This window comes from Benincasa hispida, chromosome 2 (genome assembly GCF_027475165.1).
Source record: "Benincasa hispida cultivar pf3 chromosome 2, pf3_genome.v1.1, whole genome shotgun sequence".
Classification (NCBI taxonomy): Eukaryota; Viridiplantae; Streptophyta; class Magnoliopsida; order Cucurbitales; family Cucurbitaceae; genus Benincasa; species Benincasa hispida.
In genome coordinates, this window is record NC_143479.1 from 56,655,377 (window position 1) to 56,799,555 (window position 144,179).

The window sequence follows — 144,179 nt, forward strand, 5'->3', positions numbered from 1 at the left end:
GGGTGAAGGTGACTTCTCTCTTATGATTGCTCAGATGGGATGGCTTTAATTCCCTGACTTATGCGCCGAATATTTGTCACCAAAAAGCTGAATGTACTTGTTATCGTTAGCGACTGTCAGCTTGATTCGGATTCGATCGTCATCAGCTTTCTGTCTCATCGCGATTAATTATGCCTTTCACCCAGATGCGCCCACCAAGTTGCGCCGACCATGTTGCGGCAATCCTTTTTGAGCAAATGTTTGCAAACACAATCACCGCAAAGCCTTGTGGTAATGCTACGCTCGACCAATGATTTCCTATGTTCGCATTTTTCGCCTTGCATCAACGTATATTTTGCATAAAAAATACAAAAATCAACTGTTCCTATGCGATGAACGCATACGACCGCAATGTAATAAACTTAATGCTTTTTGGACGCAATCTAACACATTTTATCAATACAAGCCAGCATTGTTTAAGAACTTAGCACTATGATAATGTGCATTTCTGCCTGCTATCACACCCCCAAATTTAAACAATGCTTGTCCTCAAGCATAATCTAAAGATTTCCTTTAGCAAGTTGACCACAATCTCTTTTCCTAGATTTCTCAAGGATACTTCATTCATATCCTATATACGAAAGTTTTCTTAAGTCTTATTCAAGTATCCTCTTAAAATATTTCTAAGACCTAGGGACCGCAAGCTTAACCTTCAAAAGGACTTTACTAAATTCCGGGACATCACATGATTTATTTCAAAAAGAAAACTTTTCCACCGAAGTGTCAAATGATTTTATCCTTGCATATTTCTTAACATTATTATTTTATTTTTTTCTGACCTTGCGCTGATCCAAGTTCCTTGCCTTCGTTTTGGCCTGCCCCCACGTGTGTCATGCGGACATCCAAGTATGAGCAATGTGCTCTTCCTTAGACTAAACTCATACCTACTTGGTAGTGGAGTTGCGGTCATTTATTTATGCGTTGATCCTGGTGACTTACTTTCGTTTTGACTTGCCCCCACGTGTGTCATGCGGACATCCAACTACGGGTAAGGGCCCTTCACAACTTAACTCTTATCAACATGGGTTTCCCCATTGCATTGACAGTGGAGTTGTTATTTTCCTCTTTTTTTTTTCAAAATAGCAAGGTCGAAAATAAATACCTCACCCTTAAATTTAAAATGCGGCAATGTCCTCATTGCCAAAAGATTGAAATAAGTCATGCGATGTTCTTAGAAAGCTTCGTAAAGAGAGTTTGAAAGAAAGCTAGCAAACTCTTGACTTTTAGAAATATTTCATGAGGTGACTATCTTAAAGTTAAGTTGACTCTAGTATATATGAAAGAAATAGAAGCATATTTTTCATCATTGAAATCATTTTTGGCAAAGAGATAGCATGCGGTAACTTACTAAATTTATCAATATTAGATGATTGCGGTAATCAAAGAGGATGCGATGATAAAACTTTTAAAGCTAAAATGCGATGCGATAGTGCAAAATTTGAAATAAAGTGAAGGAAGAATACAACCCCCAAATTTGCGCTGTCGCCTTCATTATGTATTGATGTATCCTTCTTTGTGGCGATCTATCTTCTTTGGATTGCGGTGACGGAGTAAGATGAGTTGTTTCTTCGTGAAACATCTGTGCAATCCTGTGCCTCGATTGTTGCAAGAAAAACAGTGAGAGGGTCAAATAATTTTAAACAAAACAACGATCTTTTATGCAATCTTTTTTTTTTTTAAGAATGAAAAAAAGTGCAGATAACAACAAAGTAATTTCAATAATAGATAATAACGAGTATGATGAAAGTTCATGAAGTATTGATGCAGGAAAAAGGATATTCAAAAGAGTTGTGTCCCTGATGAGGTTGAGTCATATAATAACTCAGGGACGATGGCTTTTCCCTCTTTTCTTTGTCCTTTGGGATCCGTACGGCCTTAATCTAGAGTTTTCCCCCATGAATGTTCATTACAATCTCCCCCTTGCGCACATCAATTTGAGCGCGACCGGTCAAAAGGAATGGTCATCCCAATATGATGGGCACGTCTTCGTCCGCTTTATAATCCAAAATGAGGAAGTCTGTCAGCAGGATGAATTTATCGATTGAGATTACGGCGTTTTTCAACTCTTCTTCAGGGTGCATTCGAGATTTATTCGCAAGTAAGAGAGTTTCCTTTGTGGGCGTGAGTGTGTCGACATTCAATTGTTTGAAGATTGATAGCGGCATTATGTTTATACTTGCCCCAAGATCACATAGTGCTTGGCCACTGTAGACCCCTCCAATAGAGCATGGTATCGTGAAGATTCCTGGGTTGCACATTTTTGGTGGGATCATAGCATTTTGCATTGCAGCTATTATTGCGATCTTGTCTTCATCATTTTGTTTCTCTTTCAATCTTTGCGAAGTTGCTGGTGGTTAGACTTCTTCTGTCTCAAGATCTAGAGGCTTGAGGGTGGACGTAACTTCAGGGTCCATTTTCTCGGGCTTTTCCGAACTATAGGTCAACAGGTCTTCGGTTGTCACCACATTCAAGTTGGTCGCAATGGGCTCCTCCCCTACTTTCGTAGTCATGTTGTCACTTAGCAAGGAGACTGCTAAGCATTGTTCCTCCTTGGTTCCCCCAACATTGTGAGGGAGCTCAGTTGAGCTCGGCAACGCTCCTTGCGGTTTATTTTTCAGCTCGCCCGCAATTTGTCCCAGTTGAATCTCTAGATTCTGAATGGATGTTGCTTGATTCTGAAGCACTGATTCATTTTTCTCAATGTACTGCTTCAACAAGCTCTCTAAGGACGAGGATTGTGGTGGTTGCGAACTGCTGGCTTGACTATACGTTGGACCGTTGTTTTGCGGGAAAAATCCAGGTGGCCCTCCTTTTTGTGCCACAGGTTGAAAGCTTTGTTATTGATTTTTCCACGCAAAATTTGGGTGGTTTCGCCACCCGGGGTTATATGTATCGAAATAGGGATTAGTTTTCATGAATCAAAAGAACTGGGGGTTTATTGGGCATTGTACCATCGAGTGAGCATCTCCACAAATGACACATGCGGTTGTTTGAGCAATTACGCTGACCTGCCTTTTCTTCGCTCTCGTATTATTAATTGTGATGTTTTATAACAAACTCATCATCGCAGTCATTTTATTTTACAGGGATGCGATGGCCCCGTTGTTTGCGTCCTTATCTTTAATTCTTAATATTTGATCTCTTTCCCTCAAATCCTCGTGATTTTTAGAAATGCGATCAAGTATACTCTTTGCCTTCTCATATGTTTTGTCGAGCAGACCACCAGGGGCTGCTGCATTGGCAATGGTCTGCAAAGAGAGATTCAGTCCTTGGCAAAAGATATCCATCTGCAGGCAGTCTGGTAAGCCATTATGTGAACAGTCTCTTACCAGCCGCTTGAACCTCGCCCAGGCATCACTGAGCGATTCGTCATCTTCTTGTTCAAAATTTATTATTAATTTCCTTCTCCTAGCATTCTCGGTTGGTGGGAAATACTTCTTCATAAACTTTTTCACCACATGTTTCCACGAAGTTATCTCCCCCAGTTCGAGAGAATATGCCCATTTTTTGCTTGATCACATAAGGAAATTGGGAATAGAGTGAGTCGAACTTCCTCGGTGGAGATATTCGGGAACACAAAAGTGTTGCAGATTTCTATGAAGCTCCAGAGGTGGGCGTACGGGTCTTCGCTACGCCTTCCTCCAAACTACCCAGCAACCTAGATCATCTGCAACATTACCGACTTCATTTCAAACCTCGATCCATCAAACGTCGGCCTCATGATTCCTGGAGAGAAATCATAGAGGTTAGGCGACGCATAGTCCTGGATGGGTCTATTGCGGTCATTCGCTAGAAGGATGGGGTTGGCCATAATATTGTTCGCGTTTACGACCCTTGCTTCCGGTTGTTCCACCATTCTTGGTGTTCTCTCTTGTTGTTGACAGTTGTTTCTTAATCTGCGTCGAAATGTTTTTTCAATCTCCGGGTCGTAATTTGCCAGAGATTGAGAGACTGCAAAGAAATCAAAAAAATTACCGTTAGCACACTATTTTGTCGAAGTCCCCGGCAACGGCACCAAAATCTTGATGGGTTATTTTATGATGTGGAATTGTGGATGAAATGCAATGGTGAAAAATGCGTTGAGCGCTCAAGTTTTCTCAGTGGAATCCAAGTGTAAACCCCACTGAGTTCCTGGTAAGTCCAGGGTCGAACTCAGGGACTTGTGAAAACAAGTTGCGATGGTAATTTTTAGAAAACTTTGCGGTAACCAGTAACTTAATTAATTGTTAGTTTGTTGTTGATTGTGATAATGAAAAATAAAAAAAATGCGGAGGATTTGAGAAAAGTCTGATTATGTGATAGATGCACTGAGTATGCAGATGAATGAGTTGAGAAGGTCTTTAGCTAGCATTACTTGGGAATGCGTCAGACTATGCGATCATGCTACAACCATGCACAGCAAGTCATTTTCCAATGCAAATGCGATGCTCCTAAGTCTAGGACGTATGTGTTGAATGCAACATTGTCCATAGAGCTTATTCCTAAGTCTCTACTCTTTTCCTATGCGATGGTGCAAGACGCATAAAGGCAAGGTGACCACATATAATCATATCCTATCTCTAGGATGCATGCGATGCGTTAATAGAAAACAATGCTTATTCCTAAGCTCCTATCTCTTGATTATGCATTCTAATCTGACTCTCCCGAGCCTAGATTCTAACCTGAATTTCCCAAGTCTAGATCCTGCCCTTAGACTACCCTCCCGAGTATCTCTAATGGACGAATGAAGCATACATAATACGAGATAATCGCATAGAATGAAGATTCCCAGTTGTGCTAGCTAAATGCTCTTCAACCCATTCAATAGATTTAGCTACTCATGCGTAAATAATAGAGAGTGAACATATATAGAGAAGTAAATTCCATTTTTATAAATGAGTTGAATACAAAATAACAATGGAAGATAAAGGTAGAGAGCTTGGTAGCAATTCCTTGCTGACCGAGGCTTTTACACTGGTAATCTCTATTCGGTTCAAAAGATATTCCTACTTCTGCAGAAGTCGGCCCTCTCTGTGTTCTTGAAGCTTTCAACGCTCTCCCAAGCTCACTGGAACGATCTATCAGCACAACCTTCTTCTCTCGCGTCCACCTTAAAGTAAAAGAAAATCTAAGAACAAGGCTAAACTATGAATAGAACTTGTGAACTCATGAGATGGTGAACTTTTTAACTGGTGGAACACCCTTTCTGAAGGATGCCTCTGGTATTTATAGAGCTTTGGGGTGAAGGCGGCTTCTCTCTTATGATTGCTCAGATGGGATGGCTTTAATTCCCTGACTGATGCGCCGAATATTTGTCTCCGAAAAGCTGAATGTACATGTTATCGTTAGTGGTTGTCAGTTTAATTTGAATTCGACCGTCATCAACTTTCTATCCCATCGCGATCAATTATGTTGCGACAATCCTTCTTGAGCAAATGTTTGCAAATACAATCACCGTAAAGGCTTGCGGTAATGCTGCGCTCGACCAATGATTTCCTATGATCGCATTTTCTGCCTTGCGTCAATGCATATTCTGCATAAAAATACAAAAATCAACTATTCCTATGTAATGAACGCATGCGACCACAATGTAATAAACTGAATGCTTTTTGGATGCAATCTAACACATTTTATCAATGCAAGCCAGCATTGTTTAAGAACTTAGCACTATGATAATGTGCATTTCTACCCGTTATCAATTACTCCCTTAAAGGCTGATTCTGGGGCTTGAACATTGTAGCGCCACACATCTTCTCATGGCTCGAGAGGTGTCCACTCACAGTAGAACTATGGTGTATTGTTCATTAGAGGGATCAGTGATACTTAAGAAGTTAGATGTAACTATAGGGGTAAAATGGTAATTGGCCCACCTATACTTACGAGCGATTTGTGAAAGGTTACCGCATTGTTGATTGGTTATATTTGATGGACACAAAAATATATCTGGAAGAGTGCAGCTGTCAGTCTTTAGTTGAGTGCCTGACAGTTAATCGATGGTGGATCTCGTGATTAAAGAGTTTAGTCAGCTATTCAGTACTGTTGGAGCTTCAAGCTACAGGTCCATAAGGTCCCCTTGGTAGCTCAATGGATTCAAGTTGAGAATCAGTTTTTGGGTCAGTTTGAAGTGTTCAAATTGATAAGAGGGAGTTTGATTATATATATTATAATTAAACAGGTTCAATTATATGTGATATAATTGATATAATGTATGAGATACATTAATTGGAGGATTTTGATATAAATATGATTTATATTGAATAAAGGAGAAATGAACTATGGTTTAAAGGTCACATATGATGTATATTAAAACTATAGGTTATAAATATGATGTTATAAGTTAGTTATTATATTTATTTATAATTAAAACAATTATATGATAATTGTGGGTGATTTTTCCTTTAACCATGTGTGAAAGTGGGAGGTTGTGTTTAATTTTCATAACTGAAGGATAAAATGAAAAATGTTCATTTTGAAAAGAATCGCTTCATTAAGAGCATTACCAATCGTTTAGCTGATTAAAGACTATACCATAGCCTTTTAAGCGAGAGCCTAAACGATCGTGTAAAGCACCTTTGACTGAATGATCGTGTAAAGAAATTTACTAAACGATCACGTGCCTAGCGAGATTCTTTAAACAATCAAGCCTGTTTTTCTACACGATCGTGTACCTGTTGAGTTTTACTAAACGTTCAAGCACACATAATCTATGCGATAGACAATTCCTTCTCCCACTTACTTGGTCATATAGTTCGATCGTTGTTTCCTCCATCCCTCTACCAAATCAAACAAAGACCACATCTCCTGGATTCTCACTCCAAGAATACCAAGGCTGCCGAGTGGTGGTGTCTAAGAGGGTGTTTGTTCGTGGAGAAGTTGTTCGTGATCTAAGCAACAACGAGAGATTGACCAGATGATAGGGTAGACGATCTGGGCGAGAGCGAGATATTGTTGTCCAAGTTCTTCACGAGAGCGAGAGATCATTAGAAGAAAAGTTCTTCAAAGGTATGTCTCTCGTTCCTTTTGTTTTTAATTTCTAAAGCATGTTGCAATTTGTTCAATGTTGCATAACTGTTCTATATGTTTGTGAATGCCTTTAATTTTATAACAACGGATTTGGATCGATCGTGCTTCCACTCATAGGTTCTCTTTTTTTAGAGTTCCTTCAGTTTGGGGAATATCAATCTCAACAGGATTGAGAGGTTGGTGAAGAATGGACTTCTAAATGAGTTAGAAGAAAATTATTTACCTGTGTACGAGTCATGCCTAGAAGGCAAGATGACTAAAAGACCTTTTACTGGAAAATGTTATAAAACCAAAGAGCCTTTATATTTAGTACATTTAGACCTTTGTGGTTTGATGAATGTGCGAGCCAAGGGAGGCTATAAGTATTTCATCACTTTTATTGATGATTATTTGAGGTATGGGTATGTTTATTTAATGCAACATAAGTCAGATTCCTTTGAAGAGTTCAAAGAATTCAAGGCTAAAGTTGTAAACGCATTAGATAAACGGATTAAAACACTTCAATCAGATTGGGGTGGAGAGTTTTTGGATTATGAGTTCCAGAACTATTCTATAGAACATGGAATCATTTCCCAACTCTCAGCACTTGGTACACCTTAGCAGAATGGTGTATCAGAGAGAAGAAAAAAAACCCTATTGGACGTGATTCGATCGACGATGAGTTACACTCCCTTACCGGACTTCTTTTAGGGTTTTGCAGTAGAGACTACAGCTTACATCCTTAACTGTGTTCCCTCCAAAAGTGTTGCCAAAACACCTATGGAGTTGTGGAACAGTCGTAAAACTAGTTTGCGTCACTTCCGCATCTGAGGTTGACCAACACATGTGCTTAAGGCTAATCCTAAAAAATTAGAACCACGTTCGAGGCTATGCCTATTTGTAGGCTACCCCAAAGGGACACGAGGAGGTTACTTTTATGATCCTAAGGAGAACAAGGTGTTTGTGTCAAAAAATGCTACTTTTCTTGAGAAGGATCATATAAGGAAACACAGTCCAAGAAGTAAAATCGTGTTGAGTGAGCTTCCCAAAGAAACTACTGGAACTTCCACAAGAGTTGTTGAAGAGCCTGCTACATCAATAAGAGTTGTTGATGGGAGTTCATCTAGTAGGTCAAATCCACCTCAAGAGTTGAGGGAACCTCGACGTAGTGAAAGGGTTGTGAACCCACCTGTTCGGTATATGAGTTTAACTGAAATTCTGGCTATGGTAGCCGATGACGAGGTTGAGGATCCGAAGAAAATAGAGGATGTTGACAGAGATGAATGGGTCAAAGCCATGGATCTCAAGATGGAGTCTATGTACTTCAACTCAGTTTGGGATCTTATAGATCTACCTGATGGGGTTACGCCTATAGGTTGCAAATGGATCTACAAGAGGAAATAGGGTGCTGATGGGACGGTGCAAACCTTCAAGGCTAGACTTGTGGCAAAGGGTTAAACCAAAGTGGAGGGAGTTGACTATGAGGAGACTTTCTCGCCTGTTGCCATGCTTAAGTCTATCCGCATCCTCCTATCCATTGCCTCATATTATGTCTATGAGATATGACAAATGGATGTCAAGACTGCCTTTCTAAATGATAATCTTGAGGAGACCATTTATATGGTGCAACCCGAGGGATTCATAGCCCAAGGTCAAGAGCAAAAGGTTTGCAAGCTGAATTAGTCTATTTATGGACTGAAACAGGCATCTCAATCTTGGAACATAAGGTTTGATACTGCGATCAAATCTTATGCCTTTAACCAAAACATTGATGAGCCTTGTGTCTACAAGAAGATCATCAACAGTTCAGTAGTTTTCCTACTAGTGTTATATGTAGACGATATCCTACTCATTGAGAATGACGTAGGTTTATTGACTTCAGTTAAAAATTGGCTAGCAGCCCAATTCCAAATGAAAGATTTGGGAGAGGCTCAATTTGTTCGTGGGATCTAGATCTTTCGAGGTCGAAAGAATAAAATGCTAGCACTATCTCAGGCATCGTACATTGACAAGATGTTTATCAAGTACTCGATGCAGAACTCTAAAAGGGGCCTTTTGCCTTTTCTGCATGGAGTTACATTGTCTAAGGAACAATGTCCTAAGACACCTCAAGACGTTGAGGAAATGAGATGGGTCCCCTATGCATCTTCCATTGGCAGTTTAATGTACGCGATGTTATGTACTAAACCTAACATCTGCTACACTGTAGGGATAGTTAGTAGATATCAATCTAATCCAGGACAAGGTCACTAGACAACCGTCAAGAATATCCTCAAGTATCTTCGGAGAATAAGGGACTACATGCTTTTGTATGGTTCTAAGGATTTGATCCTTATAGGATACACTGACTCTGATTTTCAGACTGATAAGGATTCTCAGAAATCCTCTTTAGGATTAGTGTTCACTCTTAACGGAGGAGCTATAGTGTGGCGAATCACCAAGCAGAGGTGCATCGCTGACTCCACTATGGAGGCCGAGTATGTAGCGGCTTCTGAAACTGCTAAGGAGGTCGTTTGGCTTAGAAAGTTCCTGACTGATCTGGAAGTTATTCCAGACATGTCTAGGCCCATCACTCTTTACTGTTATAATAGTGGTGTTGTGGAGAATTCCAGAGAGCCTCGGAGTCACATGCGCGACAAGCATATAGAGCGGAAATACCATCTCATCAAAGAGATTGTGCATCTAGGGGACGTGATTGTCATGAAGATAGCTTCGGAGCACAACGTTGTTGATCCTTTACGAAGGCTCTCACGGTTATAGTGTTTGAGGGTCACTTACAAAGCATGGATCTACGGGACCGTCCACGGCTGGACTTGGGCAAGTGGGAGTTGTTTAATATGGCCTTAGTGCCTTAGTTTATTATTTTGTACTTGTAATATGATTATCTTGTATATCCCACTAGCTTTAGGACAAGTGGGAGATTGTTAGAGTTGATGCCCTAAATCTTGTAGGGTCCTGTAGTTTGTAAAAATTTGTATTGTAGGATTGTATCAGCAATAGCGGAAGCAACAAGGATCATTAAACACTCTAATTCATTAATTTTGGCAAAATATAAAACATGCTATTGTAGAAACAAGTGGGTTTCATGACATACCTTTGTAGAACTTCTTCAAAGCTCGATCTCTAGCTGCAAACTTCTCTAAATCTTATTGTAGACCACCTCAAGATCTTCCCCACTATTCTCTTGGTGCTCTAGATTGAGTTGTGAGACTCAAAACAAACTTGAATCAAGGGAATTTTGAGAAATGCTCACAGCAGCAATCCAGTTGAAGAACACCTTCTTCACCATGAATTTTCAACTAAAATTCTATCAATTGCATGCCTTAAAATTACTCTAATCTCTTCAATATATTGCAGACTACCATGTAAGGAAGATAGCTGCATGAGGTGCAGCTCATGCTTGGAGTAATTGAAGGTAAATAAATGGATTTTGTATGAGCAACTAATGAAGATGATAATGGAATAACCAAAAATTCCATTTTATGTGTTTTTCATTTTTTTTTCCAACTTTTCCAAAATTGATTTCAAAAATCAATTTCATTTATGAAATTCAAAAAATTATTAATTTTAAAAATTAATTTTTCTAATAAAATTAATAAATAATAATTTAAATAATTATAATTAATTTAATATCAAATATTAAATTAATTTTTACACAAATCCACCTTCATATATTTAAATCATATTTAAATATTAATTCTCCTATTCCATTTATTCTCAAAATTAAACACGTAATTGTATCTAATATAATTACTAATTTCCTTAATTCTAATTTGAACATTTCAAATTAACTTATCACGCTACTCTAGAGCTAATCCATTTACGAGCTAGTAAGGGGACCTCGAGGACCTACAGATCATGGGTTCCAACGATCCAAGATTAATTGGCTAAACTCATTAGACCAAATTAACCCCCATTCTTTAACTAATGGGTCACTCCACTAAAGCACACTCCCCTCACCGTAGATATATTATGTCCACATGATTTAACCATAATTAGTAAGTCGACCTTTCACAGGTTGTTCATAATAACGGTTGGGTCAAATATCTGTTTTACCCCCGAGATTACTTCTTATTCCTTAAGTTCCTACTGATTCTTTAATGAACAACTGGTTTGTGATCCAATCACTAAACCAAAACTCTCTTAGCCTAGTGAAAGGGTGGGGCCTTTTATTTAAGACCTGGATTTAGTACTTGAGAGAACAACCTTTCTCCTATCCCTAAATCGGGTAGGCATGAATTCCATCTTGCACCTTATGTCTCTAGTTATCTATTCAGTCTTATCCCTGAAATGGGAGGCTTATTGAGCCGGTGCTGTTGAGCCAACCTTCACCTATGAAAATCTAAGGATAATCCCAAATAAATAGAAGTTCATAGTTAGCTTGGGATTAAGATCGAGTTACCTAGGTCATCTAAGTAAAATAGTCAGTCTTAAACAGTAAATGTCATTATAAAGTAAGAGTAATTTATTTCTTGGTTTGATTTTATGCAAACCCATTACATAGGACGCCCCCATTCCTCATGTCATAACATGTACGAATTAGGATCACTTTGTATATAGCACTTTACAACTGTTTGTAACAACTATAGAGTAGGCCACATCCAATAGTGTTACCAGAATAAGGTACACAACCTTAATCATGTACTATAGATCATGTTGACTATTTACTCGAACCTGATCCACTCTTATTGGATTTAGACTTTCATGTATACAATTTATAAAATCAACAATAAGTTAATTGACTATAGAAAATGTTTATCATTTTACAAACTGCGAGTTTTAGGACATAAAACCCAACATGTATGAACAAACAGTTTTAGTGATTTATAATATGAGATATTTTATTCACTTTAGTCTATGAAATATGAGATATCTTAGTTGCATTAACCATAAACCAATAAACTAAGATCCCTAGTTATCGTTTTAACTTAAGCAGGTAATTGGAGACATACAAGTGGATCATGCTTAATTGATAACCTAAATGGTCTGTAGTATATGGATAAAGGAGGGAAACCTTATCCTGGTGACACTACGAGTGCGGCCCACTTTGTAGATATTAAAAGTGTTGTAAAGTGCTACAAATGTCTGATCCTGACCATTCGTGTATTAGACATGCGAGTGGGGATGCTCTATACAAAGGAGTTTGTATAAGACCAGACCACGAAATGTTAAGTCTCGTTATATAACTCCGTTCATGACAAAGATTTTCATTTCACTAAGATGACCATAGGTAACATGACCTTAATCCAGAGTAAGTTGTGAACTCCTGCCTATGAGGGCAGTCCTTTGATTTGCATGGGTGGGAGTGACCAGATGTAACTGTAAGGGTAAAACGATAAATTGGTAGAGATGTACTTATGAGCGATTTATGAAGGGTCATCGTACTGTTGATTGGCTATATCCGATGGACACAGAAATATATCTGTAGTGTGAAGAGTGCAGCTATTGGTCTTTAGTGGAGACCCGACAGTTAACGGATGGTGGATATAGTGATTAAAGAGTTTAGTCAGTTATTCACGTACCGTTGGAGCTTCAAGCTACAAGTCCATAAGGTCCTCTTGGTAGCAAAATGGATTCATGTTGAAAATTAGTTTTTGGGTTAGTTTGAAGTGTTCAAATTAACTAGAGGGAATTTGATTATATATGATATAATTAAATTAATTAAATTATATGTGATATAATTGATTTGATGTATTTGATACATTAATTGATTGGAGAAATTAATATAAATATGATTTATATTAAATGTCATAAAAGAGAAAAAGAACTATGGTTTATATATTATATATGATGTGATATTAAAAATATCGGTTATATATATAATATGATAAATTAGTTATTTATTTATAATTAAATCAATTATGAGATAATTGTTTTTTCGGTTTTTTCTCCTAATAACCGACTTAGTGGGAAGTTGTAATCAGTCTTTGGTAACTGATAGATAAAATGAAAACCGTTTTCATTTTTTTATAATCCAACGCGCATAAAGCAAAAAGCTTTACGATAGCCTTGAGAGAGAAAACGATCAAGGAATGAGTAACCTATATGATAGCTATTCGCTGCTAAATGATCGAGTATCCAAGTCTAAACGACAGACTTCATCCTTCTCCCACTTACTCGATCGTCTAGTTCCTCTTTCCCTCTACCAAATCCATACAGAGCCCACACCTCCTAGATTCTCACACCGAGAATACCAAGGAAGTCTCATGGTAGTGTCAAGTTTGCATTCGAGGGTCGAGTATCGAGTTTAACTCGATTGTGATCGAGTATTCACTAGTTCATGTTGTTTCCTGGATTTGCTCGTGTTGCGTTCGTGCTGTTGGACGCTTTGTTGTTTGATCGAGTGAATATGAGAAGAAACGTTCTTCAAGGGTATGTTCACTTGATCTCTTGTTTTTTCCTTTTAAAGCATGCTGTAATTCAAATTTGATGCATAACTGTTCTGTTAGAATGTAAATGTTCTTGTTCTTTCACAATGGGATTTGGAACGATTTGCTTCTGCTCATTGGTTCTCTATTTTAAGAGTTCCTTCAACTAACGTATCACACACCTCTCGGTGGTCAGCCACATGCTTATATCTCTATAACACATGGTGCGTTGAGCATAAGGTTATTCCTATCTCTAAGAACACTGCTTACTTTGCTTAGTGAGCCACTACTTACCCTTTCAGGTAGTTGGTCATAACCACTCAGCTTATAGACAAGCATTGTGATAGCCTCACACTAAGCAAAGAGGAATGACTCACTATACTTGCGCAATGCACACCTCTCGGTGGTTTGCTACATGCTTATATCTCTATAACACATGATTGAATATGCGATAACTCTTGCAATCTACATTTAACTCATGCGACAAAAGCAAAATATCATAAAGAAGAAGATGATGATGTAAATGGTGTTGAAGAAACTAAAGAGATGCATTGATTACAAAATGTATTAATGTCTTAAGCCAAAATGTAATACAATACAGAGATAAGAAGAGAGGTGGAGGGCTAGATGTAGGCAATCTCTTGCTTCTATCAGAAGTATATCAAGGCTACCGGTGGTGCCATGGATGGGTGGTAGAGTAGTCTCTCTCGAGCTCTATTTCTGGCAAACTCCAGTCGTCACTCGAAAAGGGTTATGGAAGTGAAGAACTCTAAAAGAATGTCTTGCTCACGCTTTCATCTGTGATCACAAGAATCTGCCTAAGGCAGATACTCAGATGCTTTGAATTTGGGCTCCAAGGCTCTATTTATAAATCTCAAATGGCGACAACATTGGTAGTCCCGCTCTGAATCACCACCACTTCTGACGCGGTAGGTGAAATGTCAGCATCATCTTATCTCTTTGATACTCCCAAGGTATGCATTTATGATTGTTTCTTCTGAAGTATTAATGCATTCCACCCACTTTGTGATCGACCTCCTATCACAGTTATCACTCTGTAGCTACGGCATTCCATGCAATGAATTGGTCTTCATGAAGATCAACGCAGGCGATCGATTCCTATGATAGCTACAAAATAGAAATTTTGACGCAGAATAACGCATGATATAAGGTTAGTGGGGATTTTCAGTGCTGATCGATGCAAGCTCACTTTTTCACATGAATTCTTATCAATATCAACACATATTCTCCTCATCAACCCTCATGATTCTAAGTAAAAGGCTACAATAGCTTGTATTTCTACAAGCTATCACACCTTTAAATTTAGAATCATGCTTGTCCTCAAGTATGTCTTATACTAAGGAAATTCAAAACTTTCCCTCTGACTCTTCCTTTGCGTTGACTAGCTTCTCAGAATATAATTTACTTGCACCTCTAACCTTGGTAGTAGCACTCTCCTCAAACTTAGTCACTTCTTCTAGGAAATATTTTCTAAGTTTAATTCTGGCAAGCCTCCGCTCAAAACTTTTTACTCATCGCAGACGACTTTGCTTTTAGCTGTTTACAATGCGATTGTTCTCAACGATGCAAAGCTTTGCGACTTATTATTAGATTGAAGCGTTGAATCTGGTTACAATCTTCGTTTTGGATTGCTCCCACGGGTGTCATACAGACATCCAACTTTGGTTGTGTGCCATATTCAACTAAACTCTTATCTTATCTAATTTTAGTTTACGCCAAACAGAGGAGTTGTTATCATGCGTTTATTCTAGTCAGCTACTTTCGTTTTTGCTTACCTGCACGGGTTTCATGCGAAGTATCCAACTACGGGTAAGTGCCTTTCACAACTTTAACTCTTATCAGCTTGGGTCTCCCCCTTGCACTGACAGTGGAGTTTTTATTATGAAATATATATATATATATATATATTGAATAATTATTGCAATGTTTAAAAATGGACACATTTGCCCGGACCACTCCCACCCCCAAATTTAGAGAGTGGTAGGGGATCAGTGGAGACACAGACTTTGACCGGACGGCTCAAGACCCGGTTCGCCTGTTCGAACCAGAGACTCTTTGCTATTTGTAATAGTTAGTTTTGTTTTTTTAGAATTTTGAGGCTAATTGTCCCGATTCATCAACTTTTGCTTAATATACATGAGATGTATGTGGTTTATATGCCATAGTGTATGACATATAGATTTCAAACCCACCTTAGGTTGTGCAATTATTCATGCATCATGTATTTTAAGTGTTATGATATGGCATGATGAAATTACAAGTAAGCATGAACATGCATCATCAAATATAAGAGTTATATTTATGCATGCTGTAAGCATATTCATACATCATCTTTATATTATAAGCGTTATAGTATAAGGGTGAATGGAAGCATGTTTGCTTGGTTCATTGCTTGTTTGTATAAGTGTTATATAAAAGTAGCAATGAATGAACAATGCATGGAGCATGACATTTAGGCTAGTTTATAAAAGTTATGAATGCCTTGTATGTGTCTGCTTCGCGTTGTGAATGGTTTTGGTTGTTTCTATTATAAGCGTTATAATAGAAATTAGAACTAAAATCGATAAGAAAGAGTTGCATGCGGACTTAGACAAACTCATGTTTTAAAATGGTTTTAAAATTGGATTGAGATAAACCTAAGTTTAAGGTTCTAATGGGATTAGCAACCTAAGTTTAATCTTTTTAAATCGGTTTAATAGGATTAAATTGATTGGCATAAAAGATTAAAATTTTATTAAATCTATCTATAAGGGACCTTTTGTCTAAGGCAGGTTCTGTCTAGGTTGAGGTACTTAAGTTGACAGAAACGGAACACCCCTACTTGGGAACCTATCTGGAAAGGTGAATTAGATAGATTTTTTGCAAGCATGCGACAATTGGTCAAAGACTCCGTTAAAGCGTTTAATGGATGATGATCAAAAGTTTTTCAACTATCCAATATAAATGTTACTCTTGGGCAAACCTAAAAAGCCACTTAGTTAAAATCCTTAGCCGTATTTTTTTTTAAGTAAACTAAACCCTAGGTTATAAAATACTCAGTGGGAGGAAGACATATATATGATATGTCAATGATTCCACTTATTTTTCTTCCTGAATGTTCATGCTGTGAGATTCATGTTTTGTCACACCTCGTCCCATACTAATCTCTGAGCCTAGGAAAGGATATGACTGCAGCAGTTATCAACCTTTTTGTTGACACTTACTGCCTAATAACTCTAGCGAAAATCTCCGATACCAACGTGCAAACTCATACACAGCGGATGCCTCTTAGGCAAAATTTATTAAGTTTAAAAACACAACATATTTAGAGTGATTACATTACTAGTTTCACAAGTCCCGATGCCCAAAACGTTAGTCCTTATATGAACAACTGTAACATGTGTACAATATTTACAGTAACCACCTAACAGACGGGTTACAATATCTTTGTCCTTTGGTGGCAGAGCAGATGCAGAGCTATCTCCTGAGGATTTGACTGCTACCTGGGGGAAAGGAAAACATTTGAAAACGGGGTGAGCTTGCTAGCCCAGTGAGTGACTTAAGAAAGAAAACTAATTCTCATGCAAAAGTCTCAATAAAGAGATGAACTGAACTATAAATTTCTACAGTAACCTCGTACTGCAGTATAAACATTTTCCAAGCATAAAGCATATAAAGCTGTTTACATCAGAAAACATTAAAACTGTTCCTTAGTTGAGAATAACCCTGTTGTGGTTAAATCCCAACGTCAACTGCTAGTCAAGAGAGAACCCTTTTGCTTAATCGTTGACTTTAACTACCTACGTGCACGTGGCAATACTAAGTATCGTCATACCTTAGGTACTTCTGCTCAGATACCTTCTCAAAACTTGTCCTTCAGTATCGAGCTGCTCGGATACCTTCGGTATCGAGTTGGTCGGATACTTTCTCAAATGTCCTTCGGTATCGAATTTCAAGTAAAACTAGTCATAAAATGACTTTCTCTTTAAAACATGTAAAGCATACCACATAGAAAACATGTCTTTAAAGATACTAATACATGCTTGGTCTATTTAAACACACATAAATAGTTTTTCAATAAACTTTCATACATGACATGCGTTTAAAACATAACTCATGGTTTGCTTGGAAATCACTTTGTAAAACTAGCTAGCATGAGAATAATCTTTCTTTAAAACATGGTTACCCCAGGCTCCCTTTTGAACCCTAAGATCCAAATTTAATTTAAAGCTCAGATTAATCATAGTTATAAGCCTTATCTTGAGATACTTCCTTCTATAAACATGCTCTACAATTTCTCAGGAAGCTTACCTTAAAATCTTAGCTTAGAACTCCTCGTAGTTTGGCCGGAATCATTAAATCCTCAAGACTGACCCAAGCTTACCCGATAGCTTGACCCTTCTGTCTTTCCTCACTTTCTAGCCCGATTCCTTGGAGCTTCTTCTCTGGCAACCCTACCCTGAAAGCTAGACTCGTGGAGCTTTCAGGTGGCTTTGGAATCACTCTAAGCGCACAAGCATGCTGGGAGATATCCTCGTCCCAAGTTGATGCTATTTCCAGACTTCACTGTTCAGCTGCGTCTCCTCTTGAAGCTTTATGACCGACACATGGTTTTGCTACCAACGCATGCGTTCTTTCATCAATGCATAGTTTCCTCACAATCAGCCTTCATACACTCTTCTTAATGTCCTTTGAGTTACGATCTGAAGAGATGTCCTTGGCCCTATTTATAGGCGTCCAAAATATTTCCAAGGCCGACACCTCTTACTTATGCATCCACCTCATTTGCTTAAGGCCTAAGATTTCTTCTCCACAAGCCACATGTTCGGATGACGACCTTGAATGCATCCATCCAACCTCATATGCGCCCATCTACTACAAATGTGTTCATCCAACCTCATTTGCGTCCATCTAATTGGCGCAACATACCTATTTTCGGACACCACCAATTGGCGCATGCGTCCATCCAACATCAAAATGCATTCATTCACATATGCTAGATGCTCACAAGGCTCATCTTTGGCCGCATATCCTTCTCTTTCGCATGGCTTACCTTTGCCCTATGCGTTCAACTAGGATAATGACCAACACTCTTCCAACGCATACTATTAGCCTTGTCCTATGCGCCCACATGCCCTCGTATGTCCAACGTATAGCACATCACCAACGCATAACAATTTTATGTACCGCAAGCCTTAGCAACGCAAGACATTTCACCATGTGTCCACCATGGCTTGTCTCATCGCATAGCTCATCGTCTAGTACTACTGCTGCATAGCACCATCGCATAGCACCAGTCTACTGCACAACTCTTGCTCATCATGTAGCGCTGATGCCCATCGTCTAGTGAAGCATGGCTATTGTCTAGCGCACATGCCCATCGCATAGCGCCATCGCCTAGCATCATCGTCTAGCGCTAATGTCAATCGTGCAGTGTCGACACCTCATCGTCTAACGCTATCGCCCATCGTATAGCACTATCGCCCATCGCATAGCACTATCGCCTGTCGCATATCGCTATCGTAGCACGACTCCCCGCATCGTCTAGCACTGCACTTTACCGCACGATCGCATACCGCATCACTTAGCTCCCCGCATTGCTACACGATCGTCCAACACCCGCTTACATGATCGCCTACCTCATTGTCTAGCACTGCTTACTTACTATACGATCGACCAGCGCCCATGCCCGCACAAACTTGAGGCTGTCGCATGCTTTGCTAACCTCTCAAGACATGCGTTTCTCTTGGCCACACTTTGGCTTCCTTCAACACCCAAATAACCTTTAAAATGAGCAAGACCAACACATGGAACAATACTTAGCCAATTTTCTAGCTTCCAACGCATGGGTTACACTTAGCCAAATTTTCCAAGCTTTACCCAAGAGTCTAGCTTTCAAATTCACACTTTTCTTCTAATTTTTCACCCTTTTCTCTACAATTACACATTAAATCCACATCACCACACTAGTCTCAGTAGGGAACATACTCAAGTAGAGAAATTAGGGCTCAGGGTTCACATGTTTGGCCTCGTGGAGCCCTGGAAGCATCCCCCTTCGGATGGTGTTTGCATGAGTTAATATCAAGGTGGACGAAGAGAGTATTTGTAGTAAGTGGGTAAAGGGTGTGTGTCAACACGTCCTGCGGTCTCCTTCATTGGTTCGCACCGTGAGATAATTCTTGCACTCCCTCGTGGCACCCTAGGAGCGTCCCCCTTCGGATGGATTTTGTGCAGTTGGTCAATATCAAGGTGAACTCTAGAAATGGATAGGGGCATTTTAGTTTTTGCCCCAATTGGATTTTCCCCTTTGGATTGGCTACTTAGGGCGGAACTCTAGGGCCTAAAATGACGGGTCACACTTACGAAAATTGTTAAGCAAGTTAGTGATTTCTTGACCAAATCAATGATGGCTAGTCGTTATAAAAGCAAGAGTTGTTCTGGTATTAATGGCTGGTTGAGAATGTCTCAATTCAGAGGAGGGATAAATTGACCACCCTTCGGTGGCTTTTGTCCTAAATCTTTGAAGCTCGTTGTGAAACTAGATGTCACATGGGGTTCATGTTAGTTTTTCTAAACTGTATTTGATGTTGTATGTTTTTCAACGAGTATTTGCTAAAACTTAATGTAGGTCAATGTGTTTTTGTTTTCAACAACATGTTTGATTTTCCATTAAATGTCTCTAGTTTGATTGATTTCATATAGTGAAAAGAGTCTTGTAAAACGTATTTCGTGGTAAACAACCCGAGTTTGTCATGGTTGAGAAGTGTCCTCAAGTCTCGACCCTTGATGCACCGCGAAGTGTTCGTAATGCATATGAGGTGTGGATGAAGGCTAATTCATTGGCCCGATTTCATATATTGGCTAGAATACCTGATGTTTTGGCCAAAAGGGTTGAGAACATGGTCATTGCACGTGAGATCATGGACTCGTTGCAAGAATTGTTTGAACGCCAGTTCTTACTTTTTGAGCACAAAGGGATGGATGATAAAACCAGTAGTGTCAGTTCTCAAGTTAAACTCTGGGACAAGAAAGCGAGTGTTGCTGACTCTGTTAAAGTTCATCGAGAGAAGTGTTCTCTAAAATGGAACTTGGAGCTTATTTAGGTTTTGATACTGATCTCACTACTCTCCAAAAGTGGAGGATGTCTAAAGACAGTAAATATGATTTATTGGTCTTGGAGATGTGTTTGATAGAGAATGATGATTCTGCTTGAATCCTTGATTCAAGTACTACTAATCACATTAGCTCCTCTTACCAAGGATTTAGTTCCTGGCAAACGTCACCACAGGGAGAGATGACTCTTCGAGTCGGTACTGGTGAGGTTGTTTCAACTATTGCTGTAAGCAGGCTGAAGTTATTTTTGGACAAGAACATTATATGTTACTGGATAATGTTTTTGTAGTTCCTCATATTAAGAGGAACTTAATCTCGGTTTCTTGTCTCATTGAACAAGGCTATACCATCTTCTTTTGAGAGTAAATTGTTTATTTTCAAGAATGGTATGGAGATTGGTTTTGGTTCAATGGAAAGTAACTTATATATACTAAGACCATTAGTCATAAAAGCCTTGCTTAATACTAAAATGTTCCGTACGGTAACAACAGCTAAAAGACCAAAGGCTTCTCCTAAGAAAAACGCCCATCTTTGGCATCTAAGGTTAGGTCACATCAACCTCAATAGGATTGAGTAGTTGGTGAAATGTGGATTTCTAAAGAGTTTAGAAGAAAACTCCTTGCCAGTGTGTGAATCCTGCCTCGAAGGCAAGATGACCAAACAACCTTTTACTGGAAAAGGTTCAGAGCCTAGGAAGCCTTGGAGCTTGTACATTCAGACCTCTGTGGTCCAATGAGTGTTAGGGCCCGAGGTGGGTATGAATATTTCATCTCTTTCATAGATGATTATTCAAAGTACGAGTTTCTATACCTAATGCAACGTAAGTCTGAAGCCCTTGACAAGTTCAAGGAGTATAAGGCTGAAGTTGAAAACTTGTTAGGTAAGAAGATAAAAACACTACAATCTGATCGTGGTGGAGAGTATATGGACCTCCAATTCCAGAACTATATGATAGAACATGGAATTACATCCCAACTCTCGATCCCGGGTACACCTCAGCAGAATAGTATATCAGAAAAGAGAAATAGAACCTTGTTGAACATGGTTCGGTCTATGATGAATTATGCACATCTTCCAGACTCATTTTGGGGTTTTAAAGTGGAGATTGCATGTTGTATTCTGAACAACGTTCCCTCGAAAAGTGTTTCTGAAACACCTTTTGAGTTGTGGAGAGGTTGTAAAGGTAGTTTACGCCACTTCAAGATTTGGGTGTGTTCGGCCCACTTGCTTGTGACTAACCCAAAAAAGTTTGAACCACATTCGAAAGTTTTCCTCTTTATAGGCTACCCCAAGGAAACGAGGGGTGGATACTTCTATGATCTGAGTGAGAACAAAATGTTTGTTTCTATAAATGTTATCTTCTTAGAATAATACCACATTAGGGATCATAAACCACAAAGTAAGCTTGTTTTACATGAGACTTCTAGTGAGACTACTGAGGGCTCAACAAGAGTTGTTGAACAAACTGACAGATCAACAAGAGTTGTTGAGGTCGTTTCATCTAGTCAACCATCTCAAGAGTTGAGATTGCCTCGACGTAGTGGGAGGGTTACGAACCCATCGGATCACTACATGGGTTTGACTGAAGCCCAGAACATTATTTCTAATGATGGGGTCGAGGATCCATTGTCTTTTAAGCAAGCAATAGAGGATGTTAACAAGGATGAGTGGATTAAAGCCATGAACCAGGAAATGAAGTCTATGTACTTCAATAATGTCTGGGAACTTGTGGATTAGCCTGATGGGGTAAAACCTATAGGGTGTAAGTGGATCTATAAGCGAAAATAAGGTGTAGATGGAAAGATGCAAGCCTTTAAGCTAAACTCGTGGCAAAGGGTTATACCAAGGTCGAGGGAGTGAACTATGAAGAAACTTTCTCACTTGTTGTCATGCTGAAGTCTATCGGGATACTCCTGTCCATAGCCACATTTTATGATTATGAGATATGGCAAATGGACGTCAAGACTGCCTTTCTCGGTATGTTCTAGGGATATAGATCATTTGGGATTGTAAGAACAAGAGGTTAGCCTTGTCTCAGGCATCGTACATCAATCAAATGTTGATCAGGTATAGGATGCAGGATTCCAAGAGGGGTTTATTACCCTTCAGGCATAGAATCGTTTTGTCTAAGGATCAATGTCCTAAGACACCTCAAAAGGTTGAGGAGATGAGACAGATTCCTTATGCTTCAGCTATTGGAAGCTTAATGTATGCAATGTTGTGTACCAGACCTAACATTTGCTATCAATAGAGATATATTTCGGCTAAATTAAACATATCCTAAGTTTAGGTGATAGATCCATGTAATACACTTATACTGGATTTTAACCTATGATGTCTAGGTGATAAACAAATTTTATTACCTCACATCTCTCATGCATGTTCATTAAAAATAGGATTATTTGACTTAGACGCCAGTTTGATCTCCAGGTAGGAGGTGTTCCGTAAACCGTCATCTCCCAACCTTAGACAAGATCTCCTCGGGTAAGTAAATAACTCTTTGTTTAACAAGCAATCGACCCTCTTTGTTTAACAAGCAATCGACCTATTCTAACTCTTTAGAAAAGCCGATTGAAATTACACCAATTTAATCCTAGGTAAGCATGCAACTTTTTCCTTTGTTATAGATTTTAAAGTCTAGGTTATTTTATAACAATTATAAAATAAAATTATAACCATTATAACCATAGAATCATACATCTATAACATACATACATACTTGATGATCATGCTTTAATATAACACTTTATATTAAAAAAAAACTTAACATGCATACTAAATACATTATAACAATTATAACATATATCAAATGGATGTACATGTTAATCTATGGTGGGATTTTAAATCTATATGACATACTATATACACAACAAGATTCAATGTTTAATTAAAACATACATCAATATGCATAATTAATTAAACACCCTAAAATAGATTGGTTTTGGCTCTTAAATTAAGCTAACAACTAAATTATTACAATAATAATTTGGTGTAGTACAAAAAACCGCTCTCGATTCAACTTCAAACACTTTTGAATCAACTCGAACCGGCCAAAAGCTCCAAAAAAACCAAGTTGAACCGGTCAAACCAGCTCAACCAGGTCAAACAGACCGATCCAGACCATCTGGACCGGCTGGTCAACGCACGCTAGCACAGTCAATGGAAGCACGGGGCGGGTCGACGGAAACGCAGGCGCGAGCAGGCGGGCGGCGATCCGAGTCGGCGCATGGACGCGCGGGTTGCGGAATGGGCCGGAGCGGCTTCGTCGACAGCTGGCGCGTGCGGGTTGCGAAGAAACCGGGTCGGGTCTGGGAGTAAATTCGGGTCTGTGAGCTTTTTTTCCTTCATTTTGAAGCTTTTCTCTTTCTTAGAACCGAGCAATTACATCCTAATTTTAACTCTAATGACTCTAGCAAATTTACATACCCTTTTTCACACATTAATGCTCATAAACATGTGAGCAAGTACAAATTAATACTACAAAAAAAACTTAATTTAATTGACAAAACCTAAAAACCATTTTAGTTTCCAATCTCAATTTTATCTAATAAATTGATACCCATGTTAACGTAAATATTGATCTTATGTCAAACAACGCAAAATTTATTCTTCTTAAACAATGCGCTCATACAAATATGTGATACTACTTCTAGATATACGTTAATTATGAATGTTCTTCTAGTATGCCTTGCATTATGACAAGTTTCCTTACGTTGGAACCAAGTGTAATTCCACTGCAAGTTTCTCTGTGTGATCCGAGGTCAAACACAGGGACTGTTTGAGGTTATTATGGTATGCTCGTGGTATATGCGACCAGGTTTTTTTCAATCTTTAAAGAGTGTTTTGTACAAGTATATAGAATTTGCCGTAAAGTAAAAGAATTAGTAAAATGCGATAATAAAATAAGTACAATAAACCTAAGCTAGATGATACAAGATACAAGCTTCATGATACAAGATGCTGGGGTCCAGGCTGACTGTGAAGGTTATGCAAAGAACATGGAATTCGACGGCAAGTCTTATGTACAAACAGAAAGAGAAAGATAACTAATATAAACAGCACAAGTTCTTAATTGCGTCGAAGTTATAAGTACGGTTCCGCTTTTCTCTTGGTGTACACCTCTCAGTGATCGACCGCGCTCCCACATGTCTGTGGTGAATCAGAGACGAACGTAATGAACGCAAGGTTGCTTCCATGTCTGGAAGTACTACTCACTTTAGTTAACGCATTCTTCTAACATTCTCTCGATAGATTAGAATGGCATCTTCACTTCTACTCTCACAGGTGAAGATGCCGTCTAGCATGATTTAGTTAAACACATTTATCTCTTTAGCTAAACGCAATGACGACATCTTCACTTTTGCTCTCAAGGTTGCGTTGCTCATGCAGTGTTGTTTTTATTACCGCATGCGGTTGAAAGTCAACTCTAGATCGACTGTTGCATTGCGCCGTCATTGCGTTAATCGTCTCTTCACTGTTGATTGATGGGCACAATGTGACAGTGATGCGTTGATCAGTTCTTCTTGAGCCTTGAGCGCAAGCAGTAACTTGGTTTTTTCTGCAAAACAGAGTAAAATCTCATTTTCTTCCATCTTAAAGATGTTAGTAGGTGTAATTGCGATAATTTATAATTATTGTAATTCTGAGCTAATTTTCATACAATTGACGCATATTCACTATCTTTTGGCCACAATATCTAGATAAGGCAGTCTAAATAACTTGTATTTCTACAAGTTATCACACCCCCAAATTTAGATATATGCTTGTCCTCAAGCATATCTTCTACTTAGGCAATAAAGCTAATTAATTCCTATCCTATATTTTTGCGTCGATTGGTTGCTCCGAATGTTACACTTAGGCACATTACTTGACATCGCAATTTCCTTGTATCATTGCTAATTCTTAACAAAGCCCTACTTTATTCTTTTATATAACAAATTTCTGCTAAAAAATGCGTTTCTAATTTTTCAAAATAGAATGTTTATCTCTTTTTTGTTAAAACAACTCGATGTATCTATATGCGGTGGTCAAAACTTTGCATTATTTATTTAGAGACTGTTGGTCGTGGTTACACTCTTCGTTCTGGCCTGTCCCCACGGGTGTCATGCGAACATCCAACTACGGTTGTGTGCCAATTTCAACTTTAACTCATGAATTTCAGAGGAGTTGTCTCCTTCATTTATTTTATTATTTTTATTATTTTTATATATTTCATATTGCATTTTTCTTGGAAACCTACCTTCGTTTTGGCTTGCTCCTATGGGTGTCATACGAACATCCAACTACGAGCAGGCTCATTTCACAACTAAACTCTTATCAGGTTGGGAATATTTTAAGGGTTTCCCTTGCGCTGACATTGGAGCTTTGTATGATTTTTTTTTTTTTTTGAATATGAACACATTTTCTTAAATACTACATATTCTTGATCTCATCTGCTCAGACCTTTCCCACCCCCAAATTTAAAGATGAGCAAGGTCCTCATTGCATTGTTTGGATAGACTAGACAAACACTTAGAAGAAAATTTCAAAAAGAAGGTTTGAGTAGATCTTTGAAAGATAAAAGGTAAAGTACTGTTAAACTAAGAATTAACTAAGTGTTAGTCAGAATTTACTAAGTATGAGAAATATTTCTAAGTACAAACATATATTACATCATAGCAACGCAATGAAGAACACAAAAGTAAAAGATTGAGAACATCGCAAGTATTGACAAACGATGATAAAGAAAAAGGCACAGGCAAAAATGGAATGAATATGTACTCATTGTATTGAATATTAACAAAGTATACAAATAATTACAAATTAACGCAATACAAAAATTTTGTGCCTGTACAAGAATCAAAGAATTTGAGATGTCATTGTTTGAATTTGATTCAGACGTGTGCATGATGAAAAAAAAAATAACACCTTGCTTCTATTAACGCAAGTACATTTTTACTGAGGACGGGCAACAACGCATACACCCCCACAACACTCCCCTTAACCAAACGCATTTCTAGAGGATACCTCAACATAGTGCATTTAGCTAAGAACGGGCAAATGACATATACGAGCGCAACATACCCCTCAACTCAATGCATTTGAGTGTGATGGCCACAAGGTGTCTCTTGTTAACATACTATGCACCCATCATCGCGTTACATACCGGTTTTTTAATTTTCTGTTTAATTCATCTGAAACGCAAGTCGAAAAAACACGTTGCGGTGTTTAATGTTTCATCCAATCATTCACAAAAATTAAAGAACAACACTACTAATGTATACAAACTCAACGATTTAAACATGACATGAAAAATTAAAGCGAAGAGAATTACAGAAAGCAGTAAAGACTAATTCTAAAAAGCAGTAAATACATGATTTCAAAAGCAGTAAAAGGAAACTATAAAGAAAGCAAGTAAACATAGATAGGGATGCTGATTGAAAGAAGTTCTCAGAATTACCGCAATCGCTTCCCTCCGCAGGCGGTTTAATCCTGCTTGCCCAAGTCAATGGTGTCCATGAGTCGCTCGAAGTCGCCTCTGTAGTAAGGCTTAATTTGTTGACCATTGACTTTAAACGCGTTGTTCCCGTCTAAAGTTGTTAGTTCCACTGCTCCGTGAGGAAAGATAGTCTTGATTTTGAACGGTCCCGACCAGCGAGACTTCAACTTTCCTGGGAACAATCGCAAATGAGCATTAAATAATAATACCTGTTGACCTTCAGTGAATGTCCGATCATTTATGCGGTCATCATGCCACTTCTTGGTTTTCTCTTTATAGATCTTGGCATTTTCATAAACGTCCCTTCGCCATTCGACCAACTGATTTAATTGCAGCTTTCGGACTTTCCTCGCACTTGCTAAATCAAACTTCAGCTTCTTACATGCCCACATCGCCTTATTTTCCAATTCAAGCGGCAGATGAAAGATTTCCCAAAGACCAGGGCATACGGAGACATGCCAATTGGTGTTTTGTAGGCAGTCCTGTAAGCCCATAGTGCTTCATCAAGCTTGGGTGACCAATCCTACTTGGAAGTATTGACTACCTTCTCCAAGATAGTTTGATCTCTCTGTTAGTATCTCTGCCTGCCCATTAGTCTGTGGGTGATACGCAGTTGCAACTCGATGGCTGACGTTAAATTTAGTCAATAGGTTAGCAATTATGCGGTTGGTAAAGTGAGAGCCCTCATCGCTGATTAAGGCCCGTGGCGTCCTATATCGAGCAAAAATGTTCTTCTTCAGAAACTTCGCCATTGTGGCCACATCATTCTTGGCACATGCAATAGCCTCAACCCATTTTGATACATAATCAACCACAACCAGGATATAGTGATGACCTTCTGATGGTGGAAACGGGCCCATGAAGTCAATTCCCCAAACATCAAATAACTCTGCTTCTAAGATTGATGTCAATGGCATTTCATTTCTTTTTGACATATTTCCCGTTCTTTGACATCTGTCGCATAGCACAACGTGGGCTTGGGCATCCTCGAACAGTGTTGGCCAGAAATAGCCACATTGTAAAACCTTTGAGACAATCCGCTGCCCCCCAAAATGTCCTCCATACGGGGATTCATGAAAAAGCTCTAGAATATGCTTAACTTCGTACTCAGGAATGCATTGATGTAATATATGATCAGGTCCTTGTCGATATAGGAATGGGTCATCCCAGAAATAGAATTTGGCATCATGTCTTAGCTTTTTCTTCTGCTGGTAAAAGTAGTATCTGGTATTTGACCGCAAACGATGAAGTTCAAGATGTCTGCATACCAGGGAACATTAATGCCTACTGTCATCAGCAGCTCATCAGGGAATTTTTCCTCAATGTCTTTTTCTTTATCTTGAACCTCGCAATTCTCCAATCTTGACAAATGATCCCCGACTTGGTTCTTGGTGCCCTTCCTGCCTTTAATCTCTAGGTCAAATTCTTGTAGTAGCAACACCTGCCATATAAGCCTTGGTTTTGCATCCTTCTTTGTCATCAAATACTTGATCGCAGAGTGATCCATATACACCACAACGGTTATTCTGATTAAGTATTGTTGGAACTTCTCCAGTGCAAACACCACTGCGAGCATTTCCTTCTCTGTGGTTGTATAGTTTTCCTGTGCATCATTCAATGTTTTACTTGCATAATAAATAGGATGCAATACCTTATCCTTGTGTTGACTTAATATTGTGCCCACAGCATATCCGCTGGCATCGCACATCAACGCAAATGGTCGCGTCCAATCTGGCGCAATCAAAATGGGTGCGGTGATGAGTGTATCTTTCAATGTGTTGAATGCTTTGGTGCTTGCGTCATCGAAGTTATATTCTCGGTCAACTTCAAGGAGTGCACTCAGGGGCCTTGCGATCTGGGAGAAGTTTCGAATAAATCTTCTATAAAACCCAGCGTGTCCCAGGAAGCTCCTAAGTGTTTTTACATTCACTGGTGGGGGTAACTTGGAAATTGCGTCGATCTTTGCTTAATCAACTTCCAATCCTGCTTTAGAGATTTTGTGACCTAGAACTATACCTTCTTCCACCATAAAGTGCATTTTTCCCAGTTCAAAACAAGATTCGTTGCCACGCATCTCTTCAAGACCTTTTCAAGGTTAGACAAACAGGAGTAATAATTACTGCCGATGACTGAGAAATCATCCATGAATACCTTGACTGACTTCTCCAAGTAATCTGAAAATATTGCCATCATGCATCGTTGAAAAGTGCCTGGTGCATTGCAGATTCCAAATGGCATGCGTCGGAATGCGAACGTACCAAATGGGCATGTAAAGGTTGTCTTGTCTTGGTCCTCCGGCGCAATTGCTATTTGGTTATACCCTGAATAGCCATCAAGAAAGCAGAAAAATTAATTCCCTACAAGTCTGTTTAACATTAGATCAATAAATGGGAGTGGGAAATGGTCCTTTTTAGTGACCAAATTCAGCTTGCGATAATCCATACAAATTCTCCACCCCGTAGTCGTCCTTGTGGGAATCAATTCATTCTTGTCATTAGTGATGACTGTCATCCCCCCTTTCTTCAGAACACACTACACTGGGCTCACCCAGCTGCTATCAGATATCGGGTAGATGACACCGGCGTCCAGCCACTTTACTATTTCCTTCTTCACGACCTCCCTCATGGCAGGGTTCAAACGACGTTGCCTTTCTACAGATCCCGTCTTTCCTTCTTCCAGACGAATCTTATGCATACAATATGAAGGACTGATTCCTTGAATATCTGCCAAGGTCCATCCTAAGGCCTTTGCATTACTCTTTAGGATCTGTATGAGCGCATCTTCTTTTTCCTTACTTAGCAATGTGAAAATGATAACTGGTAACGTGTCGTTACTTCCTAAGTAAGCGTACTTAAGGTGCACGGGCAACGGCTTTAACTCTAGCACAGGTGGTTCTTCTAGAGATGGCTTAATGCACTGTGAAGTTCGTTCAGACAACTTGAGTGGTTCAAATTATCTTCCATATAAATTGCGGTGCAGTCCTCCTCCACTATTGCGCCGATTTCATGATTTTCTTCCTCCAGCTCCTTCAGGGGTTCGTGCCAGTGTCCTTCCCGCAATTCCTCAATATATTGGCAGTTTTCTATATCACTTGGGTACTTCAACGCATTGAGTACGTTGAATTTTACCTTCTGATCATCGACCCTAATGGTCAGTTCTCCTTTCTGCACATCGATCAGCGCTCGCCCTGTGGCGAGAAATGGTCAACCCATGATGATAGGGATTTCTCTTAATCCAATATGACAAAGTCTACCGGGAAGATAAACTTGTCCACTTGCACGAGAACATCTTCTATCTTGCCTTCAAGAAGCTTTATCGACCAATCGACCAATTATAATGTGATCGTGATTGGTCTTGCTTCGCCGATATCCAGCTTCTTAAAAATTGATAAGGGCATCAGATTTATGCTTGCCCCTAAATCGCACAGCGCTTTCCCGACCATCTTCCTTCTTATCGTGCAAGGCAATGTAAAGGTCCCAGGGTCCTTCATTTTAGCGGGGAGGTTGTTTTGAAACAGAGCGCTGCACTCATATGTTAATGCAACCGTTTCATTTTCCCCAATCTTTCTCTTATTAGCGAGAATATCCTTGAAAAACTTTATAAAACTCGGCATCTGCTCTAATACTTCTATCAAGGAAATATTAATGTGTAGCTGTCGAAGAACATCCAGAAACCTCTGAAATTGCTTGCTATCATCTTTCTTTTTCAGCCTGGATAGGAAAGGTGGAGGATCCCACCATATTTCTTGTTCACTTGGCTATCTAGTGAGGTCCTGTGCTTGTTGTTTTTCGTTGGCTGAAGGTTGCGTCGATTGAGAATTCAAATCTTGAAGAGCTTCATCTTTTGTAGGTGAACTTGCGTCTGAACTGGTACTTTTTCCACTAATAGTTGATTGGTCATCATCAACTGTCAAATCTACTGGTGTTGTTGACGCATCTAGTACTTTTTGCATAATAGGGGTTGTTGTTTTGCCACTCCTCAATGTCACTGCATGACATTGTTCTTTACCTCGCTGCCCCTTTGTTCCTGAATTGCCGTGGCACGTACCAGGTATTTTCTTCTTTGATTTCCTTGTAAGCTGATCTATCTACTCTTCTAATTCTTTAAAGGAATTATCTTGCGATTCTCTCAATGCATCGCTCTTTTCAATGTAATGTTTTAACGATGTCTCCAGAGTTGAGGTGCTGCAAGAGGTATCATATAAGAACGGTTGGTCACAGGGTGGTATACCTTGAGAATTACCTGAGTTACAGCCCGAAGTTATGAAGTTGCCTCTACCCTCTTGATAACTGTTCTGATAGAAACTCTGACTCCCCTGGTTGTGATTCCCGTCCCAACTTGAAGTTGGGTGATCCCACCAACCAGGGTTATAGATGTTGCCAAATGATTAATCATAGAAGAATATACGGGTTGTTGATTCCATGGGCAGGCTTCTACTGGATGTCCCTCTCCACATTGGACGCAATTCATTGCGGCCACGTGAGTCACCGCATTAACTTGCGTTGATCCTTGAGAGAGAGTTCTTTGTTGGTTAGCCACCATCTGGAATAGTAAGGTCATTGTGGTCATTTGATCGATCAGTGCGCTCATTGTGTCTGTTGACACACCAGCACTTTCTACTCTCTCTTGTTCCCGACCTCTTACCTCGAGCCTGGTATCAATCCATTCATCAGAATGTTGCGAGATGCGATCCAATATGTTCTTTGCTTCCGTATATGATTTATTCATTAATCCCCCTTCTGCGAAAGCATCGATAACTGCTTGCGTTGATTGGTCTAAGCCATTGTAAAAGGTTTTCATCAAAATACTATTGGGAATCTCGATGTGCGGACAACTTTTCACTAACTACCGGAATCGCACCCAGGCAATGCTTAAGGTTTCGTAACCTTTTTGTTCGAAATTCAAAACGTCCCTCCTTCTCTTTGCATTGACAGACAGAGGAAAGAATCTGTTCATGAACCTATCAACCAACTGCTCCCATTCATTAATTTCATCCAGCTCTAATGCTTAAACCTACCTCTTGGCTTCATCCTGCAGTGTGTACGAGAATAGATATAACCTAAGCCCTTCTTGAGTTACACCAGGCATGGAGAATGCGTTGCACATGTCTACAAAATTTGTCAGATGACCGTGTGGGTCTTCTCCTTGTAATCCTCCTAATTGTCCCACATTGTGAATCATCTGCAGCATAATAGGTTTCATCTCAAAGCTTACATTCCCTTCAACCATAGGTCTTGAAATCCCTGGTGAGAAATTTATAGGGATATTATGGTCAGCAGCAAGAAAAACTGGATCTTGTGCTGGTAAATTTCCCATTCGGTTTCCTACCGGTGCCATATCTTGTGCTGGTAAATTTCACCAATTACTTTGGCCCTGATGAACTCTTGCGCGAATAGTACTCTTGATCTCTGGGTCCGCTTAGAGTCACTAGATCACTCCAGTACTCACAAGCCATCAGACTACTCTCCATGTTGAACAGCCAGTACAAAGAGATCTGTCCTGCAAAATACCAAAAACACACTCAAACAATAAACGTTAACCAATCCCCGGCAACGATGCCATAAATTTGTTAATGCAAATATTGATCTTATGTCACACAACGCAAAATTTATTCTTCATAAACAATGCGCTGATACAAATATGCAATACTACTTCTAGATATGCGTTAATTATGAATGTTCTTATAGTATGCCTTGCGTTGTCACAAGTTTTCTTACGTTGGAACCAAGTGTAATTCCACCGCAAGTTTCTCTGTGTGATCCGAGGTCAAACACAGGGACTGTTTGAGGTTATTATGGTATGCTCGTGGTATATGCAACCAGGTTTTTTTCAATCTTTAAAGAGTGTTTTGTACAAGTATATAGAATTTGCGGTAAAGTAAAAGAAAGTAGTAAAATGCGATAATAAAATAAGTACAGTAAACCTAAGCTAGATGATAAAAGATACAAGCTTCATGAGACAAGATGCTGGGGTCCAGGCTGGCTGCGAAGGTTATGCAAAGAACATGGAATGTGGCGGCAAGTCTTATGTACAAACAAAAAGAGAAAGATAACTAATATAAACAGCGCAAGTTCTTAATTACGTCGAAGTTATAAGTATGATTCTGCTTTCTCTTGGTGTACACCTCTCAGTGATCGACTGCGCTCCCACATATCTGTGGTGAATCAGAGACGAACGTAATGAACACAAGGTTGCTTCCATGTCTGGAAGTACTACTCGCTTTAGTTAACGCATTCTTCTAACCTTCTCTTGATAGATTAGAATGGCATCTTCACTTCTGCTCTCACAAGTGAAGATGTCGTCTAGCATGCTTTAGCTAAACGCATTTATCTCTTTAACACAATTTAAGTACTCATTTAATTCATATTAACTACCATGGGATTAAGAAGACATCATGGAGAAAGTGATTAACGGAGGAACGGAAGTAGACAGAAAATGGAATATGAAAGTAATCGAAACATTTAATATGTCTATTAAGGGTTTGATACATGGTTTGTGAATGAAGAGATAAGAAAAGTGAAATACAATGATGAAAAGAGATAGAACAGATACAAACAAGCGCCAACGTCTTGGCACCGATTCGTGTGGAGAACTGCTTACCAGATTGGAGGGATCAGATGGATGGATGAGATTCCCTCTCAGGCTTGCTCAACCGGTAGCAGTTCTCAGCACAGAGCTTCTCAGCGGGTATTTGGCAGAATGGAACTGAGACTCATCTCTCGGCCTTGTCTCGTCTTCTTCCCGGATTTCTTCAGTTAAGCACTTAGCTCAGCCTTTTCTCTCAACACTTTAGCAGCAATTAGCCCCGTATCATGTAGCATAAGTTTTCTTTGAAATCTTGGGGTATTTATAGGTAAGGATCTTTGTGTAACGACCCGACCCCCTAGGACTTAGGTTGGGCTGTTACTAAAATAAATACATGCATAGGATTTGAAACGACGCTCAGTAATGTTGAAATAAATGCTAAATAGACAAGAGAAGTTCAAAAGAAATTTATTAAATGCAATTTTTAAAACAATAATAGGGTACCCATAATTCGTAAAGACTACTAAAATATAAAAGTAACAATCCTTCATAATAGGTTTCAAATAGTAAAACTAGAAATTGAGGGTAAAATAAGGATTCTAAATTTCATGATGCGGAAGTGTAAAAACTGGTCCCAGTGGCTCGATCATGAATTCCGCTGCGCCATCGCCGGTGCATCTCTATCCTTACCTGAAACATCAACATAAGAAAGAATGAGTATGAAATACTCAGTAAGTAGCCCCACCACTAGGGTCAGGCTAGGCATCTATGTCCTCTAGATACCTGCATATGGCACATAAATACATGTAACAGACAAGAGACTGAGTCTTATCCTATTGTAGTTAAGTATGCCCACAAAACTGGTGAATCCCGAAGGAAACACAAAACTGGTGAATTCCGAAGGAAACACAAAACTGGTGAAACACGAAGGAACCACAAACTGGTGAATCCCGAAGGAAACAAAAAACTGATGAATCTCGAAGGAAACACAAAACTGGTGAATCCCGAAGGAAACACAAACTGGTGAATCCTAAAGGAAACACGAACAGGTGAATCCCGAAGGAAACACAAACTGGTGAATCCTGAAGGAAACACAAACTGGTGAGCATCTAACTAATCAATGAGGATATTCACAGTGCTAAGATTCAACATTGTATAGTTCTAAAATATACATAAAAATCCTTGATACCATGGCTTCATCACATACACATAATTCTTAATAACATATTATACATCATCCATGTATAACTTACATCATAAATCCACAACATGCAAGTATGCCTCAACACCAGCAGATCAGACATCGACATATGAAAACACATACTATCACATACTAACGCTCAAGTACTTAGGTATGTATGTAAACAAATCAAAATTCGTGCCAGAACATACTTTGATTCAAGTCATACTGTCAATCAACATGCTAACATTTACAATAACATACACTTATCATGCTAGCATACAACTAAAGCCTGGCCCGTGGGCAGTTCCAGTGGTAAGATTACTTACCTTGAAGTCAAGTTTAGATATTAATCCAAGCTAATGCTCTTTAAATAAATAAACCTTGAATTAAGTCCTCTAATACAGACATAATACTAAATTTCAGTCTTTTGAATCAGGACCCAACATAAAAATTTAATTAGACGGTCACCAAAACTTACCCAAACGAAACTTGCAAGATTTCGACTCCAAAATTTCCTCTTAGCAGATTTTAGAACTCATACCAAAACGCCAATCTGTACATGATTTTAGTCCCAAATTAGTAACTTAATTTTCTTATAGGTACCCTTAACCCAAAAGACAAACAACCCAACTACTCACCCAAACTTAACAATTCCTGACGAAAAATCAGTCTCCTCGATAAGCAACGTCCTCAAAATCCTCTGAATATTGCTTCTGAAAGTCCAAACTTAACGAATTTTAACCAAAATTATTCCAAAACAAACCACACCTAAACTTCCAGGAAAACACCTAAAACTAAGAATCTTACCCAAAAGAGATGTGACAGCAATTGTGACGACGGTAGGAGCTGGGCGGCGTCGGACGAAGAAGCGACGGACGAAGAAGTGGCTCTGGACGATAAAACGGATCAACAACGACGTCGAACCCACGATTTTAGATCTGGCACCCGCAGATGGCTGAGAGTTGACGACGACCGACACGGCGTGACAGAGGCGTGCGAAACCCTAGTGCGAAGAGTCGGCGGCGAGGAGAGGCACAAACACGCGACTGAGAAGGGATAGATCAGGCGGTTTGGGTCGCCGATGCTCGTGGACAGCACCGTTAGGCAAGGGTTGTCGAGAGAGAGAGAGATGCGAGCGGTGGAGGTGATCGACGAGCGGCTGGGATTCGTGGCTGATGGCGGATGTTCAGCGTCCGATCTGGGCGGTGGCGGCTGAAGGAAGAAGAAAAACGAAGGGGGGGTTTCGCATAAGAGTGGGGCGTGAGGGAGAGCGTTATTCTTTTTATTTTTAAAATAATAACAATAATAAAAGGAAAATAGTACAATTATAATTAAATCATTTCCTTATTCCACCTTAAACCATATAAATTTCTTTCCTTTTCCAAGAAAAATAAATTCTTGCCGTAAATTTCCAAATTGAGTTTGACAATTGAAAAGAATTTGAATAATTTCCACGGCAACACTTAAATCCTCGCACTTATACTTTAAATTCAAAAATTCCAAACGTGCCCTTCCACTAAGGATAATTACTGAAAAGGGAAAAATTACATTATTATTAAATAAAAAGGTGCGGGATGTTAGATTCTTCCCCCTTCAAAGAACTTTCAACCTCGAAAGTTCATCCTTGAAAAAGCTCCGAGTACTGGGCCTTCATCTCATCCTCTCGCTCCCAGGTGGCCTCCTTGAACTGGTGATTCTACCACAAGACTTTCACAAAAGCAATTTCCCGTCGGCGCAATGTCTTTACTTCTCTGGCAAGGATCTATATGGGCTTCTCCTCGTAGCTCAAGTTATCATTCAATCACAAGGGCTCGTAGTCGACTACGTGGGACGGATCTGTCATATACTTCCTCAAAATCGAAATGTGAAAGACATTATGAACTAAAGACAATGCTAGAGGTAATGCCAATCGGTAAGCTACAGGGCTAACTCACTCTAAGACCTCGAAAGGACCAATAAACTTCGAACTCCGCTTCCTTTTCCTGCCAAACCTCATAATACCTTTCATAGGTGCTACTTTCAAAAACACCTTATGACCAATTTCAAATTCTAGGTCCTTACGTCTCATATTGGCATAGCTTTTTCTTGTCTGCTCTGAGCTGTTTGCATACGAGCCTTGATCTTCTATATTTCCTCATTCGTGGTTTGCATTAGCTTAGGTCCTAGCAATTTCCTCTCACCAACCTCACCCCAACATACTGGAGACTCGCCACTCTTTCCATATAGGGCCTCAAATGGCAATGTGCCAGTGGCAGTCTGATAGCTATTATTATATGTGAATTCCACTAAATGCAAGTGAAAGTCCCAACTCCCTGAAAACTCTAGTGCACAAGCGCACAACATATCTTCCAATGTCTGGTTCAGACGTTCTATTTGACCATTAGTCTATGGGTGAAAAATTGTACGAAAATCCAATCGAGTACTCAATGCTAACTGGAGACTCTTAAAAAAAACTAGATGCAAAACAAGGGTCATCGTTTGACATAGCTGAAACTAGTACTGAAAGAGGTGTAACAACCTCTTCCATAAATAACTATGAAACTTAAGATGTTGAAAAAAATCAGCAACACTTCTACACGTCCGAGCTGAGAACTGTGAAAACGATCATGAAGTTAAGAAAGTCTTATATACTAAAAACAGATATTTGAGCTTACCATTCTATCATAAGGTAAACTTCATAGGTGTAGTGGAGAAACTGGTCATATGATATAATGTGTCATCTGAAGATACGTACCAGAACAAATCTGGTCAACTAAAAACTGCTTCTACTCTAGAAGCGCCAACTATGATGTCTTTCTTAGGGTCTACATGTCTAAGAATAACTCTGTCTAATTAAGCCTCACATTCATGAGAAACTCATCATAAGGCTCTATACTATCGTGGGCTATAAAACTGGCTTGAGCCAATCCTCATATTATTCTTTAGCTTTAAAACAATCACATATCATTACTTAAACCTTGTTGTGGATGAGTCTAAAATTCCCTCTAAGAATGAGGTTTTGAAGTCCTTGGATGCTAAAGCGCTAGTAAATTGATAACACATTTCCATAACCTCGTAATAACCATAATTGATCCCTGAAGTCGATTTTTACGATAAAACCTTCTTGATTCATAAGTCCTAGCTTGGATTACTCGTACTCCCTAAAGCTAGTTAACTCATTGCCCATGCAAGAGAATACATACTATCTTGTAATGCTCCAAACCAACTTTTAGTAACCTCTTACTATCAACTCAACTTTATTGCCGTCTATCCCTTATATCAATAGTTATATTGGAAGGTCCAACTTACTTACTTTTGTGCATATAACATTATTGTCTACCTCGAGTTGGATTATTTTCTCTTCTCAATCAAATTGATGGTCTTGCTAGTTCATGTTTCCAACACTTGCACACAAAGTCAAAATCCCTTAAATCTTACTAATGCCCAACATTTGCATCATAGTTCAATGTTTTACGTCTTAACTAATGAAGCCTCAACATACCATATCAATAGTTCTTGAACATCTACTGTTACTAGTAACTCTCTTTTAACTTATCCCTTCCCAACCTTCTATTTCGGTAACAGATTCTTGTGTTAAAACAAAGTTCCATACCCATCATCTACCTAAGCTATCTTTTCATCTAACATATATTGTCCTAAAGTTCCACATGATAATGAGGTATTCTTCTTTTACACCAAAACAAATACCTTGTAACCCCTCTTATCAAGCCTTCAAACCATACTTAACTAGGAGTTTCGAACACATTAAATTCTTTTCTCTTTCCAAAAAGTAAACTTCCTTGGATGCTTCTCTCTCCTTTACACTTATCTTGATCAAACCACTAAATTCAAGACACCCTCCTTTTTTTTTCCACTTTCCATGTGGAACATAATCTCTTTATTGAATTATTTTACTTAACTTCTCCATAAATCTTATCTCTCTCACTAAGAATTTCCATCTTGTAGAATTCTTCTTTGAAAATTTGCATACTTTTAAACTCCAAAAGACTTTTGTTTCTTCAAATTTGCCTAACTTGGATCTCCTCTTCACAATAAGGCTCTGGTTTTTGTCTAGGTATACTAGAATAATCCTTCAACCTAACCAAATAACACCTTACTTTATCCCCTTTAAGTCCAAGGTCATGTCCAACTATTTTAGCTTCCCTTAATGATATCAACTTAGCTAAATATTCCAAAATAATTCTTCATATCAACACATATACTTTCCCTAGTTCACCAAGTTGTAGTATTACCCAAATGATTATGACTTATGAATCCTTTCTAAAATTCTTCTCGAAATGTTGGGTTTTTAATATCTCAAAACCTTTAATAGATCCATAGTCTCTTCTTCTTGTCCTTCTTATCCATAAAACAATTTTTAACCTTATACTTGAGTACTGGCCTGCGTATTTATACTACCACAAATTGCACTATCCAACACATAACATAACACTAGTCCTTGGTCAATTCTTGTCTCGACAATTTATTCCTTGGCTTAAATATATAAATACTTTTATTTCTAAACTGTCATAACTCTACATAGTTTCATCAACCTTTAAGATCTCTGAACTGAGGTATATGTATTTGTTCGTTTCTAACATAATTTCCATGAGATAAACTAGTGCCAAGTGACCTCATAATTTATTTTATTTTATTTTCCTCCTTTTGTAGTGTCGTACCTGATAATCCTCTTATAATAACTCCTAATGAGTCACTGTCCTAACATTAGAACATAACTGGTGCATTTAAGCTAAACAAATATTTTAATGCACAATTATCATAAAACTTGTAATTGATAGGACATACCTGGCGATAACGAGGAATCCGTTCATGGGCCACAGGGACAATCAAGACTTACATAGTAAGTCAGTCTACAAAACCCAAAACATGGGCACTGATACCAACTGTAATGACCCGACCCCCTTAGGACTTAGGTTAGGCCGTTACTAAAATAAATACATGCATAGGATTTGAAACGACGCTCAGTAATGTTGAAATAAATGCTAAATAGACAAGAGAAGTTCAAAAGAAATTTATTAAATGCAATTTTTAAAACAATAATAGGGTACTCATAATTCGTAAAGACTATTAAAATATAAAAGTAACAATCCTTCATAATAGGTTTCAAACAGTAAAACTAGAAATTTGAGGGTAAAATAAGGATTCTAAATTTCATGATGCGGAAGCGTAAAAACTAGTCCCAGTGGCTCAATCATGAATTTCGCTGCGCCATCGCCTGTGCATCTCTATCCTTACCTGAAACATCAACATAAGAAAGAATAAGTATGAAATACTCAGTAAGTAGCCCCACCACTGGGGTTAAGCTAGGCATCTATGTCCTCTAGATACCTGCATATGACACATAAATACATGTAATAGACAAGAGACTTAGTCCTATCCTATTGTAGTTAAGTATGCCCACAAAACTGGTGAATCCCGAAGGAAACACAAACTAGTGAATCCCGAAGGAAACACAAAACTGGTGAATCCCAAAGGAAAGATAAAACTGGTGAATCCCGAAGGAAACACAAAACTGGTGAATCCCGAAGGAAACACAAACTGGTGAGCATCTAACTAATCAATGAGGATATTCACAGTGCTAAGATTCAACATTGTACAATTCTAAAACATACATAAAAATCCTTGATACCATGGCTTCATCACATACACATAATTCTTAATAACATATTATACATCATCCATGTATAACTTACATCATAAATCCACAACATGCAAGTATGCCTCAACACCAGCAGATCAGACATCGACATATGAAAACACATACTATCACATACTAATGGTCAAGTACTTAGGTGTGTATGTAAACAAATCAGAATTCGTGCCAGAACATACTTTGATTCAGGTCATACTATCAATCAACATGCTAAATTTACCATAACATACACTTATCATGCTAGCATATAACTAAAGCCTGGCCCGTGGGTAGTTCCAGTGGTAAGATTACTTACCTCGAAGTCAAGTTCAGATATTAATCCAAGCTAATGCTCTTCAACAAAATAAACCTTGAATTAAGTCCCTTAATACAGACATAATACTAAATTTCAGTCTTTGGAATCAGGACCCAACATAAAAATTAATCAGACGGTCACCAAAACTTACCCAAACGAAACTCGCAAGATTTCGACTCCAAAATTTCCTCTTAGCAGATTTTAGAACTCATACCAAAACGCCAATCTGAACATGATTTTAGTCCCAAATTAGTAACTTAATTTTCTTATAGGTACCCTTAACCCAAAAGACAAACAGCCCAACTACTCACCCAAACTTAACAATTCCAAACTTAACGGATTTTAACCAAAATTATTCCAAAACAAACCACACCCAAACTTCCAGGAAAACACCTAAAACTAAGAATCTTAGCCAAAAGAGATGTGATAGCAACCACGACGACGATAGAAGCTGGGCGGCGTCGGACAAAGAAGCGACACCGGATGAAGAAGTGGCTCTGTACGACAAGACGAATTAGCAACAACGTCAAACCCACGATCTTAGATCTGGCACCCACGGACGGCTGAGAGTCGACGACGACCGACACGGCATAAGCAGAGGCGTGCGAAACCCCAGTGCGAAAAGTCGGCGGCGAGGAGAGGCACAGACGTGCGACTGAGAAGGGAGAGATCACGCGGTTTGGGTCGCCGATGCTCGCAGACAGTACAGTTAGGCAAGGGTTGCCGAGAGAGAGAGAGATGCGAGGAGTGGAGGTGATCGGCGAGCAGCTGGGATTCGTGGCTGGCGGCAGATGTTCAGCGTCCGATCTGGGCGGTGGCGGCTGAAAGAGGAAGAAAAACAAATGTGGGGTTTCGCATGAGAGTGAGGCGTGAGGGAGAGAGTTATTCTTTTTTTTTTTAATAATAATAATAATAATAATAAAAGGAAAATAGTACAATTATAATTAAATCCTTTCCTTATTCCACCTTTTACCATTTAAATTTCTTTCCTTTTCCAAGAAAAATAAATTCTTGCCGTAAATTTCCAAATTGAGTTTGACAATTGAAAAGAATTTGAATAATTTCCATGCCAACACTTAAATCCTCGTACTTATACTTTAAATTCAAAAATTTCAAACGTGCCCTTCCACTAAGGATAATTACTGAAAAGGTAAAAATTACATTATTATTAAATAAAAAGGTGCGGGATACACTTTGACTCCGGCCTTGTGGTCTCCACTTGTTGTTATGGAAATTCTGAAGATGAAGGGATATTATTCCTTCTGTTATGCAATCAGACCGCCAATTCTGCACAACCGTTAGTTGTACACGTGTCTCAATCCTTCGCTTTTGTGTTGCTCAGCTGCATCTTTCGATCGTGAGTTAGCATGCGGTATTGTTTTTATTACCGCATGCGGTTGAAAGTCAGCCCTAGATCGACTGTCACATTGCGCCGTCATTGCGTTAATCGTCTCTTCATTGTTCATTGACGGGCGTAATGCAACAGAAATGCATTGATCAGTTCTTCCATCTTAAAGATGTTAGTGGGTGTAATTGCGATAATTTATAATGATTGTAATTCTGAGCTAATTTTCATACAATTGACGCATACTCACTATCTTTTGGCTGCAATCTCTAGATAAGGCAGTCTAAATAACTTGTATTTCTACAAGTTATCAACCCACCACATGTAATTAAGTAAAATTAAAACATTTTTTGATACTACATGATGGAAAAATAGGCATGCGCAACAAAAATGAGAATCGATTTTACTCTAATTGCACAAATTAAACATGCAACCCTAAATAAACTAATTAGGGTTATTTAGAAATATTACCTTTGAAGCTCCCGAAACTCATCTATCTCTGCTCGAACACAAACCGGACAACCACTAGAGCTGACCTACTATCCTCTGGACTCAGAACTGGGTTGTGGGACCCGATGGATGAAGAACCCGAAAGAGAGAAATAGATGGAAATAGTCAGTTATTCACGTACTGTAATTGGTATAACGGTAATTGGCCTAGTTGTACTTACGAGCGATCTATGAAGGGTTATCGCACTGTTGATTAGTTGATATGGACACAAAATATATCATTAGTAAAGAGAGTGCAACTTTCGGTCTTTAGTGGAGTGCTCGATAGTTAACGGATGGTGGATCCCGTGACTAAAGAGTTTAGTCAGTTATTCACGTACTATTGGAGCTTCAAGCTATGGGTCCATAAGGTCCCCTTGGTAGTTCAATGGATTCAAGTTGAGAATCAGATTTTGGTGTTGATTTGAAATGTTCAAATTGACAAGAGGAAATTCTATTATATATGATATAATCAGTGTGATGTATGAGATATATCAAATGGGGGTTTAATGCAAATATGATTTATATTAAGTACCATAAAATAGAAAAAGAACTATGATTTATATGTTAAATGAGATGAAATATTAAAACTATAGGCTATAAATATAATATGGTAAGTTGGTTATCATATATATTTATAATAATATTAATTATTTGCTAATTATCTCTTTTTCTCTAATAACCAATTGAGTGGGAGGTTATTAGTGGTTTTATGGTAACCGTGAGATAAAAGGAAAAAAAAATTCCTAAATTTAGATGAGTTGCTACTTTCGTAAAGAAACTCATGGCATTGTTATCAAGTGAAAGTGTTTCACTAAACGATGATGGAGTGTCACTATACGATAGTTCACTCAGCTGGTCATAGCTAAATGATCGCAGGGCATTATCTATACATAGGCTTCCTTCTTTTACACAATTGAGCATTCGTCTATACGATAGACACTTCTAATCTCCCACTTGCTCAATTGTCTATACGATTGTTGTTCCTCTAGTCTCTTCCTCTAACCAAGTTCATACAGAGTCCACATTTCTGGATTCTCACATCGAGAATACTAAGGTAACCATTGTGGTGGTGTCCTCACTCAACTCGACTGAGTTCGAGGTTTTGGAGGTCGTTCGTTGGGTTCGTGATCATTGAGATCATTGGGTTCGTGTTTGCTGTGGATCGTACTGTGTTGCTGTAACGACCCGACTCCCTAGGACTCGAGCTAGGTCGTTACTATACAGATGCATACATAGAATTTAAAATGATACATTTTCATAGCGAAATAAATACTAAATAAATAAAGTCAAATGAAATATTTTCATTAAAACTAAATAAAAGTCAAATAACAGGGTACCTATAAATCATAATTAGAAATTTAATGAGTCTAGAAAACTGTAAAAGTTTGGAAACGAATACTAATCAGTAAGTTTCAAACATGAAGACTGAAAGTGGAAAGACATGAAAGTAATCTAAACATCATGAGCGGAAGCATAAAACTGGTCCCAGTAGCTCGATCACGGATTCCGCTCGCTAGTGTGTCCCTACTTTTACCTGAAACATAAACATGAGAAAGGGTGAGTATAAAAATACTCAGTAAGTAACCCCACTACTGGGGTCAGGCTAGGCATCTATGTCTTATAGTTGCCTACCTCTAGTGGAACATATAAACTGCTCTCGTTCTCATGGGACACATACATACATGAAAACCTTATTTCTATCCTAGTAAGTCCCGTAGGACCCATGACCTCTGGTGAATTCCGAAGGAAACACAATCTCTTATGTACGCATGGTTATGCATACACCTCCTTCGTATACACATAACCCACTTAATGTGTACTTCTTTCGTACACATGGTTACGTATACACATAACCCACTGAATGTGTACCTTTTTCGTACACCTAGTTAAGTATACACCTAACTCACTGAGTATGTACCTCTTTCGTACACCTGGTTATGTATACACTGATGGAAAATAGGCATGTGCAGCGAAATGAGAATCGATTTTACTCTAATTGCACAAATAAAACATGCAACCCTAAATAAACTAATTAGGGTTATTTAGAAATATTACCTTTGAAGCTCCTGAAACTTGTTTATCTCCGCTCGAACACAAACTGGACAACAACTAGAACTAACCTACTATCCTTTGGACTCAGAATCGGGTTGTGGGACCCGATGGATGAAGAACCCGAGAGAGAGAAAGTGTAACATCTCACACTTTTTTTTTATTTATTAATAATGTAAAACTTTTCTTTTTTCAGTAATTGCCCTTAGTTGAAGGGCATGTTTAGAATTTTGAATTTAAAGTATAAGTGTGAGGATTTAAGTGTTGTCATGGAAATTATTCAAAATTATTCAATTTGAAAAGTTATGGCAGGAATTAATTATTTTTGGAAAAAGGAAAGGAATTAAATAGTATAAAGTGGGTTAAGGAAAGGATTTAATCAGAGTTATACTATTTTCCTTTAATTATTATTATTATAATTATTATTAGTAGTATTTTTTAAATAAAAAGAGCCCCTCCCCCCAATCTTCTTCATGCGTCTCTCGCTCGAGTGCCTGACCTCTCTCGCCGCTGCCTTCTTCACTGCCCAACCTCTCTTACCGCTGCCTCCCTCACTACCGAAACCCGTCGAAGTCGCACCGCTCGCCTAGCCAGAGAGTCGCCGTCGGAGTCGCACCGTTCACCAAGCCAGAGAGTCACCGTCGGAGTCGCACTGCTCGACCAGCCGGAGAACCGTCTGAGTTGCCGCTGCTCCAGCCCCCTGACCACCGCGCGCCACCACCGATCAAACCTCCTGACCGCCGCGTGCTGCACCGTCTTCCAGCAGCTTGACTCTTAGATTTTGGTATGATCTATTTTGTGGTTCGGTTTCTTGAAAGATTTTGGATGCCCACTAAGTTGGATTAAAGATTAAATTAGTCGCATTATCTTGATTTTAGATTTGAGCTCGAGAAATTACAAGAGCAACTGTCCAGCGGATTCAAGATCATTCGACAAGAGTTTTGGGAAGAATTATGGTCCCTATTGTTGGTTTGTGGGCACGCTTTGATTACTGAATTAAGTTGACTTAACCCTTGTATCTTTAAGGTTCCAAGCTGTCCTCCATTGGGAGTTAAAATCTGTTGGAAGGAGATTTTGGAGTGGTTGTTAATCAAGTTCCTTGGGTAAGCTTATGGGGTGTTGTGTTTTCGAATCTGAGGTGTCGCAATTATTATTGGACTGAAATTTTATGGTTGTATTTGTATGGTAGGGTCGTTTCTTCAAATCGCGGCCATCGTTTTGTTGTCCGAGTTTATCTGTGGAATTTCGATTAAGGTAAGTAATCTTATCATTGGAACTGCCCACGGGCCAGGTTTTTATTTGTATGCTCATGTGATAGTGTAAGTTATAGTAAATATTAGCATGTTGATTGATAGTATGACCTGAATCAAGTATGTTCTGGCACGGGTCCTGTTTTGTTTAAAGATACACCTAGGTACTCGATCGTTAGTATGTGATGGTATGTGTTTTCATATGTTGATATTTGATCTGCTGGTGTTGAGGCATACTTGCATGCTGTGGAATTATGATGTAAGGTATACATGAATGTAGTATGATATGTTGTTAATAATCATGTGTATGTGATGGAGCCACAGTATCAAGGATTTTCATGAATGTTCTAGAATTGTACAATGTTGATTCTTAGAACGTTGAGACTGTGTGAATATCCTCATTGATTAGTTAGATGCTCACAAGTTTTTGTTTCCTTCGAGATTCACCAGTTTATGTTTCCTTCGGGATTCACCAATTTTGTGTTTCCTTCGGGATTCACCAATTTGTGTTTCCTTCGGGATTCACCAGTTTGTGTTTCCTTCGAGATTCACCAGTTTGTGTTTTCTTCGAGACTCACCAATTTTGTGTTTCCTTCGGGATTCACCAGTTTGTGATTCCTTTGGGATTCACCAGTTTTGTGTTTCCTTCGAGATTCACCAGTTTGTGTTCCCTTCAGTGTCCACCAGTTTTATAGGCATACTTAACTACAATAAGATAGGACTCAGTCTCTCGTTTTTTCCATTTGTTTATGTGCCATAGGTGGGTATCTAGAGGACATAGATGCCTAGCCTGACCCCAATGGTGGGGTTACTTACTGAGTATTTCATACTCATTCTTTCTTATGTTGATGTTTCAGGTAAGGGTAGAGATGCACCAGCGATGGCGCAGCGGAATTCGTGATCGTGCCACTGGGACTAGTTTTTACGCTTCCGCATCATGACATTTAGAGTCCTTATTTTTCCCTAAATGTTTAGTTTTATTGTTTTAAACTTATTATTAAGGATTATTTTTTTTATATACTTTTGATAGTCTTTACGAATTATGGGTACCCTATTATTTTTTTAACAATTACATTTAATAAAAGTCTTTTGAACTTCTCTTGCTTAATTAACAGTTATTTCAACATAACTGAGCATCGTTTTAAATTCTATGTATGCATTTATTTTAGTAACACCCTAACCTAAGTCCTAGGGGGTCGGGTCGTTACAGTTGGTATCAGAGCCCATGTTTTAGGTTCTGTAGACTGACTTACTATGTAAGTCTAGATAGTCCCTGTGGCCAGTAATGGATTGCTCGTCATCGCCAGGTACATTCTACTAACGAAAGTTTCCATGTGTATATGAGGACAGTGATGTAGTGTTTTAAACGCATAATGTCTGAGAAAGGCCCAGAAATAGTTAGCTAACGTACGAATTTATGATAGGACATGGCACCTAAACGTAGAACAAGGAAAACAGTTAGAGAAGAAATACAAGCAGAGAGAGAGGGGAGTAATCAAACTGCTCTGGCGGCGCCAATTTCACCTATGACCCAAGTGGATGAAAAGGCAATGGAAGCTTGAATTAGTGAAGCTGTTGCAACCGCTCTGATGAGGAAGCTGCAGGAACTGATCCGTAGCACGATGGCAGGACAGCCTGCCCAGACTCAGGCTCAGGAGGAATCGATGCCACCCGAGCCGTTACGATAAGCCTGTCTGCAGGACAAGGACACGCAGAGCCTATCTCTTGAGGCCAAACATTTAAGGGATTTCCGGAAGTATGACCTTCGCCCCTTTGATGGATCGTTAGGAGACCCCACCAAGGAAAAACTGTGGTTGTCATCCATCGAGATAATTTTTCATTTTATGAGGTGCCCGGAAGAGCACAAACTGCAATGCGCAGTCTTCATGCTGACTGGTAACGCGGCAATCTGGTGGCATTCGGCAGAAAAGATGATCGATATTGGAGGTGGCCTTGCAACCTGGGAACAGTTCAAAGAACGTTTTTATGAGAAGTACTTTTCGGCCAACACCTGATACAATAAGCAGGCAAAATTCTTGAACCTGAAGCAGGGCGTTATGTCAGTGGAGGAGTAGAGTAAGAATTCGATAAGCTGTCTCAGTTTGCTCTTGAGCTAGTGGCCACCGAGGCAGCGAGGACCGAGAGATTTATCCAGGGCCTGAGGAGCGGGTTGCGAGGGATGGTGCATGCCTTGGATATCAAGACATATGGCGCGGCACTGCGAGCCGCTGTGAGGATTGATGCCGACTCCCAGGGGGGAGAGGAATACAGGAGGTCACTCGAGATTGGGACTTCCGCAGGGCAGAAAAGGAAGGCTGAGCACAGGACTCTTGAACATCAGCAGAGGGGTCAGAACACAGTCCATGCTCCACGTCAGTGGGGACAACAGAGTACCCAGGCTGGGAATGGCAGGGAGGATAGACTGATATGCACCACTTGCGGTAAGCAACACTGAGGACATTGTTTAGCTGGCTCTAGGAATTGTTTCCAATGTGGCCAGAAGGGATATATGGCAGTAGATGCCCAAGGAAGAATGCACCTGAGCACAGGAGCCAGCCTGTAGGATCGTTCCAGGGAGGCCCGAACCGCCAGCAACAGCAGGGAAAGGTATTTTCTACCACTCAGCGTGAGGCCGAGAAGTCAGGCACCATGGTGACAGGTACACTTCCCATTTTGGGACACCATTCTCTTGTTTTATTTGACTCTAGTTCTTCGCACTCATTTATATTTGCTGTATTTGTGAGACACGCCATGTTAGATTCAGAACCGTTTCCATTTTCATTGTCTATTTCCACTCCATCGGGAGAGATCATGTTAGCTACAAAAAAGATAAAAGCATGTCAGGTAGAGGTAGCCAACCGCGCATTAGATGTAACCCTGATAATTTTAGATATGCGTGATTTTGATGTTATATTAGGCATGGATTGGTTAGTTGTTAACCATGCCAGCATAGATTGCTCTCGTAAGGAGGTTATCTTTAGTCCTCCTACAGTAGCCAGTTTTAAGTTTAAAGAGGTTGGGACTGTATTCCTACCCAAGGTGATATCCACATTGAAGGCTAGTAGGCTATTCGACCAAGGAGCTTGGGGCTTTATGGCCAGTGTGGTAGACACATGGGAGAATGAAGTTACCTTGACTTCGGAGCCAGTAGTGAGGGATTTTCCATATGTGTTTCTAGAAGACCTTCCCAGATTGCCCCTGCAGTAGGAGATATATTTTGCCATTGAATTGGAGCCAGGCACAACCCCTATTTCGAGGGCTCCGTACAGGATGGCCCCGGCAGAGTTGAAGGAACTGAAGGTCTAATTGCAGGAGTTATTGGACAAGGGTTTCATTCGCCCTAGCGTGTCACCATGGGGTGCACCCGTTTTTTTTGTGAAAAAGAAGGATGGATCATTACGTCTGTGCATTGACTATAGAGAGTTGAACAAGGTGACCGTCAAGAACAAATATCCCCTTCCCAGGATCGATGATTTGTTTCACCAGTTACAGGGAGCTACGGTATTCTCTAAGATTAACCTCCGGTCAGGGTACCACCAGCTGAGAATAAAGAACAGTGACATACCCCAGACAGCTTTCCGTTCGAGGTATGGACATTATGAGTTCATTGTGATGTCATTTAGTCTAACGAATGCACCAGTAGTGTTCATGGATCTAATGAATAGGGTGTTCAAGGAATTCCTCGACACCTTCATGATTGTTTTTATTGATGATATTTTGATTTATTCTAAGACAAAGGCCGAGCATGGGGAGCATTTGCGGAAAGTTTTGGAGACATTGAGGGCCAATAAGCTATATGCTAAGTTTTCTAAATGTGAATTTTGGTTGAAGCAGGTGTCCTTTCTAGGGCATGTGGTATCCAAGGAAGGTGTATCAGTGGATCCTGCAAAGGTGGAGGCAGTTATGGGTTGGGCTCGTCCAACCACGGTCAGTAAGGTGCGCAGTTTTCTGGGGTTAGCAGGCTACTACAGACGGTTTGTGAAGTATTTCTCTCGCTTAGTCGCCCCATTAACTCAGTTGACCCGGAAGGGGGCAACATTTGTTTGGAATGAGGCTTGTGAAAGCAGTTTTCAGGACCTCAAGCAGAGGCTGGTTTCAGCCCCAGTTCTCACAGTACCAGACGGATCAGATGGTTTCGTCATTTTCAGTGATGCATCCAAGAAAGGGTTGGAATGCGTATTGATGTAGCAGGGTAGAGTAGTTGCTTACGCTTCACGTCAGCTGAAGAAACACGAATAGAATTATCCCACGCATGACTTGGAGTTAGAAGCGGTGGTTTTTGCTCTCATGATCTGGAGACATTACTTGTATGGAGAAAAGATACAGATCTTCAACGACCACAAGAGTTTGAAGTACTTTTTCACTCAGAAGGAGCTAAACATGATGCAAAGAAGGTGGTTGGAACTAGTAAAGGATTATGACTGTGAAATTTTGCATCACCCGGGGACAGAAAATGTAGTGGTAGATACTTTAAGCAAAAAGGTGGCCCATTCCGCAGCTCTCATTACCGGACAGACTCACCTATGCAGGGAACTGGAGAGGGTAGAGATTGCAGTAGTCGTGAGGAAGGTCACGACATAGTTAGCACAGTTGTCAGTGCAACAAGCCTAAGGCAGAAGATTATTGATGTGCAGCGAGACGACCCTTATTTGGAGGAGAGAGTTCGTAGAGTGGAGTCAGGCCAGGAAAGCGAATTCTCAGTGTCAGCAAAAAGTGGACTCCTTTATCAGGGGCGTCTGTGCATGCCGGTGGTTAGTGACATTAAGGATGAGTTATTGTCAGAGGCTCATAGTTCCCTATTCTCGGTCCACCCCGATAACACCAAGATGTACCAGGATCTGAAACGTTACTATTTGTGGAATGATATGAAAAGAGAGGTTGCGGAGTTCGTTAGTAAGTGTTTGGTGTGCCAACAGGTGAAAGCCCCGAGGCAGAGGCCAGCAGGCTTGTTACAACCATTAAATGTACCAGAATGGAAGTGGGAGCATGTGTCTATGGACTTCATCGTGGGGTTGCCTCGGACAGTTAAAGGTTTCACTATGATATGGGTCGTTGTAGATAGACTTACGAAGCTAGCACAATTCATACCTAGAAAGTCCACCTTTTCAATGAATAAGTGGGCACAGATATACATGAAGGAAGTGGTAAGATTGCATGGAGTACCCGTGTCCATTGTGTCGGACAGAGACCCTCGTTTCACGTCTAACTTCTGGAATAGTCTCCAGCGGCATTGAAGACCCGGTTAAACTTCAATACAGCGTTCCACCCTCAGACTGATGGGCAGACAGAGAGATTGAATCAGATACTGGAAGACATGTTGCATGCCCGTGCCATAGAGTTTTCTGGAAGTTGGGATGCTCACTTGCACTTAATGAAGTTTGCGTACAATAACAGCTACCAGTCCACTATTGGGATGTCACCCTTTGAGGCCCTATATGGGAAGAGTTGCAGGTCCCCCGTGTGTTGGGATGAGGTAGGAGAGAAGAGATTGTTAGGACCTGAATTGGTGCAGACCACAAATGAGGCCTTACAGAAGATCAGGGCTCGTATGCAGACAGCCCAAAGCAGACGGAAGAGCTATCCCGATGTAAGACGTAAGGACCTGGAATTTGAGACTGGGGTGAAAGTATTCTTAAAGGTGGCACCCATGAAAGGTATTCTGAGGTTTGGCAGGAAAGGAAAGTTGAGTCCGAGATTCATTGGACCTTTCGAGGTCCTGGAACGAGTTGGCTCTATAGCTTACCGTTTAGCCTTGCCCCCAGCGCTATCTTCAGTTTATAATGTCTTCCATGTTTCGATGCTAAGGAAGTATGTGACAAACCCATCCCATGTAGTTGACTACAAGCCCTTACAGTTGAATGATAACTTGAGATACAAGGAGAAGCCCATAGAGATTCTTGCCAAAGAAGTAAAGACATTGCGCCGTCGAAAAATTGCTTTTGTGAAAGTTCTGTGGCAAAACCACCAGTTCAGGGAAGCCACCTGGGAGCGAGAGGATAAGATGAAGGCCCAGTACCTAGAGCTTTTTCAAGGATGAACTTTCGAGGACGAAAGTTCTTTAAGGGGGGAAGAATGAAACATCTCACACTTTTTTAATTTATTTATTAATAATGTAAAACTTTTCCTTTTTCAGTAATTGTTCTTAGTTGAAGGACATGTTTGGAATTTTGAATTTAAAGTATAAGTGCGAGGATTTAAGTGTTGTCGTGGAAATTATTCAAAATTATTCAATTTGAAAAGTTATGGAAGGAATTAATTATTTTTGGAAAAAGGAAAGGAATTAATTAGTATAAAGTGGGTTAAGGAAAGGATTTAATTAGAGTTATACTATTTTCCTTTTATTATTATTATTATTATTATAATTTTTATTACTTTTATTATTATTATTATTATTATTAGTTTTTTTTTAAAATAAAAAGGCCCCCTCTAATCTCCTTCACGCGTCTCTCGCTCGAGCGACCGACCTCTCTCGCTGCTGCCTCCCCCATTGCCCAACCTCTCTTACCGCCGCCTCCCTCACTACCGAAACCCGTCGGAGTCGCACCGCTCGCCCAGCCAGAGATTCGTCGTTTGAGTCGCATCGCTCACCCAGCCAAAGAGTCGCCGTCGGAGTCGCACCGCTCACCCAGCCAAAGAGTCGCCGTCAGAGTCGCACCGTTCACCCAGCCAGAGAGTCCCGTCGGAGTCGCACCGCTCGACCAGCCGGAGAACCGTCTGAGTTGCCGCTGCTCCTAGCCACGAATGCCGCCGCCGCTCTAGCTCCCTGACCACCGCGCGCCACCACGATCAAACCTCCTGACCGCCGCGTGCTGCACCGTCTTCCAGCAGCTTGACTCTTAGATTTTGGTATGATCTATTTTGTGGTTCGGTTTCTTGAAAGATTTTGGATGCCCACTAAGTTGGATTAAAGATTAAATTAGTCGCATTATCTTGATTTTAGATTTGAGCTCGGGAAATTACAGGAGCAACTGTCCAGCGGATTCAAGATCATTCGACAAGAGTTTTGGTAAGAATTATGGTCCCTATTGTTGGTTTGTGGGCACGCTTTGATTACTGAATTAAGTTGACTTAACCCTTGTATCTTTAAGGTTCCAAGCTGTCCTCCATTGGGAGTTAAAATCTGTTGGAAGGAGATTTTGGAGTGGTTGTTAATCAAGTTCCTTGGGTAAGCTTTTGGGGTGTTGTGTTTTTGAATCTGAGGTGTCGCAATTATTATTGGACTGAAATTTTATGGTTGTATTCGTATGGTAGGGTTGTTTCTTCAAATCGCAGCCATCGTTTGGTTGTCGGAGTTTATCTGTGGAATTTCGATTAAGGTAAGTAATCTTACCATTGGAACTACCCACGGGCTAGGTTTTTATTTGTATGCTCACGTGATAAGTGTAAGTTATAGTAAATATTAGCATGTTGATTAATAGTATGACCTGAATCGAGTATGTTCTGCCATGGGTCCTGTTTTGTTTAAAGATACACCTAAGTACTCGATCGTTAGTATGTGATGGTATGTGTTTTCATATGTTGATATTTGATCTGCTGGTACTGAGGCATACTTGCATGCTGTGGAATTATGATGTAAGGTATACATGAATGTAGTATGATATGTTGTTAATAATCATGTGTATGTGATGGAGCCACAGTATCAAGGATTTTCATGAATGTTCTAGAATTGTACAATGTTGATTCTTAGAACGCTGAGACTATGTGAATATCCTCATTGATTAGTTAGATGCTCACCAGTTTGTGTTTCCTTCGGGATTCATCAGTTTGTGTTTCCTTCGGGATTCACCAGTTTTGTGTTTCCTTCGGGATTCACCAGTTTGTGGTTCCTTCGAGATTCATCAGTTTTGTGTTTCCTTCGGGATTCACCAGTTTTTGTTTCCTTCAGGACTCATCAGTTTTGTGTTTCCTTCAAGATTCACCAGTTTGTGATTCCTTCGGGATTCACCAGTTTTGTGTTTCCTTCGAGATTCACCAGTTTGTGATTCCTCCGGCATACACCAGTTTTGTGTTTCCTTCAGGATTCACCAGTTTGTGTTTCCTTCGGGATTCATCAGTTTGTGTTCCTTTCGAGGTCTACCAGTTTTGTGGGCATACTTAACTACAATAGGATAGGACTCAGTCTCTCGTTTGTTCCATTTGTTTATGTGCCATAGGTGGGTATCTAGAGGACATAGATGCCTAGCCTGACCCCAGTGGTGGGGTTACTTACTGAGTATTTCATACTCATTCTTTCTTATGTTGATGTTTCAGGTAAGGGTAGAGATGCACCAGCGATGGCGCAGCGGAATTCGTGATCGTGCCACTGGGACTAGTTTTTACGCTTTCGCATCATGACATTTAGAGTCCTTATTTTTCCCTAAATGTTTAGTTTTATTGTTTTAAACTTTATATTAAGGATTATTTATTTTATATACTTTTGATAGTCTTTACGAATTATAGGTACCCTATTATTGTTTTAACAATTGCATTTAATAAATGTCTTTTGAACTTCTCTTGTTTAATTAACATTTATTTCAACATAACTGCATCGTTTTAAATTCTATGCATGCATTTATTTTAGTAATGCCCTAACCTAAGTCCTAGGGGGTCGGGTCGTTACAAAAAGAGATGGAAATAGTAGAGTGAAATTTGGGTTGGGTTTGGATTTTTTCAGCCCAATTTTTAAAAAATAATTTTGCAAAATGTCCAAAAGTTTTTAATCCAAAATGACAAGCCCATATTTTTAGAAAAGGATCATGTAAAATTGCATGAAATAACTTCATAAAAACCCAACACCTAGAATCCACTATCTAAATGGGCTTAATGTCTTCACTATAAGCCAACACCTAGCCTACTATTTTGTTAGTGGAATTATCCAACAAAAGTTTGGATTTTTCCACTAACTTTAATCAAAGGGCAAACTAGTAATTTGGTCAAAGTCAAAATTTGACCGAAAAGTCAACATTTTGACTTTTTATGATTTTTTTCGTGTTGACTAATTTTGACCTCCCGAACATGAATCCGCATTCATTCTCTCGAAATTCAAATCATATTTGAATATAAGGTCAGTCAAAGTTTGATTTTTCAAAATCAAAAGTCAACTCTTTGACTTTTTACATCTTTGACCATTTCCATTATTTTCGAGCTTTCGAATATGAATGTATTCATATTCTTGATATTTAAATCACATTTAAATATTAAAGCTGTATCTCTAAACTAAAAAATCGACCACTATATCACATATACTTGTCGGTTTCTCTCTCTTCACCTAATTCGAACAATTTGAATTATTCTATCATATTGTTCTAAGTTTATTCCATATGAGCTAGTAGGGGAACCTAATAGACTTATAGATCGTGGGCTCCAACGATTCGAGATTAGCTGGCTAAACTCTTTAGAAGGAGCTAATCAACATTCGTTAACTCACGGGTCATTCCACTATAGTCCCGTAGTTGCACTCCCCTCAATATAGATATATTTGTGTCCATATGATATAACCATGATTAGTAAGTTAATCCTTCACAGGTTGTTCGTAATCTTGGCTGGGTCATAAAAATCGTTTTACCCCCAAGACTACATCTTCTTCCTTAAGTTCCACTGATCCTCTAATGAACAATTGGTTTAAGGTCCAACCTATAAACCGAACCCCTCTCGGGTCAATGAGAGGGTGGGGCCCCTTGTTCAAGACCTGGATTCAGTACTAAAGGGAACAATCTATCTACTATCCCTATAACGAGTAGGAGTGAATTCCGTCTTGCACCCTACGTTCCCAGCTATCCACCTAATCTTACCCCTGAAATGGAAGGCTTATTGGGCCAGCGATAATGAGCTTCCCTCACCCATGCAGATCTGAGGATAATTTTGAGTGAACGGGAGTTCATAGTTAGCTCAGGATTAAGATTAAGTTATCTAGGTCATCAATTAACGAAATAGTCAATTTTATACATTAAACGGCATTTAGAACTTAAAAAGTGACTATTTCATGGTTCAGTCTTATGTAAACTCTTTACATAGGATGCCCCCATTTTCATGTCTCCACATGAACAGTTTAGGATCACATCGTTTGTACTAACTATAAAATGGGCCGCATCCATAATGTCCCCAGAATAAGGCGCCCAACCTTATTCATATACTATAGAACAGTTTGGCTATATATTTGAACTTGATCCACATTTATGTCACTACATAAAGTTCAAACTTAAACTTAATAGCCTCGGATCCTTAGTTTATTGGATTCACGAATATAGAATTTAAATTTACTAAAGATTTTCAATAACAGCTTTATTGAACAAGAATATGATATTACAAACTACGAGTTTTAGGATATAAAATCCAACAAACTCCCACTTGGACTAAAACACCTACTAGGATCAAACGATGCTGAATTTAACTATGAAAAATTAATATTACATATGAGTACAATAAACTAGGGCATATACCCAAAAGTTCTCCCACTTGTCCTAGTTTACAAACACCGTAGACCTAAACTCTGTAGGTGACCCTCAAAAACTTTAGCCGTGAAGGTTTTTGTAAAAGGATCACCAACGTTTTGCTCAGAAGGTATCTGGGTCAGTACAACGTCATCATGGTGTACGATTTCCCGGATAAGGTGGTACTTGCGTTTGATGTACTTTCCCCGTTTATGGCTTCGAGGTTCTTTTGAATTTGCAACTGCACCGCTGTTGTCACAATCAAGGTGATGGGTAGATGCATATTTGGAACAACTTCCAAATCTGTCAAGAATTTCCTCAGCCATACTGCTTCTTTTGCTGCTTTGCAAGCAGCTACGTATTCAACTTCCATTGTGGAGTCAGCTATACAGGTCTATTTTACGCTTCTCCACACTACTGCTCCTCCATTAAGAGTGAACATTGATCCAAATGTAGACTTTCTACCAAGGTTACAACTATCTTTCCTTATGTCAGTGAACCTGTCACGCCCTCTCCTTTCTCCGTAACACAACAAAGTAAATAAATAAATAATAGCTTTGCATAGGGATAACGAAACATACATGATCTCTTATACTAACTAAGCATACAAAAGAAGGCAAGCAAACATAGTCTCAAACAAACCGAGAGTGTTAAGATCTAGAATGTAAATTTATCTTTCACTACAGTGTTCGACCACTCTACCTCATGTTAGGTTGTGGCACTGTTCCTATTCCAATGTTGCTGTCCACTTGAACCCACCTGGTCCGGACCCAAAGGGTGGTTCGTATCATCTGTAGCGCTCCTACTAAGGCACCCATATGCCATATGCCTTTCCTGTCCACAACGATAACACACCCCTGCTCCAGCCAAGCAACAACCCTAGTGACGCTTTCCGTATGAGTTACAAATCGGCTTTTCCTCTTTAATAGCTACAGGTTTCTTTTGCTGAAACTCAGAAGTCTTCTGGTCTGCTTTCCTTTTCTGCCCTGCAGATGCCCTAATTTCAGACAACTTGTTGTACTCTTCTCCCTCCTGGGAGTCAGCATCGATCCTCACAACGGCTCGCAGTGCTGTGGCATAGGTGTTAAGGTCAAGAGCATGAACCATACCTCGTAATTCGCTTCTCAAACCTTGAATGAACCTTTCTGTCCTCGCTGTCTCGGTGGCTACCAGCTCAGCGGCAAAGTGGGACAATTTATCAAATTCTTGCTCATATTCCTTTACTAACATAACTCCCTGTTTCAAATTCAAGAACTCTACCTGCTTGTTATACCGGGTGTTGGCCGAAAAATACTTCTCATAGAAACGTTCCTTGAACTGCTCCCAGGTTGCAAGCTTCCCACTGGTATCAATCATTTTCTCTGCTAAACGCCACCAGATTTCTACATTGCCAGTCAACATGAAAACGACACATTGAAGCTTGTGCTCTTTCGGGCACTTCATAAAACGGAAAATCGTCTCGATAGATGACAACCACATCTCTGCTTTGGTGGGGTCTCCCAACGATCCATCAAAGGAACGAGGGTCAAACTTCCTGAAATCCCTCAGATGTTTGTGAAGGATCTAAAAACGAGAGTTCCATGAGTGGGTTTAGATCAGTCCAATTTCACAGTGACCGGAACATAAACGATATACATTCTATACTCATAGTTGTGCATATTAAACTCATCAACAGCATGCTCAGAATATGATAAAACGTAGAGAAAAGGGTTCATACCAGAGGAAGACGATCTTCGTTTATGTAAACCCACAACAGCGGAAAACTCCACCGACCTACCAGCACCCGGCGAGTCTCTCGACTGTTACTGCACAATCCGAACGTACACGAACAAGAATTCTGGGACAACACCACCACAAGGGAAACCCAAGTATCCTTGGTGTCAAAAACCCAAAGTGTAGGCTCTGGTGAGTTTAGTAAAGGACAGAGGAAAGGGTATCGTGTAGACGACAAGCGCGTACGAGAAGAACTCTGCTATCGTATAGCGGGGACGCTTATCATATAGTAAAACTACACGATCGTTTAGGAAAAACTGGATGATCGTTTAGGAAAGTGGTATACAATCATTTCGGGAACGCGTGAACTAGACGGTCGTTTAGACGAAAGAGAATCTATCGTATAGGCTCTCAGCGATTAATCTTTCACGGTTTCTTTTAGGGCGTGGGATATCGATTAGCACGAATGAATTAATTCTAAAAATGAAAACCCATTTTCATACTTCAACTTGCCGGTTACCTTAACCCTCGCGGCTTCACGTTCCCCACATTCATACGTGAATTAATTGGTTAATTATTAAATAATTAATCAAATAATTTATTTAATAAATATAATCATATTATATTTATATCCTATAGTTTGATATCATATATCTACTATAGTATTTTTCCTCTACTTGATATAAATCATATTTATATCTAATTTCCTCCAAAATAATGTATCTCATACATTTAGCCAATTATATCATATATAATCAACCATTCCAATTATATCATATATAATTGTACTTCCTCTTGTCAATTTGAACATTTCAAATTAACCCAAAAACTGGTTCTCGACTTTATCCAAGCTACCCAGATGACCTAATGGACATGTGGCTCGAAGCTCTAATGGTACGTGAATGGCTGACTAAACTCTTTAGCCACGAGATTCACCATCCGTTAACTGTCAGTGATTCCACTAAAGACCAATAGCTGAACTCTTCTTACCACAGATATATTTTTGTGTCCATTGGAAATAACCAATCATGAGTACGATGACCCTTCACAGATGCTCGTAAGCACAGTTAGGCCAATTTATCGTTTTGCCCCTGTAGTTACATCTCACTCCTTAAGTACCATTGATTCCTCTAATGAACAATACAACATAGTTCAACTATGTGTGAACACCTCTCGAGTCAAGAGAAGGTGTGTGGCGTCACATCGTTCAAGCCCCCGAAATCAGCCCTTTAGGGAGCCATCCATCTACTTACCCCTGCCTCAGGGAAGGAGTGAATTCCATCTTGTGTAGTTGAGTTCCCAGCTCCCAAATCAGACGTATCCCCAAAATGGTATGTTTGAATCGGTGACATGGCCACTCGCATCCATACAAATCAAAGGACCGCCCTCAATGGCAGGAGTTCCCAACTCACTTAGGATTGAGGTCATGTTATCTATGGTCATCTTAGTGAAGTGAAGTCTCTGTCATGAATGGTGTTATATAACGAGACATTCATTTCGTGGTTAGGTCTTATACAAACTCTTTGTATAGGATGCCCCCGCTCGCATGTCCCCAACACAAATGATAAGGATCAGATTATCTGTGGCAAGTCACAACACTTTTGACCATTCCACAAAGCGGGCTACATCCGTAGCATTACCAGGTTAATGTTTCCCTCCTATATCCATTACTACAGACCATTTTGGTTATCACTCAAGACATGATCCACTTGTATGTCACCACATACATGCTTGAGTCACATAAAGATAACCAGGGATTTTATGTTTATTGGTTTATGGTAAAGTAAATAAAACAAGTGAGCAAAACAACAAGAGGTGAAGTAAATATCATATATTAACAATCACAGGTGTTCGTATGTACTGTTTACAAACTACAGGACACGAGACTTTAAAGCATAAACCCCAACAATCTCCCACTTGTCCTAAACCGAAGTGAGGTGTACAAAAACTAAGTACAAAACAATAAGCTAGGGCATAAAAGTCCAGTACAAAAAAAATCTCCCACTTGCCCTAGTTCAGCCGCGGGCGATCTTGTAGACCCATGCTCCATAGGTGACCCTCAAACACTGTAGCCGTGAGAGTTTTCGTAAACGGGTCAGCAAAATTGTGCTCCAAAGCGATCTACGTGATAATCACGTCCCCTCGATGCACTATCTCGCGGACCAGATGATACTTCTGTTCTATGTGTTTACCGCGCTAGTGACTCCTTGGCTCCTTGGAGTTCGCCACTGTCCCACTATTATCAAAAAAGAGGGTAATGGGCCTAGACATATCTAGAACAATTTCCAGGTCTATTAAGAACTTCCTGAGCCAGACGACCTCCTTAGCAGCTTCGCAAGCCGCTATATACTCCGCTTTCATAATGGAGTCGGCGATGCAGCCCTGCTTAGTGCTTTGCCACACTACAGCTCCTCCGTTAAGAGTAAAGACTGACCCTGATGTAGACTTGCGAGAGTTCTTATCAGTCTGAAAGTCAGAATTCGTGTATCTTGTAAGGATCAAATCCCTAAAACCATACACGAGCATTTAATCCCTCGTTTTCCTGAGGATGTTCTTCACTGCGGTCCAATGACCCTAGCCTGGGTTAGACTGATACCTACTGACTATACCCACAACATAACAGATGTCTGGACGAGTACAGAGCATTGCGTACATCAAACTACCAACGGCAGACGCATATGGGACCCGTCTCATCTTCTCAATGCGTTTTCAACTTCAACCTTGAACTCTTTGAACTTTTCAAAGGATTCAGACTTCCGTTGCAAAAGATAAACATACCCGTACCTGGAGTAATCATCAGTAAAACTGATAAACTACTCATAACCACCTCGGGCTCGCACATTCATAGGACCACAAAGGTCAGAATGTACTAACTCAAAAGGCTCTTTGGCTCTAAAACCTTTTCAAGTAAAAGGTCGTTTAGTCATCTTACCCTCAAGGCAAGATTCGCACACAGGTGAAGAATTTTCTTCTAACTCACTTAGAAATCCATTCTTCACCAATCTCTCATTCCTATTGAGATTGATGTGCCCTAAACGTAGATGCTAAAGTTGGGCATTTTCTTTTGGAGAAATTTGTTGACGTTTTGATTGAGTTACGACAGTTCCGAACATTTTAGTATTATAAAGGGAATTAATGGCTAACGGCCTTAGCACATATAAATTTGATTCCAGATTTGCTGTGCAAATAAAGACACCATCTTTATGAATAAATGCTTTACTCAAATTAAAAGAAATAGTGTATTTACAATGCAATAAGCACTTTACAGAAATAAGGTTCGTTTTTAGTTCAGGAACAATATATACATCATTTAAATTTAGAAACCTATTCTGTAAAGTCAACTGGATCCCTCCCACTGCCACAGCTGAGACGTGTCTGGTGCCTACTCGTATCGTCATCTCATGGCTGTTTTCTTCTCCTTCTAATACCAAGGATAGTTCCTCTTCCAATGTCCATCTTGATTAAAATGGAAACACTTTCCTTTAGCAACTTGTGGACGCCTCCTCGGGGCAACAGGCGGTGGGTTAGCAGGTGCCTTCCCTTTTCCCTTACCACCCTTCTTCTTCTTCCCCTTTGTAGAGTTAGAAGTAGAAGGTGCAGACTTCGTTCCTAAGGTCAAACTTCTATGGAACGTTCTTGAGGATGAAGCAACATTTGCCTCACCCTTCTGCCTCTCCTTACTTTTCAGTAAAAATTGGTATGTTTGCAACTCGTTGAGGAAAGTTGTAAGGTTATATTTCACTTTGTTAAGGATCACATTACTAACAAAGTACAGGAAGCTCTCCGAAAATGAATGCAGGATTATACTAACCTGGCTACCCTCATCGATGGTAGACCCATTCAACTCCGCCACGTTGAAGTGGACCATCATGTTTAGCACATGTTTACGAACAGAGGTGCCTTCTTGCATTTTGGAGTTGAATATATATTTTAAAGCGTCATGCATAAGCTGTTCAGACGGTTGTCCAAACATCCCTCATAGGGACTCTATGATCTCACGAGCTGAGACCATAAACTCATGCTTCTTGGCCAAGACGTCAAAAAGACTTGTCAAGATATAGGCTCGGGCCTTCTCATTCGCCCTTGTTTATCGCTCATATGCCTCTCGAACATTTCGAGTGGCATTTGGAGCTGGAATAGGAGGACAAGTCTCCATGAGAGCAAACATGAGAACCTCGATGATTAGGATCGTCGTGATCATACGTTTCCATGTTGAAAAATTGTCGCCGGTCAATTTTTTGGTGCTTAACAAAGATAAGGTGGTTGTAGCCATTTGAAAAAGTTGCTGAAAATACGAACAAATCTTGATTAATTTTGCTAAACCACTTTTAAACCAATTAGTTTTGCAAAACAGTTTCAAGTACCCTAAGTTATAGACTTCTATTTTGCAATGATGCCCCAGTGAGTCAGGACAAACGCCACCGGTGGGGTGATCAGTTGCCCCTTCACTGGGATAAGACATTCTCAACCATTAGGCAGAACCAACTCTTGGAACTGAACCTAACAGCCACCATTTTTCGGTATAGAATCGTTAACATTTAACTATTTCGTGTAAGTGTAACCCTTTGTTTTCGGTGCCAGAGTCCCGCCCTAATGCGCTTACCGCAGGGAAAAGACAGATTAGGACAAGAGACTAAGTTACCTTATCCTCTTACAGGAGGTCAAATAAAGAAACGTGCAAAACTGTCATCCTTTAGGGGGACACTCTCAGGGTGCCCCGAGGCGATGCACAATAACTTTATTCAACCTAACGAGGAAGACCGAGGGATATGCTGTCGCACTTCCCGCTCCCACTTACTATGAACATTCTCTCCATCCACCTTGATATTGACCTACCCAAACACCATCCGTTGGGGGGACACGCCAAATGTGCCGCGAGACTGAGAATAGATCTCACGGTGTGGACTTTATGAGAAAAGTGAAAGGTTTCAGTGAAGCATCTTATGCCCCAAGTACCTCCCACTGAATGTTCTACCTAGGGATTCATTAACCTAGACAATCCGGCTACTGATTTTAGTCTAATTGGTCTTTTTAAAGTTTTCTCATAAACAATGTTTGTTTATGAAATATAAACAAATTCAAGTAGTCACATTTAAACTCTTTAATGGATTGTCCTTAACTTGCATGCATGCATCAAATCTATCTAATTCACCTTTCCAGGTAAGTTTCCAGGTAGGGGTGTTACGTTTCCGTCAACTTAAATATCCTAGCCTAGACAAAACCCGCCTTAAACAAAAGGTCCCTTATAGATAGATTTGCTACACTTTAACCTTTTGTTAGCCAATTTAATCCTATTAAACTGATTAAAAGATTAAAGCCTTAGGGTTGCTAATCATATTAGAACCATGATCTTAGGTCTATGTGATCAAAGTTTTAAACATTTTAAAACATGAATTAAACCTAAGTTAGCATGCATGTCTTTGTTATTGATTTTAGTTCTAATTTCTCTTTAACTCTTAAAAAGAAACAACTAAAAAACATTGCACATAACGAGGCGTTTATAATAATTATAACATACCCTATATGTCATGCTTCATGCAATGTCCGGTCATTACTATATAACTTTTATATAAAGCGTAATAACCAAGCAAACATGCTATCATTCACCCTTATACTATAACAATTATAATATAAAGATGATGCATGTCAATGCTTTTTAAGCATGCATAAATATAACTCTTATATTAATGATATATGAGCATGCTCTTACATAATAAAATCACGCTTCTCTAAATTATAACAATTACAATAAAGAGATGATGCATGATCAGTGCATAACTTAAGGTGGGATTTACTATTTGTGCATACCATATGACATATTAGACATACATCGCATGTATTAAACAAATAGATTAATGGACCGGGATGAGCCTTTAAACCAAAAAGAATCGGAATGAAAAACCCTATCTATTACATTTGTTATCAAGCAAAAAGGTTCACAGGCGAATCGGGTCTTGAACCGCCAGGAGGTCTCCATCGTGTAGCAATTTTTAGCAGTTAGACGATCGTTCAACGCGCACTAGACGATAGGAACTTTAGCAAACGATCGCGTAGACGACGACGAGGCTGCAAAGCCTGATCGTCCATGCGATCGTGTAGATCGACTATAGGTAAACGATTTACCTTGAGTTACTAAGCGATCGTTTAGTCAGTTACTAAGCAATGAAGCTTGTTGACCTAAACGATCGTCTAGCGTGCTTTAAACGATACACGAGAGTCTGATCGTTTAACCAATGCGTGCAACTGGGTAAACAATTTACCTTCCGATGCTAAGCGATCGTTTAGTCAGTTACTAAGCGATGAAGCTTGCTGACCTAAACGATCATTTTGCTCGTGCACGCATTAAACGATACTCAGCGATCGCGTGCCCGATCGTCTTCCCGATACAACCAATGCTTGATCGCATACCCCATCATTCAACCGATGCTTTCAACCACGATCGATTAGTCCTTCATCTTTATGATGTGATGGACAGCGATCACATAGAACTTTTTTTGCACGATGCGATCAACCCTAGATCATCTCCTTCCTTGAAGAGCCACAACCTTTGCCCAGAACTTCGACGAACGACTCAAGACTTCAAACACTTTGAATACAAACTCGATTACGATTATATATGCCCAAAAACGTAGGGGCCTTTACATACAACCGAAAATGTAAAAGGAATGTAAACAGACCGAGGCAATTCATCCCGAAAAACATCCATTAATCAAACACATCCACAACAGTATTAACACTTAAAAACAACGTAGAAATGCACCCATCATGAATGTAAATTTTATTTCGTTGCAACAAATGAAATCGAAGTATCAGAAACCTGGCTCTGATACCAATTGAAGGATCTCAAAACGAGAGTTCCATGAGCGGGTTTAGATTGCTCCGATTTCACAGTGACCAAAATATAAACGATATACATTATATACTAACAGTTATGCATATTAAACTCATCAACAGTATGTTCAGAATACGATAAAACGTAGAGAAAGCTGTTCATACCAGAGGAAGACAATCTTCGTTTATGTGAACCCACAGCAGCGGAAAACTCCACCGATCTACTAGCACCCGGCGAGTCTCTCAACTGTTACTGCACGATCCAAACATACACGAACAAGAATTCGGGGATAACACCACCACCAAGGAAACCCAGGTATCCTCGGCGTCAAAAACCCAAAGTGTGGGCTCTAGTGAGTTTGGTAGAGGATGGAGGAAAGGGTATCGTGTAGACGACAAGCATGTATGAGAAGAACTTTGTTATCATATAGCGGGAACGCTTATCCTATAGTAAAACTACACGATCGTTTAGGAAAAACTAGACGATTGTTTAGGAAAGTGGTATACGATCGTTTAGGGAACGCATGAACTAGACGATCGTTTAGACGAAAGAGAATCTATCGTATAGGCTCTCGGCGATCAATCTTTCACGGTTTCTTTTGGGGTGCGGGATATTAATTAGCATGAATGAATTAATCCTCAAAATGAAAACCCATTTTCATACTTCAACCAACCGGTTACCTTAACCCTCATGGCTCCACGTTCCTCACGTTTATACGTGAATTAATTGGTTAATTATTAAATAATTAATCAATTAATTTATTTAATAAATATATCATATAGTTTGATATCATATATCTACTATAGTATTTTTCCTCTACTTGATATAAATCATATTTATATCTAATTTCCTCCAAAATAATGTATTTCATACATTTAGCCAAATATATCATATATAATTAACCATTCCAATTATATCATATATAATTGTACTTCCTCTTGTCAATTTGAACATTTCAAATTAACCCAAACACTGGTTCTCGACTTTATCCAAGCTACCCAGATGACCTAATAGACATGTGGCTCGAAGCTCTAACGATACGTGAATGGCTGACTAAACTCTTTAACCACGAGATTCACCATTCGTTAACTGTCAGTGATTCTACTAAAGACCAACAGCTGAACTCTTCTTACCACAGATATATTTCTATGTCCATTGGATATAACCAATCAAGAGTACGAAGACCCTTCACAGATGCTTGTAAGTATAGCTGGCCAATTTACCATTTTGCCCTTGTAGTTACATATCACTCCTTAAGTACCAGTGATTCCTTTAATGAACAATACAACATAGTCCAACTATGTGTGAATCCTCTCGGGCTAAGAGAATGTGTGTGGCGCCACATTGGTCAAGCCCTAGAATCAGCCCTTAAGGGAGCCATCTATCTACTTACCCCTGCCTCGGGGAAGGAGTGAATTCCATCTTGTGTAGTTCCCAAAATGGTAGTTTGAATCGGTGACATGGCCACTCGCACCCATACAAATCAAAGGACTACCCTCAATGGCAAGAGTTCCCAACTCACTCAGGATTGAGGTCATGTTATCTATGGTCATCCTAGTGAAGTGAAGTCTCTGTCATGAATGGTGTTATATAATGAGACATTAACACTTCGTGGTTAGGTCTTATACAAACTCTTTGTATAGGACGCTGCCGCTCGCATGTCCCCAACACGAATGATCAGGATTAGACCATCTATGGCAAGTCACAACACTTGTGACCATTCCACAAAGCGGGTCGCGTCTGTAGCATTACCAGGATAAGGTTTTCCTCCTATATCCATATACTACAAACCATTTTGGTTATCACTCAATACATGATCCACTTGTATGTCACCACATACATGCTTGAGTCACATACAAATAACCAGGGATTTTATATTTATTGGTTTGTGGTAAAGCAAATAAAACAAGTAAATGAGCAAAACAACAAGAGGTGAAGTAAATATCATATATTAACAATCACAGGTGTTCATATGTACTGTTTACAGACTACAGGACACGAGACTTTAGGGCATAAACCCCAACACACATTACATATAACATTCACATAATCCTAAATCCTCTAAAATCTCCTGATCAAGGTCATGTTAATTAACATCAACATACGTAATTAATCTAGTATTAATGGATCCACTCTAGTACATCACTTTCATGCACTAACTCATGTAAATAATCAAACATTTGAAATTTCATAATACATCATATAGCTTACACACTTTCATAATAAATCACATAATAAGCACATCAACAAAATGCTCCAACTTTCACCTAACTTTAAGATATTCCCGTAGTAGTATCGCTTAACTCATAATTTAGGGTCATGCTCAATTGTCCTTTTAATATATCTCATAAAATTCTAAATCATGCTCATACATTAACATACTTCAGACATATTATCACATGCTCATATATCTTTTCTAAACAGTCCATTAAATCTCAGAACAGTCAAAATTATCCTTGTAACTAGTCTTACAATCCTCAACATAAATCATAAATTTGTCAACACAAAGGCGGTTCCAGTAGTAAGATTACTTACCTCAAAATTAAATCCAAATAACCTAAGCAAGCTTATCTTCCCTTTACCAAGCAAGACCTTGAAACAAGACTAAAATTGTGGCTTGGTCCTAAATTAACTCCAAAACTCAATTCTATTGGCCAAACTGTACATAAAACAAAAACTCATTTTTAACAACTCAATTTCCAACAAATCTCCTAATCCAAAAGAGAACCAACCAACTATTCACCCAAAACTTACCAAAACTTCAACAATTTTCACCAAAATTGGTCTCGAACTCCATGGCAACTGTCTCAAAATCTCCAATCCTTGAGTTCAAAACAAAAGTCCGGTGATGCATGGCAGATTCGGCGACGAACAGGGCTGGGCAGTGACAGTGGCGGCGTCTAGAAGAAACAGCGCGGCAGCTAGGCGTGAAGACAGCGGCTGGTTCGCGACCAAGCCCTCGACTGAAGAGTTCGGACCGACGGCAGGTGGCTGAGGTCGACTCGAATCGACAGCGGAACGGTTGAGCGAGGCGATGGACAAAGGTCGGCGGTTGGCGAGGGGATCGGAAAAATTGAAGGGGGGGGGTTTGCGCGATCGCGTGAGGGAGAAGAGGGAATATTTTATTTTAAAAAAATAATAAAATAAAATAAACTATATTTTCTTTTCTTTTCCTTATTCCACTTTATTTTATTAAATTCATTTCCTTTCCAAAAATGAAATTAATTCCTGCCATTAATTTCCAAATTGAATAATTTCAACATCAAATCCATTAATTTTCCGCAATTACACTTGAAGTCCAAAATTCCAAAAAAATGCCCTCAAATAATAAAAATAAATTACTGAAATTACATTAATAAAAATGCGGGGTGTTATAGTTGCGGTCGTTGTGTTCGAGCGTTCGAGTACTACTGTCTTGGAGACTGATCGAGCATTCATGTTTGAGGGAGTTTGAAGAATGAGTCTTCAAAGGTATGTATACTTTATCCCTTGATCTCATCTGTAAGTATGCTATAATTTCGTATTGTGCATGACCTATTAGTTTCCGTTTCTTGACTGCAATTGTTCATTTCGAATGGGATTTGGAACGATCATTCCACTACTCATGAAAATCCTCATCTCTGATTTCCTTCAAATTTGACACTAAATGTGTCAACATTTAGTGGGAATTTAGTGTCCAAAGTGGGAAAAGCCAACTATGGAATAATTTTTCAATTTAATTGATTTAATATAATTTTAAATTTTGAAATCCTTATTTCAATTTAATTGATTTTTAACCAAAAATCAATTTGAAAGCCTATTTCAAAATTTGGAAAAATTTATAAAATTAATTTTAACCAAAATTAATTCTAATAATTAATTTAAATAAAATTAATTAATTTTAAATAATTAAATAAACTATTTAATTAATAAAAATTTGATATCAAATATCAAATTATCAAACCATCAATTCCTAATACATGAATCCCTATTCATGTAATTGATATTTAAATCGCATTTAAATATTTTTCAACTCTCCAATTTTGTTTAATTCAATAATTAAATGTTTAATTATATCACATATAATTAACAGTTCCCTTGATTCAAATTTGGATATTTCAAATTTTCTTATTACTTTATTCTAAGGTTTAATCCGTTTGTGAACTAGTAGGGAGATCTAATGGACCTACAGATCATGGACTCCAACGATCCGAGATTAATCGGCTAAATTTTTTAACCCGATTAACCAACATTCGTAAACTACCGGATCACTCCACTAAAGCCCAGTAGTTCCACTCCCCTCACTGTAGATATATTTATGTCCACTCGATATAGCCATAATCAGTAAGTCGACCCTCTACAGGTTGTTCGTAGTAACGATTGGGTCAAAAGTTGTTTTACCCCGAGATTACATCTTGCTCCTTCAATCTCACTAATCTTCTAATTAATAATTGGTTTGTGATCCAATCATCAAACTAAGTCCCTCTCGGGTCAATGAGAGGGTGGGGCCCTTTGTTCAAGACCTGGAGTTAGCACTTAAGGAACAACTCCGTCTTGTACCATATGTCCCCAGCTATCTACTCGGTCTTTCCCCTGAAATGGAGGGCTTATTGAGTCGAGATTGTTGGGTCAACCCTCACCAATGCAAACCTATTGATAATCCCGAATAAATAAAAGTTCATAGTTATCTCAGAATTAAGGTCAAGTTACCTAGATCATCACTCTGAAATAGTCAGCCTTATACAGTAAATAACGTTATAAAGTAAGAGTGACTTATTTATTGGTCTGATCTTATACAAACTCGTTGCACTAGACGCCCCCACTTGTATGTCTCCCCAAGAACGATTCAGGATCACATCGTTTGTACTAAATACAAAGTGGGCCACACCCGATAGACCGTTTTGGCTATCTACTCGAACTTGATTCACTCTTATGTCTCCACAGAAAGTCCAAGTACTCATGTAATAGCCATGAATCTTAGTTTATTGGATTTAGGTTCTTTCTAAAATGAAATGAGAAATTCATACATTCATTAACAACTTTATCGTATAAACCTCAATAACAACTTCATTGCAAATAGAATATGTTTAATTTTACAAAGTGCAAGTTTTGGAACATATAACCTAACAAACCCAACAGTAAATTCACCAGAATTATCAAGACGAATGGTCTTAATTGTATAATCAGGAAATTGTGCTCTTGATTTAATTATTTGAGCAAGTAGTCTTGTAAATGCAAGATTTCGATTCGATAATAAGCACACGTGTGACCATCTGCTAGATGCATCTATTAATACCATAAAATATCTAAATGGTCCACTTGGTGGGTTAATAGGTCCATATATATCATCATGAATTCATTCTAAAAATGCAGGGGTTCAATTTCCACTTTAGCTGGTGATAGTCTAATTATCAATTTTCCTTGAAAGTAACCATCACATGATAATGCATGAGATTGAAGAATCTTCTGGCTCTTCAATGGGTGTCCATTTGAATTCTCAATAATTCTACATTTATAATATTTCGACAGTAACACTATCACAAAATATTATGTTTATATTAGAAATTTAATATATATCAAATATGTAAAACAACATTTGATTTATTAATTATAACGAAGAGAGAAAAACCGACATACCTTAAAGACCTACCTTTGGCGAGGAAAACGATAGGAGCTCGTGTTGATGATGTGTGGTGAACTTGAGGAGCACAACGGGAACATGGATACAAATAAAATATGATATTAAAATAAGTATAATATAATATAATAATAAAATAAATAAATAAAACATAATACATAAATATATGAAATAAACAAATAACAAAAGTAAATAAAATAAAAATGATGGATTTCTCTTTTCTTTTCTTTTCTTTTTTTTTTTTTACTTTTACTCAATGTGTGTGTCTTCCAATACCCATCAAATGCCAATGTTTATAGGCAATTTAGCAAGTATGAGGTAGATTACATGGACAGTAATGTTGAAACCATAGACGACACATGATCAATAGACACTAAACATGAGTATCTAATGGACATCTATTATCGTAATATTTATAATATGTAACATATTTATGTTTTGTTATATTCATCTTCTAGGTCATGCCAAATCACCCCATATTTATTTCATTATCACTAGTTAACATTATCAATAATAATGTCTCACAAACTAAATTTTAGACACTTAATTGAAGCATTTCAAAATTTAAGAAATAAATAGGAGCAATCATCATTTATATTCTAAATTGAGCGGAGTCTAGTTTTCAGGGTTAAAGATGAAACTCAATTAGATCATATTTTTCTAAGAGTAAATAGTATGGTCTCACCACCAAAATTCCTTTTGATAATACCTCAATCTACACCAAATGAATTAATTTAAAATATGTTATTATTATCATCTCACATACACTTTCAATTTGGAGAGGGTTTCTTTTTTCAAAAAGATTATTTATGTTCAATATTTGCCTCTAAGAGTGTATTCTATAGTTTTGATCCAAGCTACAATATATTTGATTGAGCAATTCTCTTTTCTACTAAGAATGGAACCATCAATATTTGTAATTGTATTTAGTTTTTCACTTCTCCTCAATAATAATAGAAAAAGGGTCTTTAAGATTTAATTATAGTTCAAAATTATGCAAATGAATATTTCTAACTCTCTAAAAACCATCAATATGAATATAACTCTTAACATGAACTTGTACTATCTACTTCAAAGTTTGAAATTCAATCTCTTACCTTATACGTTGTCACAAATGAAAAAAGAAAAAAAAAATCTACCACTATATCCTCTCTTTTTATCAAGGAGAGTACAAAATATTAGGGATACAAATAGTCCTAAAGTTTATTCGTATTTCAATGACTTAATGAACTTGTGAGGCACTTCACCAATCACATTTATTGAACTAAATGGATAATGTAAGTATCCATTTGATAGATTTGCTTTTGAAACTGTGATCTAAATAGCGAAAATTCTGAAAACAAAAATTGTACATATCTTGCATATTTGAATTTTGAATGTGAACTTTTAAGATGTTGACTTGCGTGAATTCAATTTACTAAACCTCTGTCGAACTCTACCAAACTTGTGACACAAACGATAGCCTGATTACAAATTTAATAAGTACTTCAATGTTCCCAATTGAGATGTTTGCTAAGAATATGAGAGATAGATTTTTTTTTTTCATAGAAAACCTCAAGAGTATATGCTTTAAAAAGGGTGCATACAAATCTATCTGTAAACCATTTAGGTTAATGAGTAGCCTGAAATTCAATTGGATTATTTCTGAAGTGTTAATATGTTTTTATGATTTTTTAAAGATATATAAAAGAGATATTTTTAAATATAGAAAAATGAGTCAACTGATTGACAAATATAGTAAAATGTCACTGGCTGTCGGTGTTCATTACTGTCTGTCACTAATTGACAGTGACGTTTTGCTTTATTTGAAAATATTTATTGTAATTTTTACTTAAAAAATACATTAATTTTAAATTTATTGAAAAATATCATCTATATAATTAGAGATACAAATCTATTTTGAAATTGTTAATTTGCAAAAATAGGCACCCAAACAAGAGTGCATCAAACCTATTTCTAAACCATTTATGTTCATGAGTGGCCTAAAATTCAATTTAATTATTTTTAAAGTTTTAATTTGTTTCTATGGTTTTGTAAAGTTATTAAAAAAATTATCTATATAAACAGGGATAAGTCATATGAGGAGTTCGTGAAACATGACCAGAAATTTACAGTATTATCTATATAATAAAGAAAGTTATTTCGAAGACTTAATGAAATTGATATTCAAAGAAAACTTTTCTAATCCTACTGGAGACAAGAGTATAATTTCTTTTTTCAATATAACAATGGCAGGAAATCAAACATTTAACTTTTAGGAAGTAAGTTTATGTCAATTCCCGTTAGCTAAATCTATTTTTTAAACCAGTGTCGATTTGATAAATAATAAACAAAAAGGTTTTCAAACTTTCTGTGAAGGGATGATAGTCGGTTCGGTTTTGTTGGTTTTGGGGCCAATAGTTTTATCAAGAAGAGGTCCAAATCAATGTCTAATGAAGAACAAAACCAATGAATTGATTTTTATTTAGTCCGGTTTCTTATTGGTTTGATCCTCGATTTTTTATATTCTATTTTTTCTTCCAATTTTTTTATTGTTATTTCCATTTTTGTTCGATTTTGTTCTTTTCCCTAATCTTAAATAAATGTTTTGTCTATTCTTTTTATAAATTGAAATTTGATCCTTTTTTTTCTTATTGACACATTTTAAATAAAAAAGACATAGCTTCATAATAATTGGTCTTTTTTCTAAACAACAAATATACTCACGATAATCAAAATACTAAAAAATTTCTTATGTTAAAATTTATTTTTAAGGGTCGGTTCGATTTTGGATGATCTCTCCAATAAAATGTCGATCCAAACAAATACTTTTTGGTTTTCTCAAAATACAATCTCATATGTCTAATTTTATACTGAAAAACTAAACCAAACCAAACCATTGGATCGATTTGGATTGGTTTGATTTTTTAGTTTTTTGGTATTTTATTATCTAGACCTAATTTAAATGAGAACTATATATTTAAAATAAATTTCAAAATCTATAAAAAAGATGGGAAAAGAAAATCTAATGGAAAGGGTATAAAGATTCCGCGTTTTGGTTAGAAGGAATCGTTTGATCGGGTTGGGCGAGTTCAGTTGGGCCATCGTCCTCCGCCGTCGCGTGTCGTCTACTCCTCCCGTGTTCCGTCGTCTCCGCCATTAAACTCGATCACTGGTAACTTGCTTCTCAATCTCTCTCCGTTTCAATCCAACCACTTTCCTTGGGGGTTTTCTCCTCTTAACCCTTCGGCAGATTTCGTCGTAAAACCCCAATTTCCCTGCTCTCAATTCTCAACCCTGTGCGTCTCTGTCATTCGATTCCATCTTGTTTTCCGATTGTTTTGCTGCAATTATTGTTTGGATTCCGTCATCACCCAGTCGTCCTGACTAGGGTTTCGAACCTTCCAAAGTTTGGGTGCCTATTTCTATCTCTCTTTCTTTATTTGTGATCTGAAGCAACTATTGGCTTTATTAATCGGTTGCTAGCGGAAGATTATGACTAGAACGTATGCAATTTCTAGAGCCAGAAACTTTCGATCTCGAGGGACTTTCAATGGAATTTGCTCCATTGTGTTGCTTTGTTTATTCCTTGATGAGGGAAAGTTCTTGAGAAATCCGTTTTATCAGAATTCGCATTCGGTTCTTTCCCATAAATGCACCATTGACGATAAGCAGGTGGGGGTGATTCATAGGAGAATAGCTGAAGTCTCTGCTTCTTCTCTAAACAATAACATCGATGTTGATGAATCTCTTACAAATAGTAATATCTCTTCAAGTCGTCCCCTATCATGCCTTGGATTATCCGAACACAGAGGTTATCAGAGCCGATGTGAGTTCTTGATTGCCCATCCTGATTGCAACTCAGGGGGATTTTTCAATTACATTACATTCTTCTACTGTGACTGTGAAGGTTTTAGACTTTTGGGTTATGTGGCTTTGATAATTTGGCTTGCTGCGTTGTTCTATCTATTGGGTAATACCGCAGCTGACTATTTTTGTTGCTCCTTGGAGAAACTTTCGAATCTCTTGAAGTTGCCAGCGACTGTGGCCGGAGTGTCGTTGCTTCCTCTTGGTAATGGAGCTCCTGATGTCTTTGCCAGCATTGCTGCTTTTATGGGGAAGGATGCTGGTGACGTTGGTCTTAACAGTGTGTTGGGTGGAGCTGTCTTTGTAACCTGTATTGTTGTTGGTGCTGTTTCTCTGTGTGTTTCCGAGAGAGATGTCAGGATTGATAGAAAATGCTTTATCAGAGACATTTGTTTCTTCATGTTTGTCATCATCTCACTTGCTATAATTTTGGCGTTTGGTAGGGTTACTGTTATCGGTGCAATTGCATTTGTCTCAATTTATTTGGTCTATGCATTTGTAGTTGCTGCAAATGAGATTGTGGTGAAGGACCCAGCGAAAGTGACACTGAACTCTGTCACACCTTTACTTCCTGTTACTGGAAGCTTTTTCTCTGTTGGGAGTGAAGAGGATGAATCAGTCTATACAACTCTGCTTGAGTCTGAGTCTGATGGTGATGTACCGCACCTCCAAAATAAACTGCCACAATGGATGTGGTCTTCACATGTTGCAATCTATTCAAATCAGGCTATGAAGGGCAGTACAGATAGTCCGAAATTTTTGTGGGGTTGGAATGACGAGGATACAGCAACTGACCAGTCTTTGTTCTCCCGCTCCAAATTGTTTTCAATTCTCGAACTTCCATTGACACTTCCAAGACGTTTGACCATTCCCATTGTTGAGGAGGAACGGTGGTCCAAAGTATTTGCTGTTGCCAGTGCTACGCTAGCACCCATTCTTCTGGCATATTTATGGAACAAGCAAGATGATCTAGGACCTCTGAGTGGAAAATTTGCTTACTTTTTGGGGATTTCCCTTGGCGGTGTGCTTGGTGTCCTTGCATATTTGTATACAAGCTCTGATCAGCCACCTCAAAGGGCTTTGTTTCCATGGGTCTTTGGAGGATTTTTTATGAGCATTGTTTGGTTTTACATTGTTGCAAATGAGCTAGTTGCTTTGTTGATGACATTAGGTTTAATTTTTGGAGTGAACCCATCAATTCTTGGATTAACAGTGTTGGCCTGGGGGAACTCAATGGGGGATTTGATGTCCAATTTAGCACTGGCAATGAATGGTGGAGACAGTGTACAAATTGCTATGTCTGGGTGCTATGCTGGGCCTATGTTCAACACTCTTGCGGGGCTGGGTATCTCCATGCTTCTTGGAGCCATTTCCCATAGACCTGCAGCGTACATGCTTCCTAGAGATAGTAGCTTGTTTTACACATTGAGTTTTTTAATGTCTGGACTTATTTGGTCAGTTGTTGTGTTACCTAGGAATGATATGCGCCCAAACAGAAAACTAGGAGTTGGCTTGATTGTTATATATTTGACGTTTCTCATCTTCAGGGTGAGCACATCTATGGTGAAGCAGTGATGCTGCTGGCAATAAACGTTGGTTTGAACTAATCATAGGCGTCTCAACTAAAAGCAGGCCAGTGTAACCTACATTTTGATTAAACAGTAGCCCAAAGTCATGGATGTTCTCTAGACCCAGAACAGTTATTATGACAATCGATGATGTTGTAGGAGATCACGATGCATTGGCTTTTTATGGCATCATCATCCTGTTAATATCATAATTTGTATATCATAGCATTGTTTAGTGAAATGAAGTTAAAGGTTCTTATCACATGTATATGTTATTCGTTTTAAATTCTCTCTCTATGTGAAGGTTGCATGGGATATGATTCTTGAGCTAGGAGATTATGGTGGGCACTCTCATTGAGGATCAACAGCCCAATCAACTATTATTAGTTTTATTCATGTCATGTATTATCTGTCTAAATCCCATCTAGTTTATGAAAGGTTTATATTCTCAAAAACAAATGCTTATCAGAATGTTCTTTTGTGATATTTTCTCTGTGAACTGTAATGGAGGTTTTTATTTCAATGGACATAGCTTTTTATGATCGTACGAACGGGAATATTGAAGAAAGCAATTGGGAACTTAATTGTATTTTTGTTTACACTTCAATTATACAGCCTCAATTTGCTTTATTTATCATCAATGTCCAAGTAATCCGCAGTTTGTTTACATATTCGGTGGAAAAGCTAGTCTCTACATCTCTTAGTCGATTCTTCTTGTAGTAATTGTGATTTGAAGACAAGTTTTCTTGACAAGTATAGCAGGTAGAATTCAGAAACTTATCTTTAGAAGGAATACTGAAATTTGAATTTGCACTTCAATTTTTTTCTTTCACGGAAAATAATGCTAAAATGCATGTATAGTCGCCTGATTCTTTAATTCTGTTGTTTCTATTATTACAAGTTAATATGATATATTCAGCTACTGTTGCCTTTGTCTTTAACAGAGTTGCTTAGTATGAATTCCAGGAGAAAGGCCTGCCTAATCTATGGTAGCAAGGTACCAAAGCAAGGCACATGGGTGATCAAAAGGCAGTGGAGAAGCTGAAGAGTTCAATTACATTTACACGGATGAATGCTATAAAAGCTAAAAGAATACATTGCTGTTAACAAAAAATGCAGACCCAGTTCATGGAGACAAGCGAAATGGAGTGCCACCACAAACCTTCAGTTTAATCACAATCTGATGGAAGAGCAACAAACAATTACCATCAAGCAATAACCATCCTCCCCTATCTTAAATTGTCTTCCTCATTGCAAATTCAGCAGCTGGTTGATTCGCCATAGATGTTGTCGAGAATGGCAATAACTCCAACAACAAAGGCCTGATCAATTCCAGGTTTTATCGACACATAGTAGATATCCTTGCTCAAGAGCTCTCCAGCCTTTTTATTCGTTCCAATCTGCAGTTATTTGAATGTTGAAACACTGATTAACATACATCTATAACATGTTACCAAATAAGAAATATATTAGTTGTGGGCAGTAGCAGTTGCAGTGGAGGCTTGTTTTGTAGATAGCAAGCTACAACATCGACGAGCAGGTAAGTGTTCCTCCTTTCAGTAACCACATACCACCTTACTAATCTAAACCATATGCATTTTGCACATAGTGCCAATAGGGTGATTTGGTAGAAAAGATTGGTTGTTCTGAATCGTGATTGAGAGAGTTAAAGAGTCATACCATCCCCAAAACAGGAGACGAACTTTTTGCTTCTTTATAATAAAAATTTCAGTGAATGCATGCTTAAATCTATGGTTCGTAAACAGAAATTTGTAGATTATACCAATATTTTATGTTCCATAGTAGAGAATATAGTCTAAAGAGAGTATCAAACGTACCTGAGCAACTACATTGCCTTGAGAATCAATAATGCTGCATTTTTTATCAGGGAAATAACCACTGATCTCGAAATCCCAATCTTTGTTGCTAACCTTTGGTTTGGTCGCGATTTTGATTCCAACGTCGTTTTTCACAGGAAGACATGACTTAGGCCGTCTCAAGCTGAAAATTAACTTTTTGGATCCTTGGTAATCGTATTTGAAAGCCTTCCACATCTTATGAAAGCTTAGAGCCTCAAAAATCCCTCCCTGAAACACAAGAAGATGAAGATTTTCAACACATTCCACTTAGAATCACCCATTTCTGTGCATGAAAAATACAAATAGGCTAGTTTGGGGAATTTGTAGAGCTGGATATTACCTTCCCACGGAGTAAAAGCAAAGCATCCCTCTTCCCATCCCTCAGAATCAGCTCATCTTCCTTTCCCAGAATCCCACACCCATCAACACTAAAAACAACTTTCTGATCACAATTTGTCACTACAAAACCTCCTCCATTAATGACGTGTGGTCTCGTCCTAACGACAAACACAACCTCGGAAGATGAACAGTATAATTTGCTAACTAGGGGAATCATCTTTCCGATTGTAGCCAAATGATGATTCTTTGTTCGTCTTTCCGCAATTTATGAGGCTCCGAACAGCCAGCCTGGCTATGTTTTCAACAGAGTTTGGCAAATGATTGATTATTTCTTATATTCAAGGTTTGAAGAAGAATATTAATGGCTCCAAGTCATAGTTGCTTGTTTCAGGACACAACAATTGGTTCACGCACTGCGAGTTTAACCAATAGAAATAGAGAGAGGGCTCTAGGTATTATTCCACCTGCACTTTGGCTTCTATGGATAGATGCTAAAAGGTTTGAAGCCAAAGAAAAGTCATAAAGAAAGATTCTTTCTAACACATATCATATGTAAAGAAGCAATAGTTTTTCAGAAGTATGTGCCAAGAATCCTAGTGATAAAGTTATAAAGCCATCGACTTTGACAATTTGTGGAGTTCCAAGTTCAAAATCAGCTTTGATGAAGGGGTATGATAGGAGTGAGAAGATCCCATATCTGTAGTACTTAAAAGAAAATGTCTGAAAAATTGTCGGAAATAACCTCTAAAAATTTTTATATTTCACAATTAGCCCTCTTCTTGGCAATTTGATAATAGTTTTTCTTCTGCCCAAGATCGACCCCAATCTGAATAAAAATTTAACAAGCACATCAAAACTATCGGTTATTGGAGCTTTCTCGGTGCAATCTCTGCTAGGGTGAAGATCGAGATTGTATGTAGTCTTTCTCAAATCATGTAATCTTGTGTAGAATTGGTTCATCATAAATATTAAAAATGTGTTATTTTTGTAAACTTTCCTACAAAAGAGTCTGTCCAATAGATGAAGATTTGATTTATCGTAAATATTAAAAACATTGTATTTTTAGAAATTTAAAAGTTGGACAATGGTTGAAAATTTATTTGTCATAAATATTAAAATCAATCATTAAAAATCCTTAAGTTCTTGTAAATTTGAATCACATATTACATAAGATTTGGGAAAGATTATCAACAATCTTGGTCTTCTTTTTTTATCTAGATTTTATCCCAAAAATCTAAAAAAAATCGATAGTTTAAATGTGATATGAAAAGAAATTAAAAATTTTATTCAAATCTCAGAGTCGATCACAGTCCGAAATTATCGAAAAAAAATTATTATAACGAATTACCAAAAAAGATACTAGTTATGAAAGTCCAAAAAATTTGGGTTTTTTTTTTTTTTTTTTTTTTTGACAATTTCCTAAACGTTTTTGAGTGAAAGCACTTTTGAAAGCATATTGGCAACTTCAAGAACCTTTGACTAGTTTGTAAAGAGCACAATGGTTTCCTTTCTAGCAACCCTTTTCCAAATTGAAAACTATCCTTGAATGCCCTTTGAAAATGAAGCTTTCTTACAAGCTTTCTTTTGATTTATTACTTTTTGACTTCTTGGTGTTGGTTGCCTAACACACAAAGAAACAACAGCTTCACATCATCCATTGAAAGTACACAATTCAACCATGGGTTAAAGAAACTTTTTCAACTATTTAAACTTTGAATTTGTCAATTATGACAGATTGATCCAGCCATAAAATATCTAGATTCTGGTTGATTAAGTTTGTTTATGTTTCTCCTTGTACATAAGTTGTCTTATAAGTCATCATCTATACAAATAATAGGATTAATCTACATTCAAATCTTTGACATTTTTGTTGAAGTTATGCCTTGACTAGATAAACTGGTTGTTTATAATCTCTATTGTTGATAGTAAGTTTGAATATCCACTTTCTTTTAAATTGTAAACACTTTTAAAAGAAAATGACTAACTCTTTGTTTATTTCTCTTTATACGTTAATATGAATTTGGTATATGATGATAACGTAGCTAAGATCATTTTAATGGATGTGAAATGTAACGAATGTCAACTTTCTACTAGTATTTTGAAGGCAAAATTTAAGGAATAAATTGACATAATGCATAGTTTCTTTGCAAAATTCATCTATTCTTGATCTTTATTTAACTTTGGTGTTTTTTCAAATTCTTTTTTACCAACAAAACGGTCAAGCATTTATTCATTTATTTATGATACTTTCAATTATAGAAAGAAAAGTGGACCTTCTAAAAAAGAAAGAATAATGGAAAAATAAATATGACGAATATTTATTTCTCAACAAAACACTTTAATTGAAGGAAGCATGAGAATGGAAATAATTAGTTGGAAGCTTTTAAATGGGAACTAAGGTCCCATTTACTTTCAAGAAAATGAAAATTAATGAACTGATGGTGTTTATTACAATGCGAGGAGTGAAATCAATTGAGATTTATCACTAATTTGATAAGAAAAAAATTTGGGTGCAGTTCATAAAACATCTAGTAAAAGATCGTGTTAATTCTTTTTTTTTTTTTTAATAATTTTTAAACTTTATTTTTACTATGCAAAAACAAGGGGCATGGGTTAGATACCGCCTAGACTCTACCGAATAGAAAAGGGGAAAAAATCATTTTTTTCCCATAAATTTGTTATATCAATTTTCATACTAAATTTTCAATTTAATCGATTTGCAACCATAACAATCTTAGACTCCGCCTGGGATTACATTTGCAATCATGGGAATGATTTTGTCAAAATCTTAATTGCCTCTATTGTTCGGTAATTCAAATTATTAGACAGAATTACTCTTTAAATTATATCTACTGTCTGAAAGCTAATAGTATAAACTTTTAGATTCAACTTTTTTTTAAATTTACTAATTTTTTAACCATTTAAATATATATATATATATATATATATATACTAAATAATGTAAAATACAATTAAAGGCAATAACAAAAATTATAACATAATATTATTATATCTAATAATTACTACTCATTTATTATCTGATACGTTATTAAATGGTTTATTAATTTATTATTTATTTATTTTGCGAATCTTACCTATAGTTCTTAAATATTATTTTTGTGACAAGCGATGTATGGAGATGGTATGAAAAATAATTTATATTATCATAATACTAGAATTTTTTTCAGGTTTTTCATGTTATACATCATGTGGATGGATACCCGAAGTGCAATGGTAAATTTGTGAACTTTGTGAATTTTGACAAAGTTATTCAATGGTTTATTTGAGCATGGACAATTTTAATGTTTTTTTGTTGAAAATATTGGATAAATAAATTGGGATTAAATTATTCATATTTTAATTAAAAATTATATGGTCATATCATTTAGGTCTCGTTTGGTAACTTTTTTTTTTATCTTTTAGAAAATTAAGTATATTTCTTCCAACTTTCTTAAGATGATTTTTATCTTTCTTGAGTAAAATTGTTGAATTCTTAGTCAAATTTTAAAAACAAAAATAATTTTTTAAAAACTACTTTTTTAATTTTCCAAACTTGACTTGGATTTTGAAAACAACGATAAAAAATAGATAATAAAAGCAATAAAATTTAGAAGTGAAGGGGTGTTTTCGAGTTTAATTTCCAAAAATTAAAAAACAAACATCAAAACTTAGTAATATATTGGTTTAAATATTGTTTTGGTCTCTGAACTTTGAATAATGTTTTATTTTGTACCTTAAACTTTAAAAAATGTCTGTTTTAGTCTTTGAACTTTAAATATTATTTTATTTTGGTCTCTAAATTTTTAAAAATGTTCATTTTAATCGCTGAACTTTTAAAAGTGTTTATTTTGGTCCTTATTATATTAAGATTTTGTTAACTCTTTAACAAAATGGTAAGGTGAATAATATTTTTGAATGACTAGGTTATCAAATAAGTTACCTACACAAAAAAAAAAAAAAAATCTAGAGTTTCAATTTTAAATAAGATTGTCAAAGCGAGAGAATTTAAAAGACATTTTTAGTTCAAAATTTTTATTGTTCAATATTTTGGCGTATTGGTTGTTAGCATTTTACTTCACATTCATCTTACTTAATATATCTAGAGTCTAGTCATTAAAAAATACAAGCTCTCTCACATTTTTATTGAAGATTTAACATGATGTTAATAGTAGAGACTAAAATAAACATTTTTTTTATAAAAAAAAATAGGGACTAAAACAAATATTTTTGAAAGTTTAGGGATCAAAATAGAACAAGATTCAAAGTTTAGAGACTAAAATTGGATTTAAACCTAATATATTTTAATTAGTAAAAAAAATGAGAAAATTCACCGTTAAAACAATATTTTGGAAAATTGTCCAAAATAACCCTCTTTAATTTTCACATTTCAAAAATAGCACGCTTTCTGAAATCTCGTAGCAAGATCGGGCCTGAGATTGTGTTTGAAACATAATGAATTCAAATTATCCAATCGTGTAAAAGGACGAAAATACCCCTGCTTTTAGAAAACATTTTCATATACATGGAAACCCTTCAGACGATCCAACTCCTCAACTCGCCCGAGATATCCTTACTTTCTCTATGAAAATTTCCTTCTCCCTGGTTATTTGCATCCTTAAGCTTACTTATTTTAGAGGTAAAGTATATTGTTTCATTTTTAATTAGAGGTTTGCTAGGGTTTTCGAATGTATCTACGATATATGGATCAATACTCCTAATCCTTTCATATACATTGAAATCTGGATTGATGATTGTGTATGTTGCAATATTTGTTCATTTTTTAGTATATGTATTATGTTATTGATCATTTTATGGAATTTTCTCATGCTATTTCGATTGAATTTGTTTGAATCTCGACCAAGATTCGATGAAGTGGGTCCAAGATCGTTTAGATGTGTATCGAGATCGGGTTGAATACCTTTGAGTTTGGGAATTTTGTATATGATCTCGGGGTAAATGTAGCCCAAGTTCATCCTTGAGATTTTATACAGAATGAGACCAAAACCCTAATCTCATGGTACACCGATGTAAATGGCCCGAGTTTTTCATTATTAGGGCATGATCTCGGGCGAGGTTTTCACCGAGTTCTTCACCGAGATTTAAGCCAAATTCCAGATTTATGTGTATTGTGTTGTTTTGTTTTGCCTACTTGATTGTTGAGTTGAATGTATGGCTTGTGGTCTGTGTGACAGATGTTATTAGTGACTAAGATCGTAACTATTGTCCACCCCATGCTCCTTGCAAAAGTCTTGAATAATTTCCTTCAATTTATAACCACGACTAAGATCTTGGTATTTAGACTTAATCATTTCAACTATAACCTAACTCTTAGCTTGTTTATGATCATGTTTTCTTAATATCTATTATCGTGTGTGGGCGCTAACATATTTACTAATTTTGAACATTTCAGAGTCTTTCATTCTAATGGCCATGATCTTCTATTGACAAGTCGATTCTACACATCTTAAAATATATAACTTCTTAGTAGATCTATCTAACTTAAAAAACTAAATGTATAACATTTAAAAACTTATGGGGCGTTTGGGACAAAGACTATCATAAGATTATAATAACCACATTTTATTTCAAAACCCCCTATTTGCTACAGTATTTGTTATTTGCTATCGTTTATTTATTCGATCATTTTTTTATTCTTTATTGCAGTATTTACTATTTATTTTTCAAACTGAAATTGTTTACCCCTCAAACACATACTATTATACCAAACTAAAATGATACCCAAACACAAAATATTATAACTTTAATTATAATAATCTAAGAGTATAATAACTAACTTATTGTCACAATCGTATTAAAAACTAAATAGAAACTATGGACCAAAGAAGATATTTTTCCTACTAACTCTAACCCTTTTAAAATCACTCTGTTTTCAAGAAACAAGAATCCAGTAAGTACTCCGATTGCAAAATCATGATCAGCTTTCGAAGTAGCAGTAGATTTCAATTTTCATCCCAAAACCGCCATTTTCGAATTTCAAACACAGAATCCCTAAGCAAAGAATGTAGAAATTCGATAAGAATCTTGAATCGCGAAAATGGGTCCTACTCTGCTCCTCCTGGCTCCACCAAGGCACTGAAATGTCGAGTGTTCTCTAAACTGGTGGCTATGGCAGGAGAATGAGATAGCAAAATTTTCCAGAACAAACGCGTTGCAACAAGTTTTCACCGGCGCGAAGGAACAGAATTCATCAGACATCCAAAACTTGGAGCTTTAGCGATAGCGTAAAGTAGAATTGAATTCGACTTGGAGTTTCGAATCTGAACTTGAATCTGCAATCCTATGCAATGGTTGCCCACTTGAGTACGTTACTATCCCACTTCCTCATTTTGTCTTTCTCATCTGTTTCGATTCTGTTTCGATTCTTCAAAATATAACAGTAGACCAATTCCAGATTCTCGGAGGCCCATATCGTTATTTATGTTCATGTGATTCTCCAAGACATAGTAATGGGCCATGCTTTTCATCACAATTTGATTTGATATCAGGCCCGGGTGTGGTTTGCTTTAAGCCCTTCGTCAAGCTCACACGCACACCAACTGTTTGTAGAAATGTCAGGTATTTTTCTTTTCCCCATTTGTTTTAGTAGCTTGGAGTTTTTTTTGTTTTTTTACTTTTCAATGTGTATTATTCAGTGTTTACATTACATTAATCTGTAATTTCCTCTTTGTCTAGCTCGAGATGCTGATTCGTCATATGATCTATGCCTTCTCCATTTTCTAGGCATTTCTCCTCCACGTGCGTTCTGAGCTTACCTACTTTCCATTTTGCTTCTTTGCTATATACCATCTTTCAACACTGAAACCAGCTAAAGCAAAGACATAGAAACTTACTTACTTATGCTTATTTCTGTTTACTCTATTAAGGCTAAAGAATGAGCAAACTCCAAAATCTCACTTGAAGAAAACCCAGATGCCTATACTTTGCAAATTAGTCTTATACAAACTTAGGCATACCAGGTACACTACAGGCTTTTCTCACAGCCGTCTTTACATTATTAATGGAAAACCGAGTTTGTATTTGAAAATATTTTAACCCCTTTTCTCAGTCTCTCTCATAAAAGAATGCTATTGCCTCGAGTCGTGAAAAGGCTCGTTTTTTCACTCAAAGCCTGTGACAATAATGACTCTCTTTCTGGCCTCATTATCACTTGTATCATTAAAAACCTTGCAACCCACAACTTGATACATACATTTATGTGCTGCAGTTTTATTTACAGAGCGGCTTTCTTTTTGTGGGCTGTAATTATCTTTGTCAGCCTTTCTTATTACTTTTCTGTCACTACCCATGTAAGAGCATTCATACCCAACATCAATTGCCGCTTTAGTTTGTCACTTGCTTTTACAGTTACTATTTTTCTCCGTTCTCTTCTTCTTCCTGGCTTAATAATATTTCTGCTGCTATTGCCACTCTTTGTTGTCTTCTTTTTCTTCTGTGCTCTGTCTTTCGGGGATTGGTAACTGGTTTCTATCAGTATCAGGTGCCCTGAGAAGTGACTCAAGCAATGGCTGCTCGGTCGGTTTACTCTTCATCAGTGCCTTCTCTACCACCCCCGAGTCCGAAATCTCCGCCTGAGTACCCGGATTTGTATGGGAAGCGTCGAGAGACAGCTAAGATTCAGACGCTTGAAAGAGAAATTGGTTTCCTTGAGGTGAGTTCGAATTTGAAAATGATTGTCGCTGTCGTCAAAATCTCTTCTTCTCTCTTCGTCTTTTTCCCTCCTTTGAAGCTCAATGCCATAGTGACCTCGGAAAGCTAATGTACAATTGCAAGCATCTCTGTTTTTGTTATTAGCTTGGTTAATTAGACAAAATTTCGAAGTTCTACATGCAGATCTGTTTTTTTTATTTAAGGAGCTAGTTTCCCTTTTAAAACAGATTCGATAAGCTTGGAACTTCCATTTCGTGCCATGAAGCTTCTCCTAGACCTTCATTTAAAAGCATCGCCTAAGGAGTCTAGGACAGGAAGAATCTAAGAAAAAGATTTTGCTCCTACATTTCTCGGGATGCCTCCCCAGAGCAAGGGGAACGAAAAAGAACTGAATCTCTATTCCTCTTTTCTAAAATTTGTGGAATTTGCATATTTATGGAGTCGATGTCTTCTCGCTTTTAATTTCTTTTAAAAAGCTTATTTCTTCAACGTGCAAATTCTCCCTCCTGTTATGGGAGCTTTTGGCTAGACAAATGGCACATCTTTTATGATAAATTGAAACAAAATCGTGTTTACGCATATCATGAGGCACAATTCTCTGTTTGAAATTCACCATGGCTGCTTTTATTATTAGTTCAATGCGTTACATATTTCTAGTTTTCTTGAAACAGGACGAACTAAAATCCATCCAAAGTCTTCAACCCGTATCAATATGCTGCAAAGAGTATGTTTCTTTTCAATTTCCTCATCTTTTAATCATGTACACAATCAATTGGGAGATCAATCCATCCACTCTTTTGCTTCTACTGTTGATTAACATCATATTCTTGCAGGATTAGCGATTTTCTAACGGCCAATTCAGATCCATTGACGCCTACGTAAGAGTTCATTTTGAGTAAACTAAGACTGCATAAATTTAAGATTGCATTGATTATGATCCAGGTCCATGTCTTCTTTAAACAGATGCAGGGCAAAACATCAGCGATGTCGCATCTGGAAATGGTTATGGTTAGAACTTTCAACATACGCATTCTGATTTCAGCTTATCACTGAGGATGTTTTCGTATATAATGTTTATGTTACAATTGTCGTGCAGCGGGTTTCCTTGCTTTAAGTTGTCGTGGCTGTGCTGCTGCTCTTGCACTGGTTGCTCTGTCTATGTAGATATGCCTCACTGTTGTGACTGCAAACCATGTAACTTCCCATCATGTTTAAGGTGTTGTAGTATGCCAAAGTGTAGTTTCTTCTCTTGTCCCCCTTTATCCTGCTGTAGAAACTTCTCGTGTCGTAAATTATGTTGTTTATCATTACCTTCAATCTCATGCCCCCACTGTTGCAGCTGCTGCGAATGCAAATGCAGCTGTAAGTGCTCTTTTCCAAAATGTTCACAGGTACCTTCTTGTCGCCTCTGTACAAAGTCGTGTTGTAACCCCTGCTCTTTATGTTGTTGCTTTTAGTTCAGCAACACTATTCCATAAAGTTATTTTGATCTTCTACATGAAAAAGTCGATGGACATTATGATGAATACCTTCTACTTTTATTAATCCAAATTTATTAGTAGGAATACGGTTGGTACACTCTTAAATTATTCAAGTAAATGATTTAAGACAATATTTTGAGTTGTTTAATCGGGGGCCTACTGCTGGATTATTGATGTAAATCATTGGAACTGGCTGGCCACAATTTGTCTAAATGGTTATAGAGTTGTCTTATCACTTGTTACTCTTGCCAAAATAGCCCTCCTGGTTGTTTAGACCCTGAATTAGTAATCATACTGGAGGCTTATGGATAATCTGTATCTAGTAGCTTATCCCCAGATGCAAGCTTTTGCATCAACGGCTGAGGTATCATGCTTATGTTCTTTATGATTGTGTCCGGATTGGATACCCGCACCAAGCTTTAGGTGGGTCGCTTTGTGCAAGACAAGGTGCACGATTCGGTTCGGTTCGGTATGTGCACCACACCTCTGCCAAGAAAGTGGAAATTCGGATAGGGCCATGTTCATCACTGTAGCTTTGTCCAGTTTTATAATGAGGAAGAGAGAAATCACAGATGAGAAGCATTTTGGGAGTCAAACATTCGAAGTTAAAAAGCACACACTTCACTGGCCTTCATGTTTATGAATTTTCGCTAACAGACTGACAGTAACAACAATTTTTAGATAACTAGGAAAAGAAATGCCAAACTTTTTGCCATTACATTAGTTTTAACTCTCCCCAGAACTTCCCAACTTGGTGCCTTTCAGACTCTTACACCAACACTACAGCTTCTCTCATTCAATTCAATGGCAAACCAAACGCTGAATTTTCCCCATGTTCGATGACGATCATTCTTTTGCTGATTGCTGATCATCACCTTCTTTCTGTTCTCTTTCTGAAACTGGAGCAAGTTGGAGGAATGGAAAACCTATACAAAAAACAACAATCACAACCTTGTCCAGGCGAATGCCACAGGGCTTCTAACTTGGTGTTGGTAATTGTTCCACGCAATCGATCCGAACCCAAATCTCATGGTTTGAGCAGCATCCCTGCTTGCCACGAATGTAACAGTGTACCTCTTCCTCTCCCCAACTTTAGTGAACACAAGCTTTGAAGGTTTCACAGTCACCTTCACAACTGATGGTGCAGTAGTAGCCACTTCATAAACGGACCCTGCAGCCCCAACATTGGTGACTATACGAGTGTACCGAACAACCCTCTTGCTCCCAAACACAACCGAAAATGAAGGGTAGTTAAGTTGTCCTGGGTCAGCAAACTTTCTAGAGCAGGTTATGTTGGAACGCTTGACGATAGCTTGAACATGATCGATCCCATAGTCCAAGGAGCATAAGAAGGCAATGTAATCATTGGTCGAGATATCGTATAAAAGGCCGGGGGAGAGAGCTTTGTGAGGATCAACATGGCCAGCTCCATGAGCCCATGGATTGGAAAACCCCCCTCCAGCAGCATCCCGGAGAGACGAGTTGGTGTTGTCCTGTGTGTATGCAGTGGTCATTAAAGCAGATTTGATTGCACTTGGACTCCATTGTGGATGAGCTGCCTTTAGCAATGCAGCCAGCCCACTTATATGTGGGCAAGACATGGAAGTTCCTACATAACAGAAGATTAAGTTTTCTAATCAGTTACAGAATGAACATTATTTGCCTAGAAATCACAGGCCAGTTGGATTAGGATAGAGCCATTGAGACATACCTGACATAATATTGAATTGAGTTTTCCTCTTGTCATTGTCCAATCCAGTAGGTCCAATGGACTCAGACCAAGCCGCCAGAATGTTAACGCCAGGACCAATAACGTCCGGCTTAAGGATTTGGGGAGTTACCAAGTTAGGTCCTCTAGAACTAAACGCCGCCACCACCGGAGATGGGCGGACGTTCAGAATTGTCCCACCAAAGCTCAGCACTGCCGTCGGATTCGAATCTGACCGGACATACTGCCGGATCAAGTCTCCAGTTTTCCTCCCTACCGCCACGGCTGGCAGCAAGTGACTGTCAGCCACCAATTCCTCCCCACTAGCTGCTGTGTTTGCCAGAATCATCCCAATCCCACCTGCATCTCGCACCACCCCTCCCTTTTCTACTCTAGCATTGATTCCTCTGTCGCAAACCACCACTTTCCCTCGAACCACCGCCGGCTCGAGAGACCCCGGCAAGCACATATTACTGGAGGTGTTACTTCCTTTGTTGTACACTAATTCCACCGCCTTACTCCCCATTCCTTGGCCACTGTAAAGCGACACTCCAGTGAATCGTTTGCCATTTCCAATCTGGACATAAGCTGGGAAGTCCCGATCGAGTGTTCCGGCTCCGACCGTCATGATCCACGGTGCTACATTAGCCAGAGAAGCCTTATTTGGTCCACTGTTTCCAGCTGAACACGAAACAAAAACCCCTTTCTCCATGGCTGCAAATGCTCCGATTGCTATGGTATCTCTGTAATACGGAGCAGAGCCACCACCTAAAGAGAGTGAGAGTACATCGACGCCGTCGGATATTGCTCGATCCATACCGGCAAGAATGTCAGATCCAAAGCAACCAGTAGGCCAACAAGTCTTGTAAGCAGCAACTCTTGCTTGAGGAGCCATTCCTCTAGCAATGCCTCTAGCATAACCAAGCAAGCTCGCATTAGCCACATGTGAACCAGCCGCCGTGCTCGCCGTGTGCGTTCCATGCCCGTCCTGATCTCGAGGCGACTCGTTCTCTCTTGGTTTTCTAAAATACCCACCACCGGAAGCCATTTGATAACCTTTAGAGAAGCTACGAGCTCCGATTAGTTTCTTGTTACAAAGCGAAGGACTGAAATCAGCTCCTGATTCGCATTCTCCACGCCACCGTGATGGGATCTCCGGCATTCCAGTGTCATCAAAGCTCTTCGATTCCGGCCAAATACCAGTATCGAGAACACCAATGATGACATCGTGAGAAGCTTGGTTAAGATCCTGAGTGTTGTGACCTTCCCATAACCCGAAATCGGAGTCGAGACCGAGGAATCCTGGAGTTCGAGTGGTGTGAAGAGTGTAAACAGAGTCTTCATAAACACCCAGAACTGAATCGGATTGACGGAGCAATTCTGCTTCGTTTGAATCGAGAGAAGCAGCGAAGCCATGGTAGGCAGAAGTGTAGGTATAGAGAAGAGAGTCAGAGGTTGAAGATGAAGAAAGAGATTGAAGATGAGCAGAGTACCAGTCATGGTGAGTGAGATACTCTGATGGCAGAGCATTATGTTTCATACGAACAATGTAGGTTTTCTTGGCATTGACGAAGACACAAGGAAGAAGAAGAAGAAGAAAAGCAATGAGTAATCTAGCCATGGACCCCATGGGAGGGAAGAATGGAGAAATTTCTTAGTTATAAAAAAGCATAGAAGCAGGGGGAAATGGTGAAACAGAGCTCTAAAAACAGAGCTGACTGTGAAAGAAAGAGAGGGGGTTAGAGAAGGACAGTCCAAGGACTAGTGCTTGGTTTATATAGCAAAGTAGAGTTTCAAAGAAGGCTGCCATTTCCCCTTTAATTACATAAATGCCATCATGATTTCTTACAACTTTTCTGCCTCCAAAATGGGTCTACTTCTTCAGCTTTCGGTTCCATGCTCATGAGTAAACGATTAAAAAAATATAATTTTTTTTTAAAAAAAAGTCCATTTTGGAAGAAGATGCCTACTCTAATTCATTTTCTTTTTTCTATGTTAAAAACAACGGAACCTAACCATTTATATCTTTAAATTTTTTGTTGTATCGTCGACTTAAATTAATAACGGTATCAATTTTAAGTCACGTGTATCAATTTGTACTATTCTCTAGATTTTATTTGACCACTATCGTGTGAAACTTATGATTTGAGTCAATTTTTATTCTAGTGTTCACGAGTAAAGGATTAAAAAAATGGTCACGTTGGAAGTAGATGTGTGCTCTATAATTCATATTCTAGTTCATTCTTTTTTGTAATAGGAATAATATCACATAATATCGAAAAATACAAAAAAAAAATCTTATATATAGAAGGGAATTTGAGCCCAATAAATTCATGTTGTCTTTTTTAAGACAATTTTATTCACTCTTAGTGCATAGTTTCAAGAGTAATTCTCTTTCAGGATAGAAAAATTACCTTTCTAATGAAAACAAAATCTCATCTACAAAATCCAACGAAATTTATTTTGTGGAATAAATCAAATTTCAACGAATTTTAATTAGGAAAAAAGTCTTACAAGAGAAAAGTGCAGATGAAAAAGTAAAATCTAATTTGAAGAAGAGACACATTTCTAAACTAATTAGTAACTATTCGAATCGCCAACCATCATAGGTTGCCTTAGTGGTAAAAAGGAGAAGTAGTCTGAATAAATGGTAAGAGGTCAAAGATTTAATCCATAGTGGTTATATACATAGTAATTAATTTTCTACGAGTAAAAAAATTGATCTGGACACACACGGATTAAAAAAAAAAAAAGGAAAAAAATTGAAATGGAAAGAAAAGAAGATTACAAAATTTGCTCATCCTCACGGGTTGAGCTTATTTTGAAATTAACCCGTGAATATGGATTTTGTATTGTACCTTAGTTGACAGTTATTGGAAATGCTAAGATTTATATATAGAATTTTGTCTTTCCTTTCAAATGAATTGAATGGCTACAAATCACAACTCAAACTTCTTATATACCAACATGAAATTACTTGTTCTTTTTTTGTGTAAATATGTAATGCCATTTCATTTATTTTTGTTTTCTTTATTGTTCTTTTTCCTAACATCATTACAAACACTCCCTAGCTGTAAACCGCGTCAGGTTTTGCCATATTAAGAAACCATTGTTCTTTGTTTCATATTTTTCTTAGGTCCTACTGTAAACATAATTAGAAGGTTGCGTTCAAAATGGAAGTGGGACTTGGGAGTAGCTGAAATTGCTGACTATGAAAATTCCACATAAAATGAGTATTTGAGCTACTCATTTGGTAAACGTTACAATAAAAAGAAAGATTTGATATAATAATATTGTAACATGAAATAGATTATCGTAGCTCACTCCAATTTTAAGTTGGTGGCTAAGGCACATAGTGTAAGGATGTAATAAGTCTAGGGATATAAGTATAAAGTTTGGTCGGCTCGATTCGCGGTTTATTATATTTTTTTTTAAATAGAACAATATTTTGCGCTCTTTTAGTGTTGAGCCCACAACCTTGAGGTTATGGGTGCAACTATTAACCACTTAATATATATAGTTTATCGGCCAATTCATTTGTTTTTTGTTTTTTTGCTTAACCCGAATCCAAACTAATATTTTTTATTTATATATTATTAACCTGAAACACCAAACCGACTGGTTTCGACATGAACCGACAAGCAATTTTTGCAGTTTTGTAGTTCTTCATTGCACATCTAAATAAGACATAGATTTGATGTTTTTAAGTTGTGAGTTCATAAAATCTGAAAGTCTAACGATGAATGAAGTTTACAACTTTGTATTCTCTAATTCCTTGGCTCAAACACTCTAAATACTCGAAAGGTATTTGACAAAATGCCAAGAGAGTTAGAAGATGACACTTTAGGGGTCGTTTGGTTGGAAAGTTTTCTACATGTGAATTAGTACAAATATTCAAATCTCATATTTGTTTCACAGTTTTCAACCATTTGTCTGGGAATAAGCTATTCTAAGACATTCTCATTTTTACATACAATAGTTTTCTATTCCTTTCCAGAAGTTTTTTCCTTTTCCCTTCTTATTTATTTTATATATAATTTTACTTTAAATATAATGAATATTGATACTTAATTTATTTTTATAATAAAATTTTATTAAATGAATGCAATTACTTCTTTACATAAATCAATAATTTATTAACCAACAATATCTTAAATATATTTAACTAGTAAACTAGGATTGATTAAATTTAATTAGTACAAAAATTATATTTCTATAATAATAATTTATTAATTTATTATTTTTTTTAATAACCAAGTAATTACTTATTGAGATTAATTTTAATTTGATCATTGATTATGAACATGTAATCGATATTGATTAGTTAATTATTTATTGTTATGAATTTTTATTACTGAAATCTTTAATTTTTAAATATTCTATTATCCGATATCTATAAAATTTTAAACCAAACAGAGGATAGAGTGGCATTTTGGGAAAAAAGGATGGGGAGAGGAGTAAATAAGGAAAATGGGGTGAATATGAAGATTGATAAATGCATAGGAGAAAGGGCCAAACAAAATCGGTCTCCTTTTTCCCATTCTTTTGAACAAAAAGGGGATAAGAAGGCACGACAACACATACCATTTGCGTAAGGTAACGGCTACAATTTCTGCTTTTTGACTCAAACCTTGCGCTGGCCGTTGTGCGAATGCGATGGGACTTCCCAATATTATTATATATTACACTTCCTACATGCTACACAAAATTTTCATTCCTTGTTTGTCACAATAATAACCTTTAAGAATTATATGAGATTTACGAAATTAATTATTTATTTATTTAATAATTTAGGAGCATTTATCGATTGATCGGTGTTGGTTTTTAACTAAATTCAGTACTGACTATAATTTTTCTGGAGGAGGGTGTCATCAGCCAATCATCCACACGATCGGTCGGTTTACTGAATAAAGAATGATGGAAGAAGAGAAAATAAACAAATGATGAAACACATCAGATAAAAAGGAGATATAAAGAAAAAGAAACCGATGCCCCCTTTAAATTGGCCGACCATCGGTTTCGATCAATCGGATCGGTTTTTGAAGTTTTTGTGAATATTCCTATAATACTAGATAAGAGTAATAGACACTACGGTAGTATTAGAAATTTGTTCATTTTAATACTAAAAAACTGAATTAGACGCATTTAAAGGGAAAGTATATGTGATGTTACATGTAGTACAAGAAATTTGAAAAAGTTGGATTGAACAAGTGGAGTATATGCTTGATTTTACAATATATGAGTGTTAGAAAATACTTAGAATATTAAATACTAAGTAGCTGGTTACAATGCATTGAATTCATTCCCTCTAAATTTTTCATAAGAGCATTTACTACTCGTAGTTTTAGAAATTTAAGCAAGCTAGATTGAATGGGAAGAGTATATGCTACATAATAGTATAAGAAATTCGAGGGGAAAAAAAATCAAATTGAAAGTCGTAATAATATAAATTTGATTCATTCAGACAGTAAAAGAGGTATATATAATCATATTACTATAAATTCTTCTGGTGCTCTTTACAAATTCACACTTCTTTTAAAAACCCAAATCCAAACCCATTTTCAACCAAAACCCATGTTATGAAATCGACAAATAAAGAAAACATAAAACAATAAAAAATCGTCACACAGATTTACACGGTTGGCTAATAGTATCTTAGCTACATTCATAGATAGAGGGAAACTAGTTTACTATTAGAGAGAATAATTCATATCACAAATCAAATACACATCTAGTATTAGGTTTATATAGCACTTTTGGATCTAACAAAAATACAAATACAACTTAGATTTTCAGGATAATGCTCCGGAATCTCATCAGAATAACTCCGATTACCTTCATACTTAGTTATTCGAAGTATCAAAAAACAAATTCAAAACATTCGGAGGTTAAGTTGAGTAGAGTAGTTGGAAGGATTTGCATTTGTGTGTAAAATAGTGGGGGGTGGGTCCAGCACTAAAATGTGGGCGTAGATGGTGGCGGCGATTGAGGAGGCACCATCTTAGAATTTTGACAACATTAAAATGAATAGATAGGAAAAGTGCAGCAAAAAGCGCACGCTTAGGGAATGGAATCATATGGACACAACTAAACTGAACCATCCCATAATTTTATTTCCAATTCTTTCTTTATCCTTTCTTTCTCACCGACTTCAAAATTGGGATCTGTGAAATTAAATCAAATATATTACTTTTTAAATTGTTTCATTTATTTTCCCCAATTCCCAATGCTTACATTCACAAATTAATTTGTTGTGTACATTCTAACCCATTTTCCTTTTCACATCTCCATCCTTTTTCTTCATCCACAAACTTCTTTCATCAATTCGATACTTCATTCTTCTTTGAATGCTACTTTTACTTTCTAAGTTTCTTCTTCTTTTCTTTTTTTTTTTCTTTTTTTTGATCTTTGTACTTCTTTTGAATGAAACGGTAACGACAAAATAATGAAAAATCAAGCACCTAAAACGTACCCTCTTCAAGAAGGGAGAAAAAACGGTTGAAAGAACATCTTTATAGGTCAAAGAAAAGAAGAGACCAAAGCTATAATAGCATTGACAGTTTTGTTCTCCTCCATAGAGATGTGACAAAAATTAACAATATTAACTAGGTTTCCGACGAAAAGAATGTCTTCAATATTCTTCCTTTACAAGACTTTCAACGTGTCATTTCAGAGTCAACCGTTGATTGATCTTTCCGGGTAGCAGCTTCACACGACACCTAGGAAGCTGAGCAATTGTTAGAAAGATTAGTTAATGGGTCACCTGGTAATCGCTGGGATTTCGGATTCTACTTAGAAAGCTATGTCTCGAGAACGCCTTCCTTCTAACTAAGGAAATTGGTCTCTCACGTTGGATATAGATAGGCCGACGTTGCCAATGCAAGTTAAGCGCATAAACGACATTCAGATTGGTGTTGGCATTAGGAGAAGCAACCTGATAGTGGAACTAGTGGCATTTCTTTTCGGATAAGAAAGTGACCATGTTGGCCCTGAATTTGCCCTTCATCTTTATGACTCAACATCTATAGCGTCATCGAAGCGTAGCGAGACAATGAGTTCTGTTCCTCCAACGTTCTCATCCGAGTTCTCCACCAGACCATAGCACTAAACATCCATCGTCTTCTCCTTCCCTTGCTAACCTTCCCATGCGTACATCATGCCAAAGCTTTATCAAGCCTTTGAAATCGGTTCAACTAACCATATCCCTTGTGTTGTGCAAAAAAGACCGAGGTTGGATGCAAGATTCGGTGAGAAAAATAACTTTAAATTTTTTTAAAAAAATGCTCCTACCATTGATATGATGATCAATTTATTTGAAGTTTTCTTAAGTTAAAAAATAACTAATTTTAAAACAAAGTATATAGATATCCTCATTTTTTTCATATAGATACTCTCATATTTCTCTTAATTTTCCAATTCTTAGCTTACACCATTTTTCTCAACAACCAAAATTGCTAAAACATAAAATCCCATAAAATTCCAAAATCAAAATATTCTCTTAAAATATATCAAATAGTTAAATAAAAAAAAAGTTTTTGGCTATTAACATACAAACAATTACTATCATACAATTTTGTTAAAATATGCAAGTCTTGAATTCATTTGATGTTTTTGTATTATCTTTCTTCTTATTATAGTTCATATAACTTAATTAAAGTGTGTAATTTTATTTATTTATTTATTTTAGATAAATAAGTGACAAATAGTTAACAAAAAGAGGAGTAAGAGTGTATTGAATGAAGGGAGAAAAAGATAGAAAATAGAGAGATAAGACGATATTAACGGTTTCTGTTCATATAATAGGAAAGGTATTTTAATTTTTTTTTTAATTTTAAAGATTTTTGAAACTTTTGAAAGTTCAAGAGTATTTTTGAAATAAAATTTTAATGGTTTTCATCCAAAACTAACCACAAGGGTATTTTTTTAAAACTCATTTTGGAAGTTTCGAGATACTTTTGAAACTTTTAAAACTTCAAGGATATTTTTGACACAAAATGTAAAATTCATGGGCATTTTTTTTTTCTATAATTTAGCATTCTTTTTAATGAGGACTCATAGTTTCATAAAAAAACAATCTCCTCCTTAAGCTAAACCTCCAAAGCTTCAAACTCAACTTCAATACGCACTCTTGATCGACCGTTATTAGGCCTTCGAATAGAGCTTGAGCTTCCAAAAAACTAATACCCCACCTCTTCTGGGAGAAAATGCAACCTCCCAAGATCACTCGACCATCGTGATCCCTCGCAACCCTACCACAATCCCCCACACTCCTTGTCCATTTATTTTCCATCGACCATGCATCTGCGTTCAATCTCTATACGTCGTAAATATTTATTTTGATTATTGTACTTTCAATCAAAGATTTAAATATTCGCTATTACTTTCATATATATGTAAAGTTGATGGTGTGAAATCAATATTAAGGATTAATTGATACCTCCAATATCTTTTATAAATATGTATATAATATTTTTTTAAAAAAAAAATTATCATCTATTAATCTCAATAATAAGATATACACAAATAAATATCTATTAATGTTTGTTAAATTAAAATTCCAATATCGTGATCATTATTTTCAGTTTTAGTTCATTTCCATCTTTATATTCTTGAATTTTTTTAATTTTAATGATTTTGATTCAATCATTTCTATTTTTATTTTTATTTTATTTTAAAAAGATCAATATATTTATAAAAGTTGTGAGACTAAAATGATAAAAAAGGAAAAGTTTTATTTTTCTTTATTCTGTTTGTCATTAATATTTGAGTCTCACATCTTTGACTTCTAAGAAGATTAGATGAACTCTTTAATTTGATATTTCTTTGTTTGGTCTTATTATAAAATTATATCTCTCTCTCATTTGCTGGCATTTTCACACTTTTCTTTTATCATATCATATGATATTTTGCTTTCCTTTATCATAACATGTGCCATTATGTTGTATACTTCATATTTAAGTCATCATCAACTTTGAAATCATTATAATAAAAAAAAAATGTTTACTTTATTTTTGCAAATCATACCTTTTCTTTCAAAGGAATTAAAAAGGCCTTCTTTTATTTGCCATGCTCCCCTTTCCTTTATCAAAATTATAATTATAATATCCATATTAAGATTCCAATATATTTCAAACATATCAATATCATACATAATAAAATTTAAATTTAAATTATTATTTCTATTTTTAAATTATATTTATAGATTGTTTGTATCATTCATATTCATTACGTGATTATTGAAGATATATTTTTAATATTGATGTCAAACCTTCTATTTTACATATATTGACCAATAAATTGATAGCAAGCTTACTTGAACAGATCTGTCCTCTAGGTTGTACAATTCTAAAAATTGATAAATATATTAATTATTAGATTGATGAAATATTTCGATCTTTGATTTTAAAAGGGTGTTTAAACGTACACGTTTGACTTGTATAAAACTGTTGATACACATGTATTTTGGAAACTAAATCTATATTTAGTACATGAGTTTGCCAAGCAATAAGTTCGAAAATGCTCAAGCTAAATTACATTATATAAATTTACAAGATAATAAACTTAGACTAACGTAGATCTTATATTATAGATATTAATATTTAGGACAATCCATTCATAACACCGTGGATAAAATACTAATTACCATATAAAAAACGATGGTTCGATCATTTACGTTTCGATAAAAAATGTTTTAACTTACAAATAAAGAATCTAATGTAGATACTATACAAACTCAAACCCTATTTATAAAAAAACCATAAGGTAAAATAATTCCCTATTAGAAGATACACACTGTTTAATTTGAGTGTAGCACACATGTCATTTGTTTTATTAAATTGAATTAAGAAAATGGTATGATTTATAGATGTGAATTAAAGTATATATGGATGGCCTACAAGTAGATTTTTTTTTTTTTTAATATTCCAATGGTTGCTCAAATTATTGAGGGAATTGGATTTATTGGGGCAATAAAAGGAAGAAGTTTCTAAGGTAGGTTTGGATGGATATGATCCATAATTTGCTCAAGTGATGAACTGGCCATGACTTTTAAAATAGGGAGCACAAGATATAAGTTAGTACTTCTTTTATGTATATTGAAAAGTAAGGGAAGAATATTATTTTGAGTACACAAAAGTGAGATCCATCTTCCACTCATTTTAGTGGGAAAAGAAAACTCACCATTAAAACAAATATTTTTTTAAAATAATTTTTTTTTGATTATTAGTTAGTAACGATTTAGTCTTTATATTTAGTCCCTTAAACTTTAATGAATAATAACTGACTCGTATATTTTGAAAGTTGTAAAAATTTAGTACCTACCATGAAAAATTTCTTCAAAATAAATGTCGTTTTGATTATGTAGTGACTTGGTTTTTGAAGTTTATATAAAAAAAATTGATGCCGGATCAATTTATCGATCTACGTGTGTAAAACATTTCATTAAATCTTAATAATACTTTTTACGATAAGGGTTAAATCGTTACAAATAGTGAATTAAAGTATATGGACTAAATTGTCGTCTTTAAAGTCTAAGGACTAAATAAATGTTGGTTTCTTCTCAAAGATGTTCTTTGATTTGAGAAAATGTCTTTTCCAATTCTACCCTCCTCTCATTTTGTGACTAAGAGGTGAGGGAGTAGTTGATTTATGGTTGTTTATTTTTTTTTATTGTTATTATAAATTTGAAAATATTTGGACTAAATTGTTATTTTCAACGGCTAAATTGTTATGTCAAGTAAATTTAGGGGTTTTTTAAACCTATTTTTAGAAAGTAAGTGGATTATTTGAAAATATCATAAGAGGAGGGCATTTATGTGCAAAATATCAAAAACCCTTTTTGCCAAACTAAATAAAATCCAATTTTAGTGGAGCTTTTTGAAGATGAAGATGAAGCCAACAGAAAAAGTACCCAAAAATGTAGGGTTACCTTTAAGAGTAATATATTTATGGTTTAAATACTACTTTATTTCATTGTTCTTTATACTTTTAAATTATTTATTTTGGTTCATATACTTTTAATTTTGGTCCCTATATTTTAAAAATGTTCATTTTAGTCTTTGTACTTTTAATTTTGTTCATTTTGGTCCTTATACTTTTCAAAGTTGTCATTTTGGTCCCCTCATTTTTACTTTTAAAGGATAAAAATTGTTACTTTTTATTTAAAGTTCAAGGACCAAAATGAACTAAAGTTGAAAGTACAAGGATCAAAATAAATATTTTAAATTATAGGGACCAAAATGAATCAAAGTTGAAACTACAACCAAAGGAGTATTTAAATCTATAATTATTTAATTGGAGCTTACCAACCTTCCTTTATAAATTAGAGAAGGAAACATAGTGGTAATGGCAACAACTTGTCCTCTTGAGTAATCTGCCCTTTCACAAAGAAGGGTTGAAAGTCCATTTATGATTAGTTTAATTTGTACCAATAATTGTATGTATTAATTTTTGTGAAGTATGCAATCATAGTTTATGAGTCATAAATGGCTTTGATTATCAATATAAGTTTTTTTAATTTTTTTTTTTTTTGTTATCTTATGTTGTATTATAATAACTTCTGATTTTATTTAGAAAATTATAAAAATGAGGAAAAAAAAAAGTTTTCAAAAGTGCCTTGGTTTTTTAACACATGTTTTCAAAATAGGTAGAAAATAAGAAAATTATAGACAGAATTAGAAGTAGTAATTGAAGCTTAATTTTCAAAAATAGAAAACAAGGAACAAAATAATTATCAAATATAACCTTATAGATTAGGATTCAAAATACACGATAATAATTGATCAGACATCTTCTTACATCTTTCTCCATTTAAAATAATATAATGATCTATTTTGATTTAAATTTTAAATTAACATGCACATTCACACTTCTTTAAACAAAATTCCCTAAATTGTCACCTAAAATATATAGAACTATTTCAAATAAAGCATGTTCAACCAAAGAGAACAACCACACTTGGTAGTTTGTGTTAATGGAAACTATTTGTTAAATTATGTTGTACTTCATCCAAAAGTATTGTTGAGATTTTAGATCACAAATTGCAAACTTAATTAAACATATAAATTGAGTCTTCTTATAGTATACTTAAAAATACCTCAAATGAATTTTAGTTGTTGATGTTAAAATCTGAACAGAGAAACTGTACTTAACATTCACGTGATAGTAACGATAGATTTGTAATTTGATGAAGAGAGGGTCAGCAAAATAAAGATAAAATCGTTCTATTGCCAAAGTCAGATATGAAGAACTATAGAATAAAGATGAACTCAGAAATTTAAATTCTCTTATATGAAGCTATAATGTTGTATTTATAGCAAAATTGACCTAGAGTTCATCTTATTCCTCTTGGGATTAGAACCATAGATATTTCTCAAGTAAAAATTCAAATTAGACATTTTTTAAAACCACTCACCCGATTTAGACATATAATGCAATTTCTCTTAGGATTAAGTCTTAACGACTAATTTGAATCCAAATCCACTTTATCTTAAAGTCTTCGACCTATTTCAGCATATCCAAATTCACCTATAACACCAACTAATCTCATAATTTGAAGGATATGTTTGAACATATTTGAGCGACTTCCTAAGTACTTAAAAAATATTCTTCTAGGTGTTAAAAAAATGTTCAAGATAAAATTGAAGTCAAAGGGTATTCTTTTATGGAGTGGTTGGGGATGTTAGCACTATGGACGAATAGTTTCAATCAAGAGTGGAAAGAGGAAAAGGAAGCAAAAACAGCAACAATATCTGTCAGCCTTTTTTTTTCTTTTCCTCAATTGTATGTTCACATTTCACATGACAAAGAGAAGACCAAAACCATACCAATACAAGATGCTTCAAAAATCAAAATGTCTTTCAATCATAACTCACAAACCCTTTGCCCTTTGCATTTAAATTTGTGTTTCCTTGTTTTCTTTTTCAACAAATTCACAATCAATTTATACCCAAACCATCCTTCTCAAACCGAGCGTTAGGGCTCGAGTTTGTGTAGATTAAACATAATAATGGACTAATAACTTCAGAAGTTTATATTGTTAAATGTCAATGTGAGTATAGCTCAATGATAATTAATACATATTTTGATCTCTTATAACCTCACTTGTTATGAAATTTAGTAGTTCTAATTATTTTTTTAAATAGTGGTTTTTAGCATATAATAAATAAATATGATACAATTTTGTTTTAGTTACTACCAACTTTTAGAAGTTAGATAATGTATCAATTTTATTTTGATGTCTTTTTTTTTAAAAGAAAAATGAAGAGAGAGAAATCGTTCAAGTAATTAAAATATCGAATTAATATATTTATATTTAATGCAATAATTTTTATTCTAATGTTATTATATATCCATCGTGAAGTCACACAAAATGATACATTGTCTCACCCTATTAATTACTATTTCCATTCAATTAAATCCTACATTTTTTTTCTCTAAATTTTGGATATCATGGAATTATTTTTTTAATAATATAAATGTAAGTATTTACTTTTCTTCTTCTTTTACATGTACATCTCACATATATTGGAAAAATCAATGCACAAATTCAATGCATGTACCACTTCCACCACGAACAGATGCATCCAATTGACATCTATTGCATTCTGTGTTGAAGAGTCGCATCTCATCAACGTCAATTGTTCTTATTTAACCTAAGACTTTGTTTTTAAATATATAAATTTATTTTGTAAATTAAAAATTAGAAAAGTCACCTCCATCATCTTTCAAATGGGTATCTACATAACTACATTCAAAAAGTTAGAACACTCGTCAAAAGGGTAATATGGAAATTTATTTTTTTAAAAAAAAAGGATAAAAAAGATAGGTAAAGATTATTCTTATATAGTTCCTTTTAATATAGTAGAGATACATAAATATTTAGATTTATATAAGTTATATTATAGTGATGAAGCTTGGGTATTGTTTACGGGTTTAGAATTAAAAAGGCAGGGTTAAAAAGATTTTTTATTTTTTTGTCTTTCACCCTAAAAGGAGAAGTTGTTAACTTAAATGCTATGTTTTTGTGAGTGTTAGGAAATGATTACAAGCATTTTTTTTTTCTATGTTAAAAAAATCATACTGATTTTGTAATTAAAAATTAATTTAACATTTGATTTTAAATTATTAAAGGATGTAATTTTAAAATGACAATTGATTTTAAGCCTTTCAAAATTCTTTGGAGAAAAATATTGAAAAATTCAGATATAATATTTGCTAGATAGAGAATAACCATTTTTTCAATGTCAAGAAAATAATAGGGCAGAGGGAAAATGATACACATTTTTTTTTTAATAAATTACTGATTTTATTTAACTTTTATATTTGTATATATTTAATCTTTAAACTTTTAAAATATAACATTCGAATCGACATTCAAATGTGTAAAATGCATTATTAAAATTTTAATTTTGTGTTAAATAGATCTCTAAATTTTGTAATTTTGTATTTAGTAACTTATTAGAAATATTTTTTTTTTCAAATTCATGTATATCTACAAAAATATAAAAAAAAAATTGTAGGTTCCTTTAAACATAAAAGTATGTTTAAGTCTAATCAATTTATTTCTTTTTTAAAAATTGAATATATTATAGACTTATTAGATACAAAATTGAAAGTTTAGAAATTTATTAGACAAAAAAATATAAAATTTAGTGACCTACTAGTTACTAAACACATTGAAAATACATTAATATACTAGACACTTTTGAAAGTTTAAGGATCCAGTAGATACAAATCTAAAAATTTAAGAGTTGAATTTGTAATTTAACCCTTTTTTTTCGTTTTTATAGGTAAGAGTTTTTTTCCCCTTAGTCTAATCTTACCATTCTTACTCAAAATTTAAGCTTTCACATTGAACTTGAAGCTTCAAAATTCTATTTTTACTATTAAAAGGAGAAGAATCATAAACATCACTCTAATTTATAATTTATAAGTGATTTTAAAATCTTGAACTACTTATTATCAAATTGAAAAGTTACAAAATATAATATATATATATATATATATATATATGAAAGTGTTTAAAAGTTTAGTAGTAAAAGATAAAAGGGGGATGGAACAATAATTAGAAGGGTTGGTGTGTTGAAGTAGTGGAAAACTCATCATGATGGATGACTATATGAATTGCATGGTTTTTCCATGCTTGTGAAAGAAAATTATTATAAGAATTATTTCTTAAAAGTATGAAAATTTTGTTTATCACAACAGCTCACGAAATGCAGAAATAAAAGATAAATCTAGATCAACTAACAAAAAAGACTAAAATTAACCTATTTCTTAGGTCAACGATTTTCAAGTAAAATTTTCACCGAATGACTAAGGAAAATGACTCGCATACAGTATATCACAAAAGTTATATGGAAACTTCGAAATGATAAGGAAAATGTCTCAAACTTGAATTTCAATCCTTCATATACCCAAAAATTAGCTACAAAAAGTAATGGTCATGATTGATAAGTTTGGTAACTTCTATCTTATCTTAACGCTTAATAGCTGAAAATACACTCAAGATTTGAAACTAAAGTAATAAAAGAAGGATTCAAAATGCTTGCCAAACAAGTGTTATTAATGGCAACTCCATTCACAACTTCAAGCTTGCAAATGATATGAATGAATTTTTCTTTAATCTTCTTAGTCTTGAATTGTGTAAGAGGTTTGGTTGGAAATTGTGAAATAACATGATCTCTAACAAAGTATAATAATATATTAGACACTTTTTAAAGTTTAAAGATCTATCGAACTTAAAATTGAATGTTCAAGTATCAAATAAGCAAAAGTCTCAAAGTTGTCGGACTAAACTTGTAAATTAACTTTTTTTTTTCACATGATACTTTGAAGAAAAATTGTATCAAATGGACTCAACTTTATGATATATTTAGAAAAACGTAACTTTATTTTTTATTCATGTTGTTTCACCATTTTCTCAAAGCTCAAGAACATCTACATGCTTCGCTTCTAAGCGTACACATTCATCTAAGAGAGAATTAGAGAATCAAGTACTAGAGATCGAACCACATCACATCAAATCATCATCAACATCAACACCAACTCAAGTTCAACTTCACGAAACAAGTTTTTCCGAAAATCTCGTGCAAACACCAATCCTCTAAGAAGATCAACAAGTCCAAAGGACGTTTCAAGAAGATCAACAAGCCCAAAGGCCGATCATCCAAACTTAATATTAGAATTTACTTTTTGAGAGAGTATCAAAGGATTATGTATCAGAGTTTGTACTCACTTTACTGAAATTAACACCAATACGAAGTTCAAATCCACGATGCAAGTTTCTTCAGATACCTCATGCGAACAGACACCACTCCCACCTTCAAAATTTTCTTTTATTATCTACTTTCTACCAAAAAGTCAAATTTTGAAAACTAAAAAAAAATAGCTTTTAAAAGGTTGTTATCGTTTTTGGAATTTGACTAAAAATTCAACCATTGTACTTGAGAAAGATTCAAATTATTGTAAGAAATGGGGAGGAAATAGGTTTAATTTTGAAAAACAAAAAACAAAAAACGAAATGATTACCCGACTGAGGCATTGGTTTTTTCATTTTTCATAGAAGTTTGACACAATTTTTTTTTTTCAATTCTATTACATCATTTCCATTCCAGATTTTATTTTTAAACAATCAATTATATACATGGTTTTTTTTTTCATTTCTCTTTTAAATTTTCGACAGCATTAATTATATACATAGAAGTTATATTACAACTCCTTTTACTTTTCAATACTTTTTAGTATTATTTTTTAAATAATAAAGATCGCAATATTTAAGAGTTATCAAAGTAATTGACATATTATAAATATATATATATATATATAAATCTTAATTATCTCCATTTTGCTTTTGTAAATATGGATAGTTTCAAATAATTTTGGATCGGTCCATTCATGGAGGGAAAAAAAAAGGAATATAAATAGAAGTGACAATTTAATTAACTCCTATCAGGAATAGAGTTTTTTATTGGCCCAAATAAATACAAGGAATAGAGTTTTTTATTGGCCCAAATAAATACAAGGCCCAAACAAAATCTCCCAAATTCTTCTTCTTTCGCCGGTTTTCTCCTCCGCCCCTGACCGGCGAACTTACTCTTTCCGATCGAGATTTCACCCATGGCTACTTTGGGTACCGATATTCCTATGGTTCCCGCCGGCAAGGCTTCAAGCAGTGTTGGCCCTTCGTCTTCCAAAAAAACCTAAGCTATTTGAGATCAAAAAGTGGAATGTTTCCCTACGCTTGGGTATTTCAAAATCCTAATTTCAACTTCTCCGATTTCTTTTTAATTCCTTTCGCTTTTAGATGTTTCTTACTAATTCTTCTTATCATTGTTATAACATAATTTTGAGAAAATTTTGCGAAATGACCGCTCTAAAAAAACTTTTCCATGGATGACCTCTTCCTAAAAACTTATTATGATTGACTTTTTGTTCTTGTGAAATACCAATTTTACCCCCAATTTTAAAAAACTTTTCAAACCGGGCTACGAAGCATCGTCACCCACTCTTTCACTTATATTTTCTCTCTTTGTGCGATTTGAGCTCTCGTTTTCTCTCGTTTTTGCTCTCGTACCTGACTCGTCGTCTCCTATCTTCATCCGAGCATTTGACCACCTTCTCACTGATCCTTTGTACACATTTTCCACCATTGTTGATCTCTGAAAGGTATGTAACTCTTCTCCTTAAATGCATGTTGATATTCGTTTAAGATTCTCGTCGGTTGTTTAGGCTTGGCAAAGGGTTCGCGCCTACCATTTGTTAAACGATCTCTCAGCTTTTGTTAAATGATTGTGTATTCGCTCTTAAGAGATCACTTAGATAATTCTAGGTAGCATTAGTATTCTTTAAACGATTGATTATAGAAATGTAAACGATTGTTTAGAAAAAAAATGTGTGATTGTTTAGTGGTGTTTACGCAATCGTTTAGTATTCTTTAAATGATCGATTATAGAAATGTAAACGAATGTTTAGAAAAAAAACGTGTGATTGTTTAGCGGTGTTTACGCAATCGTTTAGGTATTTGTAATGCCACCATTGAGTTGTTTGTTACACGATTGTTTAGGTATTTGTAATGTGATCGTGTAGTTATTTGTTATGCGATCGTTTAAGTATTTGTAATGCGATTGTTTAGTTGTTTGTTACGCGATCATTTAGTTCTTTGTTATCCAATCGTTTTGTTTTATGTTACACGATCATTTAGTTATTTGTTACGTGATCGTTTGGTTTTTATTATGTGATTGTTTACCTATTGTGGTAATGTATGCATTTGTTAAAGGTTGCTAAGATGGTCGTCCCTGTTGAGAAATACTTTCCTGCTACAGTTTCTTGCCAAGTCCACAAAACTGCGTTCATTATGAAGAATAAGTTGACAAAATAGCAGATGAGAATGTTTAGGACAATGGCCTTTGGTCCACTGTTGGACGTAGATCTTGTATTTAATGGGCAACTATTTCACTATCTTCTGTTGAAGGAGGTAATAGATGCAAACCCAGATGTTATATCATTTAACATATTGGGGAAGAAGGTAACATTCTCCCAAGACGATTTTAATCTGATAACTGGGTTGTGGCCGACCAAGGAAATTATAGAAAGAGAAACAAGCGGTGAAAGACTACGACAACTCATTCTTGGAATGAAGAACCCAAATGATAAGGATAGTTCTTGTAAGGACGTGGAGAATGCGTTTGAGAAGTTCACTTTTACAAACGAAGAAGATGCCGTCAAGGTTGCATTGGCATTGTTCATCGAAATGGTGATGATTAGAAAAGACAAGAAAATTCAATTTGATTTGAAGACATTTGGGATTGTTGATGACCCTGAAGTCTTTAGACATTATGACTGGTCGTCCGCCTTTTTCAAACATACCTTGAATAGCACGAAGTCTATCATGCGCGGGAAGAATAAGGCACATGAGACAAAGAAAGCAGAAAATGCTCATTAGGCCTCATATTATTATATAAAGGGATTTGCACTTGCATTCCAGGTATGTATTTTTGTTTTCATTTCACTTTAATCTGTGTGTTAATATGTATGTGTAACAAAAGCCCTTATATTATAGGTTTGGACTTAATTTTATCCACGTCAAGTAATTTCATAGCCTCTAAAGTCAGCAAAGTTACAATTTCTAAAATTCTTAGATGGACTTATTCTCGTGCTCCATCTTATAAATCGTTGAATAAGAATGTGTTTCAGCTCAAAAAAGTAAGTAACCGATTGCTTAGTAATTATTAGCATCTACCATAGTTTCATGCATTATGATTTACTCATTCGCTTATGTACAGACTATTGTTTTAAGAAGACTTGTACAAAGCGAAGAGGAGATAAGGTACAAAGAGGACTAGTTGGAAAGAAGGAAGAAGGATTGAAGAGGTGATCCATGATGTCGAAGGAAGAAGGATTATGTGGTTGAGAAGGTTGAGGGGCATGATCACTCTCTCGATACCCATGAGTCATTTGGGAGGCACGATGGGTTGGACCAGCATGTTGGGGAGCAAGAAAACCCTCCATTCGATGAACCCCATATTGGTGAGCAAGATTAATATGTAACTAAACATCATGCCATAGAGCCCAAATCACGTAGGCTGGTTCAGACTAACCAGAAGAAGGGTAAGAGGGGACAAAATGAATCATCAAAATGCAACATAAGTCCTCTAAACATCACATTCCAAATCATACAAAGTTCTTAGGGAGGAAATTACAGAGGTTCGAAAAGATTTGGCAAACCTGTCTACCATGGTCTGTCAGATGGGTGATACCTTTACTGTCCAGCATCATCTGAACAAAATAAAGTTGCTAGTCCAACGTCTATATTGGGTATGTATGCATATAATCCTAAACGATCATTTGGATAATCCTGAACGATCGTGTAGATAATCCTAAACGATCATTTGGATAATCTTAAACGATCGTTTAGGATTCTCCAAATGATTGTTCAGGATAATCCAAACGATCGTTTAGAAAATCTTAAACGATCCTATGAAAAATAACCGTGTAGAAAATCTTAAATAATTGTGTAAAGTATCTTAAACGATTGTGTAAAATATCTTAAACGATCGCATAAAATATCTTAAACGATCGCGTACAATATCTTATTCACTTGTATGTTTTGAGTGATTTGTTCAGGATAACAATGAAAGGACTTGTGACGGTAATAATAATGATGGTAATAATGATGATGGTAGTAATAATGAACGGACTCACGATGATGATAATAATAATAATAATGAAGGAACCCCCCACGATGAGCAGTCCAAATGTATCAGTGATCAATGTGTGGCTGTTGAGCACAATACGATGGAAGCAACAATTGATGAAAGACTTGAACTCTCCATACAATTGTTCAATCTGAGGAGTCACTTCAATTTGGATCCAACCAATGTTATGGAGAGTGCAACTAAAAAAGAAGCCATTGAAATGAAGGTACGGTCGTTGTATGAATTAATTATCTTAACATTGAAATCAAGGTAAGACCATAATTATCTGTTCTGATTTACAATTTAAATGTAGAAGAAAAATGACCTTTCCAAGCGTCAAAAAAGGAAGAAACCAACCAAGTTTTCACCTGAGGATGTGAAAAGAGGGAAAAAGTCACATGCGGTTTGGTAACAAAGAGGGAGAAGCTCAGCCACCTTCAAGTGATCATCAACCATCTCTTTTAAGTGATCCTCAACCACCTTCAAGTGATTCACACCTCGATCACCTTCAAAATCTTACCATGAAGCTCAACCACATGTAATTGAGCCTCACCCACAAGAACTTGCAGTGGAGCTAAAACCAGCAGTAAGTTTATCAATCCCAACCCCTTGGTCCCGGTACCAGACTTTTCTATAAGAACTGTTACTCAATATGACCCATTGTTCCCAATCCTGGATAAGCTATGGAATGGATACAGAAAATGAAAAAGCCATCCAAAAACTAAAAATGAGGAGCAAATGGTTGTATATACATTCCGAACCAAGGAGTTCTTCAAGACACTTGAATAGAATACATGGGTGATTGGGGACGTGAATAATTCTATAAATCTTATAAAATTTCTATATGATAGTTTAGAAAATGTTAAATGATAACTCAAAAAATCCCAATCGATCGTTTAGCAATTATCAAATGATCGTCTAGCAAATATTATATGATAATTTAGAAAATCCTCAATGATTGTTTAGACAATTGCCAACGATCGTTTAGAAATGCTTGAACGATCTTGTAGTAAATCTTCAGCGATCGTTTAAGAACAACTAAGCGATCATCTAGTAAAAACAAATTTATACTTATATATATATATATATATATATATATCATAATATAGATCTTTTATTGGTACACATGAAGGGAAAACTATTGAAGGTTTTCGAAGCGAAATGCGGGGATCGTCCCAATTTTCATTTTTATTTTATAGAATTTACAAAATTATAGAATAAAGAAGAGAAGGATTATGCATTCTAAATTAACTTACAACATGCTAATTTCTAAAGAAAAAGGAGAGGAAAAATATTCATACATTTGAAGAACACTTTTTTCAAGAACTCCCTCAAATAGATCTCTTTCTCCAAAAGGGACACCACCAAATGGAGTCTTTTGTATTCTCCTTAGGGATTGAGAATGACAGGAGGTGTGAGCTATACCTTAGGGTTCTAGAAGAGGAAAGAAGATGGAAAGGAGGAGAGTGAGAAGAAGAACTTTTTCTTCTCTTATTTTTCTATGCAGGGTGAATCCAGAGAGTCTGCAGAATTAGATCCACCAAATGTAGAAGAAGAAGATCACCCTTTCATTGCACGATCGTTATGAGAGGAAAGATAGGGGGAAGCTTTTAATTAATCAATATTAATATTAATTTAATAAAATCAAATTAATAATTATTATTATTATATATAATAACAACCTTATTATATATATAAACTATATGTTATATCCCATATAACACATAACCTATAGTTTTATATTGTATCAAGTACAATATAACCTATAGTTTTAATTTCACTCAATAATACATGACATTTAATATAAATTACATTTATATTAAATTCAACTATATAAATCTAATTCATATAATTAATATTTGAATCATATTCAAATATTTAATTCCTCTCAACTTATTCATGGTATCATATTTATATTAAATTTAATTACAAGAATCTCATTCATATAATTAGTATTTGAATCATATTCAAATTCCTCTCATATTACCTTATATTATAATGTATCAAATACATTATATTAATTATATTACATATATAATTAATTTAATTAATTATATCATATATAATTAATTTGAACACTTCAAATTAATCCAAAAATAATTCTCAATTAAATCACTGTTGAGCTATAGAGGAGACCTTATGGACATGTAGATTGAAGCTCTAATAGTATTTGAATAATTAATTAAATTCCTTAATTAAATTACCCAACATCCATTAACTGCCGGTCATTCCACTAAATACCGATAACTGCACTCTTCGCACTACAGATAAATTTTTGTGTCCACTAGATATAGCCAATCAATAGTGTGATGACCCTTCACAAATCGCTCGTAAGTACAGCTAGGTCAGAATTATCGTTTTGCCCCTGTAGTTACATATAACTCCTTAAGTACCACTGACTCCTCTAATGAACAATAAGTCATAATCAAACTATGACTTAGTCCCTCTCGAGCTAGGAGAGGGTGTGTTCACTATGTTCAAGCCCCAAAATCAGCCCTTAAGGGAGTAATTTATCTACTTGCTCCTGCATCGGGGAAGGATTAAATTCCGTCTCATGTAATTGTGTTCCCAGCTCTCAGTCAGACCAATCCCCAAAATGGTAGGCTTATTGAGTTGACAATCTGGCCACTTTCACCCATACAAATCAAAGGACCGCCTTCATAAGCAGGAGTTCACAACTCATTCAGGATTCAGGTCATGTCACCTATGGTCATCCTAGTGAAATGTAAGTCTCAATTATTAACGGTGTTATATAATGAGACTAATCATTTCGTGGTCCGGACTTATACAAACTCTTTGTATAGGATACCCCCACTCACATGTATCCACATGAATGATCAGGATCAGATTATTTGTAGCACTTTACAACACTTGTAACACCTACAAAGCAGGTCGTATCCGTAGTGCCACAAGGATAAGGTACATAGCCTTATCCATCTACTATATAGCCTTATCCATCACAAGGATAAGGTACATAGCCTTATCTATCTACTACAGACCGTTTAGGTTATTATTTAAACAAGATTCACTTGTATGTTTCTATATACTTGTTTAAATTACATAAAATAACCTAGGATCTTAGTTTATTAGATTGAGTGTATGCTCATAAAATAACACTTATTTTAATAACAACAATATGTTTATATAAAGTTTACAAACTAAGAGATTATAAAGAGATTTAGGACACTCATCCCAACAATACATACGTCATAAGTTGCAGTTGAGACCTGATCTGTGTAATTATCGATTCACAGTGGTTGATTTCAACTTTACGGTATCCAAAATTTTACATCAATAGTAACTCTTCATTCAACTTTATATTTACGTATTTCTTTGCCCAGGATGCAATAATGTCGCCAAAAGGAATTGCTTCCAAGATCCGGCCAGAAGGTGTGGAAATGAAAGGTGGAAAAATTGCACGTTGGTTGGATCAAGAAGCATACATGAGGTTTTGGGCAGGATCGTCTTACTTCATTGACTACGTACTTGGACAACACGAAGAATATAAACCATCATGGACAGATGTTGACTTCATATTTGGGCCAATCAACATCAAACAACATTGGCTCATGCTTGCCATCAGTTTAAAATCGTGCATCATCTATGTATTTGACTTAATGCCTAACTACATAAGTAGTGATATACTTTATGGTTATCTTCAGCTGGTGGCTAGATTAATACATTCAATGTTGATTTTCGTTGGAAATGAAAAGCGACATAGAAAATTCAAGTACGGGCCATGAGAAGTGAAGAGATCGAAGACAACTATCCAACAGGGCAAGTCTCTTAACTGTGGCACTTTTTGTGCTAAGTTTATAGAATATCTTGTAACGGGTACAAATAGAGTTAGATTAGAACATAACAATGTGAAATTGTTTAGGAAAAAATATGTTGCCCAGTTGTGGGCTAATCAATATGTATGGTAATCTATACTTGAATTTCTTGAAATGAATTTGCATTGTATATCTATGCTGAACTGACTAATATTAAAAACAATACAATGAAGAACAAAAAATAACATGAATAAATGATCGAACAGAAATAACTAAACGATCGTTTAGATTATACTAAACGATAAGTTATAAACAACTAAATGATCGGATATATATAAGTAAATGATCGCATATATATAAGTAAATTATCGCACATATATAAGTAAATGATCGCATATATATAAGTCAACGATTGTTCATAAAAAAAAAGTAAACGATCTCACAGGAATAAGTACACGATCACATATACATAAGTAAACGATCACCCATAAATTACATACCATTGAGCCTAGATGGGCCAGTGCCAGGTGTTATTAATGTTTGTCTACACGTTTTCTTATTATGCCCTCACTGACCATATGGTATACACTTGTGGATTTGTCATGGCTCCTCTCCAATAAAAAGTATCCTAACGGTTTGACGTCGACCCACACTTGTTACCTTTCATGGTGGTAGAAGTTCGAAGTCTTCAAAATCTGATCTTCGACTCCATTCTTGTCTTTGTCCAACAGGGAAGATCAGTTACACATAAGCAGCAAAAACACATTCAACTGTAAACCATTTTGCACATAATGTTTGAACATTAATATTTCTAAGGGTTTTCGCAGATATTTCATGAGAGCATGTGATCTCTATGCAGTTGAACTCCATGCAAGTACATGCCGTGAATGAAGATCAACCAACCCCCAAAATATCCATCGTTCACATTAATTAAATGCATATCTATCAGAGAAACATGATGTGTTCTAGACATCAGTTATGATTCCTTAAGATACTCATTGCGTAATTAGTTACAATGTTTGTCCATGCCATTGCATGTGTACATCGGACATAGAACCAACTTTGTAGCCATTTATGGATATACTCCAATAGCTTTGTGATTAATAGTTCTTGTGCATCTTTCATCACGACTTTGATGCATTCTACTATATTTGTCCTCATCTTGTCATACCTACAATGGACTTGATAAATCCTTGCCTATCGTTGTAATCCAATCTCCTCAAGATAGGCCGTTACCCTAGGATATTGATGGAGCTTAGCCCAATACATTTGAAACTCAGATTTTCTATAAGTTTTCGTTGCTAGGTAGTGGAATTAATGTCCTTATTCTTGAATCTATCCACCAAATTGTTCTGAATATGGTATATACATAGGGTATGGAAAGCATCGGGGAATATACTTGAGACAACCTTCGCAATTGAGATGTGACTTTCTGATATAGTCATTAAATTTGAAATGTCTGCTATCAAAGCCTTCAAATGAATCATGAACCAATTCCATGATGCACTGTTCTCCCCATCTACAAGCTGAAAGCGATAGGATATATTTTGTTATTTCCATCAATGTACGTTGCTATTAACAACATACCTTTATATTTCTCGTATAGATATGTCCCATCAGCAACAGTTATTGGGCATATACAGTTCAAGAAACCTTTAATACACGATCCAAGTGCCATGAAGACATACTTAAAGTAATGTCCATCCTCAACTTTAACCTCAAAGATCGTACCCAGATTTGCAAGTTTAAGTGCCTTGCCATATGTTCTAACAGTAGCATATGATCCTTCTAGTGACCCTTGTGCAAACACCAATCCATACTTTCTAGCACGATAAACCCGTCCGTTATTTATATTCACTCCAAAATCTCGTTGGACGTCCTCAATGATATCCCTCGGATGGTATGTTCGACCAACTTGTTCGTAATTGGACTTGATTACATGTCTAATAACTCAAATGTTTGCTTGTCGATGATTACCCATTCTCATTTCAAGAGAACATGTATGTTCACCTATGTTCACTTGGATATTTCATCACTTTAAAGGAATCGTTTCTTTCAATTTTTTGCACTGACCCTCCACTTGCATTCTTCCATTGAACACCATACAGTTAGCAAGCTCTTCGTCGACTTCTTTACACAGTATTTAAAGTTTTTTTTTTTTTTTTTTATTATTACAAGTATCCTGACAAGTCATATTTCGAAAAGAAAATCTGATTGACCTTAATATCTTCGTCATTCAGACACTCATGAGGTATTGTGATGAGGTCGTTATATGATGGGCCCTCTGATGGTCTGGGTACATCTATAAATGGTTGGGTTGGAATGGTAGAATACATTTGAACCGAAGGCATCACAACTGCTGGGATGGGAGCATGTGGGTTGAAACATGAATGTAAGGTATTGGAGAAATTTGTGATCCTGAAGATTGTCTATATCCATGGTCAGTATCGAATTGTGGAGTACATCTAGGTTCATGTTATGACCAAACCAAGCTTCACTTCGATCGTCCCCCAAGTTACATGACTCAATATGGTCATCCATTGAAGACATGGTGAGAATATTATGTACTGGAATGGTTGCATATCCAAAGTTTTGACTAATTGGAATGGGTTAATTTGTTGGATTGCACTGTTGGTATATATTCTCAGTGTATACTCCATGAATTTCATAAGATGTAACTGATACAAATAACGGCATCCGGGATGCATCACTGCCTTCTAGAAAGAAGCTAGGATCTTCATTGTCGACTATGTTAATTGAGGGAGCCGGAACCAATAGATTGTAGCAACATTTGATGTGTATTTCAAACAGATTTGGATCGATATTTAGTCGTTGGTGCACAATATTCACTAATCTACTTACTGTTATATCATTTCTGACCTTCAAACCTTTCATATGACCTCCAACATAATAGCTTCTCGATTGGTCCCATTCCCCACCAAACCGTAAAAAGATGCAAAGTAGCGTCATTGATCTGCAATTGGATTGACAAATTTTAAGCAATACTCAATCAAATTTTAAAAAATCACCCAGTAATTGATAAATGATCACCCAAGTATTTATAAGTGTTCGTTTAAAATTGTATACGCAATCACATATATACTACAAAACGATCGTTTAGTGTTATATACACGGTCATTTATATAATACTACACGATCGTGAAGTAGATTATAAAAGATTGTTTATATAATACTAAACGATCATTCATATAATACGAAACTATCGTTTATATTGTAATGAACGATCATCTATATATTGCTATGATCATTCATTCAATACTAAATGATCTAGGGGACAAGAAATACTGTAGAATATCATTTACATTCTCTCAGTTTCTGGATCTGACGAATGAATCTTTCTCTATACCCAAAGATACAATGAAATGAACAAAGATGAAAGCAATCAACAATGTTAATGTTGTACTGAAACTTTGAGAGAATAATGGAAGAATGAAAAGTATTCGATGGAAAATGAATAACTGAGAATGACCTTCCATTCTTCAAATCAATGTTGTACAATGCTATTGGTAAAATATTAGTTAGGAATAAGTGCGTTGGTGGAATGTTAGTGTTGCATTGAATACATATTGAAAGAAGAGCTGAAGAAATTGTTGAAGGAAGAAGAAATGTGGTGCAATTTGAGGAGTTTTTTGAATTAGGGGTAGAATTGGTATTGAACATGCCAAAAGGTCAATAGATAAGTTTTTAAGGAAGAAAATTAGTATTATTTTTTTAATAATAAAGATTGCAATATTTAAGGGTTATCAAAGTAATCGACATATTATAAATAAAATCTTAATTATCTCCATTTTGTTTTTGTAAATATGGAAAGTTTCAAATAATTTTGGATCGGTCCATTCATGGAGGGGGAAAAAATTTTTAAAAAAAAACTAGGAATATAAATAGAAGTGACAATTTAATTAACTACTATTAAGAATAGAGTTTTTAATTGGCCCAAATAAATACAAGGCCCAAACCCCTTCCCAGCTCATTCTTCATTATTTCAATCTTCCAAAACTAAATCTCCCAAATTCTTCTTCCTCTTGCCGGTTTTCTCCTCCGCCGCTGACCGGCGAACTGACTCTTTCCGATAGACATTTCACCCATGGCTACTTTGGATACCGATGTTCCTATGGTTCCCGCCGGCGAGGCTTCAAGCAGTGCTGGCCCTTCGTCTTCCAAAAAACCTAAGCGATTCGAGATCAAAAAGTGGAATGCTGTCGCTCTCTGGGCTTGGGGTATTTCGAAACCCTAATTTCAACTTCTCCAATTTCTTTTTAATTTCTTTCGCTTTTAGATGTTTCTTACTGATTCTTCTTATCGTTGTTGTAACGTAATTTTGATTTACTTGTGCAGATATTGTTGTCGATAACTGTGCAATTTGTAGGAATCACATAATGGATCTTTGTAAGTTGAAGGAGTTTTGAAATTTTCTTTTAGAAATTTTCTTTTACTCTAGATGTGGTTTTGGATGATGATTTGATATTTCTTAACTACGATTGGTTTGGTTTGGTTTGGTGTTTAGGTATTGAATGTCAGGCGAATCAAGCGAGTGCTACTAGTGAGGAATGTACTGTCGCCTGGGGTATGCTATTACGCCTCTGAACCCTTTATTTTGATTATAGTTTTCTTGTTTGAGATGGTTTTGGAGCTCTGTTTGCTATATTTTCTATCATTTTCTGTGAAATATGTCCAGTTTGTCTTTGGATTGTTGGTGCATTTTGCAATTGCAGCAGCCAACCTTGAGATTTTAGTCTCAGTGACTAGAAAATCATCCCGACTAGTTAACGATATTTCTTAATTAAACTGATAAACAATACCAATTGTCTTGTTGAATGGACCTTTCTTTTCCTCGTTTCATGTGGATGAATGTAAGCTACTTTAGACATATCAATTTAGAATTTCCATTAGTGGTTTGTCCTTGCCATTTGTTAGACGATTTAGCTTCTGGGTCAATTGTTGATTTAAGATAGTATTAACTATGATTGTTTCTTAACTACGTGTGTTTAAACTCTTACAATGTTGTTTCCTCCCCTATTGATTTCCACTTGTTGGGTCTTCTAAATATTTTAAGCCTACAAGTGAGGGGAGGGTTGGATGATATAATATTAAATTTTGGGTCAATCGGTGATCTAAGACCATTTGATCTCTTGTGTTATTGTGGTAGTTTCTTTTGGGGATTAGGCCTTTTATATATGCTTCTGTGTTTTGGGTTTGCTCTTTATTAAGATTCTTGTCTGCTGCAGGGGTATGCAACCATGCTTTTCACTTCCACTGCATTAGTCGTTGGTTGAAGACTCGCCAAGTTTGTCCATTGGGTATGCTTTGTTTGTTATGCTTTAATGTTTCTAATAAATAATACTGTATGAAAATTCTGCTCCTTCATTTTTAATATTGAAATCTTGTTATGTTTTTCAGATAATAGTGAATGGGAGTTCCAGAAGTATGGACATTAGGATCTTCATACCGTTGCAATGTCGAAAGGTCGGTTAAACAAATGCTACTTGAAAATGTCCAATTGTTGAAAATTTGAACTAATGTCAATTCCCAAATCCGGTCGTGTTTTATTCCTATGCATTTTTATATCCGTAGTAGATTAAGATTTTGAGTACTTTATTCACGATGTGAACCTTAAATGCTTCTTTACAAGTATTGAGCTAAATGTTTATTTTCCTTGTTTGTACATCCCTGTGTTTGTTTCCCAATCCCAATTCTGTTTGTTAATTTTTGCATTCATCTTCACTAAATATCTTGATGCAATGAAAGTTCTTTCTTCCTGTGGTTAAGGAGGAAAGTATCTAATTCCTCCAAATTTGCAAGGAATTGGCCCATCTTTAAAGAGGAAAGTATCTAATTCCTCCACATTTTCAAGAAATTGGCCAAGGCTTTTCTCCATATGGTTTACTTAAGGTAGGGGTGTTAAAAAAAACCCGATAATCCGTAACCCAACTCGCGCTATTTGGGTTGGGTTATCAACTCATTTGAGTTGGATTGGGTCCAAATAAATGAAAATTTTATGGGATGGATTAGTCATGCTTTCATCTAATATATAACTCAAACCAATTTGAACTTATTATTAACTTTAAAAAATATATATTTTTTTATACTTATAATACGATTATTTATACATATATTGTTCATTATTTTTTGAATAATATATTTTCTAACAACTTTTAAAATAGTTTTTCTAGTATTTTGAAAAGAAAATTTTCATTACACAAATTGAAATTGAATTAATCTTAATTCAATGTATGAAAATAATTAAATCATATTATTATGTATTTTCATTTTACTTTTTTTTAGAACAAAATTTTAAATAAATGACTCTAGTAACTTGGATTGATCTAACTCAAATATTTTATGTATTGGTCTATTTTTTTAATAAGGATTATTTAGGTTGAAGAAATTTGTAACTTGATTAATTAGATTAGGTCTAAAAAGTAACTCAATTTAATTTAATTCCTGAATGTCCCTACTTTAAGGTTTTAATTTCCAATGATTTTGACCCCATTTATATTATCACAGAGAAAAAAATAATAAAATATAACAAAAATATGGACCAAATATCATGAATAAAAAAATTATTTTAATTTGTTAATTGAAATATATTTAAATAATCTTTATATTTATAGTTTTTCTAGAAAGAACATTCTTGGACGTTTTTATTGATATTTATATCTACATCTAGTTATTTACCTAAAATTGAGATCTCGAGGCATTTAAAACTATGGTATGTGAAGTATGTCATGTGTAAGTTTTATCAATAACCAATTCTCTAACATTAGAAGTATATAATTTGGAATTATTAAAATATAGGTGATTAATTTGAAAATTATTAAACACTAGGCAAACTAAATTGAAGGACTCCCATTAGCAATTAAAACACATATCTAGTCTTAATTAACTGATAAATCATTGGTATGAATGAATGATTGCTTTCTGCTAGGAATTTGCAGGGAGGACATTAACACTTTGCAGAAATGGCTAAAATGATTTGACCATTTACACATTTGGTCCTTATAATTAGGAAAAATAATTCAGTCTTATAATTTGAAAATGTTAGAATTTAGTTCTTATAGTTTGATAAAATGTTCTAAATGGCCTTATAATTTTATAAATCTCTCATAAATAGTCTCCCTGCCAATAATAAAAACCCTGAACTCATGCAAAAACTTTTTAGGAATAAATTTTTTTAGGTCTAGCTTCAAATCGGCCGAACCAATAATATCATTCTGATTTTTTCAAATTATAGGAATCGAATTTGTAATTTGACTAACCGTACACTTTTAGTTCCTTTTCAATTTACTAGACCAATAATATGGTCTCATGGGCCAACTCATACTCAGTATTCATTTAGTCATACTAGATAATTATATCATAAATTGGCATACAATACCTTCATTTAGTCATACTAGTATCCGTTTTAGATTTTATAAGCATGAGGTTCATCATCTCATGAACTAATTAACACATGTACTTTATAAAGATGGCGAGATCTCATTCTTCAACGTGAGATCTTCAAGTTTACCATATTCTTGGACGAATCACAATTTTTTTTAAAACCAAATATCCATTGAAAATTCACGGACTCTTTTAACATATTATTAGATAAGTATCGAGTTACATCTCAAAACTAATTATTTAGGAGAGAAATAATTCAAATATTTTATAAAGATTTGTGACGTCTCATCGTCTTTTTAAAGCTCACCAATCGACTAAAAAATTTAAGCCGATGGGTGAAAGTAAATTCAACAAGGACATCAATATTAATTGGGAAGGAAATAATATTACTGGGGTTTGAACACATGACCTACATGCTCTAAAATCATTCTTAAATCAACAATTGACCCAAAAACTTAAATCGATAAGTAAAGACAAATTTAATATCATATCATCTAATAGTGATTAATAATTGAAAATAAAACATGGAGGAATGAATGATAAATAATTTGTTACTCTATTTATTTATTTTTAAAATAAATTATTTTTTAAAGAATATTTTCAAGAGATAATGGATACAAATACAACAGCAAATCGTTTACTTCATTTGTTAATTCTTCTTCTCTTTTTTTTTTTGGGCAAAATTTAGTTTGGTCAAACAAGTCATGGATAGCGGCTTCACAGGTTTTGAAAAGGATACACGCTTTTATTTTCAAATTAATTATTGAAACTTTCTTTAAAGAACAAAAATTATTGAAACTACTAAATTATATTTAATTGACTGCATGTGACACAGATAATTTGGTCATCCAATTCAAATGTTATATATCTTTTAAGTTTATTAATGGATCGTTTGCTTCACATCTCCGTGAATTTTTAATAATAATGTAGTCAGTCTCGTCACCTGAGACAGATTTAGTATGAGTCCAAAGGGACGAGTCTTCCTCAACTTTATGCTCTTTATATAATATATATACAAAAAACTTACATAATATCAAAATTACTAATTAGTTTAGTGATAAATCTATCTTCTAACCTTCTTTAGATCCAGGTTCTAGTCCCATTCTTTATATATATTTTTACTACATTATATAAATCCCTCCATCTCATACTTGCAATTATTGTGGAACAAAGTTTAGTTCAAAGATCATCCTCTTTAGGCCATCCATAAAGACGTTTCCTCTTGTCCATAATGTTTGTTTCTAATTTGGTCCCCTTATGTTAAAGAAAATGTTGTAATCAAGATCGATATATGTTTTTTTAATATCGTTTTCCATCGAAATTAGAAAGAGTTCCAAAAGGTGTTATTTTTTTTTTTTTTTAATAACCACACCTAGAACGCCTAATTAAAGAGGAGAATAGTATTATCTAGAAAAACATCTTTCTAAATCAAAGAGCAATAATGAGAAGAGGTCAAAGTTGTAATCGCCTGAGCAGTTTAGTTCTCCTCTCGATGGATGTGACAAAAATGAACAATATTAATAATATTTCTAACAAAAAGAAAGTTTTTAATGAGTACTTCAATTTCCTCAAACTAAGTCGCCTCCCTGTTCAAAAGATTAATTACCTCCGACGTATCATATTCTACTTCGATAGGATGGTTGTTACCTAAACACTTCTACTTCCAAAAAATTCACACTCTTGCACCTCTAGGTGAATTTATAAACTCCCAAAATCCTTAGTGAAATAAAGTCATTTTCTGAAGAATATCTTTATTGGAATGACTTTTCAGTTTTCAGATACTTATTTTGTATGTTAAAGTTATTAAATTTGAGGACTAAATTGCAAATAGTTGAATGACAGGAGTTTGCAAATAGAAAATATATTCCATGTTTGGAAATTCAACTTCCCACCAAAGATGAAATTTGAATGGGTGTATTTTTCAAAGAAATTCCAAGTGGAATAATAAATGGTTTCTATAGAATTTGGTCTATTAGGATAAGGTATTAAATTTTTGTTGACATCTCCATACTTCAAATGATATTTTTACATATTTATAGATTTGATATTGATATAAGAGATGAATCAACTGTTCTACTATATCATTAAAAATCAACATTAAAAGAAACAATAAATTGTTTTCTATATGAACTTGATACGAACAATAAGCCTCTTAACTTGTTTAAAATAGGTAAAATGTTAATTATTTAATTTAATTTTTTAGAAATATCATTATTGCAACACCAACATTTTATCGATATTTCTATAGAAATTCTTATTTTCTTTTGAGTCTTCTCATGCAAATAGGCACACATCAGACCAAACAAATATAGTCTTATTTAAGTCATAACATGAATTTAAGCGAGAATGAAATATATTATTATATTTATGTATAAGTTTGATTAAAAAGCAAAATATCTACTACATTAAAAGAATTGTATTTGTTTGAGTGATCATATGCTTAATTCAAATTAGTATATAATAGTGTTATGTGATATTGTAGATTAACTACAAATAGATGTGTCATTATGTTATAATGAATCAATTTATTATGTAATTTTCAAAATTGAAGAGACAAAGTAGCTCAAATTGACTTTTTGTCTTTTTTGTCACAAGACCAAAATGATCATATATGTAAAATAGGCATTCTTGATATTTAAAAAAGAAAATAATGTTCACACTAAATTTGTCATCAAAAGGACAAAAATTGACTTTGACAAAATTGAGTTGAAGAACTTTAACCTAATATTACTTCAAAGTTCCAAAACTAGTTATAAATCAAAGATGGACCTACAAATTAAAATCATTTCATAAATATTCAAAAGATAAATCTAAATTCTTATGGAGATTGAATGACATGGAATCTTCATGGGAAGTAACAAAGTCAAAAAGGGCCAAGAGATTGTTCATATTTTATAAACTTGATTTGAGAGATTATTATAAGGTCACCATTGATGGAGACTCATCACCTAAAATTCCACAACCCTAAATGAAGGAATATATTATACTTCTTTTTTATTTTGTCAATTGGATAGTTCCTCATTTCTTTTTTTAAAATTTTTTTTGACAATATTTTCAATTCTATGAATGTATCATACTTTTTAGTCATGAGATTTTTGTTTTTCAACAAACAAACAAATACAAATACCTTATTTATAAGATTATAATCTCATCATTTACATTTGTCAATTTTTTTCTAGAAAACTTTGTTTGAGTAAATATTTCATTAAACAAGGGCAATATTTTGTTCTCTCTTACTACTAAGTTCCTAAAACTTTTGTGGGAAAGGTATATATATGAGATGAAATGATTCTCTTTTAGTACTTTGGATTAATTTTTATTTAATGACAAAGGTAGTAGATGAAAAAGAAATTGCACTACAATAAAAATTAACTTTTTATGACACAAGAGGCAAGTCAAATTTAGGGGAGGAATAGAAAAAGGTGTCATAAATGGCAAAATGAACGTTTTGACAAGGAAAAAATGGAAATTTTTTATTTTTTATTTTTTTTTGCTTATGGTAGTTTTTCAATGTCTTTAATTTATGTTATCAATTGCCATTAAATTGACTTAATAATTATTATTTTCTTATAGTAAAAAGCATTTTTAAAAAAAATCTGAATAGGATGAAATCTTTAACTTAAACCCTAATCTTGAGTCAATTATTGATTATTATCACTTGTTGTAGTACATTCAATAGTGATTGTTTATATATGTCAATCATTGTTTATTGTCGACGGTAATATATTGTCATTAAAATATTAATTATGATAGTTTTAGAAAGTATAGTTGATACTTTTACTTTGATTTGAGATCCAATGACTGAAAAATATCTGATATGAATCAGGGTGTCCTCGTGTTACCTCCGGGACCAATCACACGCTCAAGCGCCAAGAAGCTATATTTATGTTGAATTCTCGCATACAAAAGAAGATGAACGCAATTGAGGGGATGCAAACAGCAACATCTTATTAGAAGCTTTATAATTAATTCAGATGATGCTACCAAATGAAACCAATTGAACTTTGGTAAATTTTTAATTCGTATATTTTTTTTTTAATTTGCAAACATACCTTATTGGACCCATATATATTTTATTTGGGATTTTAGTAGTGGTGGAACGGACTTTTAAAGTCTCTTTGGATAAGTAGGATGAATTTTAAAGGGGAAAAAGCGAATTTAATACGTTGTTTTTGATGTTTTGAGTTTTAGAGTTTTCTTTGAACGAAAATTCCCTGGTAGATGATAGAGTCTCATCGCCATCTTTTGTAATTCTTGAATCAGGGTTGATGCCAAATACATTCAGGTAAATCTGATCATCTTACTTGTGGAGTGTTTGAACTTACGGTAAGAAACTAGTTCTTCTTATCTCTTGGTCTTCAATCAAAAGTTAATTGAAATCTAATCATTCCCTTTGGATTGTTGTCAAATTGAATGGGAGTTTTAGAATTTGATATTAGATGTTAACAATTGGATTCTTAATTGTCAAATCCTAGGGTTTTCATATCAATACTTGTTACGAAAAGTAGTTGTGACAATTTGTAAGGGACATGAGTTCCCAATTTTCTTATAATGTAAATGATTGACTTTCCACATTCATAAGAGATATTCTTAAAAATCGATGGTTCAATTCTCACCTAACAATTATTTAACTAAAATAAAGTTTGAAAGTTAGAGTTGAGTAAGTAAGAAGATTTCAAAAATATGTTTAGATATGCACGAAAAAATTGATGTTTGATTTGTTGACAAAAGAGAAAAAGAAATTAATTTATTTAAAGGATTCAATAGTGTTAGGCAATCTAGATCGTTGGATCACAAATGGAGGGTGGAGATTTAACAATGAAGAGAAGATTTCTTTTTAAAATTATTTTATTATTTTAATGATTAAAAAAAAAACATAACTATCAAGTTTGCACGGGACATGAGTTGAACTCTTCTTCTAGATGGACGTGTGCACTACCACACATGTATGGTAGGTGAAAGCTGTGTTTGACTATAACCTACTTGATTATTGAAGAATTGCAAGAATCTTATATTATGTATATCAAACCCGATAAATTATTTGATGAGGCTGTCACATTGTACATAGTAAGTAACCATTGAATTTGAATGTAAAAGAGAAGAAAATGTAAATTTACTTCAAAATTGTATATCATGATTATTAGAAGTATGTCGATTTTCAAATCCATATTCAATGGTTGTTAATAGGTGGCTATCCAAAACAAAATTTAGATTATGAATTCTAGTATGAATCCTAAACCTAGGTCGTAGGGATGCAGGAGGATACTAGGGCCAATTAACAATGAATCTAGATTCTAAATCCTAATATGAATCCTAGACTTGGAACAAAATGTTCTATTACCTTAAGATATAATGACATTATAAATGGGTCCCAACTATGATTTTCATGACATATGTGCACATTTACTGAGTAGTTTAAATACTTATTATTTTCTTAAAATATTTTTCAGGTGGGGAAAAGAATAAACCAGGCGCTTGATGAAGAGATCGGTTGACGACATCAAGGACTAATGAAACTGCTTCCACTTAATGTCATGTTTTTAAGTTTTTTTTCCTAAATATTTTAATGAGAGCAATTGAACTTAGTAGCTTTATTAAATTTTTAGGGATTCGAACAGTATTTTTGCAATCTCACGGACTAAGTTCAAGAATATAGTGCATTTTTAATTAATGAAAAAAATGGGGTAGATGGGAAAGAATTTTTAAAAATAGGTGAGAATGGAAAGTATTGATAAAAATATGGTAGCTTTTTGGGGGAAGGAAAATCGTGTACCCTGTACACGATTAGACTTTAATCCAGTCAGTACCACGTCAGCACGGTCGGTAGACTAGTCAAGGACATACTCTTGGACTAGGTCCACATTTTTTTTAAATCGATTTAACTATTTTTTTTTCTAATTTTTAACTAACAAATTCCTTCATTACTAAACTTAATTATATATTTAATCTACAATGAAAACTTAATTATTTTGTAGTCATATTAAAAAAAAAATTATGACTTCACTAAGTAATACATCTCTCTACAAATAAATAAATAGAAAAAAAGATCTCATGATACTAAAGAAGATTTACAATTAGTTCTTTAATTTGAAAATAGAAGTTTACATGAAATTTAAAGACAACCCCCTTGGCCCTTAACCCACATGGAGGTTGTCTTCGTGTGCCTCTAAATTAGCTTCGCCCTGTTGCCGTTGTCGTCTACTACGAATATGTCTTCGATCAGCGTTAGCAACATTGAGTCGTCTTGTTTGTTAAATAATACTTTCTACGTTGACCAATGTTTGATCACACATTCAACCAAACTTAGTAAATTATGCTGTACTGAATATTGTTGTACATCTTCAAAATTATTTTGTACGATGAAAAATTAATATTAAAAAATATTCATATCATATATTTAGGAAATGTCTAATTTTAAATCTCTTACCATACAGTAATAGTAAGCACTGTCAGGTGTGATAAATCACCTCGTGATCGAATCGTACCTGGAAAAGAAGTCATCTGATATAGCTGGTCCATTTGTTATTTCTCCTTGTGCACAACGATCATGTCGTACATGCCAGTAGGATATATATTCTACGTGAATTCGACACCAGTCTTGGTCGTGCTTATTTCTCAAATCAATCTGGTGTAGTGTTGGGAGTGTATAGCACAACGAAGGTACCGTTTATCACAAACCGAACTATCTCAACACACGATCTAGATGACGTCACTCTACTATATGGAAGCACATAAACAAGTTAACAGTTAACTAGATGTCTTGACCATCACAACAGTAATCAGTTAGTGATGACCAAATATCTTGTATATATGGCATCCAATTAATCTGACAACAAAAATAGATAATTATACACCTAAAATGTTTTAAATATTCATTTATATATACATTTGTTACTTGATTGTGCATTAGTCTGTCAAATATTTTTTGGTATACTAGCAACATATTTGCTAACTATTTAGAGGCAGCTAATACACCATTCCATCTAAAATTATAAAAAATATAATTAATTTATATTCTTACATAAAATGATAACGGAATAAATATATAAATGAAATAATACTTGGCACTAAGTGGACGATGACTTGTGGCCTGTAACTGAATTTGTGGTGCAATAATTTGAAATGTATCATAAGCCTATATCTGTAGTAGTATCAGTGGTCCTGCTATTTCCATGGCCATGCTATTTCCAATGCTTGTGCAATGGTATCTCGATAAAGTTCTCTATAAAGCCATGCAAGACAGGCACCACCCCACGAGTACATATCGACATGCTCAAAATCAGACAGTAGACGTGAAGGAAATCAAATACGAGGATTTCCATGAGCAGCGGAAGGATCATTCCAAATTACAATCGTATATGAACTTTACAATTACAATCACAAACAGAAACATACGGTTATGCTAAAATATAGAAATTACAGCATACTATACAAAAGATCAAAGACATGAGCAACACACTTTTGCAGACTCATCTTCAAGCTCCTTGATCACGAACGCTCGTCCAACATGACTGCTACACTACACGATCATCGCGCACTCGAACTAAACGATCGTCAAGGTCACGAACACCCTGAACACCATGAATGACCTCTACAGAACCTCGATAGTGTCGAGTTGAGTATGACACCATCAAGAAGGTTACCTTGGTATTCTTGGTGTGAGAATCCAGAGGGTGGGCTCTATGTGAACTTCATTTGAGGCAGAAAAACGGAGGAACCACAATCGTGTAAACGATTGAGCAAGTGGGAGATGGAGGAACCTATAGTATAAGTCGATGCCTAATTGTTTAGGAAAAGCTATGCGATCGTTTAGCTCATCGCTTAGCTGAGTGTCTATCGCCTAAAAACACTCCACGATTGTTTAGCACATCCAAGCTACTTGACAACTCTCTATGAGTGTTTTTCGAGATTGAAAATCTCAAATCTTTGCTTCTTCCTAAAATTAGGAAAACATTTTTCCTTTTATCTCATGGTTACCATGAAACCACCAATAACCTCCCACTCAATTTGTTATTATAGAAAAAGAGATAATTATTCAGTAATTAATATTATTATAAATATAAATGATAACTAACTTCCCATAATATATTTATAACCTATAGTTTTAATATTTCATCTCATGAAACATATAAACCATAGCTCTTTTTTCTATTCCATGGCACTTAATGTAAATCTCATTTACATTAATCCTCCACTAGATGTATCTCATACACCATACCAATCATATCATATATAATCGAATTACCTCTTGTCAATTTGAACATTTCAAATCAACACCAAGAATATATCCTCAACTTGAATACATTGAGCTATCAAGGGAACCTTATGGACTTATAGCTCAAAGCTCCAACGGTACGTGAATAGTTGACTAAACTCTTTAGTCACGGGATCCACCATTCGTTAACTGCCAGACACTCCATTAAAGACCGAAAATTGAACTCTCTTTACGACATATATATTTTGTGTCCATCTTAACCAATCAACAATGCGACAACCCTTCATAGATCGCTCGTAAGTACAGCTCGGCCAATAACCGTTATGCCCCTGTAGATACATCTAACTCCTTAAGTACCACTGAATCCTCTAATGAACATAAGTCATAGTCCTACTATGACTGAGTTATCTCTTCCAAATAGAAGCTATGGCCTTTATGTTCAAGCCCCGGAATCAGCCCTTAAGGGAGCAATCTCTCTATTTACCCCTTCTTCGGGGAAGGAGTGAATTCCATCATATGAAATTGAGTTCCCAGCTCCCAAATCAGACAAGTCCCTAAAAAGGTAGGCATGTTGAGTTGGCAATCTGGTCACTCTCAGCATACTAATCAAAATTGGATAAATACGATCTCTGCAACCCCAAGAAAACCAACCTATTCAATGTAAGGAATAATACGTGGATCAAAAGGGATAGTATGTTGTGCAGATACCTCCCTTCTCCGACGACCCAAAACTATGATAGAAGAACTATCCCATATCGATTGTGAACAATGGGTATTTTGTTGATATAGTTGTACAAGATTAGAAGGACCAGACTCCATTACCTAAGAAGTTCAAATTACATTACATAATAAAATCTATTTCCTAAGAATGAATTAGATAAAATAAATTCATCACATGAAAAATTCATTACATAAAAAATACAATGACATTAAAAATACAAGTACATAAAAATTAAAATTACATAAAAAATACAAGTACATAAAAGATACAATTACACAAAAAATTCAATGACCTGAAGAGGAAGCACCTAATGTATGTTGTGGACAAGTACGCTTGTTATGTCCTTCTCCCTTGCAAATTGTACATCAAAATTTTTGGCTTGTCTCTCTCCAATCCATTTCATTATGAATGCACGTACTTTTTGGCCGACCCTGTTCCCTTAGTAAGTCCGCATTCGGACGAACTTTTGTAAATGATAATTCTGGCCAATAATCTGGGTGTTGTATCTGATGGAAGCGACCATCATAACGTCGCTTGAAATGAGACAATTTGTAGCATTCATTAATAAGAGGTATGTATGTCAAACACATTTAATTACTGTTGAGGTTGATGCCCTAAATCTCGTAGGGTCCTATTGTTTGTAAATATTTTTTTGAACAAACTCATTGTTTATTTAATAAAATATATGATATTTTATTCCATTTTTTTAGTCGCATTAACCACAAACCAATAAACTAACATTCAAGGTTAACTTGTAGCTTAAACATGTATGTAGCGACATACAAGTGGATCATGTTTATGTGATAACCTAAATGGTCTATAGTAGATGGATGAGACTGGATACTTTATCCTAGTGACATTACGAGTATGACTTGCTTTATAGGTGTTACAATTGTTGTAAAATGCTACAAATGATCTGATCTTGATCATTCATGTATAGACATGTGAGCGGGGATATTCTATACAAAGGAGTTTGTATAAGACCGAACCACGAAATGTTTAGTCTCATTATATAACACCGTTCATAATAAAGACTTACATTTCACCAGGATGACCATAGGTAACATGACCTGAATTCTGAGTGAGTTATGAACTCCTGCCTATAGGGCGATCCTTTGATTTGTATGGATAAGGGTGACCAAATCGCTGGCTCAATAAGCCTACCATTTTGAAGATTTGTCTGATTGGGGAGCTAGGAACACAGTTACACATGACGAAATTCACTTATTTCTCGAGGTCGGGGTAAGTAGATAAATTGTTCCCTTAAGGACTGATTTTGGGGCTTGAACAATGTGGCGCCACACTCTCTCCTGGCCTGAGAGGGGTTTTAGTCATAGTTGGACTATGATCAATTGTTCATTAGAGGGATCGATGGTACTTAAGGAGTTAAATGTAACTATAGAGGCAAAATGGTAATTTTGGCCCAACTGTACTTACGAACAATTTATGAAGGGTCATCGTACTGTTGATTGGTTATATCCAATGGACAAAAAAAAAATATATGTAGTGCGAAGAATACAGCTGTCGGTCTTTATTGGAGTGCTCGATAGTTAACAGATGGTGGATAATTTAATTAAAGAGTTTGATTAATTATTTATGTATCATTGGAGCTTCAAGCTACAGGTCCATGAGGTCCCCTTGGTAGCTCAATAGGATTAAATGAGAATCAGTTTTTGGATTAATTTGAAATATTCAAATTAATAAAGGGATTTAATTATATATATGATGTAATCAAGTTATTTTAATTATATATGATATAATTATTATAATGTATTTGATATATTATAGCTTTTGTGAGAGGAAATAAATATTTGTATAAGATTCAAGTATTATTTATATGAATTAGATTCATAATTGTTAAATTTAGTATAAATGTGATTTATATTAAATTCCATATGAGATAGAAGAGAATCTATAGGTTATATTGTATATGATACAATATTAAAACCATATGTTATAAGTTATATTTGATATAACATGTAGTTTAATATATATATTATGATAAGTTAGTTATCATATTTATGTATATACATATTAATTTTTTTTAATATAAATTAATTTTATTGTTTTATTTATTAAAATTAATTTATTTGAATTTAGGGGGGAGTTATAACTCCCTCCTTTCTTTTTTCTCTCCTCCCACGTAAGTGGTTGATGATATATTTGGCATTTTTGAAAGGAGAGAGTCTCCTTCTTCACTAAGTAAGAAAAAGACAAAAACGTTATGAGAGTGTGTTATTCTTAGAGATCAATCACAATTCCTAATCTTCTTCTCTAATCTCAATTCATTCCCTCATTCGAAATTAGCCAGAGCCCACCACTCCTGGGTTCTCTACTTGTGAATACCAAGGTCACCATCGTGGTAATGTCCATTTCTAGTATGAGGGATTCTTGAAGATCTGTCTTCAAAGGTAAGGATTTCTAAAACCTTATTTTTAAACATGCTATACTTTATGTAAATGCATAGTTTGTTCTTTCTTTTTTATAAAAATTTCATTCTATGAAAAATGGAAAATGGGATGATATCTTCTGCTCAAGGCTCTCTTCAATGGGATCCTTCAATTACAAACTGCAGTTACATGAGAGCATGGAATCTTTAATGGCTGCAACTTATTACAAGAACAAGTTCCTTCTTTCAAGCCCAAAACTTGTGTGTATTGTCCTTTATAAGGAGAAATCATACTTATGCTAGTTTATTGATGCGTTATTTTATGCGGTGATATAATGAAAGGAAATTGTGGTGATGAAAAATACGTTGTGCAACAAGTTGTTCTCAGCAGAACCCAAGTATAAATCCTGCTGAATTTTCTGGTAAGTTCAAGGTCGAACTCAGGGACTAAGGAAAACGATATGCGGTGGTAATTCTTAAGATAACTTTGCGGTAACCAATAAATCAAAGAGTTCATGGGTTGTTGTTTGCAGTGTAAAATGTATGCGACGAAGTTAAAAAAAGAGTTAATACTACGGGAGATGTGATGAATATGCGGGGAACGGGTTGAGAAGGGGTTCAACTAACACTTCCTAGGATTGCGTTCATGTTATGCAATCATGCTACACACATACAAGAGCAAATCATCTCTCAATGCAAATGCTACGACTTCTAGTTTTAGAATGCATGCGATATATGCGATAAGTCTATAGGACCTACACATAAGCCTCTATTCTTGTCTATGAAATGACGAATGACACACACACATACAAGGTGACCGCAAATACCATAACCTATCTCTAGGGTGCATGCGATGCATGTTGGCAAATAGAGCTTATCTCTAAGTCCCTATCTCTTGTTTATGCAGATCTAATTTCGCTCTCTCGAGTCTAGATTCTAACCTAGCTCTCTCAAGTCTTAGGTTCTTTCTTTAGACTCTCTCTCGAGTAGCTCTAAAGGGGGTTGGGAACAACATAAGACAAGATGATCGCATGCAATGAAAATCCTAGGTCATGTTAGCTAAGTTCTTCTCAACCCATTCGATAGATTTAGCTACTCATGCGTGCTTTTAAGAGAGTGAACAGATGTAAATAAGAAAGTTCCATTTTGTAGATATGTAATTGAAATAAAGAATAACAATGTGGAATAAGAATAAAGAGCCTGGTAGCAATCTCTACTCTGCTCAAAAGATAATCTCGCTCTTGTGAGAATCGACCCTCTATCTGCTTTTCCACGCCTTCTGGGTTCTCTCTCGAACTGGCTAGAGCGATCTTCCGTTTTCTCTTCCCTTCTCTCGCTCTGCCTTCTAAGTAAAAGAAAAACTATGAACAAGGCTACGAAAATTATCTATCTGTCTAACTATCGAACTAGACGAACTCGACGAACTAGCCGAACTACTTCACTGAAGGTGGCCTCTGGTATTTATAGAGCTTCGTGGTGAAAGGCTTCTTCTCTCTTATGATTGCACTGATGGGATGGTATTAATTCTCTATTTGATGCGCCGAATATTTGTCACTGAAAAGTTGAGTGTACTTGCTACATTAATTCGTTAACGGGTTGTCAACTTAATTCGGAATCGACCGTCATCAGCTTTCTGTTCTATCGTGATTTATTACGCTTTTCACCCGAATGCGCTCACCAAATTGCACCGGCTCTATGCGGCAACCTTCTTGAGTAGATATTTGCGAGCGCAAATCACCGCATAGCCTTGCAGTAATGCAATCTTTTAATGCACCTTGCATTAATGCAATCTCTTGATGTGCTCGTTTAGCCTTGCGTTAACGCAATTTCTTGATGCGCTCGGCCGTTGATTTCTTTGGATCACATTTTTCACCTTGCGTCAACGCATATTCTGCACAAAAATACATAAGTTAACTGTTTAAATGCGATTGACGCATGTGACCACAATATTGTGAACTTAATGCTTTTGGACGTAATCTTCTATATTTTTATCAACGCAAACCTACATTGTTTTATAACTTAGCACTGTAATAACAGCATTTCTGCCCGTTATCATTTATACTTCAAAATTTTGAGTTTCCATGTCATAGATGTCATTATGTGTGCAGATACTCGTTTTTCCACCTCTTAAGCTTTCTCATGGCATATTCTGTCTACATTTCTCCATGGTCGAGTGCTTCACTAATCTCTTGTTTTCGACGTTCAAAATACAGTATTGTACAATAGAATGTTAGCCTAATGAAAGAAGTAATTGGTAACATTCTAGCACCTTTAGAAACACCATTCGTACATTCAGCTGCATTGCTTGTCATCCACTTATAACGGTACCCACCGTCATGTGATTAAGTCCATTTTTCCAAGTCGATATCAAAAAAATATTTAAGGCATTCAAGGTTCAACTCTTTCAACTCTTTCATGCACCGAATGAATTTGCACCTTTGGTGTTGATTTCCTGCCATAAACGTCAAATATTTTAGTTGCTTTTTATTCATATTTCGTATTGAAATTACTGACAACATGACGAAAACAATATCGATGGTATGCTTTAGGTTCACTCCAACCAATTTTCTCATTATTAATTGCAGCAAGAATGCCCTTATGTCTATCAGAAATCAAGCAATACCATCTCGTTGGGTAACATATTCATGCAATGCCCACAAAAACCATGACCAACTGAATGAATTTTCATTCACCTTCAACAATAGCAAAAGCAAGGGGAAATATATGCCCATTTGCATCAATAGATAAGGTAGTCAATAATTTCCCATTATCCATTCCGCAGAGATGAGTTTCATCGATCTGGATTATGATTACAATATTTGAACCATTTTCTTGCATAACTGAATGACCAGAAAACTCGACCAAAAATAGTCGTACCTAGCACATCAGACGAAAGGAAATACCAATCTGATCGTGTTTCTAGATTGTAATGAACAAGAGCACTCAACCAATACGGAAACTATGAATATGAATTCTCCTAATCACCAAACACAACAATCAATGCTTTTCTTTTGGCTTGCCACACCCGTCTATAATTAACATTATAGCCATAATGTTTTTTAATTTCTTCTTGGAGTAAGGCCACAGGTATCCTAGGATCAACTCTAACCATATTTTGGATTTCGATACTCATAAAATTTGAATCAAGTTGTGAATGATCTTGTGTCAATTCGAAATACAAATATGAGTGCTTCCCTTCAAGTTTGGTGATTTTAAACATCCCAATAGTTTCACGCCGACATACCCATAACCTCCAATCACAACCATCCTTCAATGTTTGCATCTCACATACTAAATATCTTGATTTTATTCCACTACAATAATCTCATAGTGTTCAATCACGCAGTATTTTTTTACACCAAGTTGTAAATCTTCTTTAGTATTAAATAACATTCCTTTCTGTATTAAACTAGAATTATCTACATATACTCCTTTCCTCCAAAGTTGACCCTCGTTCACATGTTGAATTAGTAATTTTCCAATTTGAACATACCGATCATATCATATATAATCGAAATACCTCTTGTCAATTTGAACATTTCAAATCAACACCAAGACCTGATTCTCAACTTGAATCCATTGAGCTACCAAGGGGACCTTATGGATTTGTAGCTCGAAGCTCCAATGGTATGTGAATAACTGGCCACTCGCACCCATGCTAATCAAAGGACCGCCCTCAAAGGCAGGAGCACCCATGCTAATCAAAGGACCGCCCTCAAAGGCAGGAGTTCCCAAAATACTCAGGATTAAGGTCATGTCACCTATGGTCGTTTAGGTGAGATGCAAGTCTCTAGTATCAACGACGTTATATATAGAGTCTAGTCATGTCGTGGTCTGGTCTTATACAAACTCTTTGTATAGGACACCCCCGTTCGCATGTCTCTACATGAATGGTTAGGATCTACCATCTATAGTAGTTTACAACACTTGCAAACTCTAAAAAGTGGGTCGTGTCCATAGTGTCACCAGGATCAAGTATCCCACCTTAATCTTTATACTACAGACAGATTTAGGTTATCACTTAAGGTATGATCTACTTGTATATCACATATACATGCTTAAGTTCACATAAGATAACCAAGGAGCTTTGTTTATTGGATATGAGTAAATTCCAGAATTAAATAACACTTACTTTATTCATTGAACAATGTGTATCTTTACAAAATAACGAGACTCCAGGAGAATTAGGACACCAATCCCAACAATCTCCCACTTGCCCTAGACAAGACGCCGCATGTCCCGTAGCCCTAGGTGATCCTCGAACACTTTAGCCGTGAGAGCCTTTGTAAAGGGATCAACAACATGTGCTTCAACACGATCTTCGTGACTATCACATCTTCGTGATGCACAATCTCACTAATCAAGTGGTATTTTCGCTCTATATGCTTGCCCCGATGATGACTCCGAGGCTCCTTCAAATTTGCCACAACCCCGCCGTTATTACAATAGAGAGTGATAGGCAAATCCATATTTGGAACAACTTCTAAATCTGAAAGGAATTTCCTTAGCCAAACAGCCTCCTTAGCTGCTTCACAAGCTGCTACATATTCAGCTTCCATAGTGGAGTCCACGATGCATCCTTGCTTGATGTTTCTCCACACTAGAGCCCCTCCATTCAGAGTGAACACTGACCTCGATGTTGATTTACGAGAATCTCTATCGGTTTGAAAGTCAGAGTTTGTGTATCCTGTAAGGATCAGATCCTTATCGTCATACACGAGCCTGTAGTCCATCGTTCTCCGAAGATACTTGAGGATCGTCTTGACCGCCATCCAGTAATCAAATCCTGAATTGGACTGATACTGATTGAAAATCCCTACTGCATAGCAACTGATAATCCCTATTGCATAGCAAATGTTGGGTCGGGTACAAAACATTGCATATATTAAGCTTCCTACAGCTGAAGCATAGGGAATCCGTCTCATCTCCTCAACCTCTTGAGGTGTATTAGGACATTATTCCATAGACAAAATGATTCCACGCCTGAAGGGTAACAAACCCCTCTTGGAATCCTACATCCTGTACTTGATCAACATTTCATCGATGTACGATGATTGAGACAGGGCTAACCTCTTTTTCTTATGATTTCGAATGATCTGAATCCCTAGAACATACTGTGCCTCACCCAAATCTTTCATTTGGAACTGGGCAACTAGCCATTTCTTAATCAGTCAAATACCCTACATCATTCCCAATGAGTAAGATATCATCCACATACAGTACCAGGAAAGCTACTGAGTTGTTAATGATTTTCTTGTAGACACAAGGCTCATCAACATTATGATCAAAGCCAAATGACTTGACCGCAGTGTCAAATTTAATGTTCCATGATCTAGATGAAAGAAATCAGAATCGGGATTTCCGTGAGCAGTGGAACAAGACTATTCCAAATTACAATCATAAATTAATATATGTTTATAGTCGACTTCAAAACAAACGGTTACATAATTACAATGCAAAAATTACAGCATGAACTAAACTCAAATGCATAGAAAGACAAACTCTACGCACATCAGCAGAAACGTCTCCACGCTCCATTGCGCGACCACTTGAACAATCAATACTCACGAACGCTCGATCTACACGACCGCAACATCGCAAAGAACACAGCACGAACACTTTACGCTCGTTCTCAATGATCTCCTCGGTCACGATCTCCTCCGCAACACGAACGAACACCGCATTTTTCCTCAACGACACGAACGGCCTCCACAGCACCATGAACGACCTTTAGAATACCTCAACGATGTCGAGTTGAGTCTGACACCACCAACAAGGTGACCTTAGTATTCTCGGTGTGAGAATCCAGAGGGTGGGCTTTGTTCGAACTTGGTGTGAGGCAGATAAAGGAGGAAACAACGATCGCGTACACGACTGAGCAAGTGGGAGATGGCTGAGACCTATCGCATAGGTCAATGCCCAATCATTTAGATAAAGCTATGCCATCGTCTAGCAAAAGCTATGTGATCGTTTAGCTTGGTCTGTCGCGTACAGACTCTACACGATCGTTTACCTTGGGCCAGCGATCGTTTAGTAAACACTGCACGATCGTTTAGTTCGCACCTACACGATCGTTTAGCTCGCCTAGCCATCGTTTAGTAAATCTGTATTTACTTGACGACCACCGTGAGTTTCTTTTCGTCGAGAGAAAATTGAAAACCTTTTTCAAACTTTTTAATTTTTTTTTTCAAAATAGGAAACCACTTTCCTTTAAAACTCACGGTTACCATGATCCAATAACCACCCACTACTTTGGTTATTTAAAAGAAAAAGTATTAATTATCTAATAATTAATATTATTATAAACATAAAGGATAACCAACTTATCATACTATATTTATAACCTATAGTTTTAATATTTCATCTCATGAAACATATAAAACATAGTTCTTTTTCTATTCCATGGTACTTAATGTAAATCTCATTTACATCAATCTTCCACTAGATGTATGTTATACATCATACCGGTTATATCATATATAATCAAAATACCTTTTGTCAATTTGAACATATCAAATCAACATAAAGAACTGATCCTCAACAGGATCCAAGCTACCAAGGGGACCTCATGGACCTGTAGATCTTAAACTCCAATGGTATGTGAATAACTGACTAAACTCTTTAGTCATGGGATCCACCATCCATTAACTGCCAGGCACTCCACTGAAGACCAACAGCTGAACTCTCCTCACTACAGATATATTATGTATCTATCTTAACCAATCAGCAGTACGACAACCCTTCACAGATCGCCCGTAAGTACAACTAGGCCAATAACCGTTATGCCCTTGCAATTACATCTGTCTCCTTAAGTACCACTGATCCCTTTAATGAACATAAGTCATAGTTCCAATATGATTGAGTCTTCTCTTCCAAAGAGAAGCCTTGGCCACTATGTTCAAGCTCCAGAATCAGTTCTTAAGGGAGCAATCTCTCTACTTATCCCTACTTCGGGAAAGGAGTGAATTCCATCTTGTGGATTGAGTTCCCAGCTCCCAGATCAGATAAGTCCCCAAAAAGGTAGGCATGTTAAGTTGGCAATCTAACCACTCTCACCCATACTAACCAAAGGACCGCTCTCAAAGGCAGGAGTTCACAAAACACTCAGGATTGAGGTCATGTCACCTATAGTGTTTAGGTGAGATGTAAATCTCTAGTATCAACATCTTTATATATAGAGTCTAGTCATCTCATGGTCCAGGTCTTATACAAACTCTTTGTATAGGACACCTCTGCTCTAGGTCTCCACATGAATGGTCAGGATCTACCATCTGTAGTAGTTTACAACACTTGCAAACCTCTACAAAGCGGGCTGTATCCGTAGTGTCACCAGGATCAGGTATCTCACCTTAATCCTTATACTACAGATCGATTTAGGTTATCACTTAAGGCATGATCCACTTGTATATCACATTTACATGCTTAAGTTCACATAAGATAACCAAGGAGCTTTGTTTATTAGATATAAGTAAATGCCAGGATTAAATAACACTTATTTTATTCATTGGACAATGTGTATCTTTACAAAACTAACGAGACTTTGGGAGAATTAAGACACCAATCCCAACACTAGATGCTTGTTTCAGCCCATAAATGGACCTATGAAGCTTGCAAACTTTTTACTCTTGATCTGGAATTATGAACCCCTCTGGTTGAGTCATATAGATGGTCTCCTCAAGATTACCATTAAAAAAGGCAATCTTGGCGTCCATTTGCCATATCTCATAATCATAAAATGTGGCTATGGACAGAAGTATCTTGATAGACTTGAGCATGACAACAGGTGAGAAAGTTCCCTCATAGTCAACTCCCTCAACCTGGGTATAACCCTTTGCCACGTGTCGAGCCTTAAAGGTTTGTATCTTTCCATCTACACCTTTCTTTCGCTTATAAATCCATTTATACCCAATAGGACTTACCCATCAGGAGGATCCACAAGCTCCCAGACGTTATTGAAGTACATAGACTCTATTTCCTGGTTCATGGCCTTAACCCATTCATCCTTGTTAACATCCTCTATTGCGTTCTTAAAAGACAAAGGATCCTCGACCCCATAATTAGAAATGACATTTTGACAACTCTTGTTGAACCCTCAGTAGTCTCAGTCTCACTAGAAATCTCACGTAAAACGAGTTTACTCCATGTCTTATGATCCCGAATGTAGTCTTCTTCCAATAAGATAGCATTTGTAGAAACAAACACTTTGTTCTTACTCGGATTATAGAAGTATCCACCTCTCGTTTCCTTGGGGTAGCCTACAAAGAGTCAAACCTTCGAACGCGGTTCCAACTTCTTTGGGTTAGTCATAAGCACATGTGTCGAACAACCCCAAATCCTTAAGTGGCGTAAACTACCTTTACGGCCTCTCCACAGCTCAAAAGGTGATTTAGAAACACTTTTCGAGGGAATGTTGTTCAGGATATAGCATGCAGTCTCCACTGCAAAACCCCAAAACAAGTCTGGAAGATGAGCATAACTCATCATAGGCCGAACCATGTCCAACAAGGTTCTGTTTCTCGTTTCTGATACACTATTCTGCAGAGGTGTACCTGGGGCCGAGAGTTGGGACGAAATCCCATTTTTTATCATATAGTTCTGGAATTGGAGGTCTATATACTCTCCACCACGATCAGATCGTAGTGTTTTTATCGTCTTACCTAACAAGTCTTCAACTTCAGCCTTATAGTCTTTGAACTTGTCAAAGGCTTCAGACTTATGTTGCATTAGGTAGAGATACCCATACCTTGAATAATCATCTATGAATGAGATGAAATATTCATACCATCTCGAGACCTAACATTCATCGGACCACAGAGGTCAGAATGTACAAGCTTCAAGGCTTCCTTGGCTCTGTAATCTTTTCCAGTAAAAGGTCGTTTAGTCATCTTGCCTTCGAGGCATGATTCACTCACCGACATGAAGTTTTCTTCTAAACTCTTTAGAAGTTCACTTTTCACCAACTGCTCAATCCTATTGAGGTTGATGTGACCTAATCTTAGATGCCAAAGATGGGCATTTTCCTTAGGAGAAACCTTTTGTCTTTTAGTGGTTGTTGACGTACTGAACATTTTAGTGTTAAATAAGGTTTTATGACTAACGACCTTAGTATATATAAGTTACTTTCCATTGCACCAAAACCAATCTCCATTCCATTCTTGAAAGTAAACACTTTATTTTCAGAAAAGGAGACGGTATACCCTTGTTCAATTAGACAAGAAACAGAGATTAAGTTCCTCTTAATATGAGGAACTGCGAAAACATTTTCCAGTAACAGATAACGTTTCTTATCAACAAATAACTACAGCCTGCGAAACAACTTCACCAGTACCGACGCTAAGAGTCATCTCTCCCTGTGGCAACGTTTGCCAGGAACTGAATCATTGGTAAGAGAAACTTACATGGTTGGTAGCACCCGAATCTAGGATCCAGGCAGAATCATCATTCTCTACCAAACATGTCTCCAAGGCTAATAAATCAATTTTACTGTCTTTCCTCTTCTTTTGGAGAGTAGTGTGATCAATGTTAGAACAGCTGATACTACTGGTTTTGTCATCCATCCCTTTATGCTCGAAAAGTAAGAACTGGCGTTCAAACAAATCTTGCAATGAGTTCATGATCTTGCGTGCAATGACCATGTTCTCAACCCTTTTGGCCAAAACATTTGGTATGCTAGCCAATAAGTGAAGTAAGGCCAATGAATTAGCCTTCATCCACAACTCATATGCATTACGAATACTTCGTGGTGCATCAAGGGTTGGGACTTGAGGACCTTTCTCAACCATGAAAAATTCGAGGTCGTTTACCACGAAATACGTTTTACACGATTCTTTCCACTGTATGTAATTGGTCATATTAAAAGCACTAAACAGAAATACCAACGAGTTGTTGAAAAGAAAAACACATTGACCTACGTTAGGTTTTAAACAAATACCCGTTGTAAAACAAACAACATCCCATAAGGTTTTAGCAAAACTAATATGAACCCTGTGTGACATCTAGTTTCACAATGGCGCTTCAAAGGTTTAGGACAAAAGTTGCCGAATGGAGGTCAATTATCCCTCTTCTAAATTGGGAAATTATTAACCAGTCATTAATTCCAGAACAACTTTTTCTCCTATAACGACTAGCCATCATCGATTTGGTCAAGAAATCATTAACTTACTTAACAATCTTCCGTAAGTGTAACCTACCATTTTAGGCCCTAGAGATCTGCCCCAAGCAACCAATCCGAAGGGAAAAAAATCTGATTGAGGCAAAACCTAAAGCGATCCTATCATTTCTGGAGTTCACCTTGATCTTGACCAACTGCACAAAACCCCATCCGAAGGGGGATGCTTCTAGGGAGCCATGAGGGAGTACATAATGTTCTCACAGTGTGAACCAATGACAGAGACCGTAGACATGTTGACACACACCCTTCACTCACTTACTATAAACACTCTCTCCGTCCACCTTGATATTGACTCATGCAAATACCATCAGAAGGGGTATGTTCCCAGGGCACCACGAGGCCAAGCATGAATCTCACGGTGTGAACATTCAGGGAGTAACGTGAGTGGAATCATTGACATATCAGATACATCTCTTCCTCCCACTGAGTATTTTATAACCTAGGGTTTAGTTTACTTAGAAAAAACACGGCTAAGGATTTTAACTAAGTGATTTTCAGGTTTTCCCAAGAGTAACTTTTACCTTGGATAGTTAAAACAACTTTTTATCATCATCCATTAAACTCTTTAACGGAGTCTTTGACCAATTGTCGGATGCTTGTAGAAAATATATCTAATTCATCTTTCCAGGTTGGTTCCCAGGTAGGGGTGTTCTGTTTCCACTAGCTTAAGAACCTCAGCCTAGACAGAACCCACTTTAGACAAAAGATCCCTTACAGATTAATCTAGGTTACTAATCTCATTAGAACCAGTTGATCTTAGGCCTATCTCAATCCAAATTTTAAAACCCTTTTAAAAAAACATGAGTTCACCCTAAATCCGTATGCAACTCTTTCTTATCGATTTTAGTTCTAATTTCCTTTATGACGCTTATAAATGTAAACAACCAAAACCACAATGCAAAGTTAAACACATACAAGACATTTATAACTCTTATAAACAGCCTAAGTGTCATGCTCAATGCATTGTTCACTCATTGCTACTTCTTTTATATAACGCTTATACAAAATAACAACGAAACAAGCACAACATGCTTCCATTCACCCTTATACTATAATGCTTACAATAAAAGGATGATGCATGAATATGCTCACTGCATGTCGAATATAACTTTTATATTCCATGATGCATGCGCATGCTTTCATGTAATTTCTTCATGTTAGATTATAACTTTTATAATATATGATGCATGAATAATTGCACAATCTAAGGTGGGTTTTAAAACTATATGTCAAGCATTTTGCCATATATACACGATACATCACATGTATAATAAACAAATATTGATTGTTGGGGTTGATGCCCTAAAGTCTCGTGTCCTGTAGTTTGTAAATAGTATGTACGTACACCTGTGATTGTTAATATATGATATTTACTTCACCTCTTGTTGTATTGCTCATTTACTTATTTTATTTGCTTTACCACAAACCAATAAACATAAGATCCCTGGTTATCTGTATGTGACTCAAGCATGTATGGGGTGACATACAAGTGGATCATGTCTTGAGTGATAACCAAAATGGTTTGTAGTATATGGATATAGGAGGGAAACCTTATCGTGGTAACGCTATGGATGTGGTCCGCTTTGTGGAATGGTCACAAATGTTGTGACTTGTCACAGATGATCTGATCCTAATCATTTGTATTGGGGACATGCGAGCGGGGGCGTCCTATACAAAGAGTTTGTATAAGACCTGACCATGCAGTGTTAACGTCTCGTTATATAACACTGTTCATGACGGAGACTTCACTTTACTAGGATGGCCATAGGTAACATGACCTCAATTTTGAGTGAGTTGGGAACTCCTGCCATTGAGAACGATCCTTTGATTTGTATGGGTGCGAGTGGCCAGGTCGCCGATTCAAACCTACCATTTTGGGGGTTCTTCTGATTTGGGAGCTGGGAAGTCAACTACACAAGATGGAATTCACTCCTTCCTCGAGGCAGAGGTAAGTAGATGATAGCTCCCTTAAGGGCTGATTACGGAGCTTGAACGATGTGGCGTCACACACCTTCTCTTGGCCCGAGAGGTGTTCACACATAGTTGGACTATGTTGTATTATTCATTAGAGGAATCAGTGGTACTTAAGGAGTGAGATGTAACTATAGGGGCATAACGGTAATTTGGCCAAGTTGTACTTACGAGCATCTGTGAAAGGTCATCGTACTTATGATTGGTTATATCCGATGGACACAAAAATATATCTATGGTAAGAAGAATTCGGTTGTTGGTCTTTAATGGAATGCCTAACAGTTAATGGATGATGGATCTCGTGGCTAAAGAGTTTAGTCAGCTATTAACGTACTGTTGGAGCTTCGAGTCACAGGTCCATTAGGTCCCCTGGGTAGCTTGGATGAAGTCAAGAACTGGTATTTCGGATAATTTGAAATGTTCAAATTGACAAGAGGAAGTTCAATTATATATGATATAATTGGACTGGTTAATTATATATGATATAATTGGCAAATGTATGAGATACATTTTTATGGAGAAAAATAGATATA

General features: G+C 36.2%; 6 protein-coding genes and 1 long non-coding RNA gene across 19 annotated transcripts; 4 read left to right on the plus strand and 3 right to left on the minus strand.

Annotated features, from left to right (window-relative positions):
* Positions 1–33,958: 33,958 nt before the first annotated feature.
* Positions 33,959–67,838, minus strand: LOC150038030 (uncharacterized). Of its 4 annotated transcripts, none has more exons than XR_016527650.1 (3): positions 67,479–67,838; positions 67,260–67,383; positions 33,959–34,194 (listed from the first exon to the last, which is right to left on the minus strand). It is a non-coding gene; the product is annotated as an uncharacterized LOC150038030 (long non-coding RNA). The 4 variants fall into 4 exon arrangements; XR_016527652.1 differs by lacking the exon at positions 33,959–34,194 and adding an exon at positions 39,687–39,922 and having other exon boundaries at positions 67,479–67,826; XR_016527651.1 differs by lacking the exon at positions 33,959–34,194 and adding an exon at positions 43,754–44,005 and having other exon boundaries at positions 67,479–67,822.
* Positions 67,839–73,321: 5,483 nt separating this feature from the next.
* LOC120070998 (cation/calcium exchanger 4-like) lies at positions 73,322–76,214 on the plus strand. Its single transcript, XM_039022980.2, has one exon. The coding sequence runs from the start codon at positions 73,816–73,818 to the stop codon at positions 75,760–75,762; it is 1,947 nt and encodes a 648-aa protein (XP_038878908.1). The 5' UTR covers positions 73,322–73,815; the 3' UTR covers positions 75,763–76,214.
* A 410-nt stretch (positions 76,215–76,624) lies between these two features.
* On the minus strand, positions 76,625–78,352 carry LOC120070999 (LURP-one-like protein (DUF567)). Its single transcript, XM_039022982.2, has 3 exons — positions 77,955–78,352; positions 77,594–77,842; positions 76,625–77,155 (listed from the first exon to the last, which is right to left on the minus strand). Exons 1-3 carry the CDS (start codon positions 78,168–78,170, stop codon positions 77,015–77,017), a joined length of 606 nt encoding a protein of 201 aa, XP_038878910.1. The 5' UTR covers positions 78,171–78,352; the 3' UTR covers positions 76,625–77,014.
* A 5,472-nt stretch (positions 78,353–83,824) lies between these two features.
* LOC120071186 (guanine nucleotide-binding protein subunit gamma 3-like) lies at positions 83,825–87,147 on the plus strand. Of its 10 annotated transcripts, none has more exons than XM_039023298.2 (9): positions 83,825–84,274; positions 84,366–84,529; positions 84,647–84,709; positions 84,838–84,930; positions 85,452–85,622; positions 86,293–86,345; positions 86,455–86,499; positions 86,585–86,629; positions 86,718–87,147. In XM_039023298.2, exons 5-9 carry the CDS (start codon positions 85,476–85,478, stop codon positions 87,076–87,078), a joined length of 651 nt encoding a protein of 216 aa, XP_038879226.1. In that variant the 5' UTR covers positions 83,825–84,274; positions 84,366–84,529; positions 84,647–84,709; positions 84,838–84,930; positions 85,452–85,475; the 3' UTR covers positions 87,079–87,147. The 10 variants fall into 10 exon arrangements, with proteins under 10 accessions (XP_038879226.1, XP_038879227.1, XP_038879228.1 ...); XM_039023297.2 differs by having other exon boundaries at positions 83,856–84,274; positions 85,446–85,622; XM_039023299.2 differs by lacking the exon at positions 84,838–84,930 and having other exon boundaries at positions 83,855–84,274; positions 85,446–85,622.
* A 553-nt stretch (positions 87,148–87,700) lies between these two features.
* LOC120071185 (Subtilase family protein) lies at positions 87,701–90,566 on the minus strand. The gene is made up of 2 exons (XM_039023296.2): positions 88,814–90,566; positions 87,701–88,711 (listed from the first exon to the last, which is right to left on the minus strand). The coding sequence occupies exons 1-2, from the start codon at positions 90,438–90,440 to the stop codon at positions 88,047–88,049; spliced, it is 2,292 nt and encodes a 763-aa protein (XP_038879224.1). The 5' UTR covers positions 90,441–90,566; the 3' UTR covers positions 87,701–88,046.
* A 16,644-nt stretch (positions 90,567–107,210) lies between these two features.
* On the plus strand, positions 107,211–107,753 carry LOC120072127 (uncharacterized). The gene has a single exon (XM_039024539.1). The coding sequence runs from the start codon at positions 107,211–107,213 to the stop codon at positions 107,751–107,753; it is 543 nt and encodes a 180-aa protein (XP_038880467.1).
* Positions 107,754–116,591: 8,838 nt separating this feature from the next.
* Positions 116,592–118,461, plus strand: LOC120071482 (RING-box protein 1a). Its single transcript, XM_039023794.2, has 5 exons — positions 116,592–117,016; positions 117,135–117,185; positions 117,304–117,363; positions 118,025–118,096; positions 118,197–118,461. The coding sequence occupies exons 1-5, from the start codon at positions 116,884–116,886 to the stop codon at positions 118,232–118,234; spliced, it is 354 nt and encodes a 117-aa protein (XP_038879722.1). The 5' UTR covers positions 116,592–116,883; the 3' UTR covers positions 118,235–118,461.
* Positions 118,462–144,179: the final 25,718 nt, after the last annotated feature.

Excerpts from the sequence above, each read along its gene's own strand:
- LOC120071185 (XM_039023296.2), bottom strand. The coding sequence starts at position 90,440 with ATGGGGTCCATGGCTAGATTACTCATTGCTTTTCTTCTTCTTCTTCTT. Across the intron at positions 88,712-88,813 it reads TCAATTCAATATTATGTCAG|GAACTTCCATGTCTTGCCCA; the intron begins GTATGTCTCAAT and ends TCTGTTATGTAG.
- LOC120070998 (XM_039022980.2), top strand. The coding sequence starts at position 73,816 with ATGACTAGAACGTATGCAATTTCTAGAGCCAGAAACTTTCGATCTCGA.
- LOC120071482 (XM_039023794.2), top strand. The coding sequence starts at position 116,884 with ATGGCTACTTTGGATACCGATGTTCCTATGGTTCCCGCCGGCGAGGCT. Across the intron at positions 117,017-117,134 it reads TGTCGCTCTCTGGGCTTGGG|ATATTGTTGTCGATAACTGT; the intron begins GTATTTCGAAAC and ends TTACTTGTGCAG. Across the intron at positions 118,097-118,196 it reads TCGCCAAGTTTGTCCATTGG|ATAATAGTGAATGGGAGTTC; the intron begins GTATGCTTTGTT and ends TATGTTTTTCAG.
- LOC120072127 (XM_039024539.1), top strand. The coding sequence starts at position 107,211 with ATGGCCTTTGGTCCACTGTTGGACGTAGATCTTGTATTTAATGGGCAA.
- LOC120071186 (XM_039023298.2), top strand. The coding sequence starts at position 85,476 with ATGGCTGCTCGGTCGGTTTACTCTTCATCAGTGCCTTCTCTACCACCC. Across the intron at positions 86,500-86,584 it reads TCAGATCCATTGACGCCTAC|ATGCAGGGCAAAACATCAGC; the intron begins GTAAGAGTTCAT and ends TTCTTTAAACAG. Across the intron at positions 86,630-86,717 it reads CGCATCTGGAAATGGTTATG|CGGGTTTCCTTGCTTTAAGT; the intron begins GTTAGAACTTTC and ends ATTGTCGTGCAG.
- LOC120070999 (XM_039022982.2), bottom strand. The coding sequence starts at position 78,170 with ATGATTCCCCTAGTTAGCAAATTATACTGTTCATCTTCCGAGGTTGTG. Across the intron at positions 77,843-77,954 it reads TGCTTTTACTCCGTGGGAAG|GGAGGGATTTTTGAGGCTCT; the intron begins GTAATATCCAGC and ends CTTGTGTTTCAG. Across the intron at positions 77,156-77,593 it reads AAGGCAATGTAGTTGCTCAG|ATTGGAACGAATAAAAAGGC; the intron begins GTACGTTTGATA and ends AAATAACTGCAG.